Below are 144,179 nucleotides of genomic sequence, written 5' to 3' on the forward strand. Positions count from 1 at the left end.
CTGTGCTGCTGATGGCCTGTCCTGTGTTCTGCAGGATGACCTCTGTCCTGTACCACTACAGGCCGCCAACACCTCCTTAGTTGTGATCATTGAAAATGTCTTCAAACCTTGCCAAATGTTCTGTAGGGGGCATTATCACCCCTTTTTGAGAACTTCTGATCCAGTCTTTTTTTTTTTTTTTGGATGGGGGGGGCCAGGGATTGAACTCAGGGGCACTCGAACACTGAGCCACATCCCCAGCCCTATTTTGTATTTTATTTAGAGACAGGGTCTCACTGAGACCTCACTTTTGCTGAGGCTGGCTTTGAACTTGTGATCCTCCTGTCTCAGGCTCTCCAGCCCCTGGGATTACAGGCATGAACCACCACGTCTGGCCTGATCCAGTCTTTATAAACTGATAACAATCTAGCCTGCCTTTTGGTTTATGTGTGAAATGAATATATGAATATTGGTCTAAATTTTCTGGTAGATATTTAATAAATATTTATGGAGTGAGTGAATAAATGAATTCTTATGCTTAAACCAATAAGGCAGAAAATTATTGTTGATGGAGGTCTCTGGAATCTGACTTGAATAAGAGTCAGAAGGTCTGAATTCTAGACTTGGTTCTGCTGTGAGACCTCTGACAAGTCTTTTACTTCACTGGCTCTTGATTTCCTCCAGGTTAAAAGACAACTAGGAGCTGGGCATAGTGGTGCAGGCCTCTAATCCCAGCGACTCACGAGGCTGAGACAGGAGGATCCTAAATTCCAGGTTAGTTTGGACAACTTGGTGAGACTTTGTCTCAAAGTAACATTAAAAAGGGCTGGGATGTAGCTCAGTGATAGAGCACTCGCCTTACCTGCATGAGTCTTGTGCCTCAATCCCAGCACCATTAAGAGGGGGAAAAAAGACAACTCATGAAAGATCTTGTATTGGTTTCTAGTTTCCTGGTTTGTCAAAACAAAGTACCAAAGTATGGGTGGCTTAAAAGAGAAATTTACTGGGCTGGGGATATAGCTCAGTTGGTAGAGTGCTTGCCTCACAAGCACAAGGTCCTAGGTTCAATCCCTAGCACCAAACAAACAAAACCTAGAAATTTACTGTCTCATGGTGTCTGGTGTCTGCGGGGCCTACTGTCTTTGAAGCCTGTAGGGGAGAGTCCTTTTCTGCCTCCTCTAACTCCTGGCTTCTGGTGTTGGCTCAATCCTTGGTGTTCCTCAGTTTATAGAAGCCTCACCAGGTGTCTGCCTCCGATGTCACAGGGCCATCTCTCCTGGGCATTTCTATGTCTCTCTGCCTTTTTTGTTTGTTTGTTTGTTTTATAAGGACATTAGGATCCGCCCTAATGATCTCATTGTAGTTTGGTGACATCTGTGAAAAATGCTATTCCCAAATAAAGTCACAGTCACAGGGGGACCGTGATTAGGAGTTCAGCCTATCTCTTGGGGGTATAACTTCAACGCATCCTATTCAACCTCGACTGCCTGACTATTGCTATGACGGTGTTCTGTCTTTAATATTGTTCTTAAATTATCAACCCCAATCAATATTCAGAATGGAATGATTGAATTTAGTTTAGTATTTAGAGCCTTTGAAAGCAATGGCTGAAGTCTCATATGCCAGAGAAACCCCTGGGGAGAGACTCTGTTGAACTGTCACCTGTACTACAATGAGCACACCACATTGCTTTGCCCACCTCTGGCCAGCACCAAGCTGTGGCCATCAATGAGAACTCCCTGAACAGCAACACTGGCTGGTGGCCATGCCCGTGTGCTCTCTGCTGGACTTCAGGGCTGTCTGCAACGGGTTCCTCTAAACACTGATTATGAGAGAAGACTGTAACAGTTAAGTTTCTATGTCTGCTTGACTGAGACACAGGGTCCCAAATATTGGCTCAACATTATTTCTGGGTGTGTTTATGAGGGGATTTCTGGGGGAAATCGACATCTGAGTCAGTAGATCAAGAAGACTGTTCTCGCCTGTGGGCCTCCTCCAATTCCTTGCAGGCCTGAATCGAATAGCAGGATGAATATTGAGGAATTCGTTCTCTGTGCTTGACCGTCTCAAGCTGGCCATGGGGCGTCTCCTGCCTGCAGAGCTGGACTCTCACTGAAACTGACAGCCCTGGTCCTCCTGGTTCTCAAGCCTTTGGACTTGGACTGAAACTGCACCATGGCTCCCAGGGTCTCTGGCTGGCTGACTCCAGAGCTCAGAATTTCAGCCTCCATCACACGAGTCAATTCCTTCCAGAAAACCTCTCTACATATAAGGAAAACGCATATGTATATAACTATTTACTATGTATTATATACTATACGTGTAATCTCCTGTTGATTCTGTTTCTCTGGAGAACCTGGACCCGTACGAGTAGGCAATAAAATATTACCTGACATAGTTACGAATCGTGTCTCAAATTGGATATGGTCTTGTCATTGGAGAGTTATCACAGTGTTGAAGAGGTCAGGCTTTCTAAACAGACTGCCTGGATTTTAATTCCAACTCCATCATTTATTGTGTGGACAGAGGCAAAGTACTTAATCGCACTAAATCCACTTGTAAAAAGGAAATGAAAGTATCTCCTCAAAGAACTTCTTTGAGCTGGAGATGCTGTCCAGGCTCCCTGAGCCCATGGGAAGAAGGTCTCACGGGCCAAAGGTGGGAAAGTCTGAGCTTCAGCGAAGATAAGAGCCACAGTAGATTTGAACCTATAAAATGTGCCTTCGGAACCTGTGACTTTGGAAATGGGTCTAATAAAAATGAAAGGTAAAAAAGTTAGTCACCCTGGGAGGGTAACAAAGACCCAACACATTATCTTGAAAACTGCACAAAAAGAAAAAAAGAAAAAGGGTCAAGCATGTATCCTATCTTCTCATGCAAACTATACCACCGGGTATCTAAAAAATAGATGAGAATAAGACTTATTTTTAAAAATCATTTCATTTAATAAATAAAGCAAGATGGTAGAATCAGAACATCACCATTTTGCAACCCTCCACTAATTAATAGATGTAAGCATGAAGTGTCAGTAGGTGCTTACAGAGTGAAACCAGATATTCCTCCTTTTGGAAACCCCAAGGTCAGCCTAGCTCTCTGTTGCCCCAGGGCCAATAAGACATAAAACATTCTCTGCATGGTCTCCATCACAAGTGGGACCTTATTTTTAATATTCAGCTTTTGTGTTCTTTACTCACACACCATCATTTTCCTTGGTTCATTCTCTTTTTCTTTTCTTTTCTTTCTTTCTTTCTTTTTTTTTTTTTTTTTTAAGTTTTCTAGAGTGTTTCCCTCAGGGCATGCCAGTCAATCTGGTTTTAGCTCAAACAATGCACACAAGACCTGGCATTGATTTTTCTCCTGAAATGCTGACCATTTCTGATTTCCCTCAACTGCGTGACACACTTCAGCCAGGAGGCTGAACCAGACATCACTCCTCCAGTCTCTTCACCCAAAACTAGTGTGATGCTCAGGTTTCTGAAGGTAACATTTTCTGAAATGGGTTATGTTTTCTTTTAGAAAGGTGCTCTAATTTTGAAAACATATTCTTGTTTATCTCATTTGGGCAGGAGAAGCTGGTGGAAGACACGCGCTTCCTTGTCAAGTAGCTACGGAGAGAAGCACAGGCTTTTTGCAGTTGTTTTAGACCTGAAGGGTAAAACACAGGACAGCCATTTACTGAGCATTCTTTTAATGACCAGCAAGTGCAAAGAGAGTCAACAGATATGGGCTGCTGTGGATGGATTCAGAGGAGATCGCTACTTGCATAAAGAATCAATTTATTCAGTTGGATGCGGCAGAAAATAATTAGATTGATTAGGTGCGACTTTAGATGCAAACGAGGAAGCTACTGAAAGAACAGTACACTACTGCTCTGGAGTGTACACAGAAAGCAACAGCTCTATTTATTTTGTCTTTTAAAAGACTTACCACAATGTACTCATGTTACAGTCTCAGCGTGTGCAAGTTATGGATGGAGTTAATGGTTCCTGGAGACCATTTAGTCCATTCTTCCACCCTGGATGCCCAGGTATTTGTGTGTTTGCACATGCACGTGTGTGTGTGTGTGTGTGTGTGTGTGTGTGTGTGTGCGTGCGCGCATGCATATGTACATGTTCATATGTGTATGTGTCCTTGGATATTGTTTTGGTTTTATTTGTTTACAGCATTTTCCCTTTTCAGACTTGGTTGTGGGTTAACACCATGTGCAGAAATTATAAAATTTTATAAAAGAATGAGCCTTTTCATTTGGTAACAAATAGATTTTATAGATACTTTATCTCCATAATAAAATTATAACATTAGAATGGTTATTCCACCTTTACCATACATATTGCCGTTTAGCCTCTCCACTGAAATTTATTAACTTCACCTAGGGGTAAAGCATTAGTCAAATGCTATGCACTGTTTTCCCTGTCAGGGTACAACTCTAAACAAGACAGAAACTTCTTGCCTTTGTACAGTTTACATTCGAACCAGTGGGGATGGGCAAGGGATAAATTAATATATCATGTTTGGGGTGGTGTCCTATTGTATTTTTTTTTAAAAATCATTTTCTTAGTCGTTGATAGATCTTTATTTTACTTATTTATACATGGTGCTGAGAATCGAACCCAGTGCCTCACACATGCAGGCAAATGCTCTACTACTGAGCCACAGTCCCAGTCCCCTATTATATTTTTATGTTACAGAAATCTTAATGTAGAAATGGGTGAAATATTTTATATTAGTCACCTATTACTTCATAACTTACCCCCAAACTTAGTAGCTTATAACAAGAAATATTTGTTAAGATTTGCATCTGGAATGTTTCCACAAAGGCCCATGTGCTGAAGGCTTGATCCCCAGCTTGGCACTGTTAGGTGGTAGTAGTAGGAGATGAAGCCTAGTGGGAGAGGTTAGATTACTGGGGTGTGTCCTCCAAGGGACAGTGAGAATCCAGTCCCTTCTGATCTCTCTTCTTCTTTTCCTTCTTCTTCCATCCTGGTGACTGGAAAGTGAATGGGTTGTTCCACCATACACTCCCCACCATACACCCTCCACCATGATCTGCTGCCTCACCACGGGCCCAAAGCAATTGGGGACAATTGATCATGGACTGAAACTTCCAAAAATGTGAGCCAAAATGAAAATTTCCTCTTATAAGTCAATTATCTCAGGTGTGTTGTCATAGTAACAGAAATCTGACTAACTCAATCTTTTTTAAAAAAAAAAAAATCTTACCCTGTTTCTGTGATGTGGGAGCAACTTAGCTGGAGGTTTGACTCAGGCACTTTCGTGGGCAGCAGTTCTGGTGCTGGGCAAAGCTATAGTCCTCTGAAGGTTGACTGAAGTTGATGGATGCTTCCAAGGCTGCTGAGTCCATGGCTGGCCAGTCATTGCTGGCCACCAGCAGGAGGCTTCGGTGGTTCACCGTGTGTCCTTCTCCCAGGACTTTACAACAGGGAGGCTGGTTTCCCCCACCAGGGACTGATGCACGGGATACACAGGCAGAAGCTACAACACCTTTTATGACTTGTGCCTGAAGTCATATATCTTCACTTCCAGAAGTCACACACTCAAGGGAAGGGGGATAAGACTCTCCCTCTCAAAAAGCAGATATCAATAAATTTGTGGACACATTTTAAAACCACCATATTTATCCTGATACATTTGAAAAAAAATTAAATGGTATGCTTCAGAGAACTTAAGATTAGCTTTTCCTTTTTTCCCCCTATTGTTCATTAGTGTATCATGCCTTCTTTTATTCAGTTGTTTGTTAACATTATTGTTGGGCAAAGAATCATTAGGGTTTTTGAGCTTTGCCCTTCTTACTATTCTGTCACTGCTGTTTAAGAGTTCCCTTAATGAAAACAGGTGAGGTTTGTTCTTTTTCATTTCTGAGATTAGTTGATAAATATAATTTATCACTAACTCATATTTATGTCAAACACAAGTTGCCTGAATGATAGGGATACTGGGTTGAGAGCCTCAGTTTAGTCGGAATGATGCCTGGCATTTTGCTAGAGGGAATGGTTGAAAGGTGACCCTGCTCCAGGATTAGGGCGGGTCCTGCTGGGATTAGGGTGGATCCTGCTGCCTTGGGGCGCTACTTTGGAATTCCCTCCTTGAGTTCTCCCGGGGTTCTGGGAGAATTGGGGTGCAGAGCCCGGTGGAGTGAGTGTGTTCCTGGGAAGTGTGTGTAGAGGGCCAGTGAGAGTTCGGGAATAAAGAGTTGCTGTTTGAACCTACAAGGCTTTGTGGCGGCTCCGTTATTTGTGCCCAGCCAGACTGCGGCAATACTGGAATTACGAGATCTGGAGGTAAAATAAAATCTCCTTAGCTTGATTTAGCAATTCCACAAAGTGCTCAAATATCAAAACATCAGATTGTACACCATAAAGATAAGTAATTTTTACCTGTCAATTGAAAAAAATCCCCTCTGGTTACCAATAAGTTAATTCTGGTTGTGCATCTTCCATCATCTGTACAAGTACAGCTCCTATGTGGAATTCACTATCAATTATTCACACATAAATGCTGTAAGATACAAAGAAAACCTGAAAGTTTGGTCAGCTACGTTTTAACCTGACAATCGGCGAGAGATTATGCCTGGTTGTTCAGGGTACATACATAATTATATAGAAATGTGAGTAGAGGAGTCTTTCTGTGGCCTTGGCTATAATATTTTTATGCTTGGCTGGAACAGATGAGAGATTCTTCCTTTGTGGCCTGGATGTGTTGACAGTCTCAGGGCTTATCTCTTAGCCTCTGAAATGGTACATTTGGAGTCTGTCAAGCTCAACTTTTTCTCCTAACTGGCTTCCCCTTTGAGAAGTTAGGGAGTCTTAAAGGAATGTCCACTCCATTGAAGACTGACACTGACTTAGCCTCTGAACCTTTAAAGATAAAGGACTCTTGTCAACCACATAGGGCTCTCTTTTCCCAGAAGAGAATGCTTTTAAGTTTTTTAGTGGATTAATTAGTAATGGAAGATGATACCATTCCTTGAATTGTTCCCATTTTTTTTGTAACTAGTAACCACGGAATCAAGTTCTCTACGAAAAAGGAAGAAAAAACATAATGAAAACTAATCAGCCAACCTGCAGACCCTGTCAGTTATGTGGAGAGTTTGTTCCTTCTAGATCCTGCCCTAAATGGAAGAAGCTGTTGATGGATCCAGAGATCCAAGAGAAAAGGGAGCAGGAGAGGAACTTTCTCTCCCTTTGCATGAGTGGGGGAGTTTCGGATCTTGGAGTAATTGCCATGTCTCTAGTTAACCAGCGGCAAATGGGTGGAGGAGGATGGATTCTCATTCTCTTAGAAAGACAACATTTTATAAAGGGCTAAACACAAAGAAAAGGAAGTACTGTTTCAAGCCACGCTGGCATTCAGGAACTCTTTTGGTTAGCCTTAGATGTGTGTGTTTGTGTTGATTTTTACGTAATGCTGAGCGACGCTGTCATGGTTGAATTTATGATGACACGAATCTATAAAGATTTATAGATGGTCTTATTCTGACTCAAGAGAGATTAAATGATTTGGTGAATCATTACTGGGTGAAGGATGCTGGTGGAACTCCTGGAACCTTCTAGCACATTACTCTGGAACAATAAAATCAACCACTGATCTTGAATTTCATTGTGTAAAACAGAATTCAGTCAGAGGTCATTGTGTGTGTGTGTGTGTGTGTGTGTGTGTGTGTGTGTGAGAGAGAGAGAGAGAGAGAGAGAGAGAGAGAGAGAGAGAGAGAGGTCATGTTTTAATAAGGGGGGCGCATATAAGAGCCTCAGAACTAAACAGAATATAAATTTTAAAAAATTTACTGAAATGAAATTCAAACACCTTTCCTGGGCCACCTCTGGGTTGTGGTGCATGTAGAGGGCAGGTACCTGGAAGTGAGATAGCATTTTGGGTCCTGTGTAAAGTGGGGTGCCTCACTGCACACCAGCTGTATTGGTCAGGGTTCTCTGGGGGAGAGAACCTGTGGGAATTATGGCAATTGACTCCTGTGATCACGCTGTCGGCAAGACGGAGATTCAGGAAAACGAACGGCACTATTCAGTCTTGATCCAGAAGCTGGAGAACCAAGGGGAGCGGATGGTGTGACTCCTTGTGATGGTTTGATGTTTGTCCCTCAAACTCATGCTGAAATTTAATTGCCAATGTCACAGTATGGGGGGGGGTGTCCTTAAAAGGCAATCAGGTCACATGGGCTCCATCCTCATGGGTGATTTTAATGCCTTAATGCCTTAACAAAAGGGCTCTTGGCTATTCTTTATGGTTTTGGTGTGATACTGGGGATCGAATCCACCAGGGGTGCTTTCTCCCTGAGCTATATCCCCAGCTATTTTACATTTTATTTTGAGGTAGGGACTTGCTGAGTTGCTAAGGCTAGCCTTAACTTGCCATGGCTTCAGCCGTCTGAATTGCTGGGATTACAGGCATGAGCCCCTGTGCCTGGAATAAAAATGTTCTTAGGAGGGGACTCGCAGCCCTTCCGCCCTCTGCCATGTATGGACACAGTCATCCTTCTTTCTGGAGGACCCAGGAACAAGGAGTATCTTGGAAGTAGAGAAACTGGGCCCTAACCTGCTGGCACCTTGGTCTTGGAGTTTCAAGTCTCTGGAGCTGTGACCCCATAATGTTTTATTCTTTATGAGTTACCCAGAATGTGGTGTTCTGTGCTATCGGCATAAGACACTTCCATTGTGAGACCAAAGGCCTGAGAAGTGGAGTGTGGAAGGCCTGAGGACCTCCCATATCTAAGGACAGGCAATGCTGGGTGTCCAGATGATTGCAGGGAAATTTGACCTTCCTATGCCTTGCTGTTTCCCTTGGGCCCTCAGCAGAATGCATGATTTCTGCCCACAAGGCCAGGAAAGATCTTCTTCACTCACTGTACTGATTTGAATGCTCTTCTCTTCCAGGAAACGCCCTCAAGGGCATGCCCAGAAATAATGCTTCACCAGTGCTTTGGGGATCCCTTAGCCCCCCATCAGACTGACACATAAAATTAACCAGGGGACGTTTCTTTTCTGGGGAGACATACCCCCAAGAAAGCTCCAGTTTGCCACCTGAGGGCTAGTGGTAGTAGTAAGTGTGTGTGTGTGTGCATGTTTGATACTTTTGCTTATTTTACTTTAACACTGACAGAAGTGAAATCCTTAATTTGATAACCAGGGTATGATTTGCTATCATTATATTTATAGCTTCTGATAAATTGCATACCTTCATTTTGTGTTAAAACCCATTAAAAGAAAATCAAGCAGGATTCGGAGTTGTCTTTTTTCTCTCTTGGTATTATGCCATTTCCTATTGTTGAAGTGAATACCTCCAAAACCAGTTCAACAGGTGAGTTAATATGACCATGGCAAGCTAGGTAGACTTATGGAGACAGAAAGGTATTGTCAAGACCATCATTGAAAAAGGCCTTCTCCTCCATTGCCCCCAGCAATTGGTATTTCACTGTTGGAAAGGAGAATTTTAAAGCTAAAAGAATCCGTAGCGTTCTTTTGGACAAAAATCCTCAGTATAGAGGCTCAAAGAGGCCGACCTGCTCAAGGTTACACAGCTAGTGATAGACTGGTTAAGGCACTGGGATAATAAAGTTAGTCGGGATCTCATAAGAGTTCCTTTTTAAAACACAAGTTTTTCCAGGAAAGGGGCATCTTAGACCAGCGCCACAGAGGAGACCAGGTTATCTGACGAAAGGACGAGGAAACGAAGAAGGTGGAGATGACTCTGGAAGAGAAGGTGAGAAGGTAGGACAACTAGATCTCCTCCCAGGTGAGGCGGGCCTCATATTTGGATACCATAGTCTTCGCTCCACCTGACTGGCCAGCATGTGACACCCATAGGGGACACAATTGGGGGCCTGATAGAATGAAGAAGGCCTGAGTTTGTCTCCACTCTTATTCAGAACACACCTGGATTTCTCTCCGCCCTGCAGCAGAGCTTTCCTGGAAACCAGGCACTGAGGTTTGACCTCCACAGCACTTTCCCTTGGCCCTTAACTGAGGCTCCCCCAGTTCCTAGAATCTCCCTGCTCCCACCAAAGCAGCTTCCTTGGGACTAAGTCCAAGAAAAGGGAGGAGAAAGTAGAAAAGGAATGGAGATAAACCCATTCCCCTGTCACTAAAGGCACAATTTCTATGAGACTCACATGGGGAAAAAAGAAACTGGAGGAATTTTTCCAGAATGGAGTGCATGTGGATTATAACAGTTACTGTTGCCATCTCTTGTGAGCTGGTTGTGGGTCTCAAGCACCTTATTGCTGATTTTTTGGCAGCAAGTGTGAGTTCTCCTGCTCAATTAGACCTTTGGGAATACTCTCAAAATCCTATGGAATTCTCTGACTCCTGAGAGGAAAATACTGATCGGTATTAATTTTAATCCTGTCCCTTCTGATGCTGGAGTAGGCAGAAACCCTTGCTGCTTTTTTAATATGTTCTTTTTCTTTCCACTTCTCCCCAATCCTAAATGGAGACAGTATTTCTAAATGTAAGGGGCTATTTTGGAAAATTAAGGAACAGAGTCCTGTTACAGTAGGCTCTTATGTCTAAGGATCTGAAATGGGAAACATAAATGAGCTTTTGGTACAAATCTGGATGTGTTGATTAGTAGTGGCGGCAGAATTTCAATACTCCTAGTGTAGCTCGAAACTAGAAATTTCTTGCTCTACATACACTTTTAGCTAAGCAGTAGGAAAGCAAGCAATGTTTAGACGGTACTCAGGGTTTGTTAAAGCTGCTTAATTATAGTTTAATGTATTTGAATGTATATGTCTATTGATATGAAATGACATAAAATATTTCCGATATGCTAAATTCAAGTTAGAGAAATATAAAAGACAAATGTAAACAGTCATTTTTATGTCTTTTTGGTTAATAGTGTAGAGAACTGAAAACAATTTAGCTTAGTGTGTTTACTGCACTCAAAGCTGTGTTTTATTCTAAAACTTCACTTGGCCTAATTGAATGACTTTTAATTTTAGGTCTAGAATGACTTTCATTAATCTTTTTCCGCTCAATCCTTTGTCACTATCAACACAGAACTCTTGGTATTTTGTTTACTTGTTCAGAGATTATGAGTTCCATAAAGTTAAATTGAAACTACTAGAACAACTGAGGGGAATAGCATTCCGTTCTTTCTGGACACTCTGCAACCTGATAGCTGCAAGAAGAGTGCAGGTCCCAGGTCCCGGGGGAGGGATGCCGGGCTGATTGTTCTTTCTTTGTCTCTGCTGTGTGTGCTCCTCAGCTGCTTTAGCACTTGTCCCTTAAAACTCAACACTTTCTGTAGATATTACCATCTACGACAAAATACAGCTTCAGATCTTTGAAAATAGGATCGAACAGCGTCTGTGTTTCTCCTTTTATTACAAAAGTGTAATCAACTTCTGTAGGTATGATTTAAAATAGGGGAGGTTTTGGAACTTTATCCAATTGACATTGATCTTTGAGTTGCAAACTCAGTAAAAGAAAGGCAAATATCAGTTTTCCTGCTGCAGGATGACTTCATTAAGGGAACCGAATGATCAAAAGAATTCAAATAAGCAAGGCAGCATTCGTTTAATGAAAACAAGTTTGAGAACTCCACTACCTGAGTTGTCTGATGGAAACCTGGTATGTTTAGGGAGATAACTCCATTACTACAGTGTGAAGAAGCCAGACCAAATGGAGTTGAGTGGAAGACAAGATCATCTGCAGCCTGGATAATTTAGTTAACTGATGACTTTGTAGTGAGGTAATGTCATAGATAAGAATGCTAAGCTCCAACTGTAGGATATTTCCTAGGCAGCAATTTGCAGAATCTGTTGGTATCTCTCAAGTTAAAAGATAACAAATGAGACATAACGTGAGGCCATTTATGTGTGAAAAAAATTAAATGATTAAAAATGTTCTTGAAAACAACAACAACAACAACAAGCAATATTGTGGGGAAAAAAGGATCATCAAGAGAAGGGCCCTAGAGAAAACACTGGCCATTAGAGCAACTGACATTTATTTTATTTTATTTTTTCATTCTGAAAAACATTGCTGGGGAAGGGGCCAGGTCTTTTGCTATTCCTGTATTTATTAAAAAAAAATTATAGTAATAGTCACTAATCCAAAAATGCTCCATTCCTAGTTCTCAAATAAAATAATAATAAATTTTAGACCGGCTCAAATTGTTAATATCACATCTGTATTCAAAAACTTCTTTTCTGAATTTCAAGGCCAGGAAAATCAGATTTCCTCTGATTGAAGAAGAAACTGCTCCTCCCTCAGAAAGTCACGAGATCTATGAAAGCCACTGGGCATTCACTTCTGACCTCCTTGTGCCCCTTTGAGTAGATGCTTTACAGATCCTTACAACATATTTGATTGATTGAATAAATGACCTAAATGTGCAAGGAAGCCCAAGGTCAGAAAAAATAAAGCAGCAGGAAAGAGAATTCTAGGATACCTGGGTCCTAGCATTAGTTCTTTTATTCATTCAACTAAACAAACAAACAAAACAAACCCCCAAAAAAACCAAAAACCAAAAAACTTATATGCCATTCCTTGTTTGTGCAAGGAATTGTGGTATCAAGGTGTAAAGCAGAAGAGTTCTGCTGCCGAGAGGCGGTTTGGTACCATGTGCATATACAAGGTAACATTGTAACGATGATTATAGTTAGCAGAGAGGAAAAAATAGGCAAATTATAAATGATCTTTTTTTATACACTTTAAATTTCCAATTCTACTTACCTAGAACTCTGCCTTTATTGTTTGCCTGTAGTGACTTTTATATTTTCAAATTTGCATTTCACATATAAAGTCAGGCCTCCCTAAAACTTTCACATGCTAAGAGCTGTAATTAAGGTAGAAGTTCTTATTTAAATAATAATTAGCCTGCAGGACTTGAAGTGTAAACAGAATGTTAATTCATTTAGATAGTTAATTGACCTTCCTGGTTAGGGATTTTAGCAAGCCTTCCTCTTTAGCTATGCTGGATTATGTACTGAGGGTAGACAGTGTGTTGATTCAGCTGGATAAAATCCCGAATTTTAGCTTTTTAACTCTTCAGTAAAGACTAGTGTAAATGAATGTGAAAACAGTTTGAAAGTATTAACACTTGACAAAAGCATCAACACTATGGCGAAATCACCAGCACTTGACTTCTCTCCCCCCCCCATAATTACAGGGATTATATGGCCTAGTTTATCTTATTCCAATCTAATTATCCATAACTTAATTACCAATACCAGGAATATTTTGATTTGGAGATAAAGTATGTGGTCACCAGAATCATAATAGCTGATGGCATAGCATGTAGTGATTGCTGGAAATAAAGGCATGGATGAGATTGGTCATATCTTCCAGTGAACAAATGTCCAGGTGCATCTTCCTACTTAACTGCCATAAAATTAACAATGGATGATTTCAAAGATCTTTCTTTCTTTCTTTTCTTTGTTTTTTTTTTTTTTTTTTTTAGGACAACTACTCTATCAGGAATTTTATCATTGACTTTGCCAAGTTTCCCGGTCTATCACTCTTGCACAAAACAACAATCCTATTGTGTTTGATAGCTATATATCTGTGTTGCTGTAGTTCCTCAGTCCTATAGATACACTGCATGAGAGGGGGGCTGATGTTTTTCTTCCTTTAATGTGTCTTCTGCTTTATTGATCTAGCTCATCACACTGTACAACAGATGCCTAGGTGCTAGCCGTCTTTCCCTCATGGGCTAAATAGTACCTATTATCCTACTTCAACAAATAGTGAATTAATGCAGTGGCTGGCACATGGCCAGCATTCACAGATATTTACTGAATGAATAAATATTAGCTATACCCTTGTACTAGATGCTAGGAGCTAGTTGGTTGGAAGAGGAAGAGGAGAAAAAGCTCTATATAATGTGAAGGAGGTTCAACCTTTAAGGGATTACAGTTGCCAAGGCAAAATGTAAATCAATACCTGCAATTGAAAGGAAGAATCACTAAGGGCCAAGAAAACTTCTATGCATATTTGGAAGGTAGAATAGGGAGGGCTTGAAGGAGATATAGGCAAGTTTCCCGGTCTTTATTTAGGATTTTCACAGTTTAGTGTTAGCTCTGCTCCCAGATTGAGTACTCATGAATGTGGAAGGGCTCTTCCCTAGTCGTTGAAACTATGCACACACTGTTTTTTTTTTTTTTTTTTTTTCTTGGCTGGCTAACAATTTCCCCCTCAAGGTTAATGACTAATCTAAATGAGCCTTAGCTCACTTTGCAAATATGAATACTATAATATGGCAAAGTGTAACGTGAAGAGCTGCCAATCTGCAGAGATTAATTTGAGAAATTGAAATACTGCAATAGCGTTAAGCGTTACATTGTCATCTTTTCATACAAAAAATAAATAAAATAATTCCACTTGTAACGAGGACAGCGGAATGGAAAAGCAGTATTGTGATACGAAACATTTTAAACGAACAGAACGTGTAGACCATACTTCTTTTTTTTTAAGTGTACTGTTGTTCACGTTCAGAGACTGTTCTGCTCCAGTAGGACCAGGGCCTCACGCGAGCCAACCGGCTCTCCAGGATGCACGCTGGAGTTACAGCCCGCCCCTTGAAAAGGAAAGTAAGGCCGGGACGCTCAGGGTGTGCGCTCTCGGGGCTTAACCAGGGAAAGTAACCAGAGTCGGATCCTCCCCTTCCAGGAGTGTCTCCCGGGTCTTTGCCCCGCCCCCTCTTTTATTCGGGTAGCGACACCGGGAGCTGAAACTTTGTAATCCGAGCGCGCACGCTCTGCGCTCCTCCCTGCCAGGGCGGCCCCTGAGCGCGGCGCAGGAGGTGGGGCCCGCGGGCGGGAAGGCTCCGGGCGCCAGCGCACGCGGAGCTGGGACCCAGCAGAGCACACGGCGCACAGAAGGAGCCCAAGGGGAGCGGAGCGCGCGTTCTGGGAGCCGAGGAAGCGGTCCCAGGCCGAGAGAGTCCCGGGCCGAACTGAGGCCAGGCGTCTGGGGTCGCAGCCCTGCGTGCTCGCTACTGCTGTCGCCCAGGAGCAGCAGCTGTGCCCGGGGTCCCGGCGGCGGCGGCGGGGAAAGGAGGAGAGCGCAGCTGGACTGTGGCAGTTGGAGGAGGAGCTGCGCAGCTGTCCCCTGGGCTGGCAGCCGGGCCGCACTCCCCTGACTGAGCCGCGCCGGGATGACCCGTTGACCGCTGCCATGCAGCCTTGACGGGGCGCTCTGGCGCGCAGGGGACGAGCCGCGGCGCAGGCAGCACTTTACCGCTGACTCCCTTAGCCCAGCGGGTAGCGAAGCCCTTTACCATGGAACCCGTGACCAAGTGGAGCCCCAAACAGGTGGTGGACTGGACTAGAGGTGAGCGGACCTGGGGGGCCCCCGGCGTCCTGCAGCCCTGGAGTGGGGCGGGCTGGAGCTGGGGAGGGGGTGCCCAGCCCCTCCTGCAGGCGAGACAAGACTAGAGCACAGCGCGGTGACAATGCAAACTTCTGCCGAGTGGCCTTTGCGCCCCTTTCGTGTGGGCCAGCTCTGAGCTGTTCCTTTCGGGGGTGCGGATTGTGGCAAGCCGAAGGGAGCCCCATCTTTAAAACAGGAGTAGGGGTTGCCTTTCTCTGGGGATAAGGAATGGGGATTCGGGGCTTGGCGCTGGGGGCGCCCTCCCTGCCTGCCCGGGTGCCGTGCCCGGGAAACTGGCTGCCCGTTCGCGAGCGCAGAGGCACAAGGCGCCTTTGTGTGGGTGACTATCGCTGGACCTTGTAAATGCTGCCTGCCCAGTGCAGTCCGCGGGCATGACCGGGCGGTTGGACAGGTAAAGGGAGACCGCGGCCCTGGCCCAGCCTGTCTGTTTTGGTTGGAAAAGACGATAGAGCCGGCAGCACGGCGTTTGCGCTGGAGAGAAACCTAGAGCCAAGGCTCCCGGGGAGGCGGTGACTTTAGCTCGGGGGAAGGCGCCAGTACCCCCCGGTGGCGCAGGGTTTTCAGGCCACATTTCTCCTGGGAAGGAGAGATCTGTTTTGAAGCCCTGTCTTCAGTTGTGCGAGGATACGCAGTGGGTGATGGGCGGCGAAACAGGGCTGAGGGTTTACTCCTCGTTGTCGGTACTTTTTAGCGCCTCCCAAGATTCCCAGCAAAAGGTGCTGGAGGCTTCTCAAACCTCTTTGTACTCTTCCAAGAGAACAAAGTCCACCAACGACCAGCAGATTTTCAGGGGTCCCCCCTCCCCACTTCAGCACCTCTGTTTGAAGTTACTGTCTTTTTCTTTTTTGTCTTTTCTATCTGCTCTTTCAGGTGAGGAATGGTGTCCTTTCTCAATAATAATAACTAGAATTGTATAGCGCTTCACAGTTTGCTAAGAGCTCTATGTTATTGCCCTTGGCCGTCCCAGTAGGCCTGTGAGGTAGGTGATGCTGGTAAGATCAGCTCATCTTCAAACGTCTCACCCATGGCTGCAGCATCATGGAAACCCATCATCTCATTTCTCATGCCTGTGCCTGTCATAGACCACTGGAATGGGCTGTCAGGTGTGTGGGTGGTGCTCTGGGTATGTCTGACCATTTCCCGCTCCTCTGGGGGAAGGGAAAGAATACATCCTCCTTGAGAAGGGTGACCAGGATTTCCTGGATTCTTGGGCGAAACAAGGATGAAAACAACAAGTACTTGGATACGGTGCCGCCATTTGTCTGGACAAATGGTAAATAGCATTGCCAGTGCAGGGTAGACTTAAAAGCTATATACTTGCCAGTGCCCTAGTTGGAAATGAAGTGTGTGTGTGTGTATATATATATATATATATATATATATATATATATATTTTATTGGTTGTTCACAACATTACAAAGCTCTTGACATATCATATTTCATACATTAGATTGTAGTGGTTTATGAACTCCCAATTTTACCCCAAATGCAGATTGCAGAATCAAGTCGGTTACACACCCACAATTTTACATAATGCCCTATTGGAAATGAAGTATATTTTTCCATTCAAGATGCTACCAAATCCCCACCTAGCAACTGCTGAGACTAAGGTGGTGATGATTTCACCTGTATGTCCATCCTCAAGGACAGTATGAGAAACTGGTGATTTCAGCAACTTGGCCTCTAGAACCTCTCTGTTCAGTAATGGTAGCCAATAGCCAAACTGGCTCTTGGGTTCTTGAAATGTGGCTATTCTGAATTATGAAGTGCTCTAAATATAAAATGCATGTGACATTTGAAGGCTAGGTATGAAAAAAGAATGTTTGATTGTTAATAATTTTTAAACTTATTGCATGCATGTTGATAGTATTTACATTTATTTCATATTGATAGTAACCCAATAGATTTATATTGGGTTAAATTTGTCATTAAAATTAGTATAACCTATTTATCTTTACCTTCTTAAGTAAAATTTAGTTATCCATGGTTCATATTTGTGGCTTACATTGTATTTCTGTTGGACAATACTGCTCTAGAGGCACGAAAGGGTTACATCTTGACTTTTCTGAGTCTCTACCAGCCTATTTGGTAATGTACAACAAGAAAAATGGTAATGGGCACACAAGAAGCTGTGAGTGAGATCTTCACACTCTTAAGATTTGTCATTGGTGTTTTTATTTATTTTTTTTCTTTTGGCCCCTCTTGGGATTGGGAGAGAAGTGTAAATTCACAGGCTGTTATATTTGTTTAGCATTTAAAAGGAAGAGCTGATTAAAATGTGTTTTTGGTATCCAATTGCCTTGCCGTTGTGACTGAGCCAAGGTTGCTTTCATCTAGAAAGAGTTTTCTATTGACCTGAAAGAGTCAGTGTGGGTGGCTGAATACCTTTGATACTTATTAGGTTACATACCTGTGGCTAGCACTTGGCAACTTCATACAAAATACTTGTGCACTTTTGGACCCTTAAGTACAACCTCATAGAAAGACCTGGATATTTTCTTTGTTTGAATCTAAAAAAAGATGAAAGGAGCCAATGTATGACTGACGTAGGTGACAAGAGGCCACATTCTTCCAGACTGCATGGCATATGAATGTTTTTTTCATAATAATGATGTTCAGGTATTGACTTTTAATAAATTATTGACTTATGCAAAGTTGTTTGCTTATAGGACTATTTTTAGTGGTCTCTGCTAATCTCTCCTTCCAACCCTCATTTTATAAATACATCCCCAGATAAATAGCTCTTCATGTAGACTTTGCCACTCTTGGTATTGTGTGAATATGAGTGTGGTGATTATGAGCCCTAGAGAAAGCCTGAGGTTTAAAACTAAGCCTGGCCACATCTGCAGCTGAGCTCATGTTGATATTATAAGCCAGCTTCATGCCTTAGAAAAGAAGTTGCTGTCTGCCGAATGAATTAATTCATCTAGTTTTCAGTTTTCTCATAATGTTAATAAATGCTCAGTAAATATTAGTATTGCATCAGGCATAGGTCTGAGTGCTGTATGAATGGCAACTCATTTAATATGCGCAACCAGCCTTTGAAGTAGGAACTGTTATTTTCATCTTGTAGTTGAGAAAACCAGGACACTAGTGTCACCCAGCTGGCGGGTAGCAGAGCAGCATTTGACCCCAACTGGTTAGATTCCATCTCAGTCTGTCTTCTCAGGAGTTTCTTCTAAAGGCCATGCCTAGACACACAGAGAATCTTCAGCTTAGCCATCTGTAGGCCTTTAGGATTCTCATGATTTAATTATCAGATTATGTGTTAGTGGAGGAGAATCCTCCTTTGTGTGTATGTTTCATTCTGTATATTCTGTGTGTACGAATATGCCAGGAAGTTATTTATAAATCAAATTAATTCATAGCTCATGGCACCTTGCCTCAGTAAAGACTTTTGCAAAACAAACGGATCTTTTACAACGTGAAGAGTTGGCTGCACAGAAGAGCCAGTGGATTAACCAAATGAGGGTTTTGTTTTTCTCTGCTCAGAGTCTGGGGATCACTGGCCAGGCAGGATGAAATGGGGGCTCTGGTGCAGTCTGCAGCCCAGGCTCCTGTGTCTTCTCTGACACTCCCAGCACATGGCAAAGGGGTGGCCCAGCATGTCACGTCCATTTCATTCTTAACACCTCAGTGTAAGGTGGCGGTGCTACCTCGCTATTGTGCTCCTATTCCAGGGAGGAGCAAGGAGGACCCACCGAGGCTAAGCCTGGTGGCTTGGAGTCTTCCTCTTAGAGTTCTCTGAGATTCCATCCAGGGTCCCTGCCTCCATTTTAGTTGCAGAACTGTCCCACGGCCACCTCATGCTGTCGGGGAGGAGGTCACTGTAGTGTTTTTTTTTGTTTTTGTTTGTTTTTTTGTTTAAGTGTGGTATATTGTGGCCTTGAAAAAAACTGGGATGTGGTCAGTAAGGAAGAAGGGGAGAATAGACAGTGGTGGGCGGCCCGTGCCTCTACCACACAGGAGCTCACACACACTGATTTTCATAGATGAGCTTGCATATTGTCAGTACCCACCACCCTTTCCTGTTTCATCCAGCCCAGGGGCCAGCTTAGTTTTAGGAAGAGTGTTATGACTTCTTCCTGGTAAGTCTTCTCAGGTCAAAACTTTGACTTATCTGAGGTCTTTGTTTCCAAACTTAATTTAAGCCTCAGGAGTTTGGTTAAATGCAGATATGCAAGTAGTCTTTGTTTTCAGGCCATTGGGGAGTGTGCTCAGCAAGGAGGAGGGGGACTGGTTTGTCCCAGCAGGCCTGTCCGACCCTTGGCCATGATCAGCCCAGTTTTCATTCAAGAACAGAAGTCTTCCTGGCCAGAAGGGTCTGTTACCTTTCCCATCTCCATTCAAAGTGCAAAGTTTTTCCTCCTGGATAACTGAGCCTGCGGGATTGCGGGCATTGGCCTGTGCTCTTACCTTGTAATGTCTACTAGTAGACGGTAGCCAGCAATCTTAACGTGGCTCTCTGTGTGGTCACGTAGGGGGTGGATTTCCATGTCATCTCTAGAGGGCAGGCCCACTGGAGTCCCTTGAGCATACCACCTTGTCCTGTTATGCCCTTCCCACCACCACCTATATGGAGGCCAGTTCTTTTTTGTAACCTGGTTCCAGTTTAGCGTATAACTTTTCTTTTAGCTTCTGTGGTCATTAGAACGGAGAGGACTTTTCATTCTTACAGCAGTTGTAGGTCTACCTTCCATCCATAGGTTAAAGTACTTCTTTTCATTCTCCTCTGTCTGGTTCTATTCTAGTTCCTGACTCCAGTGATAGGTTTTTCTGGATCATAATATTGGGAAAAAATTGATTGAATCATTTATTATATGGCAGATGCTGATCTATGAGCTTGATTTTTGGATTCCCTCATTTAACTCTCAGGAAACCCAACGAGCGGTAGGAACTATGTGAGCACATAGGGAGGAAACCGAGGCAGAGAGAGGATGTGCTTAGGGTGGCATATTGTGAGTGGTGCTGCCCAAGCTGTCCCCGGCTCCATGGCTTCTTCACCTGGTGCCTGGCACCAGGCTGGGAGGTTTAGTGGTTGGGAGCGTGGGCTTAGGAGTCAGGCTCCATTTGCATCCCAGTTCCGGCTCTGTAAATTACTGCTCCTGTTTTTATTGTTCCCTCTTTTCTTTTATCCTATAGCTCCAGGACATGAACTGTTCTCTCTGAGCAGTTGGGTCTGTCCTAAGGTGAATTCCAACCATCCACGTTCATCAGTCTGTGCCAAGGAGATTTCTCTAGTGTTTGCCAACAAGTCAGAGGGTCTGGGCAGGAATTGGAGCTGATCCAGAAGGTTCTTGAGTAGCTGAATGACAAATGTCTCTTGCCAACATCATGAATTTTTTTTTGCGGGGGGGGGGGTTCAATCAATTCAAATCATAGTTCAATATTAAAAAAAAATTTTTTTTAATAGTAACTGGACTTTAGTCAGGACGACATTAGGATAGCTCTCACTGTCCATTGCTGACCCCTCTCGGACATCTGGTCCCTCACCAGGGGCATTGACCTCTCCTGGGGCTTTTCAGAGATGCAGAAGCTCAGGCCTGTTAACTCGCAATCTGTGTTGTAACAAGGTCCCCTGGTAATCCATGAAGCCATTACAAGTTGAGAAGACCAATTCTAGGACATAGCTGCAGAATGTTTTTGAACTTTACTGATAAGTCTTGCCACTATGTCATTGAGTTATCTGATCGGACATGTGCTTAGTCTGTTTTACTTAAGTTTTGGAGTAATGACATTTAATTTGAGGATGCTTGACTTAGCTACTCATTAAAACAGAAAAGCAATCTTAGGGCGTGTGCTTGTATTTATATAAGCACCACCTAGCAACAGCATCAGGTAATTCTCAGCAAACGAAATGAGACATTTCCCCTGAGATTTCTCACCTATCCCTCAGCACTTCAAGAGTTCCCACAATGTCCTGTTTATTTTTTATTCTTCAGGCAATTAGGAAGGAGGAGTTTTGGGGTGGTTGGTGGTCACTATGGCTGCAGCTTGTTCTCAAGATCCTCAGCGGGACTTGGAGGACAAGATGGGCTTTTGGCTAGTTGCATTGTCCTGTAGACTGTGACTACTTGGGGTTCTTCACGTTTACCTGATTTTTGAGGGGAGACTTCACTAATGATGGGAAATGACGTGGACTGTCACTTCGGGAATAAATAACCAGCACAGTTCTCACAGTTTGGAAGGTCATGTTGTGTTCAGTGTCTCAATCCTGTGCCCAAGTAGAGGGGGAAGGAGACTCTTCCTGCCTGGTCTCATCCATCAGACCAGCGTTTTGCATCTCATTGGGTGTAACTTTGAATACCTCTCTGGTCTGCCTCACCACTCCAGTGTCCTGCTTTCCCATGGCCATCCCTAACGGGTTGTGCTTGGAGACATTCACGTTCTCACCTCACTTTCCCTTTTCACTTTCAATCCTGCTCTTCCTGGAGTCGCATCCCTAGCTTGGCCATGACCTAGGCTTTGAATGAATCAATGGAGTCTTACTTCCATGAGTTCAGCAGAGCACTTCCAAAAGATTTGTTCTTTCCAATCTTTTCACAGGCCTGGATATGTCCAGATGAGCAGATTCTGCAGATGAGCAGAATTGAGGCTTTTGGAAGGTAACTGGGTTGTCCAGAATCCAAGGGGAGGTGCCAGGACCAGATTTCACGGGCTTCTGTTTGGTTCCTCGTCTGGTCACGGTGGGCACCTCCCAGTTCCTTCCTGATCCCAGGTGTGGGAAGGGGCAACTTCAAGGAACCTCTTTCCTGATTGTTTCTTTGGGATTTATAGTCACGGGACTTGTTCCTTTTCTTTCCTTGCTTTCAGTACACAGCTTATGGAGGATCCTAGAGTTTTTGAACTTGACCTTTTTGCAGCTGGGATGTTACTAGCAGTTCCTTTGTTGAAGTTTGTTGGTTGTGTTGTATTGTTTCAGAAGGCAGCTAGCTCAGTAAGGGAATGAATGATTCTATGAGGTTCAGTCTCTTATGAAAACTGACATAGTGTTTGCACACAACCTGCCCGAATCCCACACTGTATTTTGAGTCATTGCTGCATTACTTAGACTATCCTAAGACAAGGTAATGCTATGTCAATAGTAGTTATGCTGTATCTTTAGGGCATAATGACAGGAATAAAAAAGTCTAAACGTGCCCATTCCAGACATTTTTTTCAATCTGTAGTTTATTGACTCTGCGATGGGGAAGCTGTGGCTATGGAGCGCTGATGGTGATTCCCGAGGACTGAGTCATTTCCAGGTCTTGTTTAGGGGCAGGGATCTGGGTGGTCCCTGCTTTAGTGTGGTAGGTGTGGGAGATGACAAATACAAAGCATATGAATGAGAAAATAGAACTGATACGCGTCAAAAGGAAAGTGAAGCATAGATGTGAAGGAGAGTGGGTGGGTTAAGGCTCCTTTGGATGGAATGATCAGGGAAGCCTTTCTGAGAAGATGACATGTAGGTGTGAATGGCAGGAAGGAACCAGCCATGGAAAAACTAGGGAGAAGGGCATCATAGGAGAGGGCATTAATAGCATATGCAAAGGCCCAAGTGGTATGAGCTTGGAGGGTTTGTGGAATGGAAGGTTGTGGAGTCCTGAAGAGTGAGCGCGCGGTGGGGTTGTAGAGTGGTGGATGGAGAGGAGGTGAGAGACACAAAGAGACCAGATCTGTAGGGTCTTGTATGTCACTGTCAGGTGCTTGCAAGTTTTTTTTTTTTTTTCTGATGGGAAGCAGAGGCATGACATTATCTGATCTGTGTTTGGAGAGATTCTCGTGGCTTCCTGGGGCAGCAGTGAATTCAGGAAGCCCTGCTGAAAGGTGTTGCAATATTGTGGAGATGATGGTGTCTTGGACTCCCATGTTGGTGGTTTCAGCTTCTCTGTAGCCAAATCTGGGTACAGCCATAGCCTCAAGTTTCAGGAACTTGATATTATATTTGAAATTGGAACTTCTGTTTCTTTCTCTCCCCCAGGGTTAGGTGACCTGCCTGCCCTCCCCTCGTCCTGATGGCTCCCTGGCCATGGAGGTGGTCATTTAAAATAGAGGCACACTCCGACCCTGCCTTCACATGCTTTTCCACGTCATTGTTCTTTTCCGGCACATTTTGCTGGAGCTACAGTTTCTGAACTGCTTATTCATCTATGAATAGGGTTTTTGTGAAAGTGGACTCAGCCTAGTTTGTTTTCTTTGACATCTACTGGCTAACTGAACAGTTTTTAACCTGCGACCAGAAGGGCAAACGCAGTTGTGTTTATTAGGACAAAGAAAGTCCTTAGACGACAGATCAATAGGTGGTAAAATTAGAAAGCCTTCTACATGGAAACTTCTGGAACTTTCTATTTGAGTAATGGAACTGGCAGATCGGACTTAAAATATTTTGCTCTGCTGACAGACTGTCCTAATTTTTTACTTTAGAGAATATAGCCATTCTGGTTGAATAGATGCTATTTTGGGAAATTATCAGCAAGTAAGAATCGGACACTTTTTTTTTTCTTTCTTTTTAGCACTTGATGCATCAATTCTCAATAGGGGAAGGCAAGTGGGACAGGGAATTGAAGGCTTGTCACAGAGCAGCCTGGAAGCTTTATCCTGCGACACATGCTCACTTCTAGGCCACCTTTCAGGAGACCATCTGTAGAGACCTGTTGGAGGAGAACCTCTATGTGTTAATTGCCAACAGGCAGGATTATCATAATCTCAGTCATGCTTCCCGAGGAAAACCTTTGAGTGAAAGAAGCATTCTGTTTCCTGTTTTCAAAGATAGAAAGAGAGGGGAAATTCAGTGCTTTGGGTTTGGGGGAGTGTGTGTGTGTGTGTGTGTGTGTGTGTGTGTGTGTGCATTTCCAAACTGACTTAAGTATGTGTTAATGGAACCATCTTGCATGTTCTCAGAGTAGCTTTAGATCACAGCGTCTTTAAGAGATGCAGGGCGACATACCAGCTGGAATGTGATCTGTGAAGTAGCAGAAAACTAGCGCACTGTGCAGGGCGGACCCGCTGAGGGACCCCTGTTGGAGCTGGCAGCACCTTCTTAGCACGGATCTGACTGGAGACTTTGCTAACCATGAGCAGATGACAGGTTTGTGAGCAGCGTTTCTGAAGATGGCTCTGTCGACACAGAAGCTTAAAATAGTCACTAATAAGATATTAAAAAACAAAAACAACTCTTCCCTGCTAGTGAGACATCTGAGACTCACGGGATGAGGTGGTTTGACTCTTAGCACCCCAGGCCAACCGGAAGACATTTCTGGGAAGCCGAGCTGTAAAGGGTGGCCTTTCTGAGGGCTTTCTTCATTCTTGTTTGGATAGTAACAGAGATCAACTGTCCCTGTGGAATAGGGAAACTGAAGGGGCATCTGTCAATATGTGACTATCATAAATGATTACTAAAGATTTTTTTCTTTTTAACAATTATTTTCTCTTTTCTTTTTAAAAATTTATTCTCATTAGTTAGTTTTTAAACCAAGCTTTTCAAGACACCGAGCCACATACGGGTGGTGGCTTCTAGTGACTTCTCACTGTTGTCCTTGAACCTGTTTCCTCAGTACCAGCCTCACCTGGGAACACAGACATTTGTGTTCTCAAGCCCAGACACACAGAAGCTCCAGGGTGGGACCCAGGGCGCTGGGTCTTAACAGCCCCTCAGGTGATTCTGGTGGAGGCAGAGAATGGAGACCACTGGTCGCTAAGCCTTCACATGGAACACACGGAAGTAAATGGCAAGAGTCAGACGGTCCCATAACTTCTGCTCACGTTGTCTTTTAGCTGATACATGATTTTGATCAGGAAGGAGGGCCTTTCCAGTAGGGATGGTGTGGCCTATTGAAGTGGAGGAGTTTAATGTGCCTGGGTTTGTTAAGTGTCCTTTCCACAGTACAGGCAGGAAGAGTTAAGGCTGTAGTTCCTGGGCTCCTGGCCAGCTGCTCAGTGCCAGGCCCAGGGCATCCTATTCTGTGCCTCTGTGAGAGCTCAGCCCCACTCAGACCCAGGAGGCCAGCAGCGTTTCACAGGTCTGAAGGGACCTGTTTAGGTTTCTTGTGGAATTTCCAGACCTTCCTCAAATGGAGGAGCAGAATGTAACACCTCCCCCCTGCACCTGGGGAAGAGAATGGACAGTTGTTCTTCCTCACTCAGCTCCAGGATTTTGGCTTCGAACAAAACCCAGAGATGCAGAGAGAAGTGGGGGAAAGACAAAGCAGAGGAGAGAAATACTGGCAGGGACCACTCTGTGGCACTTCAAGGTCAAGAGCTCCTTTGTCTCAGGACAGGGATGTCGAGTCAGTGCAGGTGGAGCGAGAGCCCTACAGCCGTGAGCAGGAAAGGACACCGCAGCCGTGAACCTGAGGGCCAGGATGGCGTGGCGGCTGCAGCAGGAGCCGCAAACTCAGGCCCTTAGATGGAGTGGGCATTACAGCTCGGCTTTACAGAAACGTCCTCCAGGTGGCCCGGGTGCTGCGAGTCAGACCACCTCATCCTGTGTCTCACATGTCTCACTACCAAGGAAGAATTGTTTTTTTAATTTTTATCTTTTATTTTTCCCAATACTTAGGGCAGACTGAGACCCACAGACACAGATATTGTTCATTTTCTGCTGATCGTGGACCTAAAGTTTCCAGATCTTTAGATTTTTTTTTTTTTTTTGGTTGTTGTTTTTCTCTTTTTAAATGAATCCAGAAATCAGTTTCTATGTGACATTTCCCAGGTTCTAGAAAACCATCTATGGCTTTTTGGCATAGGCCAAATAAAAACCTCTCTGGGCCAGTTTGTAATTCCCTCTGTGGATAGCAAGCATCAGGTCTCTGTTGTCTGTGTTAGTTAGGTTTTTGTCCCTGTGACCAAGGACAACTTAGAGGAGGGAAAGTTTATTTCGGCTCACCGTCTGGGGGGTTTAGTCCACGGTGGGCCAACTCCATGGCTGTGGGCTCAAGGGGAGGCAGAACATCATGGTGGAAGGGCGCAGTGAGGAGCACTGCTCCCTTGTTCCTGGTGACCAGGAGGCAGAGACAGGAAGGGACTGCAGGAAAGATGCTCCCTTCCAGGGCAGCCCCCAGGGTCCCCGCTCCTCCAGCCACGCCCCACCTGCCTACAGTTCTGTCTCAGTCTGTTCACACTAGGATGGACCAACTAGGTCACAGCTCTCATCACCCAGTCATTTCATCTCTGAAGATTCCTGCGTCAACACAGGGGCTTTTGGGGGACACCCGACATTTCTGATGAGAAACATTCTAATGAGAACTCTTCCTGTAAGATGGGAATCTAATTGGCTACAGAATAATTCATCAGCTATTTAGTTAGTGATTTTTTTAACCTATGATTTCATTTTACCGTTTACCCAGCTCCATTGTTTCTAAAATCACAATGCACAATTCCAAGCAGTTGTTGTTCAGCCAGAAATATGGATGCCTCGATGGACCCAGACTGTTGGCTAGTCACTCTTCAGTACCAGCACAGGAATTGGCATGGGTTGAGGGACTCTCTGCAGGACTGGCTTTGTAGTGTTGGCCTGTTTCTGTGGGTACAGTCAGATTTCATGTGTAACTTTGAGTGTATGTCCAGGTCTGTGGGGTCCTGTTTGAATCACTATACTGTGAAATGGCTCAAGGTTTTTATTTTTAGTTCTTTGTATCTCATGGTGCTATGATTGGCAAACTGCTCATGAAAAATTATGGTTTATTTTAACCTTTCAGTCTGCCTCATAAGCACACAGGCTGTGTATATATGTATCATATACACAAATTGTACACATACACAAGCAGACACACCTGTGTGTATATTCATAATAGATGATGTTTTGTTAAACCTTCATTGGGTTTTCATTTCAACCATTAATTCCTTTTTAAAAGCTTTTGAAAAACAGATATAGATTCCCCTTTTTGTGCCAATTACTGGACTTCACCCTAGGGACAGGAAGGTGAGTGGGTTTAGTTGAAGCCTGTCTATGGGAAGCTCATGGTTTCGCAGGGAGACAACATTTATTGAGAGTCTAGCAAGCCTGGCCTTGCTAAAGCTCTTCATGAATTATCTCATTTAATCCTCACAATGTGTATTTGATGCTGGAACTTTTATCATCTTTATCTTAGAGTTAAAGAAAGCAAGCTCTCATGTATCTGAGGTCACATGGTGAGTGAATGGGGCTTGAATAAAAAAAAAAAATGTTTGATTCTAGGATCAGACATCTCCCCTTGCTGCTCTTTGATAGGGACCTACATAAGTTTGGCCTATTAAGAAGTTTCCAGAACAAGGGAAAAACATACATTATTCATAGTCTCGAATTGGCCTACTTCAATTTAACCTGCAGTTTACCATTGAATTAAAAAAATCTAGAGAATACTGTGTCTGTTCCTTTTCTCTCTCTCTCTTTTTTTAAACTTTGTTTATTTATTTTTTTTGTGGTGCTGAGGATTGAACCCAGAGCCTCACATGTGTGAGGCAAGCGCTCCACCCCTGAGTCACCTTTTCCTTCTCCCTTAAACATTCGCCTGGACTGTGGTAAATGGAAAAAAGATAGATGTAAGTGCATTTCACGGGGATTGAGCAACTTTGGGTAGACACTTAATATTTTAGGTTCTAGCGTGAGATTCTGTGACTCTGTGTTTAAAGGGCTGCCAGGGAATCCGTCCAGAGGCCCCCGCTGGTCATCTGCAGGTGGTGGAACTGAGGTGCATGTCATTCTCTCGCTTGTCCACTTCAGGCATGAGGTGGCTTTTCTCCTGTGCTCGCTCAGAGCCCTGGGTGTCTTCTCCTGGGCCTCTCATCTGCTTTGGAATCCGTAACAGCCTTCAGGCCAATGTGACTCACCTTCATGTGGTCTCTCCGGGGTGGTGGCCGCTGAAGTCCTGGCTGCTGTGGCACACCTTCTAACTGCTGGCCCGTCTTTTTAACTTCTTCTGTAGTTTGGCCTGGGTTGGTTGGATGCATGCTCATCTGTCCCAGCCATGTTGTCTGAGGACACACAAAGGATGCTGGTGCTCAGATTTTACTGGTCGTCAGTGTCACTGATCAGGGATCAGATGGGTGGCTGCTGGCCCTGACTCGCAGAGATGCTGGCCATGTCGTCATTGTGCCCTGAGGCCCAGGGGACCGGGATGTTTAACAGGTGGTGGGGTAAGTGTTTTTCGATGATCTGTGACCCACTGACTTTTAGAGTTGGTTTTTAATTTACTGGATTGTGGGGAAATCATGCAGAGGTTTGAAAGGTGGTGTGGCGGACAGAACTGAACTGTGGGAGCCAGGAGGACCCTGGAGTCCCATAGGGCAGCGCCTCATACAGAGAGGTGGGGAGCCAGGCAGAGAGGTGCCTCCCTGGATCACCCTGGAAGCCTCAGCGGGTCTGAACATGGGAGTGGGAGAGTGGGAACTCTGAAGTACAGGTCTCCTGCCTCAGTGACGTGGCGTGGCTGTGTCATTGAACGTGCGTTGGGTTCTGGGGAAGAGCCGCTTTGTGGGTTTGGGGTGAGCGCCCCTCATGGACACCCACCTCCACAGCAGTTCTGGTGTGTGGATGACGCACCTTGCTTAGCGCCACCGTCTTGCCGGGTTCTAACATTTCAGGAGACAGAATGCAGTGCTCTGATTGTCTCCTGTTTTAATGAGGTGCAAATAGCCTGCAGCTTCGCAGACGGAATGTGTTAAAGTGGGCTAGCGTTCGTTGAGATTCAGGTCCTTGAACTTGAGTGTGAAATGATGCAATATACATGACTATGTCACCCTGAATTATTCCTGCAGAGCACACCCGAAGTCACAGACGACAAAATACAACCCGGCCGCGCAGAGGCCTGCAGGAGGCTGAGAGTGGAGGTGTGAGGCCGTGCTGATCAGTGCCACATGCACGTGGCCTCTCCCTGCAGTCCTGTGCAGGGCTCAGGGAGATGCCTGTCCTGGCTAACCCAGCTGGCCGCAGTTGCTGTGTGGTGGGTCAGCCAGTCCCCGACATCACGGGCTTCTCAGAGCAAGCGGCAAGTAGAAGACAGGACAGGGGAGAACCAAGGGTGTGCAGGGCCCCTCAGGGCCTGCCACTAAGTGAAGGGGTGGTGGGTCCTTCCCGAATGGGTGTGACGTGGCCCGTTTTCCTAGCCATCATTGGCCCAGCCCTTAGGAGCAGGTGTGATTTCTTCTATGATGACTCTCAGGGAAGGTGAACAAACCCTTTACCTTCAGCTGTAAAACAATAGATTATTTTTCTTGTGTGCTGACTGGTTTAATATTTCCATTAAAACTTGACAATTTCTCATCTCTGATTTTTAAATGGAGACTCACCCCACTTACATGAAAATGAAGTTTTAAACGTGGACATATATTGCTGGAACACATTCGGAGCCACTGATGCTAATTTCCTCATCCACTGTCTGTGACCAGAGTTAACTGGCACCTCCACCAGATCTCAAGATGGTTGATGTTCATTGTGAGAATTTTTGCCGGACACAGTGGCACGTGCCTGTAATCCCAGCAGCTGAGGAGGCTGAGGCAGGAGGATCACCTGAGGAGGCTGAGGCAGGAGGATCGTGAATTCAAAGCCGGCCTCAGCATAAGTGAGGCGCTTAAGCAACTCAGTGAGACCCTGTCTCTAAATAAAATACAAAATAGGGCTGGGGATGTGGCTCAGTGGTCAAGTATTCCTGAGTTAAATTCCCAATACAAAATAATGACAACAACAGCAACAACAACAAACATATTGAATGCCTATTGTTTGCCAGGCCCTGTTCTGAGAGCTGAAAATATAGCAATAGCTTCTGTTTTCCAGGAGCTGATATTATAGTGAGGGTTGACAGATAATCAGTAAAATCAGAGCATGAATTATGCTATGTGGAAAGACCGCAGGTGGATGTGCAAAGGAGGTAGGGATACAGTCTAACTCTAGTGACCAGGGAAAGATTTCAGTGAGAAGTGTGGCCACCAGGTGGAAGAGTGTTCTTGACAGAGGGAGCACCACCATATTGGGGAGGTGAGGAAACCAGAGTGGCTCAGGTAGAGGAAGTGAGGAAGAAGGGCAGAAGGAGCCAAGATGCAGGAGGAAAGGGGAGGCCAGATGGGTGGAGGCCTGTGACGTGACAGGTGCTTTGGCTTTCACTCAGTATTTTGGGAGCCATCAGAGGGTTTTGAGCCAAGGAGTGACATCAGATTTACATTTTAAGGTTATAACGGTGGCTGTGTGAGGGTGGAATCGGGGAACTGGATGAGGGACCATGGCAGTAATCACGTGCAAGATGATGCTTGGTCCAGCTGGTGGCCGCCGGGAGAGGTGCTCATTCTCCGAGTGTTCTGAAAAGCCAGTGGGATTTACTGAGGGGTGGGGTGTGGGTATGAGAAGGTGCCCTGAAATGTTTGGTTTGAGGAATTGGAAGAATAGAGTGACCGTCTACTGAGAGGTGCAAGAATGTGGGAGAAGCAGGCAGGGGAAGGTCTGGATTTTCAGGTTGCAGTTCCTGTGAGCCCACCAAGAAAGCAGGCCGTCGGATATACGAATCTGGATTAATGGGATGTGTGTGTGTGTGTGTGCTGGTAATGGAGACAGACTGCTGATGGCCATCAGAGTCGAGGTGGCATGAATGATATGGCCGAGTGAGCAACGACAGGGAGACAGAGGAGAAAGGCCCAGCAGGTGTTCTGTAGAGGACTGTGGGAGGAGGAACCAGCATGGATTGCTGTGCACTTACTGCCAGGAGGTAGGAGGACAACTGGGAGCTGGCAGTGTCCCGCGGCAAGAAGATGTTCCCAGGAGGAGGGCTGACCGGCTGGGCAAGTGTGCTGTCCGGCCTGTGAGAGAAGGGCCGAGAACCAGCCTGGGGGAGGTCCTCGGAGAGCTGGACAGGGGAGTGTTGGCGATTGGGTCAGGGGCAGGTGTCTGATTAGAGCACGTTTAGGAACAGATGTGAGAAGAGGAACCCATGTCCTGAAAACGCACCTCCTGGAGTGAACTTGGCCCTGCTGGGTTCTCAGGATGACTTAAGCACTGGATGCGTTTTTATTTTAGTTTATTTTATTTTAGTTCCCTGTAAACTCCAACGTTTGTAATAGATGACCGTTTGGTCACTAGATATTTAATAAAATGGGACATGTGAGGTCCTCCCCTGGGGAACAGGACACGGCAGATGATGCCATCTCTTGAATACGAACAAAGCCATTCACTTCGTCAGCGGGGAGGTACTGGTGGCTTCTACAGAGACGTGTTATTCAGCAGCAATTCTCTCTCTCTCCCCATTTCTTTTTCACATAGGTTTTGGAAATGAAAATTTGGAAGTGAGATTCAACAGCCTCTATTTGGGTTCTGTGTTATTCCCTAGCTCACCCAGTTGTGTAGAAAAGATTGATAATGGACAGACCCAAAGCCTTAGAAGAATTCCACGTGGCTGAGTTACCTCCATATCTCATAGGATTTGTCGGAAGCATCCAGAATACCATGGAATCATAGAGCAATCATGCATGTTGTAGCCCATGGGTAGAAGCCATTTGTTAGCAGGAAAATTGGTACAACTAGTGGAAACCCATCAACTTTAGATATAACTCATCAAACATTACTGAGCATCTGTCATGGGTAATGTTTTCTGCTAAGCGCAGTGAACAAGACAGGGTCCCTGTTTCTTTGATACCTTTGGCCAGGTGGTGTGGAGTGTAGACAAGCCAACAGGCATTTAAGCTGGGACCATCGTAGCTGCAGAGGAGGGGCATCTCACTCCAGGTTGGAATGGGGGCCGCCAGGGAAGACTTCTTGGAGGAAGAGACATCTAGATGGAGAACTTTCAGGTGAACAAGAGCCTTGTGTAGGGGAAAGAATGTCTTTTGGCTAAAAACTGTGAGGCAAGAGACAGCATGGCATTTGCTAGTGACAGAAAGAACTCTCCCGATCTGGGTCTGATGTGAGGTGGATTATCCCTTTTCTAGCTGAAAACCAGGTGAACTCTGCCCTCCTTGAGGAGCACCTGGACCCACAGTACAAACACATCATGTGTGTGTCCATTAAATACTCTCAGACGCATTTAAATGTGCCTCGGTGTGCATTTGTTTATTGAAATGCTTCTGTTGTTACTATTGGATTCAGAATTCTATCACGCAAACACTGGCCTCTTTCATGGAGCATGGTACCATACTGGGCTTTCCACCTGGAGAAGACTGGTCACCCTATTATGGGGAGCCCCTGGATCTTAGGGGAAACATCACTTAAGGTCTCTGTGAAAAAAAGAGCCTTGATTTTGTGGGTATTCATTTCCTTTGATCTGTGAAATGTAACACTGATCTGACTTTAATTCAGGAAACAGAAAAAGTCTTTGTTAAAAAATAGAAGGATCTACCGCATACTGACTTGAGCTAAAAGAAGAGACAGGAGTTCTGAGTGACTGACGGGATGAGAGAGAGAAGGAAGCCGGTTGGGGAATGGAGAGGTGTGAAGGTGGGGTGGCCAGAGGTGAGGAGCCTGGATTACCTAGGTTTTGAGGGGGTGTATCCTGGAGGTCACACCCTGGGCTGTGGGTGTTCTGTGTTATCACCCGTGATCTGCTGCTCCTTGCTGATTAATGATTAATAATGCTTTGGGCATAATGCAGTCTTTGTAATGTTCAGAGACTCCAGTCTGGTGGAGTCAGCCAAAGCCAGGCAGTGTTTGGAATTGATTCTCTAAAAGTGGGCAGATATCATCTAAGGGCTGGAAAGGAGGACTCCCAGTGCCAACAAAGGGGGGCTCGGGCACATGAGTACCCCATTATTTACAAGCCCTGCCTCCTTGCCTCATTTCTACTTGGTAAACCTCATGCTTAGTCTCGCTACCCATAGACCTGCCCGAGTGGAGCGATTTTAGACCCCAGTCCTGAAAATAGCTGCTATGAACACTTCAGACCCAGACCCCAGTGAATGCTGCCCTTGGCATAGCGGATGCAGAAGCAGCCATGGGGGTCTCCCTGTCTGACTTCCGGACCCTGCAGGATCACACAGTTTACACTCAAAACTGATGGGCTTGATGGTGGCAGGAGGAAAGGAAGAAAGGAGAAGCACCTCTCAAGGGTGTGGCTGACCCCTCTCTCTCTCTCTCTCTCTCCCTCCCTCTCTGCATTGTTTTCCGGATGGTTACAGTGGTTGACATTGTCACTTTTTTCCCAGGGTTAAACATATCCTGAGTTCTGGGAAGGCTTCCATTTTCAACAATCGAAAGTTATAATTCAGAGGAATGTGGTTTTCAAATAATTTAACGAAGTAAATTTTTTGTTTTTAAATAGTTACTCTTAAAAAAAAACCAGCCCCAATTTTTCTGCTCCTGTCCCTCTTGGACACCCTCCCCCATTATTTCTGAACACATGGCCCCTTGGAGGACATATATAGATTTTTTTCTTTCAATTTAACATCTCTATCTGCATGTTTTAACAGTTTGAAATTGATTTATGAGTTCTTTTTGTATCTTTAGGTTTATTTTCACATTCTGAGGTTGTTTTTGTTTCTCCTTTCTTTTTTAAGAAAAGTCCCTAGCAGGATATTGCAAAAATATTTTAATTGCCTGGAATGTGCAAAGCCTTGGGTTCCATTCACACCAACACACACACACACACACACACACACACACACACACACACACGATTAAGGTATTATGTTTATTGGGACGTTTTTCATATTTTTTAATTTAAAAATTTAACTTGAGATAATATGTAACTTTCTGACCCTGCTGTAAAAGTTCCATCTCCCCAAATCATGGTCTCATAATCAAGGAGAAAAGGGACATTTTCTAAGAATGATAATGAAGAAATAAAAATATCAGTGCCTGTAAGCATTCTTAGGACTTCGGGGGAGATCTAGGAAAACTCTGTCTCATAAAGTGCAATTGTTTTAGGCTTCCTGGAAATGACAAACGAGGTGGGATCAATCTTTCATAGTGACTCATCAAAAGATCTCAATTTTGTGGCTTAAGGTAGATAATTATCATCGTTAGTGGTAACTGTATAACCCAACATTATAAGAGCATCGTAAGACTATCACATTGTTCTTATAAAGGCAGGTTGCATAGTACAGATCTTGTTGATTCTGTTTGCTCTTTACAGACCCACAGTTGCAGTGTGAGTGACATATTGTGACAGTGTGATGTCAGGAGTTTGGTTTGTTTCCTATTCCACATAGTGAGTGTCCTTTTTTTCTCTTTGAATAACCATCGTTTTCCTCTGAAAGCCAAATATCCGTGTTAGCATTCCTTCTTGAGATGGTCGAGGGTGGACTCTGTTTATCTGCTCAAATTAGAACCTGGAAGTGAAGGTCTTTGGTCAACACTCGATAGGGAGGAAGGTGAAACCTGAAAGTCTCTAACCAAGTTGGTATTAGCGTTAGAAATCATGCCTCTCCCTGGAATGTGTCTGTGTGGGGTGAAGGTAACAGCACAGGCCTCTAGTTAATTGCCTGCAATAGAGGAATGATTGTGTTCCTCTCAAGGATTTTGCCTGGAGAGAAAATACATTCCTGCCTTCATTCATAATCTCCCTCTGGTGTGGTTGTACAAATTTGTGTGTTGGTGTGTGGGCCATTCCTCATTCTAAAATTCTTGTGGCTGTTGCAGTATGGCACAGGGTTATGAGCCAGCCCTGTGGAGTGACTGCTGGAGTTTGGATCCTTGTCATTTACTAGGTGTGTGATGATGGGCAGGTTATGTACATTGCTTAGTCAACTAGCTTATCTTCAAGTTTCGATCATGCTATGAGTGAACTTTCAGAGCTTGTGGGGAGACTCTAGGGAGATAAAGCAGGGGAAGCTGTTATCACGGCTCCTGCCATAGTGCAGCACTCAATGAAATGCCAGCTGCTGATTCCGATGCGTGAACTACAGCACATCCTGAAAACTGCGCATCTCCAGTAGGATGTAGGATGGGTCAACTGTATATTAAGCAAGGCCACTCTGCCTTTTACAAATACGGAGTTACATATCAGCAAGAGGGATGGTAAGGAGAAAATTGGATCACAAGTCCTTCCCAGGGTTGGTTGACATAAGATGACACTGGAAGAGAAACCAGTTCTGTCTCTTACCCTTCACCATGGCAAATGATTTCCTAAATTCTTTCCTTGATAATTCCCCCAGCCTAGTGTTTTGGGACATGGCAGTTGCCTCTAGTGATATGTGGGATGCAGTCACTAAGTGACAGAGGGGAGCAGCCACCAAGTGCACCTTCAAGGGCATGTTCCTTGCTTTATCATGGTCAGTGCCCTGGACTTACTACATTTCCTGCTTTACTGTGGCTTTTGATTACAGGTGGGTGTGACGGTAATGGATGGGTGTGTCCTCTGTGTAGCATGTTCACCACTGAGGGATTGTCCCAGTGGAACAGCCCTAGGTGGAAGGTGCTCTGTCTCACCAAGCCCAATTAAGGAAACCAGCCTGGTTTCTTGTTGGGAGCCAAGAGATTATTTCGTAAGATCTGCTCCTATAAGCACTGTGGGAAAAGCTGTCAGAGGGGCCCTGGCCGCTGTTCCTTGTTCACTGAGTTGCTTCCTAGTTTCCTGATCACAGAAAATCACAAACTTCTCGGAGCAAGTTTAGGTTGCAGGTGTGAAGAGGGAAAAGAGTGATCGTCACAGGTGCTGGAGAGGCACCTTCACTGATAGGAACCTGGAGAGATATTAAGCACAGCCAGGGTGTCCAGGGTGAGCTGGGCTTATGCTGAGCAAGATTCAGCCTGCTGTGAGCTGGGGAGGCCTGGGGTGTTGGACAAATAGCTCCAGAGGTGATGTGGTTTGTCTATCTATCTGGAGACGAAGAGGACTCCACTGGTAAGGCCTCTTAGAGCCAAGGGAAACACTGCTTATTTTATTTTATTTTAGTGTGTAGCTGCTTCTGGAGCAGGACTTCAGCAGAGACAACTGTAGAAAAGGGGTCCTGAAACTGGAAAAATCTGTGTGAGCCAAAGAAGATGCTTTCCAACTCTCTCGAGAAACTGCCATATAACCTTTTCTAGATTAGTTTCCAATTGACTATATTTTTGTGTTAATTAATACTCTTAAAAGTTTATTTGTAAGATATCTATAGCCACCTTCCTCCCCCAGCATCACACTTGTAGAACTCTAGGTAGGGAGATGGAAGCCATAATTAAGAGATTCACATGCAGCATATTTTAGAGGCTGCCAATTTTCAGAATTGTCCTTTTAATTTAAAAGTTGAAAAATATTCCCACAAAACACCCCATAAAGAATTAAAACCCAAACTGGTTGGTAGCCCTGCTTTCAGTGGAATTGGCTCCGTTCCTCTCTGTGAAAGCAGGGGTGAGGAACCCAGATAAGATCCCTGTCTCCAAAGCCCTGGGACAGCAGTGGCCTGGCTTGTGTGGCTGAGTGCCTCTGTGGGCTGGCCTTAGGATCCTGCTTGGCTGTGGCTGTTCCTGTGAAGGTCGCATTTGCCAAGAGGCCTCGCCATCAGTTGGGATGGTAGCAACTGCTTTTTATTTTAAAATATCTATCTCTTTTATTCTGGGGAGCACGTAGAGGAGAACTGCGTTTAGGTTTAGGATGAAGGACACAAGGGAGACCTTTATGGTGAAGGGGCATTAGCATCAGGCGATGCCAAGATGCTAATCTTGTGTAGGTTGGTGAACTGGAAGACACCCCCTTTAGTAAGTGCGTTTGGGAATTTCTTGACTCCTGGTGATGTGAGAGAGGGAGTTTTTCCTGAACTGCGAATTCAGCATTATGATTTTCTTTTTTTTTTTTGTTTTCCCCCCATCACTGACTATAATTTTGAGGGTTGACCATGACCTTAGATCATCCAGGCCAAAAGCATGTTCTTTTGAGGGAATACATTGTTTCCTGGTATACTTAAGGATTGCGGTGGCTGAGATGGAGTGGCGAAACCTGAAACCTAGGTTAGAACCGGATTCTCCAGACTTCCCGTCCAGAGAGCTTATGATTTTACTGTTTCCTCCAACCTCCCCCTCGCTCACATCAAACCACGGCTCTGGAGGCCCCGCCCACCAGCCGTGGTATTCCTCATCCCTTCCCCTGACCACCTAGGAGGTGCTTGGGCCAGTGTCTGGTTTGGGGACCCAGTGCTGGGAGCATTCAGTCCAGCAGGGAAGAGAGACCAATGCTAATTATTGCACAGCGCAGTCTGATTCGTCCAGTGACATAATTCGTCCAGTGGCCTAATGATGTGCTTATATGGCCAGGAGGTGTTCAGAGGAGCCCAGGGGGGTGGTGTATGTGGCTTAGGAGACAGTTCCATGAAGATGGTTTTAAAGGATAAAGGTGACCTTGCTACCAGATCTGAGATAGGGGAAGGGGCCCTCCTAGGCAAAGTAACTGAGAACGGTCGGCTACTGGTAGTGCCTGAGGGCACAGTGTGTGGCAGGTCACCACCGCAGGGAACAGGTTGGGCTCAACACCATTCACCTTCTCCAGCCTGTTGCATAAGAAAACGTGTCTGGAAGTTCATGGGTAAACCTCTGCTTGCTTTTGTGCTGAAGAACAGTGATTGTCTTTGAATATGGTGGCAGATGTGACCATGTCAAGGTCACTTGCTTGCGTGGTCTCTTGCCGTGAGGCTCTGTGAGTGGGGTGTGATCCTGGAGGCAGGTTCAGGAGTCACGCTTTGCCTTACACTCGGGAACAGACGGCAGCCCCTGTCCGGAGCCTTCTTGTCGTGAGTCCCAGATGCCCTTGGGGTGAAGGTGTGGATGCCGCTTTGCCGGTTCCGTTTCTGGAACCAGATAGAACTGCCTTTCAGTTTCCGTGGCCTTGGAGGAAACCGAGGATGAATGATAGGAAACAGCTGCTGCTGGCGTGGCAGGCAGCCGCCGCGGCTCCTGGAGCAGCTTAGTAATCACAGGAATATTAATGGGAAATCCTCCCGAGGAGGCAGGGGGCTGTGGAATGCGATTTGTTTTCATAGGTTCACCCCCACGTTATCCTTCTGTTGCCTGCAGATTTTATTTTATTTTTTTGGTACTGGGTATTGAACTCAGGGGCATGCGACCACTTGTGAGGCTGAGGCAGGAGGATCACGAGTTCAAAGCCAGCCTCAGCAATAGGGAGTCACTAAGCAAGTCAGTTGAGACTCTAGGATGTGTCTAAATAAAATACAAAATAGGGCATGTCAAAAGTACAGAAATACTTTCTTGTGAAAAGTTTAAACAATGTAACTTAAGATCCATTGGAAAAGATAGCTCCATGCCCCTCCCTGCCAAACCCTCCTGTCTCAGAGCTGGGTGTCACCCCCTTTCAGAGCCTTCCCCAGGCCTTGGCACTAAGCTCAGGCTTATTCATACATCATGATCTTTTTTTTTTTTTTTTTTTTTTTTTTACATCATGGATTCACACAGATCTTGTATCTGATCTATAGTTTCTATTTTTTTTTTTTTTTTTTTTGGTACTGGGGATTGAATTCAGGAGCACTCAACCACTGAGCCACATCCTTAGCCCTATTTTGTGTTTTATTTAGAGACAGGGTCTCACTGGGCTGCTTAGCGCCTCGCCATTGCTGAGGCTGGCTTTGAATTTATAATCCACCTGCCTCCACCTCTCACCTCAGCCTCCTGAGCTGCTGGGATTATAGGTGTGTGCTACCAAGCCCTGCTGACCTGTAGTGTCTATTTATGTTGAACAGTATCTTATAGATCTTTCCACATGACTGTATTTCTTTATTCATTTGTTTCTTTTGTGGTGTTGGGGATTTAAACCCAGGGTCTGTCACATGCTAGGCAAGTGCTCTACCACTGAGCTATATCACTGAACTCTACCTTTAAAAAAACAAACAAACTAGCCTATCAGTATTAGTGTGAATCATTTTCTCAAGCCCCTAAAGAACACAATCGTTTTATTTATTTATTTATTTTTGGTACTGGGGTTTGAACCCAGGGGTGCTCTACTTCTGAGCTACATCCCCATCCTTTTATTATTATCATTATTATTTTTTTATTTTGAGTCAGGGTCTCCATAAGATGCAGGGGCTGGCTTCGATTCTTTTTTAGAGGTGAGCCTCTTGCCTCAGCCTCCTGAGGCGCTGGGGTTATAGGAGTGCACCTCCATTACTATATTTAGATAAATCTAAAAGTTTTTAGAAGTTATTTTTATATAATCAAAAATTAACTTCATAATTTAAGAATGGCTATGTGCAATTTTGGGTCAGCCTCTTCGGAAGAGGAGGGTGCCATGGTCCACCCACAGTGGGCCGGACAGTGGATTCAGGTTATTTTATGGCAGGCTGGCTGGCAGCTGGCTAAATATCTTGGGTCAGGCAGACAAGGGAGAACTGATCTCCTGCTCTGTGAGCTTATGACTGCTTTATTAAAACAACACTTTGTCATTTTTAAGCCAGGATCATAATAAAGTGAGATATACAATGATATACAATCTTTGAGATCTCTGACCAGACAGAGAAAGAATGCGGGACCTTCCCCAAAGCTTGTTTTATAATTTTGCAACGTCCACTTTAGAGAGGTTCATCAATTTTGGATCCAAAGGGCAAGCTAACTTCTTGAGTTTTAGTACTGAGAAGCTGACCCAGAATTGACAAGGGAGTCTCTTTGGAGAGGGAAATGAGGGTAGGATTCATTACATCCATACTGGTGATATTGGACTGGTGATGTCGCGGGAAGCATTTGATGGCAAATTGCTAAAATTGGCTTGTGCATTTGAGCTTGCCACACCCCAGCAGACCTTGACTAATTCCTTAAGTACAACAGCAATTGTCCCCATAGTAGCCTAGGAGCGCTGGCTGTCGGAATGCTGTCATTAGGACCTCAGTGCATGTTGTTTAGACAAAGGGGGGAGATGCCCTCTCAGCTCGACAATTTGCAAACCACCTGTTGTCATTCTTTTTCTAACATGTTCTGCAGATGAACAGAATCTGGTGGTCAGGTCTCCTTTAAAAATAGCAAAACACAGATTGTGTAAAACATACGTATAGGTCCTATGAAATCGTGTAATGTGGTGATGTAATTAGGAAGGAGATGTGCTCTTGAAGGCACTAGCCTTCTTACATTTCACATTGCCAGTTGCTTCCTTGAAGAGGGACATTCTTGAAAAGGATGGACTTTGGTGATCAGGTAATTCCATATTTTGTGACCTGTTACTTAGATAGCTTATTGGAATTACTGCTCTGAAATAAGCACTGGAGGGACCTTCAAAGTTCTTGAAGATGTGGACCATTTAGTAGCTTTCTAAAGAAATCCTGATCACTAGACACAGCGGCACATACACAGTTGATCATCTTATTTTGGCCTTCAAGGAAGCTGAGTTTGTGGGCAATAAGTGGGTAAGAATGTGGTGTCTCTTCAGTTCCATGTGAAGTCACCTTTTATAATTGGTGTTATCACTTCTCTACGGTGGACAAAAAGGGACATGCGCACACAGTGATTGATGTGGCTCCTTCAACACTGGATTTAAATTCCATACTTGTCTGTTTGCTAAGCATTGATTGATTGGATCCCTTGGGGAACAACTAGAAAGACAGCTTTGTCTCTCTGTATCCATCCTGTGTGTGAGAGCCCGATATGGTCAGATATTTCACTTGCCTGAGGAGGACGCACTCCAGAACAGGAGCCACTCCTGTTGTGTTTGTCAGCTTTCTATCACTATAACAAAATAACTGAGGCCATCAACTTTTAAAAGAGAAAAGGTGTATGGGAGTTGCAATCCAGGATCCATTGGCCCTATTGCTTTTGGGCCTGTAGCGAGGCAGCACATCACGGTGGTAGTTTGTATCACAACTGCTCACCTCATGGTGAGTAATGCATCACGTGGTTGTTGTGGGTATGAGTGGACCCCGGGAGCTTGTGCCAGCCTCGTGCTGCAGAATGGAGCTGAGTGCCTGGCACTGGTGTCTCCCAGGTTTCTTTGGCGTCCAGTGGGATGGCGCAGCCCTGCCCCTCTGGTGCTTGCTCCTCAGCACTGTTCAACAGAAAGAAAGGCTCCTACCCCCAGACGGCCCTTCTGCCATTGCAGCCTTTCTGTGATCTCTGCCTCTGTGGGTCCCCCCACCCGCCACGAGCACTGCAGTAGAGTGAACCCAGACCCCGTTCCAGGGCAGAGTCAATCTTCAGCGCAGCAGGCTGGGGTCTGGGGTGGGGGCCACCAACAAGATCCAGTCACAGTCACAGATGGCAGGAATGCCATCCCGGGTGACATTGGCTCAAGTTTTAAATTTCCACGTGCTTCCTGGGGAACAAAAACCCTCCACTCCCATGTTTACGTTCTACTTTTTACAAAGCCGTTTTGAAACAGGCCACACAGACACCTCCCCGTGGGGACACCCGTCGTTGGCGTTCTGCGTGGCACACTCCCGTCTTGATTTAGCGGGGGCTCTGCGCCGTGGTCATCATTGTCAGCCCTCGGTCGACTCGTGTGGACTCATGCCGTCAGACCTGTGTTTCTGTGAAATATGGAAACCATTTCCCCCTCTTTGTTTTGTGCTTGAGTTGGGCTGCAGCAGCTGGACCTTTTCCTCTGCTACTTTTAAGGGGTCTCCAGTTTTGGAGCTGTACCGCGACTTGAGGAGGGACAGCTGGCAGCGGGCTGGGGCCGGTCTCCCTGAGGTCTGGCGGACGTGTCTGCAGCACTAACCTTGCTCTGAACCCAGCGCCTCCTACGGAAATGGGAGCCTCTCACTTCAGGGCGTTCCTTTGCCCAACGTGGAAAACGAAATGGACACTAGGCCCTCCGTGGTGGTGGAGGAATCTGCACAGAAAGGTTTACTCTGAGTTCTCGTCCGTATCGGGAGCCACATGGTGTCCTGGACACATTTCCCACCCCCCAACTGATCTTCTGTGGGGGGGACCATAAGGCTGGGGAAGCAAGATCCAGTTGCTAAGGCTCAGAGTTTAGCTATAGAAAAAGAGAGAGCCAAAAGGGGATGTCCCCCCCCCCCCCACTGAGAATTTGTCCTCAGAAAGAAAGTTGCAACCTGCAGGATTGAAGAGGTGCTTTGGGAGAAGGATCGCAGGCTGTAGAGGACAGTGTCAGGCTTCCCCCCGGGGTCTGGCCTGGCATCCCGGAGGTTCCAGAAGTCCTCAGTGCTTTGGCAGGTGGAGATTTTCCCTTTACAACATGATGTTTTTCCAACTGCAAAGTTAGAGCCGCTTTGTGCGCCATGGCACATAGCTGGGTGTCAAGATCCTTTGACAGGGGAAAGAACCCCAAAGGATCTTTTGCAGCTTTCTGGGGGGGTGGGGGGGGAGGTGAGTTATTTATTTATTTTTTTTACAAAAGGAGTTTTAAATAAAAGGCATGTGTGAGTTTGTGCTTTCTCCGTGGCCAGAACTTTTCAGAGATGGGATCATAAAAAGAGGATGCACATTTCCTTCACTCTCTGAGCCCTTGGAGGTGCAGCTGTCCGCTGTCAAGGACTGGGAACGGTGACAGGCATGTGTCAGCGCTCCAGCCCTGAGGTAGCTCCGTGTATCCAGACCCATGGATACACAGTGCGTGGGCCAGGGTGGCAGAAGGAAGAAGGCCTTTGCAGGGCAGGGCACTGGGGTGTTGGTGGTGTCCAGAGAGGGCCTCAGGAAGGAGGAGGATCTTCAGCGGAGCCTTGCAGGATCTGGAGGTGTTCCCCCCACCTGACAGGGTAGGCAGCACTGCAGACAGAGGAAGAGCCCATGTGAATTCCTGAACCTGTGAAGCTGCAAGATGTGCTGGGGGAGGGGATCCAGGCTGGCCCGCAGGATGTCAGGGGAGGAGACACAGGAGGGGTGCTTGGCTGCAGTCCTAGGGCCAGCTTTTGGAAGTCTGTGAGCTGTTGGCCTGTTTTCTGTCATTTGAACGGAGCCCCGTGAGAGCTTCGGTTATAATTCCGCCAGTGTCTGGTGTTGAGTGTTAGGGAGTTTCGGCTTCATCCTTCGAGTGGGTGGGGGAGCCTTTGAGGGGTCTCATAGGGGGTGTCACATGAGTATCTGTATGCTGGGAAGAGCAGTGTCAATGGCAGAGACTGATGACAGTCTCCTTGGTGCATATTGAGGGGGAAGTGACCTTGGGCTGCCTGGTGTGGTCCCAAGCATGCTGACCTGGTGAACACCAATAGCTGGCATCAATACCGTTCTGACAGAGATATTTTGAAACTGTGCTGCAAATTACAGCAAAGCTCTGAGAATATTTTTGTTTGTTTGTTTGTTTTTTGTCAGCAAAGCCAATGGCTGCCCAAGTGCTCCAAAAGAAGGCACCGCGATATAATGCTGTAATCATCGTTGTTAGTTCAGTGATTGAAGAATCTTAGGGAATTGTCTTTGGAATGCACAGAATGCTTTGAAATACAGTGGGTTCTTTATGCAGAAGTAGGTTTTATTGGGCTCCTAAATTGGCATCCAAGCAGCTGACCTCATAGCCACCTGAGTCTTGCAGTTGGGTTGTTTTCAAAGTTAAAAAAGATAAGAGAGTGGACATTCTGCACTTCTTCTGAGAGATTTGATACAGTGTATCATCCCGTTTACTGGGCTTGCTGAGGGAATGAGCTGTTCTATTCATGTTTCATATTCATGAATTTTCCTGATAACTGAACTTCATCACTTAAGACCAGATATTTCTATTTTCCCTCCAATTTTGGGTGGAACTCTTTCTAAAACAATTTTAAAGGTTTTTATTGTGCTCACAGAGTGCATTCAGAATGCTCACTAGTTAATAATTTCTTCACTCATCATTTAGTGAGAAAATGAACTAGTCACAGTTATTGCACTGTGCCATTACTCTAAAGATAGACTTGGGGGACTGTTTTGCTGAGAGACTCTGGAGTGCCATATTTTCACAGTTACTGGGCTTGGTCTTTAGGTGGTAGATGCTTCCAGCCGCATTTCCAACCTGCCTGTCTTCAGCCGACTCAACTTGTCCCTCTTGAGGTCTAGGAAACAGTGAGCAGGCTTTGGGTGGGGTCTGAGAAGTCCTGTGTGATATCAAATGAATGTACCTTATTGCATAATGCTTATCCTATCTTTTATAGGTCCAAGGGGGGCTTATTTTATGTTTTTTTCAAGTGTTTCAACCAGTGACCATCCATAGCTTGGAAGAAAGATTATAATACTATCACTTCTGTTGGCATGCTGTCGGATTTGCAGAAGGAAAACGGTCCCCAGCTTTTTGGTATTGTGTGCCGAGAGGCCTCTTGGGGTTTTCTTATGGTTCCAAGGTGTCAGAGGGAAGTTTGCGGAAAGTGATACTGTCCTAAAGGTTTTTTCCACCATCTTTGACAAAAGTGATTATTTATGGGTCATCTGCCGTGGGTGAGGTAGTGTGAGGAACACCAAGAAGCGACTTCTTCTTTCTGGAAATTTAGGTTCTGGAGCAGGAAGGAGTGGAGGAGAGAGAAGGAGACCACTTGGAATGTGTGAAAGGGGGCGTCAGAGGAGCTCAGTCCCGGGGATGCGCACGGGTGCACAAGAGCCCGTTGCTCTCTGGAGGGTGGATATTGATCATGCGGCCTCCAGGGCTGCTTGGACGGAGCTGAGAGGAAGGCAGAGGCCCCAGGAAGGGCTCCCCAGCGGGATCTGCCATGGGTGTTGGAGGGGTGGGGTGGGGTGACCAGACCCCCACACTGGGGCTAATGTCTGTGCAGGAGGAGTGGGTGGGTGACAGCAGAGTCTGCAGGAGTTGCAGTTGTGGGGAGGTGAGCGTTTGGGCCTGGGGCAGGGGCTTGGCACTCCCTGGGCGGGGGAGGATTAGGGCTGGTGCTTTCTGATGAATGAAGTTGCTGAGTTGGAGATGGTGAGGAGGTCAGCCAGGAGGGCTGCCCGGGAGGGTGGGGACGGGCCAGGCGTCTGCAGGGTACTCACTCTTCTGGTTTTTCTGTGTGAGCCTGCCCGTGGGAGACGTGGGTGGGATGAACCTGGCCCTCAAGACCAGCTGTGCCATTCTCTGGGCACGTCGGCTTCAGCCGTTTCTCTGTGTCCCTGCATCATTTCCTCAGGAGCAAAGGGAAGTGGTGAGACCCACGTCGTGAGCTCTTCAGAAGAGCACAAACACAGTGTGTGCTCAGTCAGTGGTGCTTCCCTCTGGCCAGCCCTTCCTCAGGGCCCTGCTGCGGAAGCTTCCAAAGCCCAGGGGCTCTGCCTGCTTTCTGACTCACTGTAGCCACTGTCGGCTCAGCAGGTGCAGGAGGAAATGCATGACCTCATCCCCTTCCTACACTCCTCTCTTTCACGTCCCCATTTTCTGCCTGGTGTGGAGTCTGAGCCTGGTCCAGACCCTTGGCGTCGTCTTTGGTTAAGTTCTGCCTCTTGTGCAATGGTTGCAGGCTGCCACTTCCTCCTCTTTCTCTTGGGATCCATAGTCTACATCTGTGCCAGGCTCACACCCTGCCCATGTGGATTGCTCGGCAGTTTTTCTGAGGGCATCTCTGACTTGTGTCAGTCTTTGCCATCTCGCACATTTGTCAGATACCACAGGTTTCTCCCTTCCCATAGTCCTCTGCTTTGGCTATACTGTTCTTAGTCGTTTTCCCTTAGTTCTCAGCATCATGCTGGTGTGTATTTGTGCTGATTGTGTTACAGGTGTGTTCTTTTTTCCACATTTTTTTTATGGGTGCATTATAGTTGTACATCATAATGGGATTCATTGTTACATATTTGTACATGCACACAATATAACAATATCATTTGGCCAGTATCATTCTCCAGTATTTCCCCTTTCCCTCCAAGAGCCAGATATGTTCTAAGAAATTTATTTTTAGCACCCCCCCCCCCCCCGCTTTTTATGCCAGCCTCATGAGGCCTAGGCAGTGTCACCCCTGTCATTTTATAGTGCAGGAAACTGAGATACAGAGAAATCACTAAGCTTGCAATGCTAGGCAACCATTGAATCCAGATGGCCTGACCTCACACTTTATGATACCGGGGATTGTACCCCCGGGTGCTTTACCACTGAGCTCCACCCCCCCGTCCTTTTATTTTTTATTTAGAGTAAGGGTCTTGCTAAGTTGCTGAGGGTCTTGGTAAATTGCTCAGACTGGCTTCAGACTTTTGATCCTCCTAACTCAGTCCCCAAGTGTCTAGTGTTACAGGCGTGCATCACTGCGACCCACAGACCCTGTGCTATCAGAACTGTGCTGTATTCACTGTCTTCTCTCCTACCGCGTGTCTCCTAGAGAGCAGAGGCTGCCATTCACCCTACTCACTGTGCTCTGTGCCATCTAAATGCGTGCACTGCGAACGTCCCCATTCCTTCCTCTGTGACTCTGTGCCATTCTCTCCAGCAGGAGGGAGGGGCACATGCTCCAGATGTCAGCTCATGTGCCTGGGCCTCAGATTTCAGGCACTTACCAGCTGCTGGTTACCTTGCCCACGTCACTTCTCTGAAGCCAGTTTTACACTCTAAAATGGCGATCACAGCAGTGCCCACCTCCTAGAATTTACCGGAGTAGATGAAATAGCATGAGTCAAAGGCGCCAGTCCCATGTCTTGCACAGAGAAAATGGCCAGTAAACATTAGCTTTTCTCAGCAGTTTCACTATGATGCCCTCCTGCTCCTTCTCCTGCATTGGCCATTCTCCGAGGCCAATTTCAGCTTGGCCGTGCTCTCTGATACTGGCCTGACTGGTTCAGCTCATAAAGAACTAGATTCTTGTTCCTGTTGGACCATTTATGAGCTGTGTGACTTTGAGCAAGTTCCTGAATTTGACAAGTCTGACTGGTGTCTTGGTGATAGCACAGGGTTCTTGTGGATTAAATTAGAAATATGTGTAAGCATTCAGGAAATTTTAGTCGTCTTCTTCCCTCCCTCATCACTGGCTGCTTCTCCCCTGGGCAGCAGGCCCACTATAAAACTTCACTAGAGTCAAGTCTCAGTTGTTTGGAAGTTACATCAGAAGAAAGGGAGGCTTCAGCTGCATGGGAGGTGCAGTCTGTTAGCGGGAACCTTTAGAAGATTCTGGAGGCCTGGCCCTGCACCCTTTTGCTCTTTTGAAATGTCCTTTTGGTCATAGTTCTGAACATGCCCAAGCTGTACACGGGTTGTTTTAGGTCTGTTTTCTGATGCTAGTGCAGAATACACCACACTGGGCGATTTATAAAGCAAAGAAGTTTATTTAGCTCATGCTCCTGGAGGCCGGGAGTCCATGATTGATGGCTGCATCTGGCAAGGTCTTTGTGCTGCGTCATAACGTGGTAAGAAAGTGGAAGGGCAAGTGTCATACACAGAAGAGACAAAACAAGAGGGGCATCCTTACCCTGAAACAGCCCACTCTCCTGGTAACTAATCCAGTCCCATGAGAACTGCACTAATCCATCTTAGCTTCCTACCCACCTCTGAAAGCTCCCTGCCCCATCCCCTACCACAGTGGTGGGCATATTTCAGCACAGTTTTGAAGGAGACAGAGCCTCTTTAAGCCACAGTACTGGCTAACCTTTGTGGGAAGCCTAGCACAATTTTGACATCCTTTGACCTCATACCTACACAAATAATTCTCGAGTCCCTAATCTGTCCCGAGGGCTGTCCTAGCTGTTGGGGGAATGAGGTGAACAAGTCCAGTTCTTGTTCTCATGGACCTTGTTGTGTTGGGGAGACTCACTCACACCAGCCATGCAGGGAGATGTGCTGGGATGGGAGCTGCCCTTAGGTCTGTTTCTGGGGTATGTGGTGCCAAGTAGCAGGGACATATTCCCAGTGGGAAGGAATGATTGACTGAGACGTGAAGGCTGAGTGGGAACACCCAGGACAGAGGCAGTGGGATTCCTTCAAACTTAGTAATTGCTCTTTTTCTTTTAATGTAGTCTACTGTTAAGTGTTTTATTGAGCTTGGACGATGACAGATGATAATTAGTCTCAAAATCCTGATGTATCCAAATGTGCTGTCCCTGGCTATTTTTTCATAGATGGTACATGTGCTGGGTGGCGTCAGGGAGGCTGGGTTGGATTTCAGCAGAGGCAGTGTATTGTGTTTTTTTATGACTCTTGGGGCCAGTTCTGTCAGTGAAGCCCGGGTACTCTGTCACCTCACGGAGAGTGTTGTCTGGGCTTGCCTGCCCAGGGCAGGTGCTCTTTCTTTTAAATTGTATTACGCATATTTGCTCTTACAGTTGTTTTTGTTGAAACTTGAAAAGCCAGGTGCTTGCAGCCAAAGTATAGGCAGATGTATTGGAAATTTGCTGAACAAGGTTGGTAAGAAGGGCCCTCCCTCAACCAAGGGCTGTGGGCTTCCATGATAGGACAGCAGGTTAGAGAGGTGTGTGTGATTGTCACTGTGATTGTCACTGTGGAACTCAGGCTCTGACCCCTTCAGGAATGGTAGCTCCTCATTGCTAAGGCAGGTATCCCAAAGCTTGTGACGGTACCAGAGGTTATACTGAAGGGCTGTGGGCATGGCTGCTAGATGGCTTCTTTCTCACAGTGCCACACCTGTGTGTCCAGTCTGACGCAGTCAAGGGAAGCGTGTGTTTGTAGTGCTATCTCTTCACGTCTCTCTCGCAGAGTTCTCTTTCCATATGAAGAAACTGTCCTGGGGAGTCCTCACTGGCTTTATTTTCACAACATTTATATTTATGATGCTTTGTCTATGACAAACGATCCATCGTCATGATTTAGGAGGTTTTTAAATGACCTTTAAAGTGAATCGATTTTTAATAATCAGAAATGACACTCAGGTCTGGCAAAAATCCCAAGGGTCCTTATTTGGATGAGTCTAGATTGGAAGTACTTCCTTGATGTAATCTGAAATTTTTTCTCCCCCTGTCTGATAATTGATTTCTGTTTCTGAAGGCCTATTTAAAATTTGTGTGTTAAGATCTGATAACACAATCACGACACTATTTCACATCTACTAGGGTATCGATAATGAAAACAATGGATGTTGGTGAAGATGGTGTTGGTGAAGCCATGGAAAAATGGAGCCTTCATTGGCTGGTTGGAATGTAAAGCACACGGTGTCTCTGTTTTGGAAAAGTTTGGCAGTTTCTGCAAAAGTCAAACATATAGTTACCATGTGACTCAGAGAGAACTGAAAACATGTGTTCACATAAAAACCTGTACAACAAATATTTGTAGCAGTATTATTTATAACAGCCAAAAAAGTGGAAACAACCCAAATTTCCATCTGATGAATGGCTCAACTATGTGTCATGTCCACACAAAGGACATGAGTCAGCCATGGAAAGGACTGGAGTGTTGACGGACGTGTGTGGAACGTGGATAAACCTCGAAAACATTGTGATACGTGAAAGAAACCAGATTCAAAAGGCTACAGATTGTATGAGTCCTATTCATTTATTTATTTTGCAGGGGTCGTGTACAATGCCATTTATATGAAGGATTCAGAACAGGACAATCCATAGAGTCGGACAGTAGACTAGTGATTTCCAGCGTTGAGGCGAAGAGGGAAAAAGGAGGGGCAGCCAGCGGGGAGAGGGGTCCTTCTGGGGGTGATGGAAATGCTCTCAATTTAGCAGTGATGGTTGCATAGCCTTAGGAAATGGGACCCGAGTTCTCATCCCTCTGTTATCACGATGGTTCTTTTCCTAGTGGTACCATGTGGCCTTGGGAGCTAGAATCCTAACTTGGGCAGACAGGAAGCTGTCACCTGCCCTGCAAAGCATAACATGATGTCACTGTCACAGAGGTACTCTGGGATCTGTGGATCATTCCTGTTATTATTCATATGTAATGGGGAGAAGACTGTCAGAAGTTGGGTGGTGCGGTGGGGACTTGAATCCAGGTGTTTGCATGCTACTGTAATTTGTAAACAAACTATCATTCACTTGAGAGGTAGCCGGTCAGTTTTGCAAAATGCAACTGACAGTGAGAGCCTCAGCTCTTGTCAGGTTAACTTGCTACTTTAAGGATTTATTCTAAAGAAACTTTTTTTTTTTAGTTGTAGATGAACACAATACCTTTATTTCATTCATTTATTTTTATGTGGATCCAACCCAGTGCCTCACGCATGCTAGGCAAGTGCTCTGCCACTGAGCTACAACCCCAGCCCCCTAAGGAAACTTTTCAATGCTATCCCTATAAATAGTGACTCAAACTGTCCTTAACAGCCATAGTAAAGCATTTCACAGTTTGGAAAGTGCTTCATGTTCTCTTAGTGAAAGCTGAGGAAACTGAGGCCTAGAGAACCACTTCTAGATGCAGAGGAAATGTTGTCAGCTGACTCCGCTTGCCGGAGTCCACATCTGCTCTGTTTTTGTTTCTCTCTGCTGTCCTCCCGTTGTTTGGTACAGTTCCATCTTCATCCCTTCAGTAGTTACCTGCAGAGCACCTGCTGTGAGCAAGAACCTGCAGGAACAAGGTGCCTGGCATCCTGCTGGGTGCTGCTGCTGACCCTGTGGATGAGAGGCAGGAGACAGGATCCATTAGCCTCATAAACAGTAATGTCAAATGTGATGTCTACAGAAGAAAAATTTAGAAGGTGGTGTGCCAGAGTGACTGTGATCCTAACAGGTGCACCCCTATCATCCAAGCTTCTCTGGAGCCTGAGGCAGGAGGATCTCAGGTTTGAGGCCAGCCTGGACAGCTTAGCAAGACCCCTGTCTGTTTTAGTCGGTTTTTTGCTGCTGTGACTAAAGGATCTGACCGGCACAACTGTAGGGGAGGAAGAGTTTATTTAAGGGCTCAAGGTTGCAGAGGTCTCCGTCCATAGGAGGCCAGCTCCATTCCTTGAGGCTTGAGGTGAGGCCGAACATCATGGGTGGAGAGGGTGGCGGATCAAAGCCGCTCACGTCATGGTGATCCAGAAGCAGAGAGAGAAAGACTCCACTCTCCAGATACAAATATATACCCAAACCATGCCCCAATTCTCACCTCCGCCAGCCCCACCTACCACTTTAGTTAATCCCATTAGGGTTAAACTCAGGGATTGGGCTAAGGCTATAACCAACTGTTTCTCCTCCAGACCTTCTTGCATTGTCTCACATGTGAGTTTTGGGGGACACCACGTCTAAACCATAACACTCTGTCAAAATAAATAAGGACGGGGATGTAGCTCGTGGTAGAGCATCCCTGGGTTCCATCCCCAGTACCGAAAGGAGAAAAGAAAAAGCCATGAGTATGATATATGGAAGGACCTGTTAAAAAGATTGATGGTCATGAAGTACCTCTGCATGTATGTATGTATAACAGACGTATGTACGTTTATAACATCGTATACATATGTATGACACAGTATATAGATATGTAAAAATAAACAGAAATTAATTTCACATTAAATGCATCCTTTTCAGTGGTAAACGCTCATCCTAGATGCGTGATTTTCCTATCAAGCATAAGCCGTGTGCAAACCTCTTTGAGGGGTTTGGGTTTGTATGTGTGACTGAACAGCTGAGACGGTCGTGGGGAGGAGGCATTCCCCATCTTCAGGATCACCTGTTGCTGGTCTTTGGTGAGAAGCCCCGAGGCACCTTGAGTCCTTCGAGGCCTGTGCTTGTGTCTGCGTGGAGTTGGAGCGTCTTTCCTGATGACCTAAGTTGACTCAGATGGAATCAACTCTTTGGGGGAAAAGGCAGTTCTTTTTGCACTCCCCAGCAGGAAGCTTTTGTTTTGTGGGTAGTGCCAACAAGAAATAGGCAGATGAAAGGGTGGAGGTGACGGACACTAAGTATCTGGAGTTTGAGGGGTACCTAGGAGGACGGGCCAGGAGGCGCCCGAGAAGGGTTTCTGTGGCTGTTTCATGTAGGCACTGGTCTGGGATGATGGCAAAGGTTACCTGGGCTCTAATTGGGTAGCCAGCTAATCTGCATTTTTCTCTCCCCCCCCAAATGTATCTCCCTCTTTGCTGCCTCTGCATTCCTACATGTTTCTTCTCTTTGCTGAGCTCTGTTTTCCATGGAAAAATAGCTTGATTCTCCTTCCTTCACCTTCAGGGATTGCTCTGTTGTTTCCCTTGAACTGTGTGCTTGGTTCAGTGATGATCAAGTGGAGCCTCCGGGTGACACTAGTTCCAGGCCTCTGCCAGTGTGGTTGCTCATGCTCCTGTGTCTCTGCGGGGCAGGTGCTTCCTTCACCGTTTGGGTGCCGCACCTGTGGGTGCACGAGCTGGTGCACTGGGATGCTCTCTGCTCAGGAGCCACCATGGCCAGGTGTTTGATTTCTGTAGCCCTAGGATATACAGGTAGATATTGACCTGTGCTAACAGCTGCTCATCTTTTCCTTTGTCTCTCCACCCCCCCCCTTTTTTTCTTAAATCTGGGATGCTAATGGTACACAGAAAATGTGAAGTGCACAGCCTAGCAATAACATTATTTTTATTGGGTCCCAGAAAGAGATAGCTTGTCTTTTTCTTAAGGAAAGTTTTGAAACTAAGTTTGGGAATTATAGGTAGGGAGTTGATAGAAAAGAATTTTATCCAGAGTTCCTGGAAAAAAGATAGAGTCCATCTCTCCTGCATTTTAGAGTATAATTAAGAAACCTGGGAGACCCCCCTCATTGCAGACTGTTTTTTATTCCTTTCAGATTAAAGTCATTTCTTTTCTGGCCCATCTGGGTGGGAGAGCCTTTTCTGTTGACCAGGCCATTAAGATTTCTGAAAGCAGTCACGGGCAGTAAGCTAAGGCCGCTTAAATGACGTGTGTAATTTCCTGTTCTGCAAAACTGTACTTTCCTTAGATCAGCTAAGGGAGGTCTGAGAACATTCCATCTTGTAGGCATCTGGCAGGGGAGCAGCAGCCCCTGGGGGTGAGCTGTGGCTCTCGGTGGCCCTGGGCATGCCACCTTCTGGGTTCCTCAGCTCCTGTCTCCAAAGGGGGAGGGTAGGTAACACAGTCATGGGGCACGTTCGGACCAAGGGCTCATATCCATGAAGTCCTGGAAGAATACCTGCCATGTAGAAAGTGACATTAAACTGTTTGCTGTTACAACGTGACTTTATGTATTCATTTTTTTCCAAATTCTACTTTATTCTTTTGATTTCATGTCAGAGAAAACTTGAGTTCTTTTTAACCCTAATATTTGGTAAGATGTCCCAGTTCTGTTGCACATTGCATTAATGACTTTAGGACTTAGGCCCTCAATTTTGCAGATCTTTTGATGATGGAGACTCTTGAGTTTGTTCCACAAACACAGACCGTCCCCGGGTCTATCCCCTGCACACCCACTCGCACTGTGACATCACTGATGAGAGGGTGCCTGCGCCCGGGCCCAGGACTTTTCACTTCTTTTATTGCTCATACCTAAATCTGCGCTGTGCGCTGTGTGTCATTGTGGCTCTTTCTGGTGTAGAACTTTTTTTTCCTCCGAGAAGCTCAGACAGTTCCTTGGACATAGTCTTGTCTACTCTCTCCAGCCCTGAGGCAGGAGTAGCTGAGGGGCATGCTCTTGGAGGCCACTCTCCTAAGGAGCCCATTGCCCTGCATCCTGACCGTCCCAGCTGAGCCAACATAAGACCTGGTTTCCTGTAAGTGAAGTTCACAGTACGCACCACTGTGTCTTAAGTATGATGCAAAACCCAGGAGTGTAACGGGGCTTTAAGATTTTGCTCTAATTTTGGGGCTGTACAATCTTACAACTAAGAGACCTCAGAAGTCCTACTTCTTCACATGTCAGTTTGCTGTAGACAGATGGTGTCTGTTCCCTGCCCCACGGTGGGGCTCTGGCTTTGATGTTAGATGACCTGAGCTTTCTGTTCCAGGGTGTGGGATGAAGCTGTGCCTCAGTAATGTGACAACAGGAAAAAAGCAGAGCCCCAAGTACAGGCTCAGAAGGGCAGGGCTGGGGGGACCACAGGGCCATCTTCCCAGGCCCTGCACCTCACGGGTTGATGAAGAGGCCACATGATCTGCTCCAGGTCCCACAGTTGGGAAGACCTCAGTGCTCTTACCTGTCAGCAAAGGGGATAGAGTAAGAGGAGGGGACAGTGAGATTAAGTCACTCAAGCAGCATGACATTTGTGTTGGTCTCTGGGGGCAGTAAAAACTGGATTTTCTAGAGAATGAGGAGAAGGCTTGACTAGAGCCAACACCCATCCAGCCTCAATTACAGCAAGAAATGTTGTGTTGAAGAAGCTGAGAGGTCCCCCCCCCCCCCCGCCCCGCCACATCATCCGTTATAAGTGTTGGGACTTTTCTGATTTCTCCTTTGGAGTATCCACAGCTCTGGTCCCAAGGGGAGTCGGTAAGAAATGTTTGGCAAGTAAGTGACTGAAAGAGGGGTTCACCCAGATGCATCCCAAGAGGTGGGGGGCCATCCAACCTTATTGATTCACACCCATCAAGACCATGGTCTTTAACCTCAGCTGGGGTTCCCTTCTTTCAGTCAGCAGGTGTTTAAGCACCCCCTCTATGACATGAGGCCTCATGGGGAGTGATAAGGCTCATGTGGTCCCAGCCTGAGGGAGAGAGGCAAATGCAGGCTTGGGAACAGAGGTGCTTGCAGGTAGGTTGCAGCAAGGGAACATCAAGACACCTGCTCGTTGACTGTCCTGTGATCTGCTGAGGCCCCTCAAGGATGCGAGATCTGCGTTTAGGCTGAGGGAAAAGGAGGCAGGGCCATCCTAGGGATGGGCTCTGGGTGGACAGGTGCTTGGCCAGGGTCCAGCATCGTGGAGCGGGGAGAGTGTGGCTCACGGTGAGGCTGGGGAGGTAGACAAGCAGCTCACTTGGACTTTTCCAGCTGTGGACTTCATCCTCCAGGCAGGGGAAGCCAGCAGGGCTGGGGCAGGGAGTGGCATTTATGTTGTGGGCTGAGAAGGCTTGGAGGACCTCGAGCACATTATACTAAGCCTAAGAAGCCAATCACTGAGGACCATGAATTGTGGTGCCTGCGGAGGGACAGCTCTGTGGATATACGAAGACCATTGAGTTGTGCATTCCAAGTAGGTGTGTATGGTGTGTGCATCGTACCTCAATAACGCCGTCATGAAAATACCTAGCGACACTGCTGCTGCCTGACACACCTGCACCACTGTGGGCAGCTGTGCCGGTCAGCAGCGGTTTGGGCCTGTCTCCACCCTCCTGTCTGCCCACCCCTTCCGCCTCCTCTCCTGCTGCCTCAGAGAGTGCAGGCCATCCTGGGGACACAGGTTCTTGCCATCAAGCCTGCAGGTGTCCCCAGCCTACGCTGGGTTCCTGCTGCCCTTCCGCAGTCCTGCAGAATGGCCTTAAATCCTGATCCAGTCTGTTGTGGTTGTGTGACTTTAGGCCAGTGACTAACGCTTCCTGAACTCCAGTTTCTTTTCTTTTTCTCCAAAATTTAAAATTTTTATTTCACAAATACTACATGAGATCAAGCATTCACTGTGTTCCTGGTACCATTTCTAAGAGCTTCAAGAATACTGACTCATTTAATCATGTTAAATCCAGTTGACCCCACGAGATAGGTACTGTTAACCTCTCCATTTGTAGATGACCAAAGGCACAGAGAGATTAAGTAACTTGCACAAGGTCACACAGCTGGGAATTGGTAGAACTGAATCCAGACAGTCTGACTCCTGAGGACATATTGCCTCTCCTGGCTAATAAAACGGGCTTAATAACTCCTTCTTGCTTTGCTCCCAGTTCTTTAATCTTCAATTACTTGACTAGTGACCTATATCTTTGGCCATTTTCATGATGCTCAACATCATGCTTGAGACATGATAAGTCCTCATGTTAGAAGGTCTGTAAATGACTGTACTTGGTTAAGCCATTTGCTCTACCTCTGTTTCTTTGTTGACCACCTCAGGCCCTGCAAGGATCTGGTTGAAGTCCAGGACCGGGTTCTAGCTTAGCTTTGCCTTTTACCTGGTACTCCTGAGTTTTGGTTTCCTTATCTATAAACTGTTGAAATAATCCCCTGACTGGTCCCTTCCTGGAATCATGGCAAGGATCAAGATGACACTGTGTGTGCAGGTCGTCTCTAGACACGGCAGCCCCCATTAATGCAGGGGTTTGAGTTAACGCATTGTCTAGCTGTTTGGGCTGTGTACTTTGAAATGACCGTGATGGAGGGTTATCCAAAAGCAGTTTTTCCATGTATATCCTAAGGGCTTAGGCAGAATAGAGGTGATGGACACATCCCAAGTGGGACTTTCCCCAGTGGTGTTGACAGCCAGGCAACGAGGCAGCCGAGGCCCAGCTTCCAGGCCTGTTGCTGTGTCTGCCTGTGGTCCATGTGCCGGTCTGATTCTCCCCAGTGCTATAAACCTTTTAGACTTGCTGCTTGTGCAAGGAGCTGCTCAATTCTTCCCTAGATTCCTTATAAGCATCCCAGGGACAGCAGTTGTAGCCAGTGTTTGGTTTTCAGACAGAAATCTAACTTATAACTTTTGCAAAATAAGCTGTGCTACAAGGTCAGAAAGTACAACCCAATGGGTAAAAGGACATTCTTTTCTTCAGTTTCATATGTTGAGTCTCACCCCCCTTCCCCTCCCCCCAAGTATTGCAGAATTGGACGCTGCAGGTTTGGCTACTGAACCGTTAACCAATAACTCCGGAGAGTACATTTTTCTTTACCAGAGTATTGTGGTATGCCGTGTGTTCATCTCCACAGTTTTGTTTTTGCTTTTAGAATTTGAAGCTCCTTGTCCCTTTTTTGATTTGACACGTGCCACAGGATATATGTGTGTGTAGGTACAGCACGCACACGTGCACACACATATACCTTCAGACAGATAAGTCAACGTTGTGCTTTTTCCTCGTCCTCAGTATTATTTTTCAGGTTCATCATACAGTTTCTGGTGGGGCGGGGCAGAGGGGAGGGCTTGTGGCTGAACACTGTTGGGTTCTGAATTCTGATCATCTGTTTAGACCACGGATGTTCAGTTGACTGATTCTCAGGGATTGACATCAGTATACATTTCTAACCCTCAAAATGATATCAGATGGTAACTAAGTCGTAACTAAGTTAGTAAACTAACTTCCGTCCTTTCCCCTGTCCCCACCTTGGGCTCTCTGCCCTCCACAGCCGGGCTTTGCCCAGTGCCAAGTGCTGGGAGGGTGGGGAGGGGTCTCTTTCACAGCGGCCAGAGGTTGGGCAGAATCTGTTGGGGGTGGGGCAGAGTGGGCTTGGAAGGCCTACAACTTTGAAGAAGCCAGAGTTTCCTGGTTAAAATTTTCAGCCAGGATGTGTTACTTACCAGTTCAGAAACCTCAGACGAGTTGGTGCCTCTTGATGTTTTCTGAATAACTTGGACCCTTGAGCTAAGGTTTTCTGGTTTTCCTTCCTTAAATTTTCCTGGCAGGGACCTGCTTCCTGTTCTCAGTTTTGTTTGAGTGATGTACCTTTTCCTTACGTGGCGAACCCCAAAGGGGGGTTGTTTCTTGGTGGTATCTTCTGGTGTCTTCAGAGTGACGTCAGCCTTAGGGGACATTGGTTATTAGTGAGACAGCGGAGCTGGCTGTGGGGACATGCACTAGGGACATGCGGGCGCCTTAGCACTCCCTGTCCTGCTCTGCGAGTTGCTTCTTGTGAGGAATGTGAGTGGTCAGTGGGTTGCTACATATCTGGAAGCTCTTCAGTGACGTGCAAACCAGCTTTTCCCAAATGGTGAAAGGCCAACCATTATCTTCAGCGTTACTGGTCCCCCCACCCCACCTTGGTACCCTAAAAAATAGCCAGTTGGGATATTCCTCCTTCCCCAAATCCGTTTCCCATTTCATAACCAAAGGGAGAGAGCTTTGGTGGCTCTTAATTGGGCTTCCAGGGTCCTTGCTGGTGGGTCCTCCATTCTGTGCTTGGAGTTCTTGCAGGTTCTGCTTGGAAGGGAGCAGCAGCCCCCTCCCCAGGCTTTGTTGTGCACTGAGATGAGCAGGGTAGGAAGCCTGACCTACACAGAGCTTTTATGTGTTTTCTCAAAACCAAACTCTTTCGTTTTTGCTAACGACTTTTTAGCTTTTTAGCTGAGGACATTTGGGGTTTAGTTCCTGGGCAGTTTATTTCCTTTTTCATACTCTTGTCGTGTAAATAAAGGGAAATGGTAAAGTTTAGGCATCATGCAGCTATGAGACATTGTGTTTAGTCCTGGTACTAAATTAACTGTAACCAGAAGCCTCTCAGGATGACTAATAAAATAAAAGCTGCAGCTTATTCCTTGGAAAACTGGGAATGGAACCACCATTTGACCCAACTATCTCACTCCTCGGTTTTTACCCAAAGGACTTAAAAACGGCATTCTGCAGGGACACAGCCACATCAATGTTTGTAGCAGCACAATTCACAGTAGCTAAGTTATGGAACCAACCTAGATGCCCTTCAGTAGATGAATGGATGGGGAAACTTTGAGATATATATATGTATATACATACACACTTACATACATGCAAACCACACACACACACACACACACACACACAGCATTAAAAGATAATAAAATTATGGCATTTGTAGGTAAATGGATAAAGTTGGAGAATATAATGCTAAGTGAAGTAAGCCAATCCCCAAAAACCAAAGGCTGAATGTTGTCTTTGATATGAGGATGCAGGCGCATAATGGCAGTTGGAGGGGGGGATGGGAGGAATGGAGGAACTTTGGATAGGGCAAAGGGAGGGAGGGGAAAGGAGGGGGCAATCGGGTAGGAATGAGATGGAATGAGTTAGATGTCATTACCCTGAGTACAGGTGTAAGACACAAATGGTGTGAAAATACTTTGTGTACAACCAGTGTCTTGGAAAATTGTGCTCTATATTTGAAATTTGAAATTAATTGCATTCTGCCATCATGTATAACAAATCCAAATACATGAAAAAAAATCGAAGCTGCAGCTAATGGAAGCCTAATGCAGGGGTGAGGAGCGTAGGAGCCAGAATTGGCCATTCACAGGCAGTGGGTGGAGGTAAGCCGGGGTAAGAAGCCAAGTTCATTTAAACAGAAAGCAGGTTGGAGTGGACACGAGAGAGTGTTTGGAGATAATAGGAACACTTAACCATGACTGTAGTGTTACACAATTATGTATTGATTAAAACTCAATGCATTGTACACTGATGGCTAATTTCATGGTGACCAAAATAATAATAATAATAATAATAATAATAATAATAATAATAATAATAAAGTGGGTAAAAAGTTGTAAGGAGTCTCCCCAAAATACATTCACGTATTTTACTGTGGAAGAAGAGGGATAATATTTTTCTCTGCTTTTAAATTCAATGTAACTATAGAAAACAATTCTCCCAAACATATAAAAAGAGAAGAAAAATTAGGATCTCACAATGTCAGAGTAGACTGACTTGTCTAGTTGGTTTTTCAGGTTGGCAGGTTTATCATCACCTTGGCTCACCTCTGGCATAGCTATGCCAGGGTCTGCTGCTCTTTTCTGTAAGGGGCCAGAGCTCCACATTCTAGGCCTGTGGGCCAGACAGTCTCTGTCACAACTACTGAAAGCTCCATTGCTGCCCTAAAGCAGCCAGAGGCAAATGGAAGCACCGTGCCTGCATTCCAATAAAACTTCACTTGTAGATACAGGTACAGGTTGGATTGTCCTGTGAGCTGTATTTGCAATCTGGAGTGATACTTTTGCTATTTTGGGAGAAATGCATTAGAATGGGCTCACTCCTATCTTCTCAGGTTAAGTGTGATGGAAAGTGGGACTGCAGAGGACTTTGAAAAAGGGCAGGCCCTAAAGAGCTTGGGAGGCTATGCTAAGATAATGGTTTTGGGTCTGTGAAGTTGTGATGTTTGACTTTGCTCAGATGGAATTATAGAGGATTATTTAAGAGGAAGAAGGGCCTGAGCATGGCAGCCGGTTTCTAGATTATTGTAGAAACCCGAGTGAGGGAGAGGTTTAGTTGTGACAGTATAGATAGAAAGGAGGAACCGAGTTCTGCTAGTCAGCTTTCATTTCCTATAACAAAATACCAGAGATAATCAACTTAGAAAGAGGAAAGGTTTATTTTGGCTTACACTTTGGAGGTTTCAGTTCATGGTTGGCATTGCTTTTGGGCTGGTGGCAAGGTAGTATGTCATGGCAGGCAGCACGTGAAGGAAGAAGCTGCTCACGTCATGGTAGTCAGGAAACAGAGAGGAAAGAGGAGGGTCTGGGGTCCCATTATCCCCTTCAGGGGCAAGCCCCCAGAAATCTAACTTCTTCCCACTAGGTCCCACCTCCAGGAGGTTCCAGTAATTCCACGGGTTGAGGATCCAGCCTTTAGCACATGATCCTTTGGGGATGCTTATCCAACCACAGTGTGGTGAGGGAAGTTCAGCAGGTGCAGCTGATGGTACTTGAAGACTGTCCTCCGTGAGGATAAAAAATGCACAAGAAGGGGAGTTCCCTGTCTGTGGCTTGGAAAACTCCAAGTCCCGGGGTCAGTGTCCAAAATAAGGAAAACAGGAGAGACAGGCTTGATGAGAGAGGGAAGGGATCAGGACTGTGTGTGCTGAGCTTAGATTAGAGAGCAGGTGGCGGGAGTCTATGGGGTTTTGATAATGCTTTCCTATAACTAAGAAACCTATCTGCACACAGCTGCAATCAGTAGACATTTATCTATGTGTAACATGTATCCTCTGCGGTACTATCAGGCCTCTGCTAATGAGTAACTTCAGAAGCAAATATTTTCAAAAGATGACTAAAGATTTAAAGCTTTTTAACATCACAAGGCAGGTGGACACTTAGAGTGTATTTCTTCAATAATATTAGAAACCATATTTCAAATGGTTCTTGATAGATTGGATCAGGGTTTAGGAGTGTCAGTTCTGCTATTTTTCAGTTGCTTGCCCTTGTATTATCGTCAGAGTGCAGTTCCAGTTGCAGGAATCTCTTTAAGGACTTTGCCTGCGTTATGAGAACTAGTTGAGCTGAGAGTTGATAAGAAACTACAGCATCATCACCATCATCATAGGCTGAAGGGACTCATTTGGGTTTAGCTCCTCCCCTTTCTCAGTATAGGAAGGGCCTTTGGGTTCCTGGAGTACGTAGCAGGACATCGGACTCAGAGACAGACGACTATGCCAGAATCAGGTGCATATTGGTAAAGTTGAGATTCTCTTACATTTTGGATAAAGTAATATAGTAAAGTTCTTGTGTTTTCTTCCCATGTCTTATAGGTCCTTATTCTCCTATGGACCACTGGGACAAAGTTTGGTTAAGTCCTTGCTAGTTGATAAGGATTTTTTTTTTTTTTCTAGAGAAGAGGAAAGATGATCCAAGGATGAAGTTAGCTATTCCAGATTCAAGGGACAATTTGTAGGGAAACCAGTCAATGAAGGAGCAGAGGCTAAACTTTCACCAACTTGGTGAGAAGCCCAGGAGAAAAGACGTGGGGCAGACAGAGGAGAAAACTTTCTAGAATGAAGAAGTTGGCAACAGCATCAAAACAGCGGAGAAGAGACCTGCAGATTACCTATGGGGCTTGACAGTTTCAGGGTCCTTGCAGACCAGTACAGGGCAGCATCTGTGAGTAGTCGGGAGGAGGTGGAGTGCAGTGACCTGGACAAACAGGAGGTTAGGGACGGAGCCCAGGTATTAACCACTGACTAATTCCTCTGTTACCAAAGCCGTTGAGAAGGTGGAAGGTTCAAGTTCAAGCATCGGTGAGGATAAATTTAGGTCCTAGAGGAAGTGGGAGGGATTGGGTTTGAAAGTGTAAGATGAAGGATTGGGAAAAGGAAGACAGTATGACCCGAAGGTGCGGCTGAAGTATGTCAAGAGCTCCTGTTGTATACAGGAAGAACTCCCGTGCCTGGATGTCCAGGGAGCAGGTGGCGTGGCTGGGCAGGTAAAGGGGACTAGAGGAAACTGGAGCAGGTTGGACCTCGTCACTGTGTGGGACTGGAGAGGTGACCAGCCAGAGAGCCTCCAAGCAGTGCTCATGCCCAGCTGAGATGGACAGTGCCCATTGGACGGGGTCCACCTCCCACTGGCCACTTAGGACATTTCCGTTTCGGGCTCTTTGAGGGAGTACAGGAACTGCCATGGGCTGTGTTGGTCAATGAAGGAAAATTGGCTTAGTCCACGGGTTCTTCTCTCCTCAAAGCAGGAATTCCAAACCAAGGAAAGGAGAACAGAATAGTGAGAGTCCCCCGCTGAGCCGTGGCCTTCTGAGGTCTGGGAGTGAAGTTGGATCCTGAGCCAGAGAAAGGCGGTGCTGGCCGCAGTCCTGGCTGTAGGTCCTCAGAGCAGACACGAGTATTCCAGTGGGAGATGATAGGGGAGGGGTTGTTCCAGCGGCTCAGACTTCTGTCTCTCCCTGCCAAGGGACTGGTTCCGCCTTCACGGGACCTTCTTAGGAAGTTGTCCTGTTTGGGGGAAGTTATAACGTACTGGATGGGGGTGTCAGCAAGTTGGGAAGACAGAAGAGTCGTGACAGCACAGGAGTCCTGACGGCAGGACTGCGTTACTGAATGTCTGTAAAAGCGTGGGAGGTTCTGAGGATATTGTCGTCAGGTGCAAGTGTCCTCTCCAACCTTGCCTCCTCTCCTCTGGCTCAACCATCACACGGGACCTGCTCTGAAGCCTCGTTTCCTTGGTAGTGGAGGTCCATCCCCACGGGGGTGTGCAGGGATGTTCGGTGTCTACATGAGCCTTGTTGAATGAAATGGAATGTGTGTGAGTCTTTGAAGACTCTTCTTGTTGAAGAACACCCTTGACTCAAATCCTGTTGGAGTGCCCTTTGGCAGCACCTGTCATTTGTGACTCTTGGAAGTCCCGAGTGAGATGGGAGACTACAAGTTTTAGCTAATCTGATTTCTAAATCAAAACATTTCTTTAAAAAAAGAAAAAACAAAACCAAACAAAACAGCAGTGATGACAGCAAAAACCAGGTTAAAACATCTTTTAATGGATAAAGAAAATGCCCTACATACACACACAACGGAATACTATTCACCACTAGAAGGACAAAATACTGCTGTGTGCAGAACACAGAATGTTCTCGTGCCAGCAGCAGAAGCGGTGGGTGAGAGGCAGCCTCTCCTTTCATGCCGCTCATGTGCTGATGCATATCATAAAGCACTTCTAGAAGAAACCAAGGCTATTGCAACCTGTCACATCTGCAGACACTTTCTGGGAAAGGCGACAGGCTGTTGAGATTTTATCTCCAATTTACTCTGTTCTGGAGGGGGCACCTAAATTTGGGGGTTTCTTTTTCTCCCTAGCAGTTTTTTTATTCTGAACACTTAGAAGATTTTATTCTGAACACATTCTTTAAAAAATATATAGTGCATTTACTATATGTGCACCGTTTCTAGACTCTTTATAAATATTAACATTAGTTTTTCATGGCACTTGTCTGTAGTGGGTAGTATTAGTTTCCCCATTTTACAGATGAGGCAGTTGAGTAGCTTTTCCCAAGTTACCCAGTAAGTAAGAAGGGGGACAGAGAAGGGAACTCAGGCCTATACAGGCCCCTTGTGCTTTTGGGATTTCTCTGTAAGCTTACGGTTGCTTGGGCCAGCTTCAGTCACAGTAGGAAGCTTGGTCCCTCAGGGTCCTGGGCCATCCTCCATGAATTCTCATTCCGTTGGTGTTTAATTTGTGTAAATGGAATGTGTTTCACTTAATGTTACTTAATTACATGTTTTCTTAGTCCCGCTAGACTTTGTATAAGTCCCTGAAAGCAAGAAACTGGCAAATAGGTACATTTGGCAAATAAATAAAGAGTACAGTTGATTGCAAATTCTAGAACTGCTAGATCCGTTCACTCAACGTGGAGCTTTCCTCTTCCTTTGTGGGACTGTGCAGGAGTCTACTTGTATTCAGAACCCTACTAGGCTGTAATGTGTCAGGTGATAAAAGCCTGGGAGCAATTCTGTTTAAATCCCAGCATAGTCATCATCTTTGTGTTTGAGGGGGCAGCGTGTGAGCCATAATAGATGGTCTTCATATAGGTGGCACTGTGATATTCCTATTGAGTAATTCTTCATCTCCGTGAACTTCTAAAAAAATGATTTAATTATTTTAATACTTTTATCATACATAACGGTTGAGTTTAGTTTGACATAATCTTACATCATGGAACTTGATTCTCCATTTCAGTTCCCAGTGCCCTTACTTTCCTTCCCCTCTTCCATACCCTTATTGCCCTTCTTCTTATTTACTTCTTTTTTTTGGGGGGGCGGGGTACTGGGGTTTGAACTCGGGGGCACTGGACCACTGAGCCACATCCCAGCCCTATTTTATATTTTATTTAGAGGCAGGGTCTCATTCAGCTGCTTAGCACCTCGCCATCGCCATTGCTGAGGTTGGCTTTGAACTTACAATCCTCCTCCTGCCTCAGCCTCTCCAGCTGCTGGGATGACAGGCCTGTGCCCCTGTGCCCTGAATATTTACTTATTTTAATTAGTGCTTTATAACTATGCATGGTACACCCACTTTGAGAAACAGTATGGAGGTTCCTCAAAAGAACAGAACTGGAACCACTGTATGGGCCAGCCATTCTGCTCCTCAGTATTTATCCCACAGAACTAAAATCAGCACACTCTACTGATACAGTCACCAGTGTTGATAGCACAGTTCTGTAGCCAAGTTATGGAACCAGCCCAGGTGCCTGTCTTAGGGAGCTTTTGATGATTTGAGGTTACATTTCTTGTCGTCCCCCAGAATCCTCAAGGAGATTCTGGTTTGCTCTGTACCCTACAGTTCTTAGTGTATGATCACCTGCATCCTGACTCTAACTAGAGCCCTCGCTATACCAACATCCTCAGTCTTCCTCTCTGTTCCCCTCATATTACTTAAATGCTTCACTCCATGGTTACTCCTGAAATCCTATTTCTTCCTTCCTTCCTTTCTTTTCTTTTTTCTTTTTTTTTTTTTGGTTAATGGAAGAGGAACTCTGGCCACATCTTTTTCTATTTTTATTGAACATCCCTGGGACATGGTTTCCTCACTGTCATTCTAATGGGCTAATTTATTCTGCATGTGAAAACTTCTATCATCCTCCGAGTTTGGTGCTTGAGTTTTGAGTGTTGAGCTTGCTTTGCACAGTGGATACCAGTTACGGTTCCACTGGTCACTAGTCCTTGTTTATTAGAAAAACAGTTTGTCATATGGATGGATATGAAGTAAAATTGGGCTAGGCTTAGATTTATTTGCTGGGGTTGCCATAACAGAGTACCATAGATTAGGTGGCTGAAACAACAGAAATTTATTTCTTACCTGTTCAGGAGGCAGGAAGTCTGAGATCAAGGTCAGCAGGGCTTGTTTCTTCTGAGGCTACTCTGGCTTATGAATGGCTGTCTTTCCCGCTGTGTCTTCATGGGGTCTTCCCGCCGAGTGCATCTGTGCATCTTCTTTTAAGGACACCAGTGATGGATCGAGGCCACTCTCATGATGTCATTTTAATTAACATCCGCTTTAAAGATTCCTTCTCCAAACATGTTCTCAAGCACCGAGGGTTAGGACTTGAACATAAATTTTGGGGAGATATAATTGAGCCATAACAGTATTTAAATATCTGAGATAGCCTTCCTGACTTTTTGTGACTGATTAAAACAAAAATTCTTTGTAAAGCTAAGAAGTGGGCTGGAGAAGACAGATCCTGAAAGAGGAACACGAAAACCTGCTTGTGACCTGGTTAAGGGATTTATGGTCGAGTTCCCAGTAATTTGTCTTTGGTCTGCTCTTTCCCAATTTGGGACTCAGTTAGATCTAAAGTATCTTTTAAGTGCCTCTGAGGCTTTGTGATTCTATTTTAATAACTGTTTTGAACTTGGGCCTTGCTGCTTATTTAGGAAGATGCTTGGAGAGGAATTTCTATAATCCCAGGTTATAATCCCCTGTTTATCAAGTAGGATGCAGAAGAGCAAAAGGCTTGTGACCAGTAGATCTTAGTTTGAGTTCAAGCTCTGTTCTTCTGTATCCAGCTGAAGAGAAGAGCTGACAGAATCCTTCTCCTGGTTTCTCACCAGCCATGTGACTGCCATGGCGTGCATGCCTTCCAGGAGCCTTAATTTCTTATTTATAAAGTGAGGACAGAGTAGTTAGGGGGCTGCCCTTGGGCCTTGTCCCCTGCCGCTCTTGCCTGCTGCAGATGGGTACTGTCCTTCTACAGTGAACAGGCTCCTGGTGGCTGGGTGCTGAGACAGCCTGTTCGCCCCAGGTAGGGGGGGGTATCATTCTCAGCCTCTGGGCTTTCCTGCCCCACTGATCGCTTGACTCACAGGCCAGAGGCCACGAGGCTCAAGGCAGTTGGAGAGGGTTTGTATCAGCGTGTCCAAGCTCACTTGCGGGGACAGAGACCCTCTGCTAGACAGATGTCAATTTGGAGAGGATGAGTTTGTTACTATAAAATTAAATCGTTCCTTTCCTATTTCTATATTTGATAGCAAGAAATGGTTATCACAAAACTCTTCTTCATATATATATATATATATATATATATATATATATACATATGCATATACATATACATATATCTCATCAGGAGGCAAATGGTGAGAGTTTGTGGGGCCGAGATGTAGTTTATCACCACACATCATCTGATTTTAATTCATGGACTTTAGTGTGACCAAAAGAAAGTGCTGGACCTCCTGTCTACTTTTTCCAATCCAGAGGAATATCCACATGACACAGTTTTTGAGAAGGTTAAATGTGTGTGTGTGTGTGTGTGTGTGTGTGTGTGTGCATGGTGTGTGCATGTTCGTGCAGGGTGGAGGGTCAGCAGCATTCCGCATGCTTTGTTTAAAATTGAGTCTTCAGGGCTGGGGATGTGGCTCAAGCGGTAGCGTGCTCGCCTGGCGTGCGTGTGGCCCGGGTTCGATTCTCAGCACCACATACCAACAAAGATGTTGTGTCCGCCAAGAACTAAAAAATAAATATTAAAAATTCTCTCTCTCTCTCTCTCTCTCTCTCTCTCTCTCCTCTCTCACTCTCTCTTTAAAAAAAAAATAAAATAAAATTGAGTCTTCATTCTTTGTCTTGTAATTGAATTTATATAAATCTAGTCAAAAGCGACTTTTATCATCAGCTTTGAAAAGATTGACTGACTCAGGGAAAGATTTTATTCCATTAAAACCATTATCCAGTTGACCAGAGAGTTCTTTGTGCAGGAAGGAAGATTCCCAAGTCCTGTCTGGCTTACGCATTTCAGACACTAACAGAACTATCTGACCTGGAGAAGCTGCCCCAAGCTAATCCACTTCCCGTTGCTTTCTCTGAACCGCTGCTGGCTCCGCCCCCTTCAGGTTTGTGCTCATCAGAACTTCCGTTGAAGGGGCCAGAAACTTATCACAGACGTGCTTCAGCTAGAAGGGGAATGCCTTTCAACTGAAGGAGAAAATCCTAGGAGTGGAAGAGTCTGTAGGAAGGTCGGATCCAGGGATTATAGGTTATTATCAGAGCATTGTTTCCCCCTCTCAAAAGGATGTATTCTCAGAAAACTGATCACTTAGTTGTACCCGCTGACTAACAGCTGGAAAGGAAGAAAGAGCTGCTGTCTTGTAGCCATGGGCCAAATGTCAAGGAGTTCTGCTTGAGTCACATGACCATTCCTGCAGCTGTGACTGGCTGGTGCCTGGCCACAGCTGGAAAGGAAGAAAGAGCCTGCTGTCTTGGATCCATGTGCCAAATGGTGGAGGTGCCAAAAGGGAGGTTTTGATTGGTTCTGCTTGAGTCACATGACCATTCCTGCAGCTGTGACTGGCTGGTGCCTGGCCACATGCCAACCACTGTGGCAAAGTATTTTTTCCCAGTGCTGGGGGTTGAACACAGGGCCTTCCTTACATATGCTAGGCAAGTGCTCTATCACTGAGGCACATCTCCAGCCCAGCAAAGCATCTTGATTGGCAAGCCCACTGGGAGAGGCATGGTGTCCCCAAAGGAAAGATTGCTTAGCAAACAGATAACCTACATCTGGTATAGATAACTAGTGTTTCAAGTCAGCAGGGATTTAGTGTTTCCACCTTTAGTTTATAGGGAATGGGAAGGTAGCTACCATATAACTGTGCTTGATCCACTTTAGAATTTTGCACTGTGCATTTCAAACCTGTTTAAGATGAGAAGATGTCACGTGAAGGATGCCCATCAGGTGGAATATACATTTAGAGATAAATGATTGCTGAGATGGATGTACATGTGAGCCATTTGGGGAAGTAAAGGAATGAAATGATGATAATGGATTTTTCTTTTTTTTGGTAGGGTTAGATGACTGCCTGCAGCCGTATGTCCACAAGTTTGAGCGGGAGAAGATAGATGGGGAGCAGCTGCTGCGGATTTCCCATCAGGATCTTGAAGAGCTGGGGGTCACACGAATCGGACACCAGGAGCTGGTATTGGAGGCGGTGGACCTTCTCTGTGCACTGGTTAGTTCAGGAGGAGGTGATCTGTACTGCAATGATTTCCTTTAGAGCCTTATTCTGTCTGATCCTCATCATGATCTAGCACATCATTGTTTTCTTAGTGATCCATGAAGCATGAATTGAAGATACTATGAGAAGGAAAGAAAAATATCATTTTCTAGAATGAGGGCTAGAAAATTATGGCCTGTGAGTTAAATCTGGTCCACTGTCTATTCTTCTTTTGGGGAGAGGGTGCGGGGGATTGAACTCAGGGGCACTTGACTACTGAGCCACATCCCCAGCCCAGTTTTGTGTTTTATTTAGAGATAGGGTCTCACTGAGTTGCTCAGTGCTTCGCCTTTGCTGAGGCTGGGTTTGAAGTTGCGATTCTCCTGCCTCAGCCTCCTGAGCTGCTGGGATTACAGGTGTGCACCACCAGTGACAGGCCCACTGTCTGTTTTTGTAAATAAAATTTTGTTGGAACACAGCTGTGTTCATTCACTCCTGTGTTGTCTGAGGCTGCTTTTTTGCTGCAGCAGCGGGGTTCAGCAGTTGTAACAGGAACTGTGTGGTCCTCCAAAGCCTGAGATATTTACTCTTTTGCCCTTTACAGAAGAAAGTTGCCTTTTATGGAAAATGTCTGTATGTGTTTTATTTTCTTATCTTTTGTAAAGACTAAAAGGATGGATCCAATCTTGACTGCAAATATCATCTTCTAAATTGAAATGAGAAATGTCCCAATTTTCATGTCTGCTTTTGTGACTATTGAAAACATATTCAGTTTCACAGATATTTGTGCTGTTTGAATGAATTGCTGTTTGTGTTTGAAATAATCAACCCAGGAAATGGCAGCTAGATGGGAAAACGGTGAACTTCACTGCATATTAGAGATGCTTAACTCTGGCTGTATGTGAGTGGGTGTCGTCCTGCTGGGCCCAGGTGCTGGCATTACACCGTGTAGTGGCTGCGTGCTCAGCTCCTTTAGGTGTGGGCCGAAAACACCTGTCAGAGCACTTTGTTTACAAACTGGCTGGTATGGGTGGGATTCAAGTCCATCTGCCTTGGTGCCATGTTAAAGATGCCGTTTACTTAACTGTTAGGATTTAGACGCGCTTGTCGGCATTCAAGCTGGGTTAGTAATGCTCTGAACCCGAGCCAGAGGTATATACAATTACATCACCCAGAATGTGGGAAAGAATGTGCTCGGGATGGGTTTGCCATCGCTGGTCTGCGTTCCGTCGATTATACAACACTTGCCCCATTGTGCATATTCTTCTTCTTAAAATGGACAGAGCCATGTCTTCTGCACTGGGATGCGATGCTCTTGTTTGGGAGAGTAATGGGGAAATTATTTGTGGTTGATAAATGAGCTGCCACCAGGGAGACACCGAGGCCAAGTGGCCTGAGCATTGGCCGGGGAAGCAGGATTTTTGCATTCTAATCCTGGCTGGGCTCTGGAGATTCCTCCCTCTGTGGCCTCTGGGGAGTCTGTTTTCCCCATCTGTACAGTAACTCACCTTAGATGGGGCTGTGCACTTACGGGTCAGGGTTTTGCACGGCTGAGGACATGCCTAAGCATCCTGTTTATTATTCAGACTGTCTGGTTTTCACAGTCCAACATGTTTGAATTTACTTTTATTATACTTTCTGGGAACATGGCTTTTCGGTCTTTTCTGCTAGGTGATCTGTGAATTTGAATTGTCTCCTTCACTTTGCAGTAATACTTTGAGGGCAAGTCAATTACTTTGAAATCTACTGTCTCCGAGGAGAAGGGGGTGGACCAGAGGCGCATTGTGTATATCCAGCGGGAGGATAAACAGCAGTTGCCTCTGGGCTCTCTCTTTGCTCTTTCCTCTTCCCTGCCTCTTAAAACATTAGAGTAAAATGAACAAAGCTGGGCAAGTGCCAGAACCCAAAGCTGTGTTTTATCTCCTACAATTTCCTTCTAATTTCCTCTGTAGACCGGGCTTTGACCTCAGACTCATTCTGGACCTGCTCTGTGCAGTGGAGCCCCAGACTACGCTGGGCAGGAGGGTCCCTTGGGGGTTTGCAAATGAGCTGCGGAGAGTTTCCGAAGCATTTTAGTAAAATATCTCTAGTCTTCCTAGCATCATTTAAAATATTCTTATCATAACGCTATCTGTTTAATTCACTATCATATAAATCTTTGGATGCACAAATTGGTAATAGCTTTTTGCCCTGCATATTCATGTCCTGGGCAGTTGATGGGTAACCGTGATTGGCTCTGATGTTATGAAAGAGGTTTCTGTATAAACTCAGTTCAGTGGATGTTGATTTTATGATAGACAGGAAATGAATAGAATTAGAAGTAAGGAAGGAGGGAGGAAATAACAAAATCGCTGGAAAGTTTTGGAGCAAAGAGAGGAGTAGATAGAATGGATAGGGGTTGAAAATAAGGAAGAGCTATTGGTTAATTCCCCCAAACTGGCTCACAGTAACTCACGGTTGGTTGGTCTTGTTTGAGAGCAAGGGGAGAAACTGCCTTTTGTGAACAGTGACCTGGGTAGCAGGAGTGGCTTAGGAGAGTGACTTGCATTACAAGATGGAGTAGGATCACCTGCCAGGATTGAGCTCAGAATCTGGGCCCATTGTTTTTCCTGTTGTATGGGGCAAAGGGTAACTGGTACACACTGTAGAGCTGCTCTTTCCAGAACATAGCTATTACCACATGTGACTATTTAAGTGGAAATGACTTAAAATGATCTAAAAGTCAGCCCCTCAGCCACACGAGGAGCTACGCTGCCCATGCTCAGTAGGTGTGTGGCTCTGGGCTACCATATTGGATAGTGCTGATGAAGACCGTTGTCATCCTTGTAGAAAGTTCTGTTGGACAGCACAGGTCAAGAATCTGTGGTAGATACTAAGAAAGTACAGTGGGGTCCTGTGTTCTTTGTCAGATCAGTGAAGCCCTAGTTTCCTAAGACAGGGCAAGGGCCGCTGTCCTTTTAAGGTTGAAGTAGGCTGAGTAGTCAACAAAGTTGGAATGAATGCATGTGTTCAGCGACACTGCCTACATTCATGGTTCAGTGAAACACCTGTACTGAATCTACCTGTGTAGCATGCTGATGTGCAGCCGCACCCCCGAGATAATTCATTATTCATCATTTACCATGGAAAATCTGTGGGAAGTTTCTCTCTTTCTCCTTTAATGCGCAATATCAGGCAGAAGAGGACTCTTTGTCATCAAGTTGCATTGAACTTGATCTTGCTTAGGAGCTTATCAAATACCCTTAGGAAAACCATCAAGTATATTCTTAGTTCATTAGCTCAAGTCAATAAGATGGCTTTGATTGTGCCTCTGACATGCCTTTAGATCACGAACAGAGGTTGTAGAAATGGGAAAAGAAGGAGGAGGAGAAGTTGTGTTGTTTGTCCTTGGCTAAAATGTGGGTAATTTGAAGGCTCCAGAAGACTGAGAATTTGGCCTCTTTCCTTTTCTCTTGGCTGGTGTGTGGTTTCCCAGCCAGATCTGGAAATGTTTGCTGATGGCCAGACCTTAAGGAAATGGAGTGAGATGGCAGTGGGTGTACTTTAGCATGTGTGTAATTTTGGGGGGACTCATTTTGGTGCTTAATTTGTTTTGTCTCCTCCTTCCTCTTCCTATTCTTTTTTTCCTTATATTTACATTTTTAGTTGTAGTTGGACACAATACCTTTATTTTATTTATTTATTTTTATGTGGTGCTGAGGATCCAACCCAGCGCCTTGCGTGTACTAGGCGAGCGCTCTGCCGCTGAGCCGCCACCCAGCCCGTCTCTTTCTCTTCTTCATGGAACCCAGGGCCTCTTGCGTGCTAAGCATCTCTACCACTGAGCTCTAGTCCACCATGGTTCACAACTTCTGGATGCCTCATATTACAGCAATTTCAGACGGAGACAGGTTTTAGGGAAGAGACCCATGAAAATGATCAAATCTAGTCTGAGAAGTTCTTCATTTTTTCAGTTTTTACTGTGGGGTACTGCAGTCGATGATCCCTCCTTGCTTAGGTTCTCCAGCAGAGGTCCTTTCCAGCCAATATAATGAGTCTCTTGTTCTCCCCTAATTGTGGAATGAGGTCGAAGGGAGCAAACTTCCCCCCATCCTTTCTCCTTTTAAAAATCATACTCAATTTTAGCTGCATCTCTCCATCTCTTTCCAGTTCCATGATTTGTTTTGTAAAACAAACAAACAAACCAAAAACCAGAGCAAATGGAGTAGAAAATGGAAAGAACTGGCTGCAAGAAGCTACCCTCCCCCTTTATTTTAACAGTGACAAGATGGAGATTTTAAATAATAGTAAATGTGCCTAATCCTTTTGGAGTTCTAGAGGTCAATGTGTGCGGGAATAAAGCTCCACGTAATTGGGGTGACACTGCTGTGGACAGCCAACCTGGCTGCTCTCTGTCAACACTGTTGATGGGAGCAGGCTGAGTGATTGAACCAGGGGACGTGTCCCTCCCATCCTCTTCACAGGTCCTTCAAAACAAGCTGTGTCATGTGGGCTTTTAATCCATTCTATTGTGAGTCTTCGATTGTTGGAATTTCAAAAGCCACCATGAAAGTACTTCTTTTTGTTTTTGTCTTCTCCATTGAAGAGAAATATTATATTTTAGTCTCTAGAGAAAAAAATAAAAAAAAAACACAGTGATGGGGGAAAGTGAGTGAATCTAAGATTTCAATAGGACATTGCTTTTAATGCAGAGCACATTTATATTTGGAAATTTGCATCTTGAAGTCTGCAAAAGATGGCTTGTAGTTCATTTATGCTTCCAAAATTTCTATCTAATTTTTAAACATTTTAGTAGTAAACAACAAATTTAAATGTCCAATAAAATCTATTTAAAGTCAGACTTTTCCTCAAATCCATAGCCTTTTGTTAACTTACCATTGTTCTTGCTGGGGGCGGGAAGCTCTCGAAAATCTCTGAATGCATTTATGTGTTATGCATCTTGATGCTGACTTGCCTTCTCTGGCCCTGTTGGCTGGATGGAAGGTGGAGCGTGTCAGCATAGAATTTTGGCCAGTTAAGCAGCTTGATTGTTTGTTCCACCTGGGATCACTGGCTAATTTTCTTGTTCTTGTCTAATGTTCGACCTACTTCTAACTTCACACCTGACCCTTTCTTGGGCAGATGTGTGCAACATCTGGATGAATCCACAGTAGACAGATAGAAAGTCTGTGCCTGGATTCAGATTGTCCAGGCAAGAATCCCAGCCCTACCACTGATGAGTTCTGTAACTTTGGAAAATTTATTGTTTTTGGTGCCTCAATTTCCTCACCTGTAAAATAAAAAACAAAGGTTGAGCATCCCTGATCTGAAAACCTGAAATCTGAAATGTTCCACAAGCTGCAACATTTTATTTATTTATTATAAATTTATTTATTTATTTTAATTAGGTATATAAGACAGCAGAATGTGTTTTGACTTATTGCACACAATTGAAACACAACTTTTCATTTCTCTGATTGTACATGATGTAGCATCGCACATACATGTACATAGGGTAATCATGTCCATCACATTCCACTGTCTTTCCTGCCCCTTTCATCCCCTGCCCAATCAAAGTTCCTCCTCCCCCCACCCCCAATTATGGATCAGCATCCACTTATCAGAGAGAACATTTGGCCTTTGGTTTTTTGGATTGGCTAACTTCACTTAGTATTATCTTATCCAGCTCCATCCATTTACCAGCAAATGCCATAATTTTATTCTCTTTTAATGTGAGTAATATTCCATTGTGTTTGTATACCACAGTTTCTTTACCCATTCATTTATTGAAGGGCATCTAGGTTGCTTCCATAGTTTAGCTACTGTTAATTGAGCTGCTGTAAACATTGATGCAGCTGCATTAACGTAGATGCTGATTTTATGTCCTTTGGCTATAGACTGAGGAGTACAATAGACGGGTCACATGGTGGTTTCATTTCAAGTTTTCTAAGGTGGAACAAACTATCAAAAACTTGCTTTCCAGAATGATTGCACCAGTTTGCAGTCCCATCAGCAATGTATAAGTATGCCTTTTCCCCCACATCCTCTCCAACACTTACTGTTGTTTGTATTCTTGACTGTGACCCAGGACATGATGGCAGCTTTAACAATGCGTATAAGTTGTATATGAAGCATGAATGAATTTTGTGTTTGGACTTGGATCCCAAGATAGGTCATGCATATACAAATATCCCCCGCCCCCAAACAAAACAAAACAAAACAAAAAAACAGATCCTAAAGATTTCTGGTTCCAGCATTTTATATAAAGATACTCAACTGCCATTCTGATAGCGTGAGATGAAATCTTAGAGTGGTTTTGATTTTCATTTCTCTAATTACTAGAGATGTTGAACATTTTTTTTTCATATATTTGTTGATTGATCGTCTATCTTCTTCTGAGATGTGTCTGTTCAGCTCCTTAGCTCATTTATTGATTGGGTTATTTGTTTTTTTGGTGTTAAGTTTTTTGAGTTCTTTATCTATCCTGGAGATTAGTGCTCTGTCTGACAAGCATGTGGCAAAAATTTGCTCCCAAAATGTAGGCTCTTTCTTCACCTCATTGATTGTTTCTTTTGCTAAGAAGAAGCTTTTTAGTTTGAATCCATCCCATTTCTTGATTCTCGATTTTATTTCTTTGCTTTAGGAGTCTTGTTAAGGAAGTCAGGGCCTAATCTGACGTGATAAAAGATTTGGGCCTCCTTTTTCCTTTATTAGGAAGCTGTAACATTTTTGAGGGCCAACATAATGCCACAAGTGAAAAATTCCACAGCTGCTGTCATGTGCTGGGCCATAATCAAGAAGCAGGCTCATTAAATGGAGTGTGTGGAAGTACCTTTAGCAATGCGTATAAGTTGTATATGAAACATGAATGAATTTATGTTTGGACTTGGATCCCAAGATAGGTCATGCATATACAAATATTCCACCATCACCCCCCCAAACAAACACACAAACAAACAAACAAACCAGATCCTGAGCATTTCTGGTTCCCAGCATTTTGTATAAGGGACACTCAAGTGAAAATAACATTGCCACCGTCATAGGCCGTTTCCCTGAGATAATGCAAATCAAACACTTAGCACCTGGCATAGAGTAAGTGCTCAGTATGTTGTCCCCAGTGTTTAAATAGTACCAAGTTCTTGGTTGGGGGGTGCCATCAAGAGAGTATAATGTAACCCCAGAAATACCTTCCATTTTTGTTAAAACCATAAACATCAATTTAGGATATGTATGTGCAATGGAATACAGAAATATACACTGTCCCCTCCAAAGTCATTTCCCATTTATGTGCTATTTCCTAGGATTTGGTTCTTTATCTGAAAGGGAGCCTAGGACAATATTGTCACATGAAATTGAAGTTTAAATTACCCAAAAAAAGTCAAACCTTGTTCAAAAAGAACATAGGTTAGAAGTTCTGGAGAGAGACAGTAGATAGGTTCCAGGTGAAGTGACCCTTGATGTGGCTGTTTTGTGAGTCTTGACTGATGGCGATCCATCCACTCCAGGGCTACAGTGTTGCTTGCTGGGCTGGAAACAGTAGTCAGCCATGCACAGACCCCTGCTCCCCACCTGGAGCAGGCCTGGCATCCCATTCAAGGAGGACACACAGACCCAGTGGTGCAGATGGGGGGGACAGAAGTGGGTGGTGTGTCCCTCTGGAACATTCAGCGATGTTGGGAGGCATTTTTTTTGTTGTTGTTGTCATACTGGGGAGGGGATGCATCTGACATCTAATAGGGAGAGGCCAGGGGTGCTGCTGAACATCTGGCAGTGCCCAGGCACTTCGCCACCACAGCCAAGAATTGTGCAGCCCCACATCAGCGAAACATGAAGAACCAAGTCCTGTGGCAGAGCAGGCTGTGGGTGGAGCAGAGATGCCAGTGTGGGTGGGACTGGGTGAGTTTGGCCGTGGGTAGATGGTGTGGGATTCTGGGCTGGCTGTAAAAATCATTCTAGTCGCTCAGGGGGCTCTTGAGTTATTGTGAGAGTCTGGACATTGCTGATCATTTTGCATTTTTTCCCTTTGATTTTTATTTCCCATAGAATTATGGCCTTGAAACTGATAATATGAAGAACTTGGTTCTGAAGCTGCGGGCATCTTCCCACAATTTACAGAATTACATAAGTAGCCGGCGGAAAAGTCCAGCTTATGACGGGAGCACGTCGCATAAGCCCCACAACGAGTTCCTGACGTCTGTGGTGGAGCTCATAGGAGCTGCCAAGGCCCTGCTAGCCTGGCTGGACCGGTGAGTTGCGGAGGGTCTCAGGGGCACAGGAGGCTGTACTGGGTCTGAGGAAACTGGACCATCGTCCCTCTCAAGTCCTTTCCCTGCAATGCGGGAATCTTAGATCAGCGTAGATCTTCGGGTTCCTGTGGAAGTTGCTTAGAAGGTTAAAAACAGGAACAAATTAACCTCAGCCTAGAAGAGAGGGCGACTTCGGCTCAAGGTTATGTTTTACCGGGTTAAACATTAATGATTGAGTGTTTGGTTGGTATGAAGGCTGTTAGTTCACTTGTGATGTGATGTTAACTTTCGTGGCTCACTTTTTGATGTGTCTTTATCCAGCCTTTCTCTCTCTCCCGTCCAGTTTCCTCTTGCACGTGTTCCTTGAGGAAACAGCAATGGGAAAGATGTCTTGTGTGGCTGTGCTTGCCAGCACAACATGCAGAATGCCTGTGGGTTCCTCTCAGCCCCATTTTGCTCTAAGCAGAATTTTTGTTACTTTCTAGGGCTCCGTTTACAGGGATCACTGATTTCTCAGTCACAAAGAACAAAATCATTCAGCTTTGCTTGGACCTGACCACGACCGTGCAGAAGGTGGGTAGTACACCATTGTCACTTTCCAAAAATGTCTTCTCCCTTTCTCTTCTTTTTCAGAAGAGATGTGTGATGGATGATGTATGCCTACATCCCTTCCCCCAAACATTTTTTTTCCCCCCATCAGAATCTGGGAGAGACAAAAAACTTAAAATGAAATGCATCGTGCAGACAGTTTCTGTGAAAAAATAATCAGTGACCTTTGGATCTGAGATGACCTTCTTTTATTTTAAAATGGTTGAACCCATAATAGACTTATTCTTCTACTCGAATGTTAGAGCTCTTACTTTTTTTTTTTTTTCAATTAAATTCTGGAGTTTCAATTAAATTCTTCACCGCAATCTTTGTTCTGAGCACTTTGCTGTATCTGCTGATTCTAACCTTTCATTCTGACTTCTGGTTGTTGGATTGACCAGTCAGGATAGACTAGGTTATGAGGCAGTAACAAACAGCCCTTAAACTTTAGCAGTTTATTCCTTGATTACTTGCTTCCAAATGGGTCAGCACAGAGATCTGCTGAGACTTTCCTCTCTTCAACACATAGACTGACAAGACAACCAGTATCTCATGCAGCTGGTCCTCATGGCAGAGAGATAGAGAACCTGGAGGTTCACATGTTCTGGTTTGGAAGGGACACATGTCAATTTCACTCTTGGCTCATCGTCCTGACCTAGTAAGGGCCCAAGAAGTTTTGTATCAGTCAGTCTGAAACTTATCTAGCTTATATGATCTTAACTTTTAAAAAAAATTATTTGAAAATGAGCACTTGAGCTAGCCACCTCCTATTATATACTTGGCATATAGTAGATACTTATTAATTATTTTTTAATTGAATCGAGGCTATAAAATATAAGGAAGTGTTTCCCCTACCCCATATCTTGCTTGGTTCTAAAATTCTGTGATTCAGTATTTGTTTCCACTACTTACTTGGCAAAAACTAAAGAAAATCCTCCCCTCAGTTCTGACCATGCCACCACAGAGATGCAATCTTGAAAAGACACATGCTTTGTACATTTCTGAAACAAGAAGAGTGAAATTTGGCTCTGCCTGTGGCAGGTGTTTGAGATCCCATCCTGAGCAGCCATTGAACTTTGTGTAGGCACTTTCGAGGCCAGGATGAGAAAGATGCTTGGAGCTACTAAGTGGCACTGTGTTTATGTGTTTTAAAGAAGCATAAAGTATTTTTGACGAAGGAGTCTGGCTGCGGGTGTGGTATATTAGTTACAGCAGCAGCCGAGGCCTGGCATGGGTTGTAGAAGGTGTTTTCCTATCCTACCTCCCTGGAGTGGTCTCTTTCCTTCCTGTTTTCTTCTCCTCCTAATATTCTGCCTCCTACTTTGATTTTTAACTTGAGTTTTCTTGTAATCAACTAAATGAAAGTGGAAGAGCTGAACATTGTGATTAGCAAATGGGTCAGTTTTGCGCACGGGTCACCGGTGAAGGGCCCTACCCCAGGTAGCTGACTCAGGCTGGCCCTGCCAGCGTGGGGACAGGTGTGGAAGTGCTGAAGTAGGTGGCAGAGGTGGTCGCGTTTGTCTTCACAGCATGAGTCTGCTTTGTCTGAGAGGGTCGATGTTGCTTTGCAGGTAGTGGGACAGTTCCTTCAGTCAATATTTATTTAGTACCCACTCTGTGTCTGCCCCTGGTCTAGGCACTGGGGTGCCAGAGGGAATAAACACCTGAAGAGGAAAGACAAAATTAAGTGCTAAATGAGGAAAATCATATACATATATACAGAGAGGCATATGTAATAATATATATATTATATTGGGGTGGGGGAGACATAGTGCCATGATGCTATGAAGAGCTGAGCAGGAAACACAGGACCGAGGGTAGAATGTGACCTGGGATGCTTGTGTGTGGTGCGACTCCCTGAGGAGCTGAGTCCTTGGACCAGGTACGTCCCGTGTCACCTGCAGGGAGGACTGACTGCTTCGCCTCAGGGGGCGCCCTTTCTGGTGTTTGTGGAGGTGTTGGCCCTTGTGAGCTGCTGATTTAGAAAGATCTCCCCATGGAAATCTCAGTGCACACACACATACACGCATGCATGCACACGCGCTCACACACACATACGCGCGCGTACACACACACACATGCACAGAGGAATCTGGGACAGTTACCTTGATAAGTGAGTTGGATGTCATTCCCAATGTGTGGCATCATGGCGGCCACACGATCAGCGGCTCCAGGGAACTGCCCACTCTCACTGCATCTTGACAGAGATCTGTGGACTCAGGGAGGAAACCCATCCTTTCCATGTGTTTGTTTTCCCCAGGGAATGGAGGATGAAGGGTGCTTCTCTTTCTAGTGTTGAAGAACAGGTTTTCCTTCTTGCCTCCTTTTGTGAAGAAAAAGGACATTTGCTTGTCCTTTTTCTCCTCCTGCATAACTTCCTTCTCTCCCTCCTCTTTCTTGCCACATTCTCTGCCTCCTTCCTTCCAATAATTTATCATCTGCTGATTGGGAGGATGAGCCCCTGCTTTTCTTCCCCTGCACGTTTCCTTAAAGGCTGTCTCAGCTGTGGTCCTGCCACAAGTCCAGGGGTCACTTCCCAGCCAGTCTCGAGGCAGTGGAAACCATGTGGGAAGAGATGTGGTTCCTATCCCCAGCCTGTCCTCCACGTGTGAAAACCGAATGGTGATGGTGAGCAAGATGAGTGGCAAGGGCAGGTGTCAGTGCCAGCCAGTCTGGAAGGAAATAGGGAAATGAAGAAGATTTGGGCTCAGGAAATGGGGAACGGAGTGAACAATGGCTGTGGAAGTGAAAGAGGAGTGGTCCACGGTTGAGCATGCCTTGTGTGTCGGGTGTCCACAGCTCTGTTGTCATCCTGGGTCACAGAGAAGGGAAACAGAGGCACAGGGAGGTTGCCCAAGGCTGCGCTGTTCCTGATAGGGTGTGGTGAGCAGCGCAGGCAGGAGCTGCCAGGCCCAGGTGAGTCTGTCATCCAGGTGACCAGGGACTGCCAGGGAGGAGCTCTGCCCACTGTCTGACTCACCAGGGTGACTCTTCAGTCCCTCTTTCTCCATTCCATAACCCCCGTGCCAAGCAGCCGGAAGTCAGGTCTGCAGCTGTTTCTTCCCAGCAGAAATGGGAGTGGGAAGCCACCTCACCCTGGAGGAAGTGACGCTGAGCCCTTTCCCATCTGACTTGAGTAGTGTGAGAGGCAAACTCACCCCTGTGGGCTCACACAAGGAGCCTGTGTTCTTGGTGGCTTAGAGCCATGTGGTCACATCACCACGTTGACTCTCGGTTCTGGTGCACGGAGAGGAGCTCTCCTTCTCAGGTTGACGGTCTCCCAAGGATGACAAGGCTTGTGTCGTTTTGCAATTTGGAATGAAGGATCAGAAATACAGATTGTTAGTTATATTTCTACCAAAGCTCCATGACTGTACTGTTCTTCTAAATCTGGTATTTATTAAATAACTCTGCCACTTAGACAGTAATAACAGGGTACACTGCAATGGTAGTGAATCGTCTAGTTCCATCAACTAAGAGCAGAAAAGCAGACATCTTTGATCTGTAGTTATTATATTTTACATAACTTGCTCCTGTAGCTGGGATTCACATCAGATTCACACATGCATTTTAGATTAAAAACATATGCAGTTCTAAAATTTCTTTCTTTTTTTTTTTTTTGGATTGTTTCCTCCTGGGTTGCTCTTTTCTGGAGTCTTTGTAAATTTGGGGTTCAGGAGAGTAGTTATTTTAGTTTCCTACCCTTTTCTCAGATAGAGAGCATTCTAAAACATTTTAAGGAGACAACAAAAGTCTGATTATTAAATCACAGGGTGGAAATTGGTAGCCATCCCCTCCACCAATGATAGTGAAAAAAGAAAAGATCTAAAAATGACATATTGATTTAAGTAGAAATCGTTGCCTGATGATTCCAACAGAGTTGGAACTCTTCAAGTACCTAAAATATTAGCATTGTCCTTACGGTTGTCCCCATTTGGGATTGTGCTTAATGGTGCTGGCAGTTCATCTTGCTTTCCTTCCACATGCACCCCGTGGAGGAGGTTGAAATCCTCTGCTGTGGACAGTTCTAGAAGGTTAACTGTACAAGTTGAAAGTTTCGCATTGGCAGTTTTTCTTTAGTGGCTTCTGCACAGGACAATGGCGATTCCCATGATCAGCTGGCCCTGTTGGTACAGCATCCAGAGCCTTTTGTTCTCAAGCTGGGTAAATAATGCTTTGCATTCCCGCCCTTCATTGAATGTCATCAGTAGCATACCTCAACACCACTTTTTTGGCGGTGTGTTAATGAATGTTTTGTTAAACCTTTTTTCATCTACCAAGGACTGAAATATCTGATTGAATCTCAGTGGTGCTTAAAATAAACTTTTGTGGCTGAGTTTACTCAAGCCCTCGTTTGAAAACTATTCCTACAGGCAGGCTCAGAGCTGAAGACTGCTGGCTTGTTGGCCCCCTTGTTCACGAGCCTGGGGGTGACTTTGGGAGCCACCGTCAAGTTTCTTGGTCTTTGACTTCCGACTCGCTGTTCTCTGACAGGCTGGAGAGCAGGTGGAGTTCAGCTGGGGGGTTTTGTAGGTTTTCAAGTGAAGAACTTGGTCAGATGGAGCTTAGATTGTAAGCTCTTGTGGACAGGGAAGAATGGGGTCCCAGGGAAGAGCGGCGTCAGCTCCGTTCTTGCTGTGCCCCTCTGTCCTGTCGAGGTGAGGGAGTGCTGCTCAGGGGGTGTGTCAGGTCCTCCTGGGCCCCAGGAAAAATCCAAAGAGCTGAACTGTAGTTATTTGGAAGTTTTCTATTCTTATGTTTAGTTTTCATTTTCTTCTTCCCTTTCTTTAGGATTGCCTTGTGGCAGAAATGGAGGATAGAGTTTTAACTGTAGTAAGTATACTTTCTAAAAGTTCTTTTTAAAGTTCCTTTTCTGAAGGCACTGGGAACCACATCGATTCAAATAAAGGTGCTGGGGCTACTTACCTCACGATATACTTGGACATATTGGCTTTGGGGTTATGAATCTATTCCTCTACGAATTTAGGGGAAGAGTAAAGTTACTTAGCAAGAACAATGATTGTCAGAATCTCTGTGCTTGGATTAACTGTATTGAGGGGGAGAGTTTCTGTTTTTGTTTTATTTTATATTTCTTTCTTCTGAACAGTTCATCGGGGTACAGCTTATACATACAATGCTAGCTTAGACTGGTAGTAATGGTTAAACTGAGGTGCAGATTTCACATGAGGATCGTTTTGATTAAAAAAAAAATTCTTGGCAAAAACTTGATCATGGGAGCTGGGGGTGTACCATGACTGTTTAAAGAGAATTTTGAAACTATTCCTCATCACTTCCTCCTTTTGACATAAGCCAGCCTGTGTTCTTTTGATAAGGCCTTCCTCCTACTGATGTTGAGGAATTTAGCAATTAAACTGCTATAAATATATTTTCCATAAATAGGGAGGCCAAATAAATTGGAGGAATGTAAAAAAGTGTCACTCCTTGGATTCTCCCCCTTGGAAAGAAAAGCCTCTCTTTGGAATTTCCTGATTCCACTGGTTATTTAGCTTTGAAAGGTTAGATGAAGCTGATTGGAGGGACTACTGCATGTAACCACTGTGACTTCTGCCCAGGCAGATCCCAGTGGCCATGCTCCCTGGGTAAAACTTCAGAGTTTTTCCCTGTCAGTGTTTGGCATTCAGAAAAAGCCAGTGATCGCTATAGAGACTGCAGACCTAATGCAAAACACAAACCTACAAGACTTCTAGGAGATGTCATAGGAGAAAATCTTGGTGACATTCAGTTTGGTGCTGAGTTTCTAGACAGAAAATCGAGCACAGTCCACGAAAGAAAAATGGATGATGTAGACTCCATTAAAATTAAAAACTCTTCTCTGTGAAATACACTATTAAGAGAAATGAAATGACAAACCACAGAAAGCACAGACTGGGAGAAATATTTTCAAAACACGTATCAGATAAAGGACTTCTATCTAAAATATGCAAAGAAGATTTTAAACTCAATCACAAGAAAACAACCCAATTAAAAAGTGAACAAAAGACCAGAATAACACCTTATCAAATGGCAAATAAGCTCATGAGAAGTGTTCAACATCATTTTAAATTAGGGAATTGGAACTTAAACAATGAGATACCACTACACACCTGGTAGAGTAGCCAGAATTCAAAACACTGATAACATCGAATGCTGGTGAGCATGCGGGGCAACAGGCGTTCTCCCTTACTGCTGATGAACTGCAAAATGGTACAGCCAGTTTGGAGGACAACTTGGAAGTCTCTTAACCAACACTAAACGTATTGTAACCACATAATCCACCAGTTGTGCTCATAGTTATTTACCCAAAGGAATCAAAACTTGAGTGCACAAAATTCTGTATTATTTTGCACACAATATTTATAGCAGTTTCATTTGTAAGTGCCAAAAAGTGAAAACAACCAAGATGTCCCTTTATAGGTAAACAGATAAACAGATATGATACATCCATAAAATAGAATATTATTCATCAACAACAAGAAACAAACTGTCAAGTCATGAAAAAATATGGAGAAATTTCAGGGCATGTTGTTAATTGAAATAAGCTAATCTGAAACGGCTGTGTACTATATAATTCCAATTGTTTGACAAACTGGGAAAAGCAAAACTGATGACATTAAAAAGATCAATGGTTGCCTGGAGTTCTTGGTGAGGAAGAGGGAATGAATAATTCGATCAACCACAAGGGATATTTAGAGCAATGAAATTATTCTGCAGGTACTGAGTAGTGATGGATACACAGCACAATCAAAACCCATAGATTGTGTAACATGAAGAATGCTAACATTCAATGTGCACTTTATAATAATGTTTCAATATTGGTTCAGTTATAGCAAATGTTCCACACCAGCGCAAGATATTAATAATAGGGGAAGCTGGAGAAAAGGGGAACAGATAGAAGCTCAGAGTACTGGTTCAGTTTTTCTGTAAACCTAAAGCTACTTTAAAAAGTAAAGTCTATTTTTTAAAAATTGTTTCAGGTCAGGCTAAAACAACAACAACAACAACAACACTTTTTTTTAACCTTGTCAGTATTTGGTGTTCAGAAAATATGAGTGGGCTGTGGTAACCCATTAAGGTGACTGGGAATAGATGCGTCCCCTTAAATGAGAAAAGAGGGTTTCTTCCTGCATGTACTCTCCAGTGGTTGTAAAGGTGTTGTGGTTATAAAGTCGCGCTTTTTAAACAGAGCTGAAGTAGTGGCACCACCCCCACAGATTGCAAATATGGAGTCCAAATGCCATGTGTTCATTGAGCAGAATGATTGCTCAGCAGAGCTAGGGATGATAGGCGGATGCATTGCTTGAACAACCAGCTTGAGATTAACATGGTTAACCTTTGAACTCTCCTGACTATTGGCCTCTCCAATTCTAGGTCAAGGTTTTAAATGGCATCTGTGACAAAACAATCCGATCTACCACCGATCCTGTTATGAGCCAATGTGCATGCCTGGAAGAAGTTCACTTACCAAACATCAAACCCGGGGAAGGCCTGGTAAGGACTTGTTTATTTTCAAGTAATGCACACCAACTTTTACCATAGTTTTTTTTTTTTTTGTTGTTGTTGTTTTTATTTTTTTGTCTCTTATTGTTTTCATTATCATTCTGAATAGTAGAATTACATTACAGTTATACAGTTAGGAATTTGATACATTAAATTTCGTTGACTTTTGTTTATCTTCAAAGTATAAAAAGAAATAGAATTTTAAAACTTTACACTCCTAACTTAATGGTTTTATTTTTAGGACTTAGCAATGCAAGGAAATATAAAACATTTATGCAAAGGAGAGATGGTCTCTGGGTACAAAAACAACATCTGTTCTGAAAGTGTCTATTAGCACTTAAGATGAATGTGAGAACAGGCTGGTTGGAGGAAATGAATCCTGAAAAAACCTTCAGAAATGTTTCATAAGACATGCATGAGCTGTGTAATAACAGGCCCTGAGAATGCATATTGCAGATTTCCTAGTCTGGAACACTCATCCCGTAGGATTAATACGCTGAACTTTGAGGGGAGCAACTGAGGCCCATTGATGAGCTTAGAGGCCTTGAGTCAGAGAGCACTCACAGGTCAGTTTCCTCTTAGGCTGTTGAAATGTGCCATTAGGTGACACATGCCAAGTGCCCGGTGCTGAGGGTGCAGAGCGTGTGCCTTCATGGAGGGCTGCAGCTGCCACTGCTGGTCTTGGTGGTGGTGCTGGTGAAGATGAGCGGAAGAGGAGGAAGAGGAGGAGCCGTGGGGGTGTAGGCAGTCCCTGCTCTTAGAGGGGAAAACAGAACTCATATCTACAAGCTGAAATTCTTAGTGGGTCAAAATACACGTACTGAGACTTGGCTTCAAAGTCAATGATGGATCATGGCATATTAAGTTTAAATAGGGAGGAATTCCTGGAGATAAGTTCATAGGTAATACTGAAACAGAAACATGCCCTGCAGAGATGGAGTGGCCATTTCAGATCATAATGTTACACAGGCAGGGTCCTGGGAAGGGAAGTGCTGTTGGGTAAGGGGAGAGCTCATGGACTCTGTAAAGAAACCAGAGGAGGGGGGAATACCCGAGGGCCTTAGTGTTTGATGAGGTTCTCTTTCCAGTAGGTGGCTGAGCAGAGCAAGTTCAGGGCCAAAATCATTTCTGCATTAGTACAGTGTAGACACGCCGGTGAGCAAATGCTTTTTGCCCTGTTTCCTGTTTTCCCTTCCCCCATCTTATAATAGTTTTAATAAAAAATATTTTATGCATGGTACGTCCTATTGACACGCCATTTCCTTCTGATTTTGCCTCCAGGCTCCTAGGAAGGAGCATAGCCTAGTCAGACTTCAGCTTCCCTTCAGACAGAGCCATGCCTACTACTAATGTGCTATCTGTGTTGTATTATTTAACAATCTTCATTCGTAAGCCCCAGTCGAAGTTACTGTGGGTTTGAATAAGTCACACTGCTGTTACCCTTGGTACCAATTGAACTGGATGTATTGTGTCCCTGGACAAAGAAGTAGTCAGGAAAGAACAGTCCTTGTTTGAAATGCCTCCCTGTTTGAGCAGGTCTGAGAAAATTCCTACATCATAAAGAGTCGGGACAATATTCTGTGTGCCAGGTACACAGATTGTCATATCAGAGAGATCTCACGGGTCTGATCTCTTTCACTTTTGATTTGTTTAGTTCTCCTTCACTGCCCTTTGGATTTTGTTTCATGGTGCTTCAGAAGACTTAAAAATGAGTATTGTTCTGTGGCGACTGTACCTGATTTGTAAGTTTATGTCCCTCTCTCTGCTCTTCTCTCTAAATATTGGAGTAACGGGTTAATAATGTATTTGTGAAACTCTAGGGCATGTACATCAAGTCAACCTATGATGGATTGCACGTGATTACTGGAACTACAGAAAATGTAAGTGCATCTCTTAAAGTTAAAAGCCATTGTGTGTTCAAACAAATTCCACACAGAGCTCTGTACTTCTCATTTAAATGTTTGCATGCTGCTATCTGCAGTGGGAGCTGGCGTGGGTGACTGTTTTGTTTATGTCTGTTGATAGAGGGCTGTACTCTTATCACCAGCTGCTGTCACTTTATTATTTAAATTGTCCTTTATTGCTCTTGTTCACACATCATGCCCAGTTTTTACCCCCAGTCTTGTGGTACCTTTCTTTTTGCACCGTGCCAGTGCTAAGCCATGAATACAAGAACAATGATCTCTTTGTTGTTATGAATCACTCTTATAAAGAACTGGGTTTGATGGCCATATGTGTAAAATGTAATTTTGGGGAGTTAAATGGAATTTTTATGTCTCCAAAGCAGCTATTTTAGGTTTTTTTTTTTTTTTTTGCACAACACAAATTCTTTTTACAGCGTTGTATTTCATAATATTTGTCATGATTCTGAAATTTAGTCGTCCCCCGCTCCCAGTCCTGTGAATGGAAAAAGCAGGTCTGTTTCAACTGTGAGAGAGACTTTATACACGACTCACTTCCTTCTGGAAATGCAGCTATATGTAGGGTTGTCTTTTTTTTTCTCTTCACTTTTCAGTTTATAAAAAGTAGCTATTCTTGCAACTTGTGGTGTGGCTGGCTTTTGAATGACACTGACATAAAGCTAAACACATGTGAGTAGCTTCTCTGGTATGTGTCAAAGAAATGGGAATTAATCTGTTTCATCAACCAAGACAAGAGGAGATCATTTCAAAGAGCAGCTATTTTTCTAATCTCTTTGGAAATGCATGTCCAATTTTGTGCTTTGGCTGTTTTGTCTTTTGATAAAAGAAAATAGCATGATCTTTTCTGAGTGTTTGTGATAAACACTTGATTTTTGTAGTAAGAAAATTACATTGCTTAAGGTAGTTGATGAATCCCAAGTGGATTGCACAGTTCTGATCCACAATGAAATGGAAGACAGTTGTGTCTTTAATTATCCCCTGTTGAGGAAACACTGAGAATCAGAAGGGAAACGTTTTTATATCATCTTACCTGATAGGTAATATCAGCACAGGAAGCTCTGTTTTTAGGCGGGGGGAGGATGCTAAAGAAAAGGTGCTCAAGGCTTTCCATAATTCACCCTCATCCTTGTTGGAGAGTTGGTATATTGCCGTTCAACCATAACAGGAAGTGATATCCACGTATCAGTCAGTACATTGTTCTGGAGTCCGATGGATTTAGAAGGTGAGCATTGGTGTTTTCCAAGAGCTGAAGGTTTGCAGTCATGTGATTTGGTTATTATATGGTTTGACTTAACCAGACCTGGGGGGTTCCAGACTCTACCTGGCCTTCTTGAAGCAACTTCACGTAGAATATTTCCCCATCATTACCAGCAGGCATAGATTCCTTCCTTCTACCCTGTCCCTTTTGCTTAAAGAAGAGAGTTAATAAAAGTTTAAACAAACTGTTTTTGAATCAAATAAATGTCCAATGTCATTAATGATATATATACCCCTGAATTCCAACCAGAATCATACTTCTGGGTGACAGATCTGGATGTCATCTATTCTGGTGGTGCCATGAGAGAAGTGGTTACTATCTTGTTAAATATCTAAGAAAGAAAACTTGTCTTATCCCATTGGGTGATCCATTTAAAAATCTTACTCATTCTTCAGTTATTCAGCTTGTGTTTTTTGAATACCTAGGATGTGCTGGACACTGGGCTAAGTCTTACAGGTGAGGGTGGGAAGTAGGTAAGAGCCTGCTTCTCAATGGATACTTTACACTTACTGGTGTGTATTGTATCCTTGAATGGCAGGAGAAAATGTCAGCTCCAGGTTAGTTTTCTGGCTGTCACTTAAGGTCCCAATGATTTCAAGTCACAATGTTTTCATGGAAGCTTAGAAGGGTGAGTGGTGGTGGGCAGAACTGGACCATTGCTTTCCAACTGTGTTGTCTCCATGTTTCTCCATCTTGACCTCCAGGCTGGATACAATCCAGTAGGCCATTCTCAGACTGCCAGTCCAGTGTTTTGGAGAGTTACCCGAGAAGTCAGGATCATTTCACTGGGATGATCGTCTATCGGACTTCTTTTTTGATATTATGATATTATTCAAGATCTTGATGAGAGTCTTGACCCATTAGGTTGGTCTCTGGAGAATGAGGGCATTATTCTTCAGGTCATCACCCATCTGCAGGAAACCAGAGCAAGCCTCAGTTTTCAGTAGTTGGAGTCATGGTGAAGACAGGCAAGAGCTCCTGCCCTAGGGAAAATTTTGGTATCAAGCTCTCTCTTTACCAGTGTTCTGCCAAACACAGCTCTTAATTGCTTGGTCAGATATTTGAGAAACAGCTGCAGGAGGATCCTTAGGAAGGGAAGTCAGTTCAGGACATTTGTGCATGTGCTTTGAGATTGTACGGCTCTAAACTGAGGCATTCTGGCCTCGGGGCTTTCTTTTATAAAACGAAGCTTACCTTACATGAAACCTTTGTGCAGGATGCAATGATGGGCTAAACATCTGACACGTGGGTGTGAAAAGGAATGTAGATAAATTCATGTTTTAAAGAAAGCGCTCAAGAGAAAGAGACTCAAGTTAGGCTTGGCCCTGTGGTACCCACGTTGCAGGTCACAGGTGAGGCTTCCTGGTTGTAGTGGAGGCAGGTTAAATGTTTTCAGATATAAAACTGGCACTGTTACTTGTGTCTTGTGTTGAGCACAGCTAAATCAGAAGCAGAAGTGTTTGTGTAGCTGAATTCTGCTCGCTAATTTCCTGTTGAGCCTATCACGGCAGTTGAGTGGGAAGAATTCAGCAAGTGTGTTAGGGTTTCATTGCTGCCCCCTCCCGTGTTCAAAGGTGCTATTTAGTTTAAGCGTAGCTGTAAATTGTTTGAAGATTCAGCTAGTTACATAAGATGCAGAATTAAACATTCAAGCCTAGATAATGTTGACTTAGAATCTGAAAATCAGAGGCTTCACCTTTTTTCTTCTCTTGGTATCTTAAAGACTTCTCGGTTACTTACATGAACCAGAGTGCCATGGGCAAAATATTGGACAAATGGACTATGTTCTTTTCATATGTATCTCTGTTGTTGCAAATTAATAGCAGTGCATTATTTGGGAGAAACAAAGTCTGAACTTTTTCTTGACACTGAAGATTCACTCATTTTGAATTTAACCTGAAAATGAAAAAAATAAAATTCATTGTCTTTAAGGAAATAAATTTTCTGTTTGCTACCAAATTTCTATTTTAGTAGAATCATGGTAATATATAAAACAGGATTGAGGGAAAACAAGATTTATATTCAGGAAGGAAAAGGGATGGCAGAGTTACAAAGATGATCCCTACAGGTTAAGCAGTGGTTTTCTTTTACAAGACTAATAGGCATACGTACAAGGTGTGTTTTAGATGAAATGGCTTCTAGCAGCTAATCATTTTGACAGTGTGTCCAGACTCTCCCTGTAGGTTGGATGAACCAGCTGTTCTGATGGAGAGATTATCAGTGACAACCAACACTAATAAAATAGATGATATGGTGTTTATATGTCGGGTTCCATGGACTGCGGCATCTTGAGGCTAAAAAGCATTCTTTTTCCTGAGAAAATTTTATTTCTGTTGCTTGTTGTCTATATAAGAATGAAAGAAAGTGAGAGAGAAGAAATAGAAACAGAAATAGAAATAGAAGGTGTAAAAAATTCAGACCGGTTCCTTTGTTTCTGTATAGTCTCCTGCAGACAGATCTCAGAAGATTCACGCTGGTGATGAAGTCATTCAGGTTAACCGGCAAACTGTGGTGAGTTTGTTTATTTGAGACCTGATTTTCCCTTTTAGAACTTTTAAAAAAATCAAAAGTCTTTTTTGTTTAATTTTTTTAAAGCTTTTCTGATTCTATCCAGCTTTCCACTGTTTTAAGCAGTGCTAAGATGAGCAGTGTACCTATTTGCTCTCATTTTGATTTCCTTGCCATCAATTCATAGGCTTGATTTTTCATTATTCATGAGTCCGTCTTTTCTCCTCATTGCCTTGGTTTGAAGGTGGGATGGCAGCTAAAAAACCTGGTGAAGAAATTGAGAGAGAATCCCACTGGAGTGGTGTTACTGCTCAAGAAGAGGCCCACGGGTTGTTTTAACTTCACACCTGCCCCCTTGAAGAACCTGCGCTGGAAGCCACCTCTCGTGCAGGTAGCTGTTGTCCTAAAGCCTTCACCCAGTATCTGTGTATGAACAAGGCTGAACGTCAAAAAAAAAAAAAAGAGATTACCTTTGAAGGCAACTGGTTTTAGGAGTTGGTTTGTGCATGCTTAGATAATCCTGCTTATATGAAAGTAAAAATTCTAGATCTACTCTAGCCACTAGCCTTTGATAACTATTTAAATAAATTAATTAAAGGAAAAGTTCAGTTCCTCCCATCTTCCTAGCCTCATTTCAGATATTGAATATGCTCACATGTGGCTCATGCTTCATATTAGATAGCGCAGATATTGACATTTCCATCATGGCAGAAAGTTCATCTTAGATCTTCTCATCTTATAAACGTATACAACTCTGCACAAAGGAACCCTGAGCTTGGAGAGCCCACATGGGGTTGAGTCTTTAGTGGCTCCCTACAAAGGCGTGGTGGGTGCTGTGGATGTGACCTGTCCATGGAGCCCCGCAACAGCTCGATAGCATTGTTTAGGTGTCAATCAGAACTGACAGTCTTTGATGATGATAAAAAAACAAACTGACTTTGAGTTTTGTTATTTAAATTCCCTTCAAACAATATAGGCCCTTGTGTCTATACCTGGTTCAAGGAGCTCACTGCTGAGATGTCCTAATAATGTGATTGATCCTGAGCGTTTACTTCCTAAGCCAAGAATGTAAAGAAATGACATTTTATAGCTTTTTATAAAATTGAGATTATAATTTTATGTGTAGCTACTTGTGATCTTTTTTTCTTTTTTTGTACATCTTCACATGGAAGGTGGATAGTCTCAAGCCATCAGTTTGGATACTTCATGATAGAGAACACTGCAAATATATCTATAAGTCTAGCCCATGGGAGGGTGGGGAGGTTTAAAAATAAATAGTATGAAGTGGAGGGTAGAGTTAGAGGACACATGATTAAGACTACTTTATTGGAATATGTATATGTTGTGCAATGGCCAAATCAAGCTAATTAATGGATGCATTACTGCACATACTTATTGATTTGTGGTAAGAACACTTAAAATCTACTCAGCAGTTTTAAGTGTGCAATACATAGTTATTAGACATCATCACCATGTGGTATAATAAGAACTCTTGGACTTCTTCCCGCCACTGCCCCAGCTCACTGAAAATCTTGTCTTTTAACCAACATCTCGCCCACCCTCCTTCCCTTCTCCCTGGTCACCACCTACCTGTTCACTCTTGGCTGCTGAGTTTGGGGTTTTCAGATGGCACATAGAGGTGCGATCCTGGAGTCTTTGTTTTTCAGTGCCTGGCTCATTTCACTTAACACGGTGTTTTCTACGGTTCTACGATGTTGAATGGGTTGTCTCTTCATTCTGTTGGTTATTTCCTCTGCTGGGCAGAAGTTCTTAGTCTGATGCGATCCCTTTTGTCTAGTTTTACTTTAGTGGCTTGTGCTTTGGGGTCGTAGCCAAGATATCACTTCCCATAGCTGAGAATATTGATCATGCCCAGCTGCTTTTGTTTAGTGGCTCAGTATAAAAATTTAAACCTGTTTAGATTTAAATGTTGGATTCTCCGAATGGGACACTTAATGTCTTAGAAGTGCTTTATTCCTGGCAGAGAGCTGATGGAGTGCCTCCCAGCTGCCAGCCCTGCCAGCTCGCTGCTGCAGGGGAGATGCGGGCTCTGAGGAAGAGGCCATGTGGACTGTGACGGGGAGGGCGCCTCTTCCTGATGAGCTGGCACCTTGGAGCTGGGAGTAGGTGGGACCCGCACTGGCAGGTGAGAGTGTGTGTCTCGGAGGTGAGCGCTGCTCTTTCAACACTCTCGCCCACACGAGCTGCCATCAAGGAAGGGCAGAGTTTGTAGGTCAAAGCATCCTGGTGTCACCAGATAGCTATGGGCCTTGGTGGCCCTGCGCAGGAGAGGCTGCTGTCCTCTGGAGAAGGGACAGCTGTGAGCTTTTAGGTGAGGTGACAGCCACAGCAGACATGGGTGGTCCTGGTTGGTTCAGGGGCTCTGGGTTGGCGAGGAGTGAGTAGCTCAGACTCCCTGAAGCCAGAGGTGATGGATAAAACGCCTGGTCAGCGGAGACTGTGTGGTGCAGGTACAGAGGATGAGGCTGAGGGGGTGGACTTCACCCACAGGTGCAGGTTGGTCCCTGCTTTGCATTACTATCGCTACTGTTGTGCAACAGTTGCCATAACCAAGCACCATAGATTGGGAGGTTGAAGTCCCAGATAAGGTGTTGGCAGAGTTGGTTTCTTCTGAGACCTTGCTCTTCAGCTTGCAAGTAGCCGTTTTCTCCCTTTGTCTTCACGTGGTCTTTCCTCTGTGTGTGTCTGTGTCCTGATCTCTTATAAGGACACCAGCCATTGATCCCACCCTAGTGACTTCATTTTAACTTAATTGGCTTTTTTGGGGGGGAGGGTACCCAGGATTGAACTCAGGGGCACTAAAACACTGAGCCCCATCTCTAGCCCTATTTTGTATTTTATTTAGAGACAGGGTCTCACTGAGTTGCTTAGCGCCTTGCTATTGCTGAGGCTGGCTTTGAGCTTGCGGTCCTCCTGTCTCAGTCCCTGAGCTGCTAGGATTACAGGCATGCACTGCAGTGCCCAGCAACTTAACATGATGTGCAAATACAGTGACTTTCTGGGGTGCTGGGAGGTAAGGCTTCAAGGTCAGAACTTGAGGGGACAGCAGTTCAGCACACTGCAATATCTAGACACGAGAAACACCGACCAGGGAGGAGTCCCTCGTGTAGGTCCAGGTGTGGGGCCAAGGGGTCCTGGGCAGCTCAGATGAAAGATGGACAGTGCCAGGGACCTCTTGGGAAGCAGCCACACGGGGGCTCAAGGAGCAGCACAGCCTGGTGGCCAGGAGGGTGGCTCTCATGTTGGGTCCCTCATCTCAGCTCTGTCACTCATCAGCTCTGGGCCTTTGGCTGGTGTCTAACCTTCGTAAGCCTCGCTGTCCTAGTGTAGTGCTGGCTCTTGGAGAGGGCTCTGGTAATGCCAGCAAGACAAGGGAAAAGCAGGTGTCCAGGGTGATGGGAAACCTACGAGGTGACAACAGTCAGAAAGTTAAGAAGCCACCTGGAAGGCAGAGATGGCAGGAGTCTCGAGTCTGAGCTGGAGGTGACAGAGGAAGGTCCACAGGGATGTGTCCAGAGCATCCTGGAAAATCATGTTTAAGTACAGGCTCCCCAGCCCCCGGTGACTCCTGGAAAGACCCGTGGAAGTCTCACTCTTGCATTTTATCCAGATTTCCCTTCCTGACATGTTTGGGAAGAGCCCACGGCGAGGGAGAAAGGTATTCAGTTTTGCATCTGAGCCACCATCAAATGGTGGAGCTGTTGAACAGCTCAGCTACCAAGTGTTCTTGTGAAGTGTCCAGGATATCTTCAAAAGGTGAATGCTGGTGGACGAATCCTTGGTGAGCTCACCCGCCCCCGGGCCCTGGGCCCTGGGCCCCGGGCCTTCCTCTGTGTTTCATTCTTCCCTGTTCTTCAGGCCTGGGCACTCACCACTCTCAGGAGGCAGCTCTTCATTTTTTTTCTTCTTCTTCTCCTTCTCCTTCTTCTTCTTCCCCAGTGCCTCACCTGTGCTAGGCAAGTGCTCTACCACTGAGCTCCAGCCCCAGCCCTCCATCCTCTTCTTTTTGACTCATTAGTGTTACCCTGTCACAGAAGAGGTGTTTCGTTCTGCTTTGAGGCCACAGTCCTGGTAGATGAGGGTTGATAGAGCCGTGTATCAGCACCATGTGCAGAGTTCAGGGAGTATCTGTCCTGTGGAGATAATTCCAATCTACTTTTGCTTCTGAGGTTTTAAGGGTCTGGATTCTGGCCCCGTGTCTTCAGATATGGTCCAAGATTGACAAACGCAAGGTTAATTTCATACTAAATAGAAGAGACAGATTATGCATTCATTGGTGGCAAAGTCTGCAAGAGGGGGTTGCTGTAGGAGGCTGAAGACTGGGCCTGGCCTCTGTGTCTTGGTGTCTCTGTTGAAAATAGTCATCACTCTGTGACTCCCCTGGTGGCTACTGCCAGCTCTGGCCACACCGGCTCTTTGGTCCTTTCAGGCTTGGAATCTGGTTCACAGTCTTCCTGCAGTGACAGCTTCTGTCACCACCCAGGCAGAGAGGGTATAAAGGTAGCTTTCTGTACCTGGCGCAGGTCCAGCACAGCTCTCTCTGGTCCCTGCCAGATGTTTGCCCATCTTGACTGTGAGACCTCCTTGCGGTTCTTTATCAACCAGAAAAGTCTGTCGTTGTCATTGTTAAGAGTGCAGAAGGATAAGATTGGGGGACTCACCCAAAGTTTAAAAAAATATAGATCCTTTGAGATTGGTAACATAATTGAAGATTGGTAACAAAATGAAGCCATGTGTACTTTAAAAATTTAATTAACTTAAGTATATGAGTATCTGCAGCACGTGTACAGCTAAATTCATACACATGAAATTGTGTGCTTACTTGGTGACAAGCAGTGTCCTAGGCTCTTTGAACAATGTGTAATCCCTTGATTTTTCATAGCTACCCCCGTTGAATACTGTTCTTATTCCCATTTATTGCCGTCTCATAGTTGAGGCACAGGGGTTGAGTGCCTGGCTCAGCGATACACAGAAATCCAGGAAAGCCAGGATCACACCCAGAGTTCTGAGCCCACACTCCTCGTCAGTACTAGCGCTGCTGTGGAATTCCGTGAATGAACTCAGCCCTCACTGCAGCTCTCTGCAACAGTGTTCTCCGTGTCACTGTTTCACAGAGGAGGAAACTGAGGCTCGGGTGTTCCACTGATTTTCTCAGAGCTCGACTTACACCCTGGCACCTGGCTTTTGAAACCCTGCGTTAATTCTGAGTGTCTTCCGGAAGCTGAGTCCTATAAATAGCTGTGAACCTGTGGATGACCTTGGCCTCTGCTTACTCAGGGCTGGCCTTGGCTTGGGGAGGGAAGGTGTGACCAGGGTAATCTCCTTGCTGACTGACCTCTGCCCTTTTTTGCTCTGTGTGGCTGTCACTGCAGACCTCGCCCCCACCCACGACGACCCAGTCCCCTGAAGGCACCATGGACGCCTCCCTGAAGAAGGAGAAGCCAGCCATCCTGGACCTTTACATTCCTCCTCCGCCTGCGGTTCCCTACTCTCCTCGGTACGCGGTTCCCGTTTTCATGGTGTGCTAGCCCCCGTGTGGGTAGACGAGCAAGAGGGGCGTGAAAACCTCCAGGATCTCCAGGATCTCGAGAGAGCAGGTTGCTGGGCTGCAGTGTGGCCGGCTGAATCTGGAGCTCACTGGTCTCACGGTGTGGAGGGTGCAGAGGGAGGTGCAGGGGAGGTGCAGGGGAGGTGCAGGGGGAGGTGCAGGGGAGGTGCAGGGGGAGGTGCAGGGGGAGGTGCAGGGGAGGTGCAGGGGGAGGTGCAGGGGAGGTGCAGGGGAGGTGCAGGGGGAGGTGCAGGGGAGGTGCAGGGGGAGGTGCAGGGGAGGTGCAGGGGGGTGCAGGGGGAGGTGCAGGGGAGGTGCAGGGGAGGTGCAGGGGGAGGTGCAGGGGGAGGTGCAGGGGGAGGTGCAGGGGAGGTGCAGGGGGAGGTGCAGGGGAGGTGCAGGGGGAGGTGCAGGGGAGGTACAGGGGAGGTGCAGGGGGAGGTGCAGGGGAGGTGTAGAGGGAGGTGCAGGGGGAGGTGCAGGGGGGTGCAGGGGGAGGTGCAGGGGGAGGTGCAGGGGAGGTGCAGGGGGAGGTGCAGGGGAGGTGCAGGGGAGGTGCAGGGGGAGGTGCAGGGGAGGTGCAGAGGGAGGTGCAGGGGAGGTGCAGGGGGAGGTCTAGGTGATATGGGGCTTGAAGCTGTGCAGTTTGGTGGGGGAGGGGGGCTTTAAGAAAAGAATACAGAAATACTTTACTTCTGAAAAGTTTACAAAACGATATACTCCTGGGACCTGGTAAGGGCCTCTGTGAGGGGTCCCAGGGAAGAAAGGGATGTGTAAGGATGAGGAAGAGAGGGAGCTGGGGCCCTTTCATCTACCTGGAGAGACATGTGCACTCATGCACCTGCGAACACACATCACTAGGACACACAGCAGGCAGCAGCCTCTGAATTTTGTCCAGTGGTGTTTTCCTGATTGCCTAAAGGAATTTGCTAAGTGCTTATTATTATTATTATTATTTACCATCTGGTAACTTGAGATAAACCAAAATTAAGTTTTATTATAAACTGACATTTAGATAGAATTAGGGTGGAGTCCGTGGTCCAACTTTTTCCGGTTTCTTTATTCAGTTCAGAAATAGTCTCCACTGGTTACTATAAAGCATCCTTTGTCTCTGTGGCTTAATCTTCAAATCTAACAACTTCGTTATACATCAAGAGTCATATTTGCTGAATCTTGACAAAGATACTGCTCTTGGTGCAAGGAAAGTGGTTCGGTAGCTCACGCTTCAACTTCTGATTCTTGACACGGAGAGGAACTTCAGCTGCAGGACAGAACACAGGAGCACCAGAGCTCTCTTTGCAAAAGCATCTTTTTACCATTTAGATCTACGTGACCAAAAGCTGCCTTTCCTGTGATTCATTAGGGTCACAGTACTTGTTCTTATTTGATTAGGAGCTGTGTGTTTGGAGGGCCATTGGGGTTGAGTAAAGTGACACTTTTCCTCCAGTGGAGAGAGGAGTTTTCTCACGTGTGCTCGTGGGGCTACGATTCCAGTGATTTTTTGGTAGGAGACGAGGTGAGCTTCTTCATCGTTGCACGTTATCTTCCAGGGATGCCTACGGTGGATTCAGCAAGTGTAAACAGCCGTTGCCTGGCCCCAAGGGTTCGGAGTCCCCGAATTCCTTCTTGGACCAGGAGAGCCGGAGACGAAGGTTCACCATTGCTGACTCTGACCAGTTGCCGGGGTACTCGGTGGAAACCAGCGCACCGCCCACGAAAATGAGAGAGAAGACACCATCTTATGGTGAGTTTCCGAGCGTTTGTCTCGTTCTGCTGTTATCCCTGTTACTTCTCCTCCCACCCCTTCCTTATTTGGAACTCTTGGGTGAATTTGGCAGGCTCCAAGGGTAATCCGAGGAAAACATCAACCTCAATGAAATTTTAAGTATGAGACCTTTACTCAGCTCTGGAGCGCGGCCTCGTGAGTCATTGCTCTGCTGGCCGCGAGGCCCAGCTGGCCAGGCTCACATTTCAGGGTTAGCTCTCGCTGCCTGGTTTTAACTTGTGAGTTGTGGACTCAGAGGCTCAGGTTTGGCATGCCTGTGTCCCAGTTGCTTGCTATGGAAACACAGTGCTTTAAAATACTTCCCTTATTTTAAAATCTGTGATTGCTTCTGCTGAAGGGGCTGTGCTCATGTGGGGATCTAAGTTGGAAATGAAGGGAAAGATGCTGAAGTCCCCAACCTCTCCAACCTGGTCACTTTCCTTCTTGTCCCTTTGAAGGCAAGCCCCGGCCTTTGTCCATGCCTGCGGACGGGAACTGGATGGGGATTGTGGACCCTTTTGCCAGACCTCGAGGTCATGGGAAGAAAGGTAGGTTTTATCTAAGAAGACCTGGGCCTGGGCCTCCGCTCTATTCCTGAATGTGTGATGATAACTGCAAAGTAGTTAGCCTCTCCGACTCCCATTCTGTCATCTGTTAAACCAGGTCTGCTGAAACTTTCTAAGGCTCCACTTATTTCTGGGATGGAATACAGGGAAAGATTACATAATCCCCGTTAGTGAGTGCACATGTCCTGATTAGCAGTGTGGGCTTTAAAAAGGCTGTAGACCTTTTAAAAAGGTCTATTTAAAGTTTTTTTTTTTTAAAACAAGTGAAATAAATTGCTTATTAAATAATCTCATCCTGAATTATTGACTTATTACTGGAATCCATTTATTTATTTTTTCTGATGAACAATGTCGAGTTTTTTTCTCCTCCCCTGACATCAGCTAGGGCCTTGGGAAAGTGTCTTCTGAGTACTGCTGTCACTAGGCTTGTGCTAAAGGGACAAAGGGCCAGGATGCCAGTCTGTGGTTCAGGATACTCTTAGTTTACTTGTGAGACTGAGGAGCAGTCAGCAGGTGGCAGGCTGCGCTTTGTTTAGATCTGGGCATGCTGACATCCTGATTGTCATGGTTCTGAGCTCCACGCAGCCTTTTTTGTTTTGTTTTGTTTGAGAGATGGAGCATAGGAGTTGGGGAGTATGAAAATGGGAAATGGGAGTCCCCTCCACTCTTTCTTCTGCATTTCTTGTGTGATTGATCCAGAGTTGCAGATGTCGGTTTGCATTTAGCCAACGGTATTATTGGGATGTAACTCACAGAGCATGAACTTCACTTTTCAAATGTACAACATGGTGGTTTTTTGGATATTCACATTAGTCACCACAGTCTTATTTCAGAACGTTTCCATCATCCAAAAGAACCCCTGTGCCTTTTAGCCATTCCCCTCAATTCCAGTTTTCCCCAGCCCCTGAGTGACACTGATCCACTTTGATTCTATTTGCCTATTCTGGACATTCCATATAAATAGACTCATACAATGTGGCTTTATGACACTTTTTAAAAGTGACTTTTCCCCTTTGGTTACAAAAGCAAAACAAGTCACAAAAGCAAAACATTGGAAAACATCTAGAAGGCATGAGAAGATAAAACTCAGCTGGAATCAACTTCCACAACCTAGGAGCAATTACTGCGAATGTTTTGTGTATCTTCCAAATCATTCCTATATTTACATATTCTACACTTGGAAAAATGTGGAAAATGGAAAAAACCCAGACGTTCAGGAACACTATGTAAAACGAATCCTATCTAGAGCATGTTTTTTTTTTTTTTTTCACTGCAGTTGCATTAGTGTTCCATCTCATGGCTGGATACCTATTTATTCAGTTTGCAATTGTTGGACATTTAGGATTTTTTCTGGGTTTTTCACAGTTAGGAATTGTGTTTCTATAAGCATCTGTGTACATAGATCTTTGCACATTTTGGGGAGTGGAATTTCCAAAGACTGCTATGTGTTGCCAATGTGTCCTGTGTCTTAAATTCCTGTTTAGTTTCTTAAACACCTCCTCCATCCCAGGAGGTCTGCTGGCATTTAAGACAAAATCGTCCTTTGTTCAGGAATGTCCCAATCATTGCAGATTTTTGCCCATCGATAAAGGTGAATGGTGCCTGACCTTCATTCAGGGTGACATCCAAGGGCACCCCACCTTGCTAAGCGCTCATTGGGGGTGTTCCAGGAGCAGGAGCACTGCCAGCATGTACTTCATGCTCAGGTGCTGAGCCAGGATGGCTGGGGAAGGAGTGAGAGAATCTTACCGCTTTCTGTCATTGGTTTGTGGTTTTAAGTGAATTCTGAGGGTTTTTCCAGGGGTAAGGAAGTGCAGGCTCTCTGGCTCTGCTGGGCCTCGTGCTCCCTGTTCAGTGCAAGAACAGCCTGAAGCAGGAGGGACCCGTCCACTTGTGCTCTGTGAACAGCCACCAGGTGGGCCTGCCCAGCCTTGGGGCCTTGGAGCCCATCCAGAAAGGAGAGCTGGGTAGGGTGTCCCCTTTCAGGGTGTCATAGGCTGAGGACCCTCCGTGCGGCACTGTGCCAGGGATTGCTGTTTTAACAGACTTGTGTGCTCTCTCCGGACACAGGGGAAGATGCCCTCTGCAGGTATTTTAGCAACGAGCGGATTCCCCCCATCATCGAGGAGAGCACCCACTCCCAGTACCGCTTCTCCAGACCCACGGCCGAGAGGCACCTGGTGCGGGGTGCAGACTACATCCGCGGGAGCAGGTGCTACATCAACTCGGATCTCCACAGCAGTGCCACCATCCCATTCCAGGAGGAAGGGACCAAGAAGAAGTCCGCCTCCTCCGGGAAGTCGGCAGAGCCGTCCCTGCTGGTCAGCTGGCTCACCCGCCTCAAGCTATTGACTCCCTGAGGGCCGCCCTGGAGGGACCCCTGCCTGTCTCCTGCTACCAAGTGCCTCCTTCCTCCGCGGACAGACCCTCGGGACCTCACCCACAGTGTTATGGAGTGACCTTGTGTGATTTCACTTTTTCCTTTTGGAGAGTTGTATGCTGCCTTTCTCGGAATTTTGAAGTGACGGGATGGCGACAGATCCAGGGGACCGCAGGTGCTGCTCGTGGGGCCGGAAGGAGGGACGTGGAGAGCCTGCTTTCCCTCCTGTCCCCGGCACTGGAACCCGGAGACGCACTGTAAATCCACGTGGGGGCCAGAGGCTGGGGTCCTCATCAGGAACTGGCAGCGTTGGTTCTTGGTTTCCTGGGGTGGGGTGGGGGGACTCACTGGTGGCTGTTGCCACACCGATGTGTGGGTTTGTGGTCCATCTTCTTCATCTGAAAAAGCCAGTGGAGAACACATTTTTGTTTTGATTTTTTTTTAAAAGCTCTATACCGTATTTTAAGTGCAGCGACTTTGACTTTGACTTTGACATTGGCAGGCACCTGGGATGCTCTTCAGAGCAGAGTTTACATGTAGACCTGTGACCCTCCGTCAACCCCCTGTGTCATAGTGGTCCCCGTCTAGGTCAGTGAACACACGAGCACATACGGATAGGGCTCATTACACACCGAGAAGGGTGTGGTTATTTGTGAGAGGTTGTCGTCGATGTTGTCATGTATTGTCTTTAGGGGAAAAGAAGCTATAAGATTTGCTGAAAGCCAAAGTATCATTCAGGAAGGTCAAGCAAGATTTAGGTTTATGAGAGACACATCAGTTTGCAGTTTGACCTATTCAGTGTCTATCTTTGGTTTTTGATTTCAAGTGAATTATGAAAATTCTATGTTGGTTAAAAAAAAAAACCCTACAGTTCTTCAAAACCGTATACATTTTGCTAATTAGAAATATCTTGGAAAGCCTCATGGTCACTAATTTTCAACTAGCATCAGGTATTTTGAAAAAGCGTCTGGATATTAACTCTTGTTTAAACTGAATGTATGATATTTTGTTAGAACGGAAAAGTACTATCTTGTTAATTTAAGTGTTTTAAATATAGTTGTATATTTTTCTTACTCTTAGTCACCTGTCATTGAAATATTTCTGTTTTGCGTCATTCATGAAGCTATGGAAGAAGAGTGGTCAAGGTGTCTTCAAAGATTTACAAGTGACCGCCGCGGCTGCCAGCAGTGTGGGCACTAATATTAAAAAACTGCAGTCAACCCTCCCAAGCATTTGAGGGTTTCACGAATTAGCAGGGGAGCCGCAGACACAGGCACAGAGTAAAATTACAACAGGAACTCTTTCCAAGTGCACTCCTGGAGGAGCTGGTATTTCCTACTGCAGATACCCTCCTCATATCCCAGAGTGGTTCATTCTGCTGAATTGCCTGAAATTCAACCCGTGAGGGAGTCACTGGAGGTGGTGAGCCTCTTGTCTTTGGAAGGCTTCGGGGGGTGGGGGGGGTGGGTAAGGGAATTGGCAGCCACTGGCCGTGAGTGTGACTGAATTCACTCAGGCTGTTCACCTTCGCCTCTGGGGGACCTGCAGGAAGACAGGGTGTGTGCACCACTCACAGGAGGGGTAAAAGAGGCTGGAGCGTGTAACTGGGTGGGTGTGCCACACGGGGTGGGAGGGAGCCCCATCAGAGGAGAGCCGGGCCCTGCTGGTGTTGCTGGTCACCTGAGCTGGCTCTGTGTGTAGAAGGGTGGCCATGTTTCCTTTCACTCCCTGGAGCGAGGGGAGGGTTCTTAGTGATGTAGTTCCCCAGCTTCATGAGTTAAAAAGCTTTGAAGGGCTAAGCGTGGTGCTGCACATCTGTAATCCCAGCTGCTTAGGAGGCCGGGGCAGGAGGATTGTGAGTTCAAAGTCAGCCTCAGCAACTTAGTGAGGCTCTGTCTCTAAATTAAAAAAAAAACAAAAAAAAACAGGAGTGGGGCTGGGAAAGTGGCTCAGTGGTTCAGCACCTGGGTTCAATTCCAGTTACCAAACAGACAAACAAACAAACAAAGCTTTGGAGGTATTAGCCCTTTTCAGTGGAGAAGATGCCACATGTGCATTGAATGACCATCCTAAGAATGGCTTTTCAGAACCAGTCTTCACTGTATGCAGTGCCCAACTCAAACCACTGTACCAGATTCGTACTTCTCAGACTCTTTCTGCAGCCATATGGAAGGCCAAAGAAGGTTCTGGCTTCCTCTGCCTTCAGTTAGTCTCTACAATTTTGTTTTGGTTTGTACTTATATCTGGATATCTCTTATAAATTGTGTTTGAAAAATATATTGCTGCTAAAAAATTGTAAACATCTCCTTTTGAATATATCCAACAGTAGTTCATATGAATTTCTTAGACCTGAGTGGACACTGCTCGTGTCAGTCCAGGTATCGCGGTGGACATGTTAACATGAAGATGCAGGATGACAGTAGGTAAAGGAGTGCTCTTGGCGCTACCTGACACCCCACCTTTTTGTAGTAAAGGTTTCATGTCATCACCTTCCAACCATCAGGTGAAAATCATGCTGATAAAATATATTCCAACAAAGGCCTCACATCTCTTGCTGTTCTGAAACGAAATGAACGGATTAACAAATTAACTAGTCTCTAAACATACCCACCTAACTAAAATATACACAAGTGCAAGCTGAATAGCTAAATGGCTGTTTTACTGTGTAAGTGCTGTCGGGGAGCCACCTGTGACAAGGTGTAATGGAATAAGGGACCAGGCCGCACCTGTCCATGAGATGAAGAAGAAGAGGGCGGAGCAGAGAGAGGAAGCCCCCTGCAGCTCCTCGGCACCTGACTTAGGAAGGAAGACGGCGCCTCAGCTAGGTGAGTGATCAGGGAGCAGCTCGGAAACCTAACGCTGAACTGGAAAAAGAGAAAATCCAGAGATACAGAAAGTTGGTAACTTGAGCGTCAGAAGTGATCCCTCAGAGATGCACCGCCGGCCACCAGCAAGGCACGAGGCTGGGGGTAGAGAAATTGAAAAGTAAAGAAACGGACCCAGAGAATCCTGGGTTCACAGAGGAAGGCGGGTTTCAATGGACAGAGTTTGTTGGGGGGGGGGGCTCAGAGAAAACAAATCCAAAGGGTCCACTGGGGTGAAGGTGTCCGTGGGGACAGCTCTAGGGGAGTGCCACACAGAAAGCCCTGGAAAGGATCCTCTATGTTCTCATTTTTTTTTTTACTTTAAAATTTTTAACTTTTTTCAAACACTGTTTTTGTATTGTATCATTCTTCACATTTCTCCCATTATTTTCTGTATATGAGTGTGCGTGTGTGAGTTGTGTATGTTCCCACCACCTACCTATCTACCTACCTACCTACCTTTCTACCTACCTACCTACTTATCTACCTACCTATCTACCTACCTACCTACCTGTCTATCTTCATGTGACTTCAGTGGCTCCCTCCTGCATGCCTTCATTATGTAGCCTGGCTTAGACTTCTGTGGGTACAATTATGCGAGGGTTTGAGTAGTTTTGATTTTGTTTGCTGATTCATTCTTATCTAGGTTCTGGCCCTTCCTAGCTCCCGTTCTTCACTCTCTGCTACCAACAACAGCCAAAGTCTCTTATTTCCTCCTCCTCTCTTGTTTTCATTACTTTAGAAAATTCATTCCTTCTTCTTTACAGCTGACATGTGTTCCCTATCTCCTGTCTCTCCTCTCATCACCTTTTCAAACACTTCAGCTTTTTCTTACCTTCCTACCCTATTTCCTCTTACTCAAGAAACTGTAATCCTACTAAAACTAGAAATTATATAGATGAGGTAATTCCTACTCCAAGTTGTGATTATTAGTACAATGGACAACTGAGTAGACACCTGCTGTGGAATGCCTGATCTAGTTCACACTAATTTAATTATTTAATCTATTCTTTTTAGATATACATGACAGTAAAGTGTATTTTTGTCATATTATACATACAAGGAGTATAATTTTCCATCCCTGTGGTTATACCTGATTAGGAATTACACTGGTCGTGTATTCGTGTATGAACATAGGAAAGCAATGTCCGATTCATTCTACTGTCTTTCCTATTCTCAACTCCTCTCCCTTCCCTTCATTCCCTTTTGTCTAATCCAATGAACTTATATTCTCCCCCCACTGCTTCCTGCCATAATGTGTTAGCATTCGCATAGCAGAGAGAACATTTGGCCTTTGATTTTTTGGGGGATTGGCTTGGCTTATTTAACTTGGCATGATAGTCTCCAGTTCCCTACTGGAAAATGCCATAATTTTATTCTTCTTTATGGCTGAGCATATTTTTTACCCATTCATCTGTTGAAGAACACCCACGTTGGTTCCATAACTTAGCTATTGTGAATGGAGCTGCTATAAGCATTGATGTGGCTGCATCACTATAGTTGCTGATCACATTTTTAAAATTATTTTTATCATTGGTACTGTTGTTAAATGCTGACCCACCATTTCTATATAGGTGACAATTAGTGTTATCAATGACAAAGTAGATACCAGATATTTATCTTAAGGCTGTACATCTGTTGCTAACATTAGTGCCATCCCTGGATCCCTCCTTCCTCTAAGAGGGGCTGGAAAGAAATTGGAACACTTCAAGATCACAGAGTTGAGATCCTGCTATTCAGAAATACATCCCAACCAAGAAAAAGTGAATCTCATCACATACATGATGTAGCCTCACTTGAGCCTTAACATTACTCCAAATAACCCAAAGAATGGAAGCGACAAAACCCCCAAACCAACAATGATCCAAGGAGGAACAATTAGAGAGTGACCTCTAATTGTCCCACCCTTTGACATCTACTCATATATTAAAAACAGAGAGAAGTCCCAGAACAAATATACAAGAGGACATGAATATACAAGAGGAAGGAGGACCCATCTCAATTGATGTGCAAGTTTAAGACTTCTGAAAATATGAGGAAACAGGCAAAAAATTTACTCCCCAAATTCACTATTCTTCTTCAGGATCCCACTGATATAGAAGTGGATGAAATCCCAGAAAAAGATTATAAAAAAGATTATTAAAATGTTAACAAAAAATGATGATCTAAGGAATGAATTCAGAAAGTAAGTATAGAAGATGCTTCAATAAAAAATAGTAAAAAGAAACCAAGTAGAACTAAAAGTGAAAGACTCAAACTGAAAATTCACTTGAAAGCATCACCAAAAGATTAGATTATGTAGAAAACAGAATTTTAGCCCTTGATGAGAGAACCTCAGGCCTTAAAGACAGGCTCTGTGAACTTGAGTATACAGAATGCAGTAAAAGAAAAAAAAATTATGGAACATGGTGAGAATATACAAGAACACTGGGACAATGTCAAGATACCAAACCTGAGAATAATTGGGATAGAGGAGAACATAGAGAAGCAAGCAAAAGATAATTAAGAACATTTTCGATGATATTGTTATAGAAAATGTTCCCATGTCAGAAATGAAATAGATATTCACATACAGGAGGCCTAGAGGACCCCCAAATAGACTTAATCAAATAAGAAGTTCTCTAAGACACAACATAATCAAAACACCTAACAGAAAATAAGGAAAGAATATTAAAAACTGCAAGAGAGGAATCTCAGGTCACATTTAGAGGCAAAAATTAAGGCTCACTTTTGGTTTCTCAGTTCATACCCTAAAATCAAGGAGGGCCTTCCAAACTCTAAGAGAAAACAACTGCCAGTCAAGGTGACTAGGCCCAGCCAAGCTCATTTTTAAATTCAAGGAGGGAAGACCATTAAAACTTTCCATGCAAAAATAAACTAAAGAATTCAGGATGGCCAAGTGAGTGCTACAAAAAATACTCAAAGATAAACTGCACACAAAGGAACTCAAAACAAATCCTAAAACTCCTAAACAGAGGAAGATCAATAGAAGAGAAATCCACTAAGTGAGAATCAAGACAGTATTAAATATAACAAAAAATTGTAATGGCAGGAAACCACAAACACTGATCCACACAAATAGTGAATATTAATGATATGAACTCCCCAATTAAAAGAGACAAAGATCAGCAGAATGGATGAAAAAACAAGATCCAACTATATGCTATTTATAACAGACTCATGGGCAAAGACACACACAGGCTGAAGGTAAAAGGATGGAAAAAATATTCCATGCAAATGGATCCTGAAAACAAGCAGGAGAAGCTATTCTTACATCAAACAAAGTAGATTTCAAGTAAAAATTAATCAGAAGAGACAAAGCCACTACATCCTGATAAACGGAAAAATACAACAAGGAGCTATAATAGTAGTAAATATTTATACCCCCAAAGTGAGTGCACCAAATTTTATATATATATATATATATATATATTACTCAAGAACATTAAATCTCAGATAGTCCCCAACATACCCTTATCACCAACACACAGGTCATCATGACACAAAATCAATAAAGATATTTCCAACTTAAATAATACTATTAATCAAGTGGACCTAATAGCCATCTACAGAATATTTTACCCCAAGCACCTGAATTTATCTTTTTGGCAGCTTATGGAAATTTTCCCAAAATAGACCATATTCTAGATCACAAAGTAGATCTTAGCAAATACACAAAAATTTGATATACTCCCATGTATTTTATCAGATCATAATGGAATGAAACTAGAAATAAACATCAAGGAAATTGAACAAAACTCTTAAATGAAAAAGGAATTAAAAAAGAAATGAGAGTAGAAATCAAGAAATTCTTCAGAACAAATGAAAACAGAGATAACATCAAACTGTGAAAGAAGTTTAATTTTTTTTCTTTTTAGTTATATATGACAGTAGTTATTCATGACAGTTCATTGTCTAATCTAATGAACTTCTATTCTTCCCCTTCCCCCTTGTTGTGTGTTAGCATCCACTTACCAGAGAAAACATTCAGCCTTTGGTTCTTTGGGATTGGCTTATTTCACTTAGCATGCTAGTCTTCAGTTCCATCCATTTAACAACAAATATCATAAAATCATTCTTTTTTTGTGGCTTAATAATATTCCATTGTGTATATGTAGCACATTTTTTTTATCCTCTCATCTGTTGAAGGGCACCTAGATTGGTTTCATAGCTAAGCTACTGTGAATTGAGCTGCTATAAACATTGATGTGGCTGTGTCATTGCAGTATGCTGATTTTAAGTCCTTTGGATATATACCAAGGAGTGGGATAACTGGGTCAAATAGTGGTTCCATTCCAAGTTTTCTGAGGAATCTCCATACTGCTTTCCAGAGTGGTTGCACCAGCAGTGTATGAGTGTACATTTCCCCCCACATCCTCACCAACATTCACTGTTACTTGAATTCCTGATTATTGCCATCCTGACTTGAGTGAGATGGAATCTCCATAGCTTTAACTTGCATTTCTCTAATTGTTAGAGATGATGAACATTTTTTCATACATTTGTTGACCATTTGTATTTCCTCTGTAAAGTGTCTGTTTAGTTCCTTAGCCCATTTATTGATTGGGTTATTTGCTTTATTCGGTGTTAAGTTTCTTGAGTTCTTTACACATCCTATCTGAGGTGTATGTGGAAAGATTTTCTCCCATTCTGTAGAGACTCTCTTCACATTCTTGATTGTTTCCTTTGCTGTGAAGAAGCATTTTAGTTTGATACCCTCCCACTTATCGATTCTTGATCTTACTTCTTCTGCTTTAGGAGTCTTGAGGAAGTCAGTTGCTAAGCTCACATGATGGGGTGTTGGGCGCACATTTTCTTCCAGTAGGTGCAAGGTTTCTGATCTAATTCCTGGGTCTTTGATCCACTTTGAATTGAGTTTTGTGCAGGGTGAGAACTGGTGTTAAATTTCACTCGGCTACATATGGATTTCCAGTTTCCTGAGCACTATTTGTTGAAGAGGTTGTCTTTTATCCAATGTATATTTCTGGTGCCTTTGTCGAGTGTGAGAAAACTGTTTTAATGTGGGGTTTCTCTGCGTCTTCTGTTTTGTTCCATTGGTCTTCATGTCTGTCTTGCTGCCAATACCATGTTGTTTTTATTACTATAGCTCTGTAGTATAATTTAAGGTCTGTTATTGTGATGCATCCTGCTTCACTTTTCTCACTAAGGATTGCTTTGTGTATTCTGGGCCTCTTATTTTTCTAAATGAATTTCATGATTGCTGTTTCTATGAAGAACATCACTGGAATTTTAATAGGAATTGCATTAAATCAGTATAACAGTTTTGGTAGTATGGCCATCTTCATACTACTCCTGCCCCTTCAAGAGCATGGGAGATCTTTCCATCTTCTAAGGTCTTCTTCAATTTCCTCCTTTACTGTTCTGTAGTTCTTATTATAGAGGACTTTCACCTCTTCGATTTATTCCCAGATGTTTTTTTTTTAATTTGTTTTGAGGCTTTTGTGAATGGAATAGTTTTACTAACCTAATTTATCTTTCAACTGATTCATCGTTGGTGTATAGGAATGCAATTGATTTATAGGTGTTAATTTTATATCCTGCTACTTTTCTGAATTTGTTTATGAGTTCTAGAAGTTATCTGGTGGATTTTTGTGGCATCTTCTAAATATAGGATCATGTTATTGGCAAACAGGGAGAGTTTGAACTCTTCTTTTCCTGTTTGTATCCTTTTAATTTCTTTCTTTTGCCTAATTTCCTCTGGCTACAGTTTCAAGAACTATGTGGACTAGAAATGGTAACAGAGGGCATCCCTGTCTTGTTCCAGTTTTTAGAGGGAATGCTTCAATTTTTCTTCATTTAGAATGGTGTTGGCCTGGGGCTTAGCATAGATAGCTTTTACAATGTTGAGGTATGTTCCTATATCCCTAGTTTTTCTAGTGTTTTGAATATGAATGGAAGCTATATTTTGTCAAATGCTTTTTCTGTGTCTATTGATAAATTTCCTATGTCCTCCTGATTCAATTTGGGTAGGTCATAAGTCTCTAGAAATTTGTTGATGTCTTCAGGGTTTTTTTATTTTTTTGAATATGAATTTTTAAAATACTTTTGGTTTATCCTTTTTATTTCTGTGGTTTCTGTGGTGATATTTCATTTTCTTCTTAAATTTTAGTAATTTGAACTTTTTTTCCTCTTTATCTTGGTTAGTTTGGCTAAGTGTTCATCAATTTTATTTATTTTTCTCAAAGAACTAATTTTTTCTTTCATTGATTTTGTGTAGCAGAATGGCAATGATCAAGAACACCACCAATAATAAATGCGGGCAAGAATGTGAGGGAAAAGGTACTCTTGTACATTGTTGGTGGGACCGAGGGTTAGTAAAAGAATTCTGGAAAACAGTATGGAGATTCCTCAAAAGAGTAGGGATGGAACACCATATCTCCCCAGCTCTCCCACTCCTTGTTTTTTTCCCAAAAGAACTAAAATCAGCCTACTATAGTGATACAGCCATCTCAATTCACAATAGCTGAATAATAAATGAAACCAGGTGCCCATCATCAGACAAATGCATTAAGAACTTGCAGTATATAAACACAATGGAGTTCTATTCGGTCATAAAGAAAAATGAAATTATGGCCTTTTTTGGTAAATGGATAGAAATAGAGAACATCATGCTTAGTGAAATAAGCCCGACTCAGAAACTCAAAGATCAAATGTTTTCTCTCATATGTGGAAGCTAGAGTAAAATAAAGGAAAGAAGGGGGAAAGGATAGGATATCATAAAGATTAAAGGGACAGTCATTATTGTTGAAGAAGGAGATGGAGAGGCAGAGTGGAGGGATGGGAGGGGGAGACCATTGGAAAGAATTCTTTAAAAATCATGTTATATGCACATATAAATATACCAAGTGGACTTTTATCCTTATGTAGAAGTAAAAAGAGCCAAACAAATGCAAACAAATAGACAAGTGAAGGGATTCTAGCAAAGCAGAGGAAGGAGAATGGGTAAGAGAGGGAGGATGGAAAGGAAAGTAGAATTGTGATCTGAATTTGAATTCTGTGAATGTGCCTGTATGATTTTGTCAGGATGAACATGACTGTTATGTGTATAAACCTCTAATAAAAATAAACTCGACAGGAACATGGCAGGTATACATGCCAACCAGACAGGCCTGTGATATTGGCCACTTAATACCAGAGATGTCAGCAATGTGATTTTCTAGAACGTGGCCAATTCCTGATATAGTTCTATACATAACAGCATCTATGATAAATGTCATTCAAATAGTGCTTACTGTGTGCCTGGCACAGTTCCAAATACCGTCTTTCTAAGGTGAGTACCACTGTTACCCCATTTTGCACATGAGGTATTATCCAAAGGTTCTCAGCCAATAGTGGCAGAGCTGGGATGATATGGAGGCAGGTGGCTCTGACATCCTTGCATATCACCCCTGAGGTACAGGCTTCCTTTTATTTGTAGAATATTCAAATTGAATTCCTGAAAAATCCAAAGCCTATTAAAACTGTCAAAATTTGGGCTGGGGCTGTAGCTCAGTGGCAGAGCACTTGCCTAGCATGTGTGAGGCACTGGGTTCGATCCTTAGCACACATAAAAAACTAAACAAATAAAGGCATGCTGTCCATCTATAACTATAAAAAAATTTAAAGAAAACTGAGTAATTTTTTTTCATGTGTTTATATATAAAATGAAATTATAGGCTCAAGTATTGTAAACTAGATTTCCATCTACATGAATATTTAGGGAGCAAATGAAAGTTGTGCTGATGGGGCTTGTTCTTTTCTGTCTGGTGTCTAACCTGGAGGTCTTCTGCATTCTCCATTATCCCTCCTGGTAAACCCCAAGCCAGGGCTGCCCATTCCTGGTACCTCCAATGCCACCTGTTCCCAAAACTGCCTATAGGGGGCAGAACTGTACTTTTCAGAATAAGCATTTTGAAAGAAATTGTGTCATCTTTAAGTAGTGGTTCAGTCTATATTCAGTCTGTTTACTTTCACTACTTGTCTCTGCTCAGTTCTTTTCCCACCACACCTGAAGTTTTAGAATCTGTTTTGTGGGGGTTCTTTGTTTTCATTCCCCATCCCCAAAACAAAGCACTTCTTTTTGCCTCTGGTCCAAAGACCATGGACGGACTCAAGTTTCATTTTGCTGGTCTTCAGAAAACCTTAGGAGGTATTTACAGGTAACTTCATCCCCTAAGGAGTTCTAGTAAATATCTTTAATATTTTAATATTACCAGTACAGAAAAATCTCACGTTGACTTTTTCACCCTGGGTATGAATGGGATGGAGATGGCTAGTTCGGATGTTTTTGCCTATTGTCTACATGATCAGTTTTCACAGACGGCTGTTTCACATTAGCTCCTACCCCGTGAACAAGTGCACGGCATCATTTCCTTTGGGGTGAGTCTCCCACACGCTACTTCCTTGGAGGTTATGTGAAAGGTGAGCATCCTAAAAGGAATTCAGCTGTTTGTGGTATAGCCACACCTTGGCTTGGTCAATGATATTTTATTTTATTTATTTTTGGAGTTATTCTGTGTCTTAGATAGCTCAGTTTGTTAGAGTAAAATACCACAGAGTCAGTGGTCAAAATGTCAGAAATTCATTTCTCACAGTTCTGGAGGCTGAGAAGTTGGAGATCCAGAAGCTGGCAGGTACAGGTCTTATCAGGGCTCTTGTTTTGGTTTGCAGATGCTGTCTTCTCACTGGAATCTCACAAAGCACAGAGATGAAGCAAGCTCCCTCCTGCCCTCGTACAAGGGCACTAATCCCATCATGAGGGCCCCACCCTCATGACCTAACCACTCTCAAACCCCCGCCTCCTAACACCCTAATATTGTGGATCAGAATTCTAGCATACAAACTTTGAGGGGGGCATAAACATTCAGTTAACCTCACTCACATATTTATTATTTCATGCTAATTATCTAGAAAAAGAATATTTTTAAAATCTTTTGCTTAAAAACTGCCTTAAAAAGTCCTCCAAAGCTGACCTTTTTAATGTTCCTTCAAACATATGGGAGTCCTTGCATGACACACCAACCTAGCAGGACCTTGTGCATGTTTGGTGACCTACGGGGACTTAAAAATGTATTTTGTAACTTGTAGGCTATGGAACTATAAATTACTCTTACTGTGAAGTTTACCTTGTCATAATTTGGGAAATTCTCCATGGTGATTTCACCCTAGGGCTTCTATTTGTTTCGGGCCAGGATGACTGCTAGAATCTGCTGAAGACAGAGGAAGCTCTCAGTGGGGAGTTTACTGTCAGTAAAGGAAAAGGGGGTCACTGCACATCCAGGCTTGTTGAAAGGCCTTGCTCTTCTCCAGCTTAGGGAGTGGCATCTGTCGAAAACTGGGGAGAGAGAATGTTCCCACTACAACATCCTCCTGAAACCATGGCCTATGACCTACTGATTTGGAGAGAGGAGAGAAATGTTGACCATAACTAACCAAGTAATGTCACATATCCAAGAGGCTGCCAGGCAGAGTCACACACTCCACTCCCTTTACCAAGAAATGCACACAGCGGCTTATCACGGGGTAGTTCCTGGTTGTATCCTGGTCATCCCTGGGCACATTCTAAGATCCTGTGGCACTGCACTATGGAAGTTCATCTTTTAAGCCAAGCATCTGTTATGCTGCTGATTTACAACAGACCTCAGGGATGAAGGCACACAGGGCCACATATGAAGAAGGTGGGCACTGATCCTTCTCTGCTGCCCATCGCTGGCCCTGTTGGACCTGATGCTCTCTGAGGAAGACAGCTTACAGCCCAAGCTTTTAGGTCAGACTGGCAACCAGCTTGTTATGCAGTTATTTTCACATACCAAGCTTCACATTTCTCTGAAGAGTGTTGCAAACTGAAGTTGGAGGGGAAAAATAAGAAATAACCCTCAAAGCTTATTTGAAACCAGAAAAGACGGTCATCACCCTTTGTGTCTAGGGATGCTGATAGGCTCATCATTTTCTCTCTCTTTGCTCCTATTTTTTGTGAAGGAGTGATTACCATGAGAGCAAGTATCAGGAGAAAAATGATTAAAATGAAAGGAATGTCTTCCACTCAGTAGACTTGTTAGAAGGAATTTATAATTGAACTTTATTATTAGGGGGATGAAGATGAGGTTTTATTTTAAGATCTCTCTCGATCATTTTGACATTCCTTGGTCAGAACATTTTGATAATTTTAAAGAGTCATGAAAGAGCTTTAAAAATGAAGTTTAATATAAAAAAATATTGTCTCAAAAGTAAAAAAAATTGTTCTTTTTAATTGAGTGAGCGTCAGGTTCTATTTCCATACTTTTATCTACACTGTCCATCATTCCAGCTGAGTCTGTTCTGGGGTAAGGGAGGAGGGACTTGGGGGATGACAACTATCTCAGAAGTCTTGACTTCTGTAAATTGGTACCAAGTAGTTAGTAGCTGAAGTCAGATAATCTGGATCTTTCCACTCATGAGCTCTGGGACTTGAAGCAAGTGACTTATCTCTTTGCTATCAGTTTTTTTTTTTTTTCTGTGAACTGGGGATAACAATGGAATCCACTTCCTAGGCCCAGGGTGGTTGAATGAGGTCCGTCCTCAGGACGGTCCAGTGTGAAGCTCAGCTGCGGTCTCAACCTCTGGTGAATAAAGCATTCGGAGCCAGTCTGCAGGGAATGACTCATTCTTTTGTCAAAAACCAGCAAAATAATGCCACTGTCACTGTAAGAAGGCCTCTGTGGCGTCTGTGGCCTGGCAACGTGCTTTTTACTGGCACAAATCCCGATTCCTCAGATGTTTTGAGTCAACTCAAGAAATGACACAAGTCTGTCCCCAGTGGGACACACTCGGAATGAGTTTTATTTTGATCAATCCACAGTGGCTTGATTTATCATCAGTGTGTCTTCTCTCTTTAATGCCCTCCGCTTTTCTTAACAAGAGGACAGTGAAGCAAAGGAAATCTGAGCATGTTCCCCTGCTCCTGGTCGGCCAAATGGCTTTTGCCTCCCATCTCCATCTTACTGTGGTCCCCCAGACTCATCCCTGTGTTTTCTATGGCCTAAGAAAAAGAATATGTAGAAGAAATAAGGGGGGGGCTGGAGATATAGTTGGTAGAGGGCTTGCCTTGCATGCACAAGGCCCTGGGCTCAATCCCAGCACCACAAAAAAAAAAAAAAAAAAAAAAAGAAAAAAAAATAAGGAAAGAGCAACTGTGCATGTCAAGAACAAAGGAACTGAAATGTGGTTGTTGGCTGGGCTCTCTTTGGTTCTCTGAGCTGGGCACGCCATCCAGCCATCTCAGCAATGTGCAGTGTGTCAGTCACACTGCACACAGAGCAGGCAGGTCATTGGCACCCAGATGCAGTGGTCCCGAGTGTCGATCTGCAAGGACTGTTGTCAACGGTGGTTGTCCACAATTGCAGTTTATCGGTGCCACTGTGCTGGGGTGGGCTCATGGCTACAGGTTTTATGGTGAATTTCCCGGCCCCTTCTGCTTGAGTTCCTGTGCCTGTCTCCTCCATCTGTTAGATGGAACCCTATGACTTGGTGGATATTGGGCCACCTGTGTCATCAGCAGTTTATGTGACTCAACCTAACAGATTGCAAATGACCCATGGGCAGAAATTCTATTTTTGTTCTATTTTTTTTTTAAACAAAACTCAAGTCTGTTCTTGCCCAGTGTCACATGCATTTCATACTAATTATCTGCCTCCCTGGGTCCCTAGACCCAGTGAACATCTCATAATGACCTCTGGGGCTGGGCCTACTCATCTCTTTATTTCCAGGCCCACCATTGATAATGACTAGGAAGAAGGAAAGACAATCATGGACGAATGAATACATTTGCACTTTATGTTATTTGTGTTCGTGGAATGTCAAGCATAAACATGGTCAGCCTTGGGTTTTGAGAGCAAATCAAAACTCCTCAGAAGTAGAGCCCTGCTTTTGGAGAAGAAAAGAATTAAGCCGAGACTTTTCAAGATTTTGCTTCTGCTTTACTCTCAGAGCATTTAAATAAATGGAAGAACCTTTACGGGAACCTTGTTTGACATACCGTATTTTATGTGGAGGTGGGCCTGCCTTTTTTAGATTTTTTTTTCCTCAATGAAGGAATGCCACTGAAGCCCCCGTTAGAGGGTATCTAATAGTTTCGCTGAATTAGACTCTTTAGACACATCCAATACAAAGGCCAGGTGTACATTTGCTGTGTGTGTTAGTTTTAACTAGCAACCAGTTATAGGATGCATTTTCTTAAACCCTTCACATAGCTCTCAGTTCTGGATTCTTAATCCTGACAATGATCTCATTCTTCTAGACTGAGGTCACCCTGAGAAGCTTGCCCTGATTCTACTCTGGACAGAATTAATTGATCTTGCCTCTCTTTCCAGAGCATTGACTCATCTGTTGGCGAGATGTTTTGCTTTCCAGCTTGGATTGTGAGCCTTTCTACAGCTCATATGGTAGGCAGAATAAATGTTATTGAAATAATGGCATGGTAAAAAAATAGGAAAAGATTATTAAAGTATCATAAAATATAAAAATATTTTATGTTAAGGTATTTTGCAGATTGTTATGCATAGAATTTCATTACATTGGCTTTCATTTTAAGGAAAATATACTAGCTGTCAGAGCTCAACCTTGGCCATCAGTGACAACTTCTTTGGATCTGGAATTACAGTGACTGCTGAGAATGGGAGCACTTTCAGAAGTCTACAAAGAGCTCACTTAAGGTTTTTGCAGGCAGTTTCAAATTATCCATGGAAAAATTAATGGTGGGAGTAAAGAAAAGAATGATTGTGTAAATTTAGGAAGGTGGAGCTGTGCTCATAGTCCTCTTGCCAATTCCAGTTGTGTGATGGTTGACTGAAGGCCATGCACTTCAACTTGAGAAAACCCAGTGTAAAAACACTAAGGCTGCTGACCACATGGCGAAGCGTTACTAAGAGCTCTTATCTCGATGGGGTTGAGCGACAGAACCACTGAGACCACTGTTGCATCTGTCTTGGATACAATAGACTCCACTGCTGAAATCGTCTCCGATGTGAAAGCTTAGTTTTTAAATAATGTTGTCCTTTGCTCATTGCTACCATAGGATCGTCTGAGTCTGTGGCTTTGTAGTTCATGGATATAAGAAAATAAGCAGAAAGTCTGCTTCCTCTGAACCCACACTTCAAAAAAGTGCGGAGGCACAGGAAACATTCAACTGTGATGTAGTTCAACAAAGAAAGAAGCTAAAAGGAAGAGGTACTAGGTCATTAGATGATGAGACTCCTTTGCAAATCATATGACTAATATGATCGTCATTAAACGCTATTAGTGGGGCTCTGTATGGTTGCTTTTCCCCAAGTTGTACTTAGGAGTACTTTTGTCAAAAGCACTCTTAGGATAAACTGAAAATGCAGAATACTTCTCACTAATTACATGGGAAAAGAATTGAATTCTATTCTGGGCTATGGAAAATACCTGGTGCATGCAAATTAGAAAGCTCTGCTGCCTCCACCTTCTCCCCGTGCATAGGAAATACTGGTTCTGAGCATCTCAGGAAGCCCCGCTCCTCACACGGGGTCCTTTACTCCACTTGGCCCTTTCCACCTGTTTCTCCTGACTTTAGGCCTTTAGGCTTCTTGCTCTGTTCTTCACTGTGTGTGTGTGTGTGTGTGTGTGTGTGTGTGTGTGTGTGTCTATGAAGCTCAAAGCAGCTGTCTATATTTCCGGGATCTGCTCTCTAACCTCAGACCGCCTACCACCCTTTTCTTAGGTTCCTGTGATGGGAGGAAATTTATTTGGCAGCTGGAGGAAGAAGCAATAAACTACCCGCCTATGCCGCTTGCTATGTGCGGGCTCTCAGCGTGCCCTTTGAACAGCGGGGAGATGAAGGCACACTTGGCAAGAGGACGATGAGCACAGCTGGGCATTACCTACGGCTTTCCTAAGGTTCAGGAAGAAACAGTCTTCCCTCTGTTGGGCCTGCTGTTTACTGGCTGTCTATTTCATTGATATCTGCTCTATACTTCCTCCTTTCTTCTTTTTCCTTGATATTTATTAATTTAAAAAAAATTCTTGTATTTAGCTCTTGCCATAACAACCAACCTCAAAATCTCAGTGGCTTTGCACACCAAAATTTTACATTTCCCTGATAAGTCTTCTTTGTATGCCCCGGATTACTAACGCTCCATAGAGGATGACTTGACCCTCTTTTATGACTTCACCAATTTGGGTTTCAAGGTTACCCTGGCATTTATCTGGTCCATTCCCCCAATCCTTGAGGTACGAGGAGGATGGGTGGGATCTGGTAGGCAATGGTTAGTACTGAATATCTAAATACCCTGTGACACAGCAATTTTACTCTTAAGTAGATATGCTGGAAAATAAAATGTTAACAACATTAGACGTGAATGCTAAAATGTAAAGGAATGATCCTTAAAACTGGACTCCCAAAATAGGAACCAGACTCCTGCAGAGCTCTTTGGAAACTGACTATGATCCATTACTTAGGATAATCAAATCTGATCAAATGCAAGACTTAGACCCCATTTTGCTGCTGCTGCTGCTGCTGCTGCTGCTGCTGCTGCTGCTGCCAGGGGAGGGAAGAGCTGGTTGTTCCCCAACCACAGATGCTACGGAAGCAAATCCTGCAGCTAGTTAGCAGTGTCACTCAGCTGCAAACTTGACCCCTGACCATGCCAGGAGAAAGACTGGTGCTTCCTAAATCATGCAGCTTAAAATCTCCAAGAATTTTAGAGACTTCCTGGTTTCTGTGGTTAGGCTCAGTTAGGATTCTACCTGCTGGGGCTGGGGTTGTGGCTCAGAGGTAGAGCACTCGCCTAGCCTGTGTGAGGCACTGGGTTCGATCCTCAGCACCACACAAAAATAAAACAAAGATATTGTGTCTACCAATGACTAAAGAATAAATATTTTTTTAAAAAAGAATTCTATCTGTGGCTGTAGATGGAATGAACAACAAGGAATCTATACTCTGTCTATTGCTTCTTTTCCAGGGAGTATCTGTAACAAATGGTCTTCACAGGGCCTGTGATTTGTGCTGCATGCCATCTGCCTTATTATTATTATTTTTTGCACATTCTATTGATAAAAGAATGTTTACATTGTGGTATATCCTGATGATGGCGTATTCTGAAGCAAGTGAAAATGAAGAGATCGTAGCTGTTTACATCAGAGATTATTGATATTAACATAACATTGAGTGGAAAGAATGAATGCCAGAAGATGACATATGACATCATTGTACTCTTTTTAAACATTCAAAACTGAAAAAAATATTATTTAGACACATCATATAAGTGAAAGGCCAAGTTCAGGATGTTGGTTACCTATGGTGAGAAACCAAATGCATGAGAAAAGAAGGAACCTGAACCTGAAGGTATGTACTGTGTAGCTGCATTAGCCCCAAATCTCTAAAAACAGAGGCTGTATAAAGAATGAAACTGTTGATGCTTTATTGTGAAGATAAAAATCCAGTGCAACTAGGGTGAGAAAAAAAGAAGTAAAACTAAAGAAGAGATGAAGTGATACAAAATATTATGGGATGAGTTTTGTGTTGAGGTCTTAAATTTAGTTCAGATGTGTTTTAAGATTAGGTCTTTTTAAAAAAAATATATATATATATTTTAGTCATCAATGGACCTTTGTTTTAATTTATATGCAGTGCTGAGAATCGAATCCAGTGCCTCACACATGCTAGCCTGGATATTAGGTCTTACGAAGATAACTAAGTCATCAGAACGTCTTCAATCCAGTATAACTATTGTTCTTATAAGAAGAGGATATTTGGACATGGAGTGTATACAAAGAAAAACCATGTGAAGACAGAGGGAGTGTCTGACTCCAAGGAGAGTGAGGGAGTGTCTCACGCCAAGGAGAGTGAGGTTAGAAGAAGTTAACCCTGGAAACATTTTGACCTTGTATTTCTAGCCTCCAGAACCATAAGAAAATAAATTTCTTCTGTTCAGCCACCCCATCTGTTGGTACTTTGCATGGATGGCCCTAGTGAATTCATACTGAAGGAAATGCATAGCCTCAAGTGCTACCACTTCATAATGAGCCATGTAGAGCTACAGAGGATGTGTAGATAATTATGTCCTATTTAGTGGGACTTCTCTGGAAAGATATAAGGAATGGTCTATATGAGAGAGGAAGAAGACAGGCTTTATCCCCGGGGTGTCCTCCATTTCCTTTCTCACATTGGTGAGTTTGCTTATGGAAAGTTGATACCTTTACATTTTCATGATATATCACTTAGTCTTTGAGGTGGCTGTACAAGATGCTAGGGCCTGTGCCCTGCAGAGTGACCTTTCATCCAAATCCATAAATGGCAGGTGGTGTTAGAAACTCTAGATGTACAGATTGTTGGCCAGGCCTCATAGTTGACAGGCAAGGGGATGGCTCACCAGGGGCTGGGACAGAGCAAATGGCTTGAGAATCTGAGACATGGGTGGTATTGAGGGAACTGGAGCAGACACATGGGACTCATGACTAATCAGTAATATTCTTGTTCTTGGGTAGGTTAGGGAATACATGGGTATTAATTTTATCATTTTCAAAATGAATTAAAGTAAAAGGAATGCAAGTATAGATGAATGATGATGATGTATAATTAATTAAAGATTAAATTGTGATTGAGTAGATTCTTTTTTCATGAGTTTGCTTATTTTTCTATAGAAAGAACAGAAATGTTAAGTCTTCTGGTCCATGAACATGGGATAGCTTTCTTTAATTTTTTTTTCCGTTAGTGTTTTGTAATTTTCCATGTACACATCTTTCACCTGCTTATCTAAATTTATTCCTAAGTAATCTGTTTTTTTTTTGTATTATTGTGTGTGGAACTATTTTCCAGATTTCCCCTTTAGATAGTTAATTTGTATACAGAAACACAATGGATTTTTGTAAGTTGATTTCGTATCCTGAAACTTTACTGAATTTACTCATTAGTTTTAAAAAATGGAATATTAAGGTGTTGTCCATATATAATCCTGCCTTTTGAAAACAGGAATAATGCAATTCTGAAATTCATATGGAATAACAAAAGAATATGAATAACTATATCAATATAAAAAGAATATGACAGATACATCATACTTTCTGATTCCAGAAAAAATATTATAAAGATACAGTAACCAAAAAAATATGGTGCTAGTATAAAGATAGATGTATTGACCAATGCAACAGGATAGAGAACTCAGAAATAAATCCATACATATATGGTCAATATGTCTTCAAAGAGTTACAAGAATACATGGTGGGGAAAAGAATATCTTCTTTAACAAGTACTACTGCTAAAACTGGACATCTACATGCAAAACAATGAAACTGGACCCTTATCTATATCACACAAAGAAAGAAACTCAAAATAGATCAAAGGCTTAAACATAAGATTAAAACCTATAAAACTCCCGGAAAAAAACATGGAGGAAAAGCTTCCTAACAATGGTCTTGGCAATGATTTCATGGATCTGAAACTGAAGGTACAGGTAGGAAAACAAAAACAAAAATAAAACAAGTGCAACTACACCGAACTAAAAAGCTTCTGCACAGGAAAAAAAAATCAACAGGCAATCTATTTGAATGGTAGAAAAATATTTGCCAAGCATATACTTAATAAAGGTTAATATCTAATATGAATAAGGAATTCATGCAACTCAACAGTAAAACAAAATAAAACAAGAAACAACAACAACGACAACAACAACAAAAAAACTGGTTTGAAAATGGGCTAAGGACTGGAACAGATATTTCTCCAAAGAAGACATACAAATAGCCAATAGTTACATGAAAATGTGCTCGTGGTCACTAATCATCAGGGAAACGCAAATCAAAACCTCAGGAGACATCAGTTCACACCTGCCATGGCTTTTTTTCAAATACAAAAGATGGCAAATGTTGATGAGGATGAGGAGAAACTGGGGCTCTTGCACACTTGGTGCTAGTGCAAAATGGTGCAGCCCCTGTGGAAGATAGTGTGGTGTGGAAGAGCCTCAAAAATTTAAAAAATGGAACTATCATACAAATAGCACTTCTGGATATTTATCCCAAAGATTTAAAATCAGGATCCTGAAGAGATATTAGTTCTCCCACATGCATTGCCGCTGATTCACGGTAAGTAAAATGTAGAAACAATATCAATGTCCATCAATGGACAACAGAATAGAGAAAAATGTGTGTACACACTATGGAATACCATTCAGCCTCAAGAAAGAAGGAGACTGCAGCAGCCAACAGCACGGACCCTGAGGGCATTAGGCTAAGCCAAACTAGTGATGGAGATTGCCAGAGGCTGAAGGGAGGGGGAAATGAGCTGTTACTGGTCAAAGACGAAGTTCTAGAGATCTGCCATACAACATGTAACAATGTAGTTTACACCAAGACATTTCAGAAGCAGATCTCCTGTTAGGTGTCTGGCCACATCACAACAAAATAAAATAGAATGGAAGAGAACAGGACAATTGTTACAGCATTTTTAAGAATCCCTTTTCAACTAGAATGACTTATCCTCTTTGTTCCACTATTTACTACATTTATTTTGAGGCTTTTTATTGTTTCCCTTTAAAACATTAGGTTATGATGGTTCCATTTCAAAAGGGAAAAGCTCCGTAGGGGACACTCACTTCTGTACTCTGGAGAGGTCTATTGTCATTGGGTTCTAGGGAGAGACCAATGAGGCAGCGGAGGGGGCCTTGTGTGTTCTCTGCGAGGAAAGAGGGATGAAGGAGGTCCAAATGCCAATGATTTCGTGCGAATCTTTGTATTTGAAGGACCCCTAAGTGTTTTTAGATGGCTTCTATGTGGAAGGTTTCAGAATTGTTAATCCATAATGTAGAAAGTTTTCTTTAGGAAACTTGAGTGTTGCTCTCTGAAGGAGTAGGCTGAACGCTGCGCTTCATAAATCTTGCTGCTGCCTATGTACTGTGTCTTGTTCTTTGTAAAGAATCCTGAGTGACTTGATGACAGGTGAGAGGAGGAGGAGTTCAGGCATCTAAATAGGATAAAGTGACATATTGAGTCTTTAACTGAATGGGGCAGGATAAGTATTTTCCTTCCCAAGAAAAGCAGAAAGGCCCCAGAAAGGATGAAAAAGAGGTCAAGTGGAAAAACCAAGGCTCTGTCACTTCCTTCCCTGGGAAGGTGGCTGTCTCTGGTTAGCAGGGGAGTCACACTGTCCCTGGCTCTCCAGGTCCTGTGCAGCCCCGGACATGGCCCTGCAGGGCAGATCATGGGGGGGGAAGGGGGGCTGAGATTCACTCCTTGTTGCCATCTTTTACCCTGAAACTGGGATTGCCAGCAGGAGGAAGGTCTCAGCTCTGAGAGTAATGTATGGCGGGGTCATAATTCATGTTGACGGGATCTGGAGGAAACAGACAGAATGGGATTCTGAGTAGGATGAGTAGAAGGGAGAAACACTCCCAGAGCAGGTGGGTAGAGAGAAAGGAGTGAGGAAGAGGCTGAATGCCTGTCTCACTGGATTTGACGTCTCCTTGCAGGTTCACAGGGGGACGCAGGTGACAACCCACGGCTCAGCCTAAAAGGTTTTCAGTGCTGAGCAGACAGAGCTCTGCCAGCTCCCTGAGGGCAGGATCTTGGCTTTATTGATACCTCCTAGAAGTCTAAAAACATGTCTGACATATTCTGATGGTAGATTCGCTTATAGATTTCTCTTGAATTCCATTGTTCATGAGGGACAGAGGGCTAAGGAAATATGACTCAGGGATGCTGATGCACCTTGAGAAAAATCTGCTGGTTCTTTAAGGTTTGGTAACTAAATGAAGATTGATATAAATATTTTAAAACCACTGTTTAAAAAATGTTGAGCTTTGCCAGGTTTTCTGGCTTGCTACCCTGGTAGCAACAAAGGTAACATTCTTTTGTAATTAGACTTATGCCTTTCTACCTCCTGAGAAGATTGAAAGAAAATGCCAGAAATTCTGGGTGCTATCATTTCGGGCATTCCAGAAAACAAAGCAAAACAGCACAAGACAAAATGTAGCTTAGCGTTATTCTGTGATGATAGTTGTTGTCAGAAGTAGAAGGGCAAGAAAATCTTTCATTGAATGGAGCTTATTGTCCTGTAGAAAATACCAAACCAAAGGACTCTCAAGAGGAATACTTGGGAAGCTTTGAGTATCAATTTCTGCCACTTCCCCCTCGTTTCTGCCCACCCTGCTGCTCCTCAGCCTTCAGTCAAGAAATATGATATTATTTTTGGACTTTAAAAAAATATGTGATATGCCCCAAAGCCATGAGATTTCTTGCAAAAATGTGAAATCCATCTTCTGCAGAGGAAGTGTAAAAGTTTTAGTTTTTGCTCTTTATGAAGGGCTTTGGGTTCAGTTTGAGGACTATTTGACTTCACACTCTTTCAGATAACAGTATTTGCCACAGTTGGTGATCAGCCTCTAGGAAGACTCCACCACTGTCACAAATGTACCACAATGCCAATGCCGTTACCTGGTGTTCATTCCCTCCTGCAGTTTTCTTCCATCTCCCTCGTTGAGTGGAGATGGGTCTGTGATAGTAATAGAATGCTGTAGAAAGACATTGTGACTTTCAAGATGCATCAGAACTTTGCTCTCTTAGATCACTGACTATGGGGGAAGCATCTGCCATGTTGTAAGGACACCCAAGCAGACTTGTGGTGCTGTGGTGCCCTGCCTCACTCAGCATTGACTTGCCAGTCGTGACAGTGAGTCAGCCATGCCTTCTGAATCTTCTCATGGATGAGATCCTTGGCTGCTCACCTCAGTCATTCCTAGAATTCTGACCAATAGAAATTGGGTGAGAAAGGAACTGTTTAATGCTTTTACAACCCCTAAATTTTAGGGGGTTTGCTGCTCAGCAATAGACAACTCGTATACTAGGTGATGATTACTTATCTAGAAATCAGAATTTGTCATTGAGAATGATCAGACAGGAGCTGATGTTGGGCACAAGTTCAGACATGGAAATGTTTTTTCATTGTTTAGTTTTTGCTTGGATTTAGTAAATCAAGGAGATTTAAGGAGGTCGAATTTGAAGAGACTGGTTTATAAGCCATGTGTGAGATACAGCAAGTCATGTGTTAATGAAGGAGAGAGGGATGGATCCTCAGCGGAGAGGAAAGCGAGCGTTCTCCTGGGACCCGGAGACTAAGCCTTACTCCTACAACACAGACTCCTATGAAGACTTGAAGGAAGCAAAAGTGGCCTGGTGGTCACTGAACTGTCAGCAAATGTGAGCACATGTCCTCTTTGGAAGAGGTTTGGAGGAAAGGAAGGAGATGGGATGAACATGGATGCCTGAGACTATCATAACGTTCTTGCTCTTCAGTTGCAGGGAGGACTGTGTTTGTGTTTGCCTCCTGACCTGGGTGTGCCATGTTTTTGTTTTAACCAAATATACAAATATAAGTAAATAAAACAACGTGGTCTTCTTCCCCTGCTGGTTTCCTCACACAAAGAACCTAGAAGATGGTTGAAAGATTTGGGCAGAGGAAAGCAGGTGTAGGGAGTAGAGTCACCTGGGTCAAAATGCCAGGCTTTAAAATGACTGACTTGCTACCATGACTACTTCCCTTTCAGTCCCAGGTGTCCAGGGGAGGAGCTGGATGGAGTAAGGCTGGACTCCCCAGTTGAAACTAAGGATTTTGAACACTTCTGTGATGAAGTCTGTAGTTGTGACTTCAATAGAAAAATGGAGCTGGGAGCTGAGGAACCTTGGATGAGTAATAACGGGTAATGTCCTACTTACCTCCTTCCACTTCCCCTTGCTAGACAGACAGGCTTTCAGTTCCTCACAGCTGTCGGAAGCTGGGCATTAGTTTTTTTTTTTTTTTTTTTCTGTTGTATGACAGTCAAAAGTTAATGACAAACTTTTCTCATTTTTTCAGCTATCCATTCAAATTCAACCTCTACAAGCCTGACTTCCTTAGTGCTTCATATTTTTAACTGTGTTCTTTCTCATGGACACGGATAGAGTACATTTTTTAAGGGTTATTTGCTCATTTTTTTTTATTGGTGCTTTGTAATTACACATAATAATGGGTACATTTTGCCATATTCATACATGCACAGAACATAATTTGACCTATCTGATTCCCCAGTACCTTCCCATTCCTTTTCTCTTTCCTTCCCTTGATCTGTTCACTCGACACCACTGATTTCCCTTCTATTATTATTTTTATTAGTGAAGTATAAATTACATGTTTAATTGAGATTCTCTGCAGGATAGCCATATATGGACATGGCATAATTTGGAAGATTTCAGCAAAGTATGTTTTAAAGGTTATGCCTACCCTTTTCAACTTCAACTACCTTTGGTGAGTGAATTCTGACTCGTTTCTAAGATTTACTATAAACATTGGCCTTTGCAGGGTAAAATTGCTTTCCCACTTGCTAATCATTAGGCCCTCGCTTTTGTGATCAAACCACATTTTCCACATGCCTCTGGCTGTGTTGCTGCCATTGTGACGTGTTTATCTGTCTGGGTGGGTGTTGGCTGGTCCACATGCCTAATACTTTGATAATAGGACCCTTGACTTGTTCATAACATGGCCACTGGTAAATCATGGAATGAAGGAATGAACAAACCAAGGGTGTCAACTAAAGAATAAGAACTGAGGTATTAGGGATCCAGGAGGAGATTTTTATATATTTTTTAAAGAGAGTGATGATAGTACTTGTTTGAAAGATTACAAGGTGTTGATCAGAAGAGGGAGAGGAAGGAGGAGAGAGTACCTGGTCCATTGGTGGAGGCAGAGAAACCGTCTTGACAGAGGTTTTGCTGGAGAGAAGAGTTGAGGATTGATTCATTTATTCAAATTGGAATGTGCTGCCCGGTGCAGGGTTGCATGCCTGTAATCTCAGCAGCTCAGGAGGCTGAGGCAGGAGAATTGTGAGTTCAAGATCAGCCTCAGCAACGTAGTGAGGGCCAGAGCAATTCAGTGAGACCCTGTCTCTAAATAAAATATAAAAAGGGCTGGGGATACCGCTCAGAGGTTAAGTGCCCTGGGTTCAATACCTGGCACCAAAACCAAACCAACCACCCAACCAAACAATCCAGAATGTGCTGGGCACCTAGTATTTGATAGGTGCTGTGGTGGAGACTAAGGTTCTAAAGATAAACAGGAAAGAGAGGTCTCCAAGTTGGGCAATTAGGTACTGGGAGCAGGGGAGCTGCTCACGGAGGGGAGATGACCAGGTGCAAACTCTGGCTGTGAGACAGCATGGCGCCTGCCTATTCAGCTTAGAGGTCTAGCGGGGCCAGGTGGAGGACGCAGACCCCACTGGGTGGGGAGACCCTCCATGTTCCTATTTTAAGGCTGGAAATTGGCATGAAAGACCTGCACTGTGGGTCTCTTCAGCGCGCTCTGGGGCAGGTGCTTGCTCTGTAGAGCACTCACGTTTTAGGAATCAGTCTTTGAATTGCAGATAATCATTGTGGAGTGGTTACTGAGGTAATCATCTTTACAAGTGAAATAATGATGGCTATGAAAAAGAGGTGCTCATTTTCAGTTTAAAAGTCAGTATCTTCACGGGGTGAAGTGGGTATGAGACTTATTTTTTTTTCTTTTGGGTGAGACACCTGGCAGTGGGAAGTAGACGGGAGGTGACCCTGCTGTGTGCTGTGGTTTGGATATGGTCTGAGTGTACCCCATGAGCAGGAAGGGTCCATGGGTAGGAAGCTTGGTCTCAGTGTGGCAGTGTCAGAGGTGGGGCCTAGCGGGAGGTGGTGAGACCCCTGGGGGTCTCGCTTCAGAAGGAATTAGTGCTGGTCTCATAGTGTGGTAGTTCTTAAGAGAATGAGTTGCTATAAAAGAGACCCGTGAATCTCTCTGGAGTCCTGTTCTGACCATGCCATCTCTTTCTCTCACTCTTGCTTCTCCCTTGATGTCATCCACCATGTTGTAACACAGCCATGAGGGCTTTTGTTGGAGTGTTTGTGCTTTGCTCCTGGACCTTCAGAACTGTGAGCTAAAAGAAACCTCTTTTCTTTACAGATTATCCAGCCTTAGGTATTTTGTTATAGCAGCAGAAAATGAGCTAATACATCTTGTAAGTTATAGTCAAGAGCATACATATGGGTGCCTTAGATAAAGGGAGGTCAAAACTCTGGAATTCATGCTCCCATTAAAACAGCCCAGGTAGTCCTCTCTTTGCACCATCATACAGGACCATAAAAAATGACTGTGTAAGCTAAAACCACACAAGTGAAGGAAAAAATTTGAATTGTTCTTTAACTTTAAAAATTTTTGTCAAAAGATCAAAAATTCTCTTGTCAATTATAAATGTGTACGGAAAAGAAAAAAATTGTAAAATTAATATTCGTTTGGAACCATATCATTTAAAATGTTCAACACCTTGAGAATTAAGATGTCTGTAAGAACTTTATCAAGAATAGTTTGTACTGGGGCTGGGGTTGTGGCTTAGCGGTAGAGTGCTCGCCTATCAAGTGCAAAGTCCTGGGTTCGATCCTCAGCACCACATAAAAATAAATAAATAAAATAAAGATATTGTGTCCAACTACAACTAGAAAATAAATATTAAAAAAGGAATAGTTTGTGCAGTGACTGCCTTCTGTATCTTTTCTATGTAGTGGAGAATTGTCAAACTTTCTAAGTTTGAATCAACTTCCAGTGTTTAGCCTTTGTGCTTTCATGTAGAATATCTCTGAGAGTTCCTTTAATGTAATTAAATTTTTTCCCCATGTCACTTCCTTTGGACATTGTCATACTCTGCCTCTCCACCACTTTCCTCACTTACGTGGCCAGGTCCACCTTCACCAAGTATGTCTGGTGCACACCTAGGTGCTGGCACAGAGGTGGTATCCACATTCCGACATTGAATGCTGCTTTCCTAACTCTATGTGTGTGAGCTGGGAAGTTCACGTCTAGCTTTCGAAGGTTTTGTTTCTGTGCTGCACTTTCATTTTCACTGGCCTTTCTTCTGATGATCCATTTTTGTTTATATGTGTTGTCTGTGTCTGACTGAGGGACAGATGCATGTGACCGTCATTGGTAGCCTATGGAAGAATTGACGTGGTGGTTACTGATCATGGGGGCATCACTTTCAGAGACTGAAGCAGCGAGGTCTGCACTTTGTGCAATTGCTCACTGTTACTATCTTGTGGTATCTGCAATTTGCACCAGCTTGTTGGGAGCTGATGGTATTTGACTAAAACATGGTGATTTAAACTGATACACACGGGATTTCTGCAAAACATGGTCTATAAATAAGATTCCACTATCTGGATGGATTATATTTACTAATTTTGACAATGCCTCTATCATGCAGTAATGCCACCTATGTATTATCATATTAATATACATTTTTAATCTATTTGTAAAACATTATCATCATTATTGATAAAGTTTTATTATCGATAAACTGTTTCTCCCCAAACTTTCTTCCTTTCCCTGGTTAATAACTATCCCAATAGCAATTTTCTTCCTGTATTCTTCATTTAAAAAATGAAGGTAAAACTTACAAATTTGATCTGAAATTCTACGGTCAACTTTATGTTCATTTTTCCAGAAATGCACTTTGCTGCCAGTCAAGGCTGTTCAGTTGCAATCTGACTTGGACTTGGCCTTTTGCTCAGAACCTACCTTTGTTTTTCTTCTGCCAGTGCTGGTGTGGGGCTCTTTGTAAACCCTTGTCGGGAGCAGGATGCCCTGTGGATTCCAGACTGAGATGTTGAGACCACCCTGTCCGGAGGCCATCTGCTGTTGGCTGCGCAGATCTGGGAGCTCCTATACCCTTTGGTGGAAACAGAAGTTTGGCCTCTTCCTCAGTGGTGATGCTTTGGGAGTGTTTTTTGAATTTAGCCATATGCCTGCTTCCTTCTGCATCTCTCTTGCCATCTGAAAAGACGTCAGGGCAGAGTAGCTGGGAAGATGAAAGCAGGAGCCTTGGAGGAGGCTGGAATTCTTCCTCCTCCTCCTCTTCCTCCTCCTCCTCTTCTTTCCTTAAAATGCAGAACTTCAGAGTAACAATCAAATCTATGGGAAAACAGGGTTAGATTGTCCCTAGCAAGGATCTTGATAATGAAAGGAGGAACTTTTCCAAATGAGACTTCGGTACAGAAATGGCTAACAATTACTTTGAGAGTCGGTGACTTTGAGTCCTGGGTATTTTTTGCCCAGTGTTTGGTGGGGGATGGGGGATAGGGAACTGGCACTTCTTGCACTCCAGGCCCTGGGGTATGGCCATTTCCTGCGTCTCTGCTCTCCAGCCGATGCAGCCTCACCCTGAACCTGACTGGTTTAGGTTTCGATCCTCAAGTTTTCTTTCAGTGTAAAATCTGTCCTCTTTACCCATCTCTGCAAAAATTTAAACCAAAAAGTGTCCAAAGCAAGTCTAAGATACACTTTAATTCTTTCCATTTTTTATTGCTACCTGGATTTCCTGGCTTCTTGGCAACCCATTTGGTAACATTTGAGCTAATAATAGCATAATCACCAGGAGGACAATCTGCAACTATCCAGGGCTAATCTATAACTATTTCCTAAAGAATAACAGTTTCTATCCTGTCTTTTTAAATGTCGGAATCATGTCTGATATGTTGGTAATTAAAATATAAAAATCAGATTCATTTAGTCTTCTAAACAAGCTCCTTAAGTCTTAAGCAAGATTTTCTTAAATAAGAATTGGCTTCTCAGCTTTATGGATGGGAACATAATAGGAGCTAGCTGTTTGTATTTGGCATAGTTAATTTAACTCTGAAGACTGCTATTTATATTTAATTCTAGTGGACATAAGCAATGAAAACTAGAAAAGAAATGGCCAGAAATCCACACATCAAATGCAGACCTTATATTTTAATTCCTTATTACTACCTTGTTAACTAATTACCGCAAATTTTATCTCATAAATTCAGAACACAGGAATAGATTCTAGGAGACCTGGCTCCTGGTTCTGGTATTGCCGCTGATTTTGTGGATTGAGTCAAGATACTTAATCTTTGTTTGTATTTTCATTTCTCATCCTCTTATTGGTACACCATCTTTATTAATTCCTGTTGCACTTGCTACATTTCACAGTATCACAGTGTCTCCAGTAGCTATAACACTGTTGGGTAGTACAAGCCTAGAAGTAGATTTATATTGAATTATAGCTGAATTTTGGAGATAGAACAAGACCTCTGGGACTTGTTTTTATCTACCTTGCAACTACTTTTTTTTCTATGGCTCCATTGTTAGACCAGTGAGGTCATCATAGCTGCTCTAAATCCTATCTTTACAAGTTTAAGTTCAGTATGAAAGATATTTTCTCCCTAAGAGCACCTATATAAAATGCTTATGTTCCTGCTGATGAGACTAGCTCAGATCACATGGAATCAATCCATGGACCATACCAAGCTTAATCATGTGCTCTAGAACTGGGAACCAGGAGCATTAATAAACACGAAAGAGCCGAAAACAAAAAATAAGAGAAAGAGAAAATACAGAGATTACAAGAAACACAAGCAGATGAAATACAAAGTCTTGAAGAACATATGCTGGAGAGGATTGAACTCTATAACACAAATCAAAAATACCTAAATCAAAATCACTTAGAGGTGTTAAAAAAAGTTGGGCAGAAAAAAAAAAGGTGGGCAATGATTGGGCACAGAAACAAAAAAGAAAATGAAGCTGCAACGTTAATTCCAGGTAAGATAAATTTCAAGGCAAATTCAATAGAGCAGAGTGGCATTTTAGATGAAAGGCACAGTCTAGAATAAAGATACAATGGTCAGAGACCTTATGAGCCCAAGAACATGCATTTAAAACATGTAAAACAACTTCTTTGAAAATATGAGAAATCAACAGTACTCAAATGTCACAGAAAACAACATACCTCCCTCAGTGTTTGACAGATCAAGTAAACAAAATAAGGGTTTAGTTAAGAGGAATGATATCACTGGAAAGATTAAACTCATATGCATTGTTTATAACACAGAGAATGCACCTTTTTTAGAGTATTCATTGACCATTAAAAATTCCAAAAACACAAATACTGAATGTTTTCTCTGATATAAGAAGGCTGATTCATAGTGGGGTAGGGAGAGGGAGCATGGGAGGAATAGACGAACTCTAGATAGGGCAGAGGGGTGAGGGGGAGGGAGGAGGCATGGGGTTAGAAATGATGGTGGAACGTGATGATCATTATTATCCAAAGTACATGTATGAAGACATGAATTGGTGTGAATATATTATATATACAATCAGAGATATGAAAAATTGTGCTCTGTATGTGTAATATGAATTGTAATGCATTCCACTCTCATATATACATTTAAAAAATTAATAAAAAAGCAATACAATAAAATTATGCAAATAATCTGAAAAAAATGCATAATCACCAGGAGTTCAATCTGTAACTTTCCAGGGCTAATCTATAACTATTTCTTAAAGAATAAGAGTTTTATCCTGTATTTTTTAATGGCCTATTGCTAAGCTACATGAACTGGCACACAAACAGAAGTGGCATCAAAATGAATTGAGGGGCCCAGTTCTCTGCTTCTCTCCCCTTTGCCCCACCCTGCCTTCTGACACAGGGTAGAAGTGGTGATCAGGCTAATGTTGATATGTGGTATGTTTCCTATCTCTAGTAAAGAATTTGCCTTCTGGTTTGTATGTGTTAGGATAAGTCAGTTTCCCTATGGCAGGAAACCCCAAGAAAGAGGCATACACTCCTGTCTGTGTCCATCATGATGGACTTGACTGTGGATGGTGGTGGATCTACACTGTGGGGCACCATGAGCCTGCTTCTCAGCTGGTACAGGGCTTCCACCTGCACCAACATAGCACTCACTTTGTTCAAACTACCATTGCAGGGAGGATCTACACCTGTCCGCTATATACGGTTACATTAAAAAAATATTTTTTAGTTCTTAATCATACAATCTTGTGTTATCTTAAAAATAATCTTACATATTATCATATCCCCATTAATATCAAATAGACAGATATGATTGTGTTTTGTTAAGTAGAAAAAGGAAGGAAAAGTAGAAGGAAAAATAACTAGTTTCTATGGTGAAGCTCACAAGTATTCTTTTTCTCCTGCTTTGATATAAAAATCCTTGTAATTTCTGCTATAAACCTCAGTTCCTTTCTGGGTCAATGCAGTTCTGGGACATAGTTCATAGACTTCCTTAGACCCCTGAGGCTGAAACAGAACGAAGGAATGAAAGAAGCCACCATGTCCCTGTGCTTGCTGATTCCAAAGACATTTAGCACTTGGTGGCAGAGATGGGTTCAGTCCAGGCTGAGGCATCCATCAATCCCTCCTGTGATACAGCTCTGACTCCTCAGAATCTAGTATTATATACATGACTCATGTATGTTATATGTGAATAAATTTAGCAGAATAATTTATTTTCTTATGAAACTGACACAAATCATAGAAATAGGTGAGATCTACTCTAAGGACCTCTTGTTTTCAAATAGGACCTCTTGTTTTCAAATCAACATCTATCATCACCAACTCTGTTCAACAAATGTTTCCCCAAATATTGCTCAAGAATCCTGAGTACTCTTGGGGAGTAACAGATTTGCATGTTGAAGACATCACGCAGAATTACAGAGGATGGTTGGGGAATTACGTGGGGGTAGAAGTCCAGCTAGAAAGTGTTCCAGGTGAGGTGGCAGAGGGGAGGGGTTTGAGAAATATGCCAAGGTTAAGATGATAAAACCTCGTGATTTACTTGTGGGGGTGGAGAGGGATCCAGAAAAGTCTATGTCTCTGCTGCTTTAGCTCTGTTGATACCATTAACTGAAGGAGGGATTTGGAGCACATTATCTTGTCTTACATTCTGGAGCTGGGTGAGATCCTGCCACTTATGGAACGCACAAACAGGTGTGTATTACAAACTTCTGAACTTAGGTGAGAGGAAAAGCCTACCCCAGTAGACATTTGGCAGACTGAAAAGTGGTCCCCCAAAATGTTCAATCCTGGGAACCTGTGAATATGTTATTTGACAGAGAAATGGGGATGTGATTAAGTTAGGAACCTTGAGATGGGGAGATCATTCTGAATCATCCCCATGTAATGTCATCACCAGGTCTAGGTCAGAATGATATGGGTAATGGGACAAAGAATGTGGAATCCTCTAGAAACCGACAAAACCAGGATATGGCTTCCCCCCTGCTGCTTTTAGGAGTGCAGCTCCATCAATTCATTTCCTATTCTGACTTCTAGAACTGTAAGATAACAGGTCCATGGTGTTTTGAGCCACCAAGTCTGTGGTAATTTGTTTCAAGAGCAATAGGAAATGAATACATACCTACTTACATTGTTTATTTCTTCCATCTTTCCTTCGTTTTTTCAAAATATTCATGGGGTGCCTGCACTATAAGCATCATGGGATTCTTCGGTAGACAAGACAGTGACCCTGGCTTTTGGCACTTTGCAGTGTACGTGGAATTAGGATCATAGAAGTGCTTCAGTTTTCGACACAGTCCATTGCTGGGCCTGTAGAAGTCAAAGGTAATCGGACTAAATCTTTACTTTTAGTTGAATCTTTGGTCTACAACACTTCTGACTTCATACCAAACTGACACTTATTGCTAGTAACACCTTGAAAATTCAACAAATAATTGACAGGGGAACGCTCACTGCAGATCTATGTTTAAAAATATTTCCAGCATCTACTTGGTTTTCTACCACTTTGGTCTCCCAGTGCGTGCCAGGCTCCTGTTGCCTTGCCTCCTCCCTGACCTGTCCTCACAGGTTCCTGGAGTGCCTCCTGGCAGCACTTCATGGTCTGGAAGCTGCAGGGAAGTCCACTTGTGGGGACGGTCAGTGCTCGGACTCACTTGATCATTGCCTGGGAGACGCTCAGGACTAGAAGTTGCTGGGGAGACAATGGTTAGCTGCACACTCACATGGGGTGTTTTGGAGAAGCCTTTATGGGTGAGTGTTGAGAGCCCTGCTTGCCAGAGACCTACTGACTAACAAGGTTCAGCCTGACTGAGGGCTCAGGTGCCTTGCTTGGGCCCTGGTCACCCCTACAGGACCTTGGTTCAGTCTTGTTCCTAAGACCATGGGATGAAAAATAGCCCGGATGCTGCCTCCTCACCTGGGGGTGGTTTTCTCATTAATGTATAAGGCTTGATTCAGAGATAGTAGAAAGGAGGTTCTTAACAGTTTTGCAGACTCCCTGGGATTTATTAGCCAGTAGGCTGCTGTTAAGAGGCCATCTTGGCTAAAATTGCTCCAATTACAGTCTCATTTATTGGAAATGAGCATGGCTATTTTAAACACAGGAATCGGGAGGTACAGAGGTGTCTTGAGCTAACAAAGTAACTCATTAGATGAGATGAACATGGAGATCTTTGCTTAAGAGGGAGACCTGGAAGGTATTGGAATGAAGGTGTGGGTTCTTTTAATTAAATGAGTGCCTGAGGACAGAGCATACAGGGACAGAGAGGAAGAAAAACTAAACTTTGAATTCTAGTCTTTAATTCTGGAAAATATACTTAAGTTGTCCAACATGCTGTGGCCATTTGTGTCATTCATCATACCTGGAGATTTAAATAGAAATAGAAGGAAACAGAATGTCCGTGGCATTGGAGAGTCTTGCTTCTTTTAATAAGTTCTTTGCAAAGCAGAATGCTCTTCCTTCCTGGAGGCTGGTTTCCTCTACGCCGCTCGCCTCTGTCACTCAGCCTCACCCTCAGCCTTCCATTCATTTAGCTTCTCGGTACTTGCTTCTTCTGGTTGGCCTCGGTTTTCATTTGTACCACTGCTTCGCCTTCTTATCAGATGTAGTCCTTTCCTTCTTATTTTAAAATGTGTTTTGCAACACCCTGTACTACCTTGGAATTGGATTTAAATAGTATTTTCTGCCTATATAAACTTAAAAACAGTAGTAACAACAATATAATGCAATGTGGTAATTTGGCTGAGAACATGAGGCCAGGAGCCAACCTGGGTTTGAATCCAGGTTTCGTCATTTAGTAGCCTTGGAAACAGGAGCAAGTTACTTGTGACTTACTTTCCTCATCTCTGAAAGGGGAGTCATAGTAGTCCTTGCCTTAAGGAATAATTGTCAGGATGAAGTAAACTATATGCACATCTCTTAAAATGTGTCTGCCACACAGTAAATGCTCTATATGTATTGGTTTTTAATGCTGTAAATCAAATATAAAGGAAAACAAGAGAAAATTAGTTTATAATACAGTAATATATGTTCTAACATTTTAATGCTCCCTCACAGCCACACTGGAAAAACAAATAAAATAGTCATACTCCGATTTATAGTGAATAAATTTTGATTTTACCTGTAAATCAAACTAAATTTGATTTAGTTTCAACCAAAGCTGAACTAAATTCAACTAAATTTGAACAATTTTCAACTAAATATTATTCATATTTCTAGAAAAGTATTTGGTGTTTGAAACTATGTTTCCAATAAATGAAGATAGCAATTGGAGCCAGGATGGTCTCTAACATTTGTATTCTTATACACATGTCAACTGACAAGGACTGTGACAGATTCTAGGGCAGGTTGGTACAAAATTGATGTCAGCAGGACTGTAGTGACGATGTGATTTTCTGAAATGGTGAGCAATTTTTGTAAATTTCCAAACCAAGCAAACTTAGAAGACATATTTTAAAGTAATCACAGTGGCATTCGTGAAACAATGAAGAAAACCATGCAAAAATCACTTTGTCTCTGGACTCAGGCAGCAACACCTTAAACACTATTTGTATTACTTATGAATATCCATATGTGTGGATATGTGTATATAGGAATCATTCTTTACTATGAGGGACTGCTCTCATTTTGAAAGGCATGAAACTCACTTTGCTATTATCACCTCCTTCCGTACCTCCCACAAATTCCCAAAGCAATTCTCAGTCCCTGAGTAGACAAAGTCCCCCATGAATCTCTATAACACCCTGTGGGAAGCTATGTCAGTCCAGTAAGAGCCATGGAGTTGATCAATAGCTTGCTCATCTCCTGTGCCTTCATCCACCCCGAGGACTGTCATCCCCTGCCTCATCTCCACCAATCAACTTCTCACCTGGGCTTGAGGACTGGAGTATTTGGCACATCCTCTGTCCACCCTGAGGTATATCCAGCCTGATTCTTTCGTCCCATTGCTAACCTTCTGTGGTTCTTCTCCTCAGCGTCTCTCACGAGTCACCTCCTGTTCTCCAGGTCTTCTGGAGTCTATAGCCTCCTTCTTGACCCCGAGGTCCTAGCACACAATTCTATAAGTACATCAAAAAGTAAGTAAAGCCGGTAAGGAGTTTTAGACCTGATCAGTGAAAAAGTGAAAAGATATCTCCCACATACATTATGGAGAGTGTTAGATGTATTGTAGACAATCCATGTTTTTCCAGAAAAGCTGGAGTATTGACATGTTTGCATGTCTATCACTAACATTTTTGCTTCACAAATTTGCAGTACTGAAGCTCAGAGAGCTGTTGGAGTTATTTGCATACATGCCTTACCAACTTTCTCCCAAAGCAATGACACAGTGTGTGTTATGCACCTAAGGTGTGAACTTAAAACAGCTTTTGGGATGAGGTGGGTTCTGTATGAACTGAAGGGATTTTGCAAAATTGTGTTTATTAAAGTTCAATAGCAATACTTAAAGGCTACCTACCAGAGGGATTGGCAGTTCAAGAGAAGAAAATGCCTTAAAAAGAAAGGAATAAAACCATAATTATGGCACTTCAAGCATGAGAGAGGGAGTCAGGGATGTTTTATAGATGGGGTTACAGTGGTTCCAGGCAGCCTACAAATCATAGCTTTTCTGAGAGATGGCTTCTGTTCTGGGATCTTGAAGTATAAAATTATAGCCTTTACAAGTGAAATGTGTATAAATATCAGTTAGCCAAATGGCCATTTACTGGGGTCCTACAAATCTCAAAAATGATCCATCCCTGATCTCAAAGAGCTGACAGTCCAGTTAGGGAGCTGAACTTATAAACAGCACAGCTACGTAATTTGTTGGGGCTAGTTCAAAAGGAAAGTATGGGTCCTTGCTTATAAATTCTTAAGGACTTTCAAAGGGTGACAGCAGAGCACTAAACTAAGCAGGGGGCCCTTCTTTAGAGAGACCTGGAAAACGCATGCCCCATGCCCTGCTGAGACATAACTTTAATAACATAAGACGATGCAGAGAAAACTGTGCACGGGAGCAGGGATGGCTAAGGCTGCAGAATAGGGCTGCACCTGGGGAACTGGTGACTCGGGGCCCAGGGGCCTCCAGGCAGGGAGAGCTGGGGAGGGAGCAGAGATCTCTTCTGCAACCCTTTCCACTCAGCCCGGTCACAGAAGAGCTCATGCTCTCCTGCTGTCCTGTGACAGTTTCAGACATTGTCTATTCAGCTCAGTTAACAAGAGGTGAGGGTTTGGCTTGCTTGGGAACTCATTATCTCCATTCTAATTAAATCTCGTTATAGTGACTTGCCATGTTTAGTGTTTCTGTCAGTTATTGGTTAACTTTTGAAATGATCTGCTCACACTTTTGTTTCTTATTTGTGTAGCATTTCCTGCCTCCCCACATTAGAAATGAGCACCTCGATTCTCTCTTGCTTCCTTCCACCCTGCCACCCCCTTCCCAGCCCCGAAGTGCTCTTCAATGGAACTTCTGTGTTAGTGGAGTCGTTCCACATCTGGGCTGTTCAATATGGTAGCCACTGGACACAAGTGGCCACCGGACACTTGAGGTGTGGCAGGTGTGAGTGAGGAACTGAAACTTTGGTTTCATTTAATTTTAACAAATTAAAATTTAATTTTTAGGCATCGGTAGCTATATATTATACAGCCCAGCAGGCTTCCATTCTTATGTGGCCAGAGCTATTTACAATCTTTTCTCATTTCTCATGTTATCTCCATACCTTGATCCTCCAAGTTGAAAATCAGTTGAGAATATTCTACTATTATGTTGATCACATTATAATTTACTTCAGCCAAACAGTGTAGAGCAGTTGCTTTTTCTTCTATTTTTCTGCTTTTATTTTTATATTTGGGTGTATATTTTCTAGTTGTTTTCCTGTTTTTCTTGCTCTGACTTTACTTCCCCTCTAGATTGCTCTATAAGTCTAGGGAAGTGACACAGTCCGTGACCCATTAATTCCCCCAATACTATGCTTCTAGAACCACCTTCTCTCCTCCTGTGCTCTGGTCTGCTGGTTGGCTGTCTAGGTCAGCTGGATGACCCTCACCCAAGGACTTCCCCTCACAACACTCCTGGGTTGAGTCTTCACTTCCTGGAGTCCACCTCTTCCATCTTTGGGTTCACTCCCTTGTTTTGCGAGGTTCCCTCATCAAGTGACTTCCTAAGAAAGGATCGAGAGGAGGTCATCTTTCTGAGTCAGCTCTCGTGTGTCTAAGAATAGTCCTGTTCTACTTCATACATAATGGACGTTCCTGTTCATGGATCTGTAACTGCTGCCCCGGGGTCAGATTTGCCTCATTGTCTGTCTTTGTACAACTGGTAAATCATGCCAGACTTTAACATTTTTAAATGATTGGAAAAAAAAAAAAAAAAGGAAAGAAAAGGAACATTTTGTGGCACAGGAAAATAAGCAATAAAAAATTTAGTGACCATCAATACCATTTTATTGGAACGTAGCCTTGCTCATTCGTTAACGTCTTGTTGATGGCTGCTGTCACGCCGTCAAGGCACAGCTGAATAATTGAACAGAGACTGTCTGACCCAGGAAGCCTAAAATATTTCCTATCTGGTCTGTTCCAGAAAACGTTTGCCAGCTCCTGGTTCAGTTGTTTGCAGTGAAAACCCCCCACGCCCCCCAGGTCCTCACTGAGACGCAGAGTGTCTAACCAGAGCCATGGATGGCCTGGCTTTCCTTTGCCTTTCTGACTCCTTCCGTTCACAGCCACGTGCCCCTCTTTGCTGTTCCTCTAGCACCAGGAGGCTCTGGGGGCAGCAGGACCCCTGTATTTGCTGTCCCTTCTGCCAGTCATGCTCTTTCTTGGCTCTCCACACAGGTCATCCCTCACCTCCCCAGGTGTCTTCTCAGATGACACCTGTGTGAATTCTTCTCTGGCCATCCATTCAATTTTGGCCTCTCCTTAGACTCATTTCCTACTCTGCTTTGTTCTCCCTCTTGGTGTTTTTCCTCCCCAGCACTTATTTCTACTTAACCCCTTATATTTACCTTCTCATTCTGCACAGAGAGGACTCCATCCCAAACTGAGCATGACAGAAGAACTTCCTGGAGGACAGGATTTTTACTCCCAGGACCACAGAGATGTTCAGAAATATTGGCTGAATGAATGAATGCAGTATTACAGGGTGAAACTTAGACCCTTCTGGCCTTTGTAGGTTTTGTTCTCCTGCCTTCTAACTCACGCTATTGATGAGAAATCTGGTACCCTCAAGTCTTTGTTTCTGTGGCAGTGACTCATTTTCTCTATTTGGGAACTTTTAAGGAGTTCTCTTTGGAACATCTTAAAAGAGTGTTTGGAAATTTTACAATGACTTGCAATTCTTCATCTTGGCACTCAGTGAGACTTTTAGTCCAAATACACATGGACTTCAATCTAGAGAAGTCCTTTAAGTTATTACTTTGATGATGTCATTGAACATTTCCTGAGAAATTCACTTAAATTTGTCCTCCAACCCCCTCATTAAAAATCTTTATTTAGCCACCCTGCTCGTGGTATCCAAAGGTTCTTTCTTGTTCTCAGATTATTTATCATTCTTACCATCCTGCTCCTTGTAATGAATACGGTATCTTTATGAATCTCTCTCAGGGTACCCATTAGAAGACCCTGTTCCCCCTTTCCTGAAACGTTTCTTGGTACCCCAATGGGGAGATGATGTCATGCCCGGCACGTGCTGAGTGAAGCTCTCAGGCCATAGGTGGGTGTCTATCTCAAGCTCCTGAGTCCACAGTCCACATTTGCTGCCTGTATTCTCTGCAGGATTTCAGTGACTCTGGAGATGGATCTTCCGGTTCTGTGTCCTGCAGTGGGGTGAGTGGCTGTATCCACAGGGTTATGAGTGACAGAGATACTTGATGCAGGCATAGGAGGGCGCTAGGTTCCCATGGACTTTTAATTCATCCTTCTGTTTCCAATTCCATCACTTATTGAGGATGTTTAAAGCTTCTCCTGCTTTGGAGTCCTGATCCTGCAGCGAGGATGCACCACAGATGGGCTATTTCCTCTACCAGAAGGCCCTCTTTGCTTGTGGAATTCTGGGGTCCCCTGCCTACCTTCGTAGGTCATCCCTCCTCCCTCCACGTTTGATCTTCCAGAAATCTGTTGAAAGTTCTAAAGCTTGGATGTTCTTCCTCTGGTTGTTTTTGTTATTGTGGATCTATGTCTCCCCCCCCCCCCTTTAATTTAAGTAGAGTTTTTTGGGAAGGAAGGGAACAGAAAGAGCCTGTAGTCATCTTGAAATGCATGTCCAGCCTCTTTTTGTTTTTTGGTGGTGCTGAGGATTGAACCCAGGGCCTTGTGCATGTGAGCAAGTACCCTGCCAACTGAGCTATGCCCAGCCTCTTGATGATTATCCCATTTCTATAAATCAGGGGTTTTACACCAAAGAATTTATGTGGCTCCAATACTGGCTCCATAATAGTAAAATTCCTATGTCTTTGGTGACATCTAAAAGCCTGGTGTGAAAACAGGCCCTGTTTTTGAGGTCACTAAATGTGTTCAATGTCACCTAGTACTTTTGATGGTATGTAAAGCAGGGAAGTCAAGTCAAGCATAGAAGAGCAGTACTTTCTAGATATATAGAAATGTATACAAATAGGAAGCTGCTGAGAGAAATTTCATCTTGTTCCTGATCAAAATGCACAGCATCTTCTTGTATTCTTTTACTTCTCCACAGATTTAATGTTCTTTCTCTCTTTGTCTCAGTCTATTCTAGTTGCTTTAACAAAATGCCATAACTGGGTACCTTGTAAACAACATTTATTTCTTAGAGTTCTGGAGCCTGGGAAGTCCAAGATCAAGGCAGCGGCAGGTTCTCTGTCTGGTGAGGACTTGCCTCATGATTCAGAGATGCATCTTCTCACACTGAACTCATGTGATGGAAGGGGCAAGGCTCTCTAGGGCTTCCTTATAAGAACACTAACCCCATTCATGCAGGATCTAATCATGCACACCCCATACCAACGCAGTGGGGATTAGATCTCAACATATGACATAAGCATTCTGTCTCTAGTAGTCCTCTTATAAAATAAATATACAGAAAATGAGAGAAGGTCTGAGACCAGAGACTGAAGTAGTTTTTCAAACTATTATCTATTACCCAAGGTAAATAGCTTTTGCCAAATAGTAATTTTGCTACACATTTTCTTTCTCTGTTTCATTAACAACATTATTTATTTTTAACAGTTTGCATTGATATTTGAGTTATGAGATATGGGGTACATGGGGATGTAGGCCATGTTTAATCTGTACATTTAAAATTTTTTAAAAAGCATACACGTGAAACATGCTGTACAGAAAATTTCTACTTTGCTTTTGAAAGTGTTGCTTATAAATTTTGCTATCAGGTGACACTAGTTTCTCTCTGGAATGCCTGCTATTAAAAGCACATCTTGAATGGGAATTCAATTGAAATTCAACTGCATTGTTTATTTTTCTACCCATACTGACTCTGTTTTCCTTGCTTTCATTGTCTGTAGGCCCGGAAGCAGATCTTCTGTTTGTTCGGTCTAAGCAATTCACACTTAAAAGAGAAGATGGAAGAAGGGATCAGGTTTGCATGAGGTAGGGCTGTGGAACTACAGGCAGGGAAGACCTGCCTGGTCACCAGGAGGAAGGAGTACATTCAGTGAGTGTCCAGAGGAGGAAGGCCATGTGGTGGGGAATCCTGATCCTAATGGGATCAATGCCTAGGGTGAACTCTGTACACCCCACGTAAAAAGTTGAATGCTGTGCTTATTCTGGGGCCTTCTCATGTTTCTATCTCGAATCTGGTTATCTTCCAGATTCCAGGCTGTTTTATAGTTTCATTTTGATTTTTGCTCGTATGCTAATTTGTTTCTTGGTGATAGTATGAGGAGAGCCATTACATGATCTGAAAACCTAGGTTTTCCTTGTGGTCTCGGTAATGACTGGGGTGGGCTGTAATCTAATATCATTCCTGAATGAAAGTCTCATATGTTCTTTCAGTAGTATATTTATGAGTTTACCTCTGGATTAGTCTTCTTATTTGTTAATATTTGGCTTGATGCCAATATTAGATCATGAAGGCAGATGCAATTTGGGTTGGGATAAATAAGCAGCCTTCCAAGATAGATTCCTTTAGTTGATTGATACCTCCCAGAATTTATACTTTGAAATCCCCTATCCCCATAGAGTGTACACTGGACCAAGTGACTCATTTCTAACAAATAGAAATCACCAGGAGTGACAGGATATCACCTCTGAGATGAGGTACAGAAGTGACTTATGTCTGTTCTTGTTCTCACTTGCTCACTGATGAATCCAGCTGCTATACTGTGGGCCACCTAAGGAGAGACCCACCTGATAAGGAACTTCAGGTTGTACTGAATTGAGGCCCTAGGGAACAGTAGCCCATGGGAAACTAAACCTGCCAACACACGCAGGCTTGTGCTTAGAGGGATCCCTTCCTTCCCCATTGAGCCTGGAGGTGGCTGCAGACCCAGCTGACCCCTTGCCTGCAGCCTGTGCAGGATCTTTAGCTGGTGAACCCAGCTAAACTGGGCCCAGAGTCCTGATCCACAGAAGCCATAAGATAACAGATGTTTGTTGGTTTGAGCCACTGAGTTTTAGGGCAACCTGTTAAGCAGTAAAACAAATGCTCTGGTTTGGTATGGTTCAAGTGTATCCCCCAAAGCTTCATGTGGTGGAGACTTGCCCAGTGGGAACATGTTGAGAAGAGTTGGATCTTTCAAGGTGGGGCCTGGTGGAAGGTAATTATATCATGAGGGCACCACCTCTGTGAAGGGCTTAATGCAGATCTCCTGGCCTTGGATTAGGTCCCATGAGAATGAGTTGTTCTCATTCTCAAGAGCAAGATGCATTGCCTTGGCTTACTCTGAAGCTTCCTGTCTGATCATGTACACTCCTGCCATTGTGGTGCCATCTTCCATGAGACCCTCACCAGAGCCAAGCAGATGCTGGCACCCTGTAGCTCCAGAACCGTGAGTTAAATAAACATCTTAGCTGGGCCTGGTGGTGCACGCCTGTAAACCCAGAGACTCAGAAGGCTGGGTGGGGTAGGTGGATTGCAAGTTTGAGGCAGCCTAGGCAACTTAGCAAAACCCTGTCTCAAAATGAAATAAATAGGGCTGGAGATGTAGCTTAGTGATAGAGTGTAATGCTAGATTTGTGGAATCCCAATAGACCTCCAGGAGCCAAATCCGATGTAACCACACAAGAGTCTTTATTGCAAGCTCGAGCCTGGACTTACAACCGTTTCCGATGCAGTGGTCCTGAGGAATGAGTCCTGACCCTTAGTTCAGTGAGGATTTATAGGTTTTTTTGGGATACTCTATGCATCACAACATCACACAGTGAATCATTTCATACTGCGAGAAAATCAAACAACTCTTAACATTGATTAACACATTCACTGGCGGGAACAAGTTGGGTAAGGGTGATTGGTTAGTTCAAGGGTAGAAACATTTGAACTGATTGGTTTAGGCCCAGTTGTAAGAGTGTTTATGCTAAACTGAAGGGTGGCCTAATCATGTTATCTATCATGAAACTACTGGGAGGGTCACCTGGCATTTCAGATATTTTCCCTGTCAAATGCTGATTGGAGGTTGCTAGAGGGTTGCTATGGGTCCTCACCTAGTGTAACTGAGTCAGGGACACC

At 43.9% G+C, this 144,179-nt stretch overlaps 1 protein-coding gene across 2 annotated transcripts; it reads left to right on the top strand.

The window, feature by feature from the left end:
* Window positions 1–14,711: 14,711 nt before the first annotated feature.
* Window positions 14,712–101,998, top strand: Cnksr3 (CNKSR family member 3). 2 transcript variants are annotated; one of them, XM_026393804.2, is made up of 13 exons: window positions 14,712–15,287; window positions 68,172–68,335; window positions 76,343–76,545; window positions 77,031–77,118; window positions 81,925–81,966; window positions 84,502–84,621; window positions 86,451–86,510; window positions 90,253–90,321; window positions 90,563–90,709; window positions 95,712–95,836; window positions 97,438–97,631; window positions 98,111–98,200; window positions 100,289–101,998. In XM_026393804.2, exons 1-13 carry the CDS (start codon window positions 15,236–15,238, stop codon window positions 100,576–100,578), a joined length of 1,644 nt encoding a protein of 547 aa, XP_026249589.1. In that variant the 5' UTR covers window positions 14,712–15,235; the 3' UTR covers window positions 100,579–101,998. The 2 variants fall into 2 exon arrangements, with proteins under 2 accessions (XP_026249589.1, XP_077657883.1); XM_077801757.1 differs by having other exon boundaries at window positions 100,377–101,998.
* The last annotated feature ends 42,181 nt before the right edge of the window (window positions 101,999–144,179 follow it).

This window comes from Urocitellus parryii, chromosome 8 (genome assembly GCF_045843805.1).
Source record: "Urocitellus parryii isolate mUroPar1 chromosome 8, mUroPar1.hap1, whole genome shotgun sequence".
In the NCBI taxonomy this organism is placed as follows: Eukaryota; Metazoa; Chordata; class Mammalia; order Rodentia; family Sciuridae; genus Urocitellus; species Urocitellus parryii.

Bases quoted from the DNA above. Each gene is read 5' to 3' on its own strand.
- Cnksr3 (XM_026393804.2), top strand. From the start codon at position 15,236: ATGGAACCCGTGACCAAGTGGAGCCCCAAACAGGTGGTGGACTGGACT. The intron at 90,322-90,562 runs GTGAGTTTGTTT...CTTGGTTTGAAG, and splicing joins AGGTTAACCGGCAAACTGTG to GTGGGATGGCAGCTAAAAAA. The intron at 97,632-98,110 runs GTGAGTTTCCGA...GTCCCTTTGAAG, and splicing joins AGAGAAGACACCATCTTATG to GCAAGCCCCGGCCTTTGTCC.